The 144,179-nt window shown below is 39.0% G+C and overlaps 3 protein-coding genes and 1 pseudogene across 6 annotated transcripts in view; 1 reads left to right on the forward strand and 3 right to left on the reverse strand.

Annotated features, from left to right (window-relative positions):
- The first annotated feature begins 21,306 nt into the window (after window positions 1-21,306).
- LOC122748522 (sulfotransferase 2A1-like) lies at window positions 21,307-84,933 on the forward strand. Of its 4 annotated transcripts, none has more exons than XM_043994155.1 (8): window positions 21,307-21,439; window positions 32,749-32,843; window positions 61,928-62,261; window positions 73,780-73,994; window positions 75,653-75,779; window positions 77,573-77,667; window positions 80,623-80,803; window positions 84,510-84,933. In XM_043994155.1, exons 1-8 carry the CDS (start codon window positions 21,307-21,309, stop codon window positions 84,626-84,628), a joined length of 1,299 nt encoding a protein of 432 aa, XP_043850090.1. In that variant the 3' UTR covers window positions 84,629-84,933. The 4 variants fall into 4 exon arrangements, with proteins under 4 accessions (XP_043850090.1, XP_043850091.1, XP_043850093.1 ...); XM_043994156.1 differs by lacking the exon at window positions 21,307-21,439 and adding an exon at window positions 39,951-40,131 and having other exon boundaries at window positions 32,782-32,843; XM_043994158.1 differs by lacking the exons at window positions 21,307-21,439; window positions 32,749-32,843 and adding an exon at window positions 56,447-56,497.
- On the reverse strand, window positions 66,788-71,491 carry LOC122746236 (annotated as a pseudogene).
- A 23,721-nt stretch (window positions 84,934-108,654) lies between the features above and the next one.
- LOC122748340 (binder of sperm protein homolog 2-like) lies at window positions 108,655-111,529 on the reverse strand. Its single transcript, XM_043993997.1, has 4 exons — window positions 111,460-111,529; window positions 111,319-111,354; window positions 109,702-109,842; window positions 108,655-108,857 (listed from the first exon to the last, which is right to left on the reverse strand). Exons 1-4 carry the CDS (start codon window positions 111,527-111,529, stop codon window positions 108,655-108,657), a joined length of 450 nt encoding a protein of 149 aa, XP_043849932.1.
- A 27,330-nt stretch (window positions 111,530-138,859) lies between these two features.
- CABP5 (calcium binding protein 5) overlaps window positions 138,860-144,179 on the reverse strand; it is a 6,475-nt gene continuing 1,155 nt past the window's right edge. Inside the window, exons 3-6 of the mRNA XM_043991087.1 lie at window positions 143,661-143,804; window positions 141,586-141,695; window positions 140,792-140,939; window positions 138,860-140,328 (exon numbers count right to left, since the gene is read on the reverse strand). Coding sequence (XP_043847022.1) covers window positions 140,303-140,328; window positions 140,792-140,939; window positions 141,586-141,695; window positions 143,661-143,804 — 428 coding nt within the window. The 3' untranslated portion in view covers window positions 138,860-140,302. The remainder of the gene's footprint in view (window positions 140,329-140,791; window positions 140,940-141,585; window positions 141,696-143,660; window positions 143,805-144,179) is intronic.

Genomic DNA, 144,179 nt, shown 5'->3' on the forward strand with positions numbered 1-144,179 from the left:
TTCTCTGGCTGTCTTCAATGCCTGCTCTGCTCTGACTCTTGACCTCCCTTGGTTGTTTTACCCATGCTGGAGCTGGTGCTCTGTCCACTGTGCCACCTAGCTGCCTCTGGATACACATTTTTTAAAAAAAAAATTTTCTCTTTGACAATTCCTCATTCTGAAGTTTTGGGAGTTTTTTGACTGTTTTCTCTCACAACCTAGCTAATGTGGGAAGGTTTTCCATGACTACTCATGTATAACTTATTTTGAAATGCTTGAGTTCTAGTGGGTGGGGGGTGGGAATGGAGGAGGAAGAGAAGTTGGAACAATTTTTTTAAAAAATTGATGTTAAAATTTGTTTTTACATATATTTTGGAAAATAAAATTTTATTTAAAAAAAAGTCAAGAAATAGGGTAGGAAAATGAGCAGACAGAAAAAAATGCTGACCCTAGAAAGCTTCTTTGGTGACAAGGATAATCAAAATACACCCTCAGAAGAAGATAACAAAGTCAAAGCTCCTACATCCAGATTGAAAGAGATGAGTTCAAATTTAGTCCCCGACACTTATTAGCTATGTAAGCTATGCAGATAATAATAGTATCTACCTCACAGAATTATCATTTGGTTTAAACGAGACAATATCTATAAAATGTTTAGTATTGTGCCTAGTACATAGTGACGAAATAAAACTTAGACCCCCCTTTTTTCCAGAGCTAAGGACCAGCAATCAAGCTGTGCTCTGAGCTTGGAAGGACAACAATCCTTTGTGATCGCCCTCTAGATGATCTCACCTTCTGGGCTAGTCATATAACTTACCAGGTGTTCTCTGATCAAAGACACTGGACAAACTCAGAAAGTCCTGCAATGAATCTAACTTGTCACATGCTTGCTGCTCCCTCATTGTCAGGGCTACAGCTCACTGGGCAGTCACAAGAATGAGTGTTGAGATCTCCCCACACTACCTTAGCCCCTCCCCGCCTCCACACACACATACACACTAGGGTCAGGGCCCTGGTACATGTGTCTATAGCTCCTCCTTGCTGGCAAGTCTTTTTCCTCACTTTGAAAAGAAAACTTCTCTTTAATTCTTGACTAACTGGTCTCTAACCTGCTCTGTGTGGCTCGGGCCATACATAGGTTAGAGACCAGTTCTGATCTGGTTGACATTTTGGTGTCAGAAGTAGGATTGGACATGGAACTGGGCCAGTTAAAGTTTGTAGGACTGTTAAAAACATCTTAGATTCTGGAGGTTTGGAGATTAATCATTTTTAAGATTGCAAGGTAGGGCAGCTAGGTGGCGCAGTGGATAGAGCACCGGCCCTGGATTCAGGAGGACCTGAGTTCAAATCCGGCCTCGGACACTTAACACTTACTGGCTGTGTGACCCTGGGCAAGTCACTTAACCCCAATTGCCTCACTTAAAAAAAAAAAAAAGATTGTAAGGGAGAACTCCTGGGGTTTGTGGTAATTCCAGGAATTCACTCCCTTCTGAAATATCTTAGTAAGTTTTTGGGCACCACACTTATTCTACATGTGATGGGTGACTGGGCAACTTTACCTAAGCCTGTCTCTAAACACTAGGTTAACTAGGTCCAAATAGCCATGGATAAGCAATGCTTGGGTATTTCAATCATGAGACCAAAATTAATTAATTAATTAATATTTTGGTGAGGCAGTCAGGATTAAGTGACTTGCTGAGGGTCACACAGCTAGTAAGTATCAAGTGTGTGAAGCTGAATTTGAACTCAGGTCCTTCTGACTCCAGGGCTGGTGCTCTATCCACTGCACCACCTACCTGCTCTTTTTTCCTTCCTTTTTTTTCTCCATTCAGTGTAAACATGGTGGAAATCTATTTAATCAACTCTGAGTATAGAGTCCAAACCCCTGTACAAAACCCCCACCAAAACCTGGGATGAGCATATAGAATATCTATCTTCTCTCAAAACTGATCCCTCTTCCCCATAACAGCCCTTCAGATATTTGAAGGAAATTGTAATGATCCTTGACAAGAATCCATTTCTCTTTGGCAAAATGCCCAGTTTCTCAACAGAATCAAGTGAACATATTATTTGCCCCTAACTCCTTATTTTCTCCCCCTGTATGCTCCAAGATGAGTAATGTATGAAGGCCCTTTGGATTATCCCAATGGACCAGTGATGGAACATACTATCTGCCTCCAGAGAAAGAACTGATATTCACTGAATACAGACTGAAACATGCTATTTTTACTGTTTCTTTTTTCTTTTATTTGAATCTTGCTGTACAAAATGACTAATGTAGAATTATTTGACACAGTTGAATATGTAGATATAGGTATATCTGATTGCTTACCTTCTCAGGGAAAGGAGAGGTAAAGGGAGAGAGGGAGGAATAGAGGTTGGCACTCAAATCTTTAAGCAAAAATGTTTAGATTTTTTTTTTAAATGAGAAAACAGAGGCAAATAAAATTAGGTCTAGGGACAGACAGTTACTAAGTGTCTGAGGCTGGATTTGACCTCATGGAAACGCATCTTCCTGATTGCAAAGCCAGGACTCTATCAATTGTACCACCTAGCTATTCCCTGAAGCAAGGATACCTTTGATATTTAGGGTAGGGACTTCATTAGCCACTGAGGTGAGGAGGTAGCATTAGTTTTGGGATAACATTCAGTGCAAGGTTAGGGAGAGGGGTAAGAAGCTGAGCATTTCCAAAGGTAGGAGTAGGGCTGATGTCAGTGTTAGATGGGGTATGGTAACCAACAATAGGAGTAAGGAAAATGCTCAAGGTGCCCATATAAGGGATGCTATCAGAGGTCCCTTTACGGTAGAAAAAGGAGAAGAATGGATGGATGAAAGTTCTTTTCTCTCACCAAGTAGCAAATCTATGGTTTTCTCCTTACTGATTTTTCTGCTTGGATTTTACCTGGCCTAGGCTGAATGTTTCTGGACAGCTTGGCTGGGGCACAGGGGAGGAAGAGAGGAGTCCCTGAGGTTTACCCCCAAGGCAGAATTTGGAAAACAAGGGTTAGAAGGGCTTGAGGCCTAGCAAATTACCCACAAGTCTGTATTAAAACTTGATGATAATGATGGTATTAAGCTTCTATAAATAAAACAAGACAAATTAAAAATAAAAATGAATAAGCAAAGGAAAAAGAACCCAACTACTGATAACTACTTTAGTATAAAAAATGATCTGAGTTCATATTCAGAGGAAGTTAGTGCAGTAAAAGAAAGCCACTCCTACCCTGAAGAGTAACATCAAGTGGTCACAAACCCAAAAAGGAATCTTGGAAGAACTTTGAAAGGAATTAAAAAATCAAATAAGAGAGCATAAGGAAAAATTAGGAAAAAAAAATAATTTTAAGACTATTATAAAAAGTAAGTTAACCAAATGGAAATTATCAAGGAGAGCTGCCCTGATATTGTAGAATCAGAGGATAAAATAGTCATTGAAAGAATCCACCGATCACCTTCTAGAAATCTTTTTTTTTTTTTTTTTTTGGTGAGGCAATTGAGGTTAAGTGACTTGCCCAGGTTCACACAGCTAGTAAGCATCAAGTGTTTGAGGCTGGATTTGAATTCAGGTCCTCCTGACTCCAGGGCCAGGGCTCTATCCACTGCACCACCTACCTGTCCCTGGAACTAGAAATCGTATAAAAACAAATGTTGAAAGCTATCTTTACATGTAACTGTAAAACAATAAAATATTTTTATGATAGAAAAATAAATGTAAGACTCAAGAGAAGCATAAACATGTAAACAGGAAATTGACAATATACAGGATTCGGTGAGTTTAAATTGTTTCTGTTCCTACATGGGAAGATTATTTTTGTAACTCCTAAGAACTTTCTCATTATTAGGGCAGTTTAGATGGAGTATACATAGATATAGGGCATGGCTGAAACATATAAAGTTAAAGGGTGAGAGAAGGGGGATTTGCTGGGAGAAGGGAGAGGTAGAATGGAATAAATTATAATAAGTTAATATTATAAGATATTTTATAGTGGAGGGGAGGATATGGGGGTGTGGCAGGTGATGCTCCAGCTTACTCTCATCAGAATTGGATCAAAGACTGAATAACATCCACTCTTAGTGTGGAATAGAAATCTGTCTTACCCTGCAGTGAAGTAGGAAATAAGGGGGAGAAAAGAAAGAGGGACTGGAGGAAGGGAGATCAGTTTCAAGGAGGTGGTAGTCAGAAGCAAAACCCTTTTGAGGAGTGACAGCATAGAGAAGAGGGTGAGAGCAAAGGCTAAATGAGGAAAAACAAGATTGAGGGAAATACTCAGTAATCATAACTGAATATAAATTGGATTAACTAACCCCAAACATCTCATCCTAAAGAATGAGTGGGTCAGGGGCAACTAGGTGGAATAGTGGCACTGGCTTTGGATTCAAGAGGACCTGAGTTCAAATCTGACCTGAGACACTTGACACTTACTAGCTATGTGACCCTGGGCAAGTTATTTAACCTCCATTGCCCCACAAACAAAAAAAGAATGGGTGTGTCAAAGAACAAATCATAGAAAAAATAAACAATTTCATTTTAAAAAATGACAACAGTGAGACAACCTACCAAAATTTATAGGAGCCAAATGAGGACTCAGGGGAAAATGTATATCTCTGAATATTTACACCAACAAAACAAAGACCAGAACAATGAATTGGGCCTGCAACTAAAAAAACAAACAAACTAGGAAAAGAATACATTTTTATATAATATTTTGTTTTTCCAAAATTACATGTTAAAACAATTTTTAAACATTTAAAAAAGTTTTTTTTTCTTTTTTTTTTTGTGGGGCAATGGGGGTTAAGTGACTTGCCCAGGGTCACACAGCTAGTAAGTATCAAGTATCTGAGGTCAGATTTGAACTCAGGTCCTTCTGAATCCAGGGCCAGTGCTTTATCCACTGTGCCACCTAGCTGCCCCCTAAAAAAGTTTTGAGGTCTAAATTCTACCCTCCCCACCTCCCTCACCTCTCCACTCTGTGAGATGGTAAGCAATCTGCTATAGTTTATACGTGTGTAATCACGTAAAATGTTTCCATATTAGTTATTTTGTACAAGAAGACAAAAGAAAGAAAAAAGAAAGGAAGGAAGGAAGGAAGGAAGGAAGGAAGGAAGGAGGGAGGGAAGAAAAGAAAGAAATTAAGAAATGAGAGAAAGAGAAAAAATTGAAAGAAAAGAAAGAAAAAGAAGGGGGCGGCGGCTAGGTGGCGCAGTGGATAAAGCACCGGCCTTGGATTCAGGAGGACCTGAGTTCAAATCCGGACTTAGACACTTGATTTACTAGCTGTGTGACCCTGGGCAAGTCACTTAACCCCCATTGCCCAGCAAAAAAAAAAAAACAAAAACAAAAACAAAAGAAAAGAAAAGAAAAAGAAGGAAGGAAAGAGAGAAACGGCCTGCTTCCATCTGTATTCAGATAGTATCCATTTTTTCTCTGGATTTGGATATGATGGGATATTATTGTGCTATAAGAAATGTCCAGCAGGATGATTTAAAACAAAACACAACTGGATGACTTACAGGGACTCATGCAAAGTGAACTGAATGGAACCAAGAGAACATTGTATACAGCAATACTGTGTGCTGAACTCTGAATGGCTTAGCTACTCTCAGCAATACAGTGATAATCCCAAAAGAAAAGAATAAAGTTAAAGTTTTCAGCTATATGCCAAACCGGGAATCCAGAAAATCAAAGGGGAGATGAATAAAATTGGAAGTAAACCACTGAACTAATAAACAAAATAGGAACTGAGTTTTGGGGGGGAAAACCCAATAAAACAGATTAGTCAATTACTAATTTTATTTTTTTAAAAGAAAGAAAATCAAATTACCTGCATAAAAATGAAAAGGATGAATTCACCAACAAGGAAGATGAGATTCAAGCAACAATTAGGAGCTACTTTGCCCAAGAAAATGTCAATAAATCAGAAAGTCTAAGCAAACAGGATCACTATTTACAAAAATATAAACTGCCCAGATTAACAGAAGTGGAAAGAGAATACTTAAATAATCCCATTTTAGAAAAAGAAATTAAGGGGGCAGCTAGGTGGCACAGTGGAGAAGGCACCAGCCTTGGATTCAGGAGGACCTGAGTTCAAACCCAGCCTCAGACACTTACTAGCTGTGTGACCCTGGGCAAGTCACTTAACCCCCATTGCCCTGCAAAAAAAAAAAAAAAGAAAGAAAGAAAGAAAAGAAAAGAAATTAAGCAATTTATCAATAAACTCCCTAAGAAAACATCCCTAGGGCCAGATGTGTTCATAAGTTAATTCTACCAAACATTTAAAAAACAACTATTTCCAATCTCTATAAACAGTTTGGAAAAATAAGCAAAGAAGCAGTCCTACCAAATTCCTTTTTTGACACAAATATGGTGCTGATGCCCAAAGCAGGAATAGAAAAAACAGAGAAAGAAAACTATAGTCCAGTTCCCCTAATGAATATGTATGCAAAATTTTAAAATAAAATACTAGCAAGAAGATGACAGCAATTTATCACTAGGACAATGCACTATGACCAGATGGGATTTATACCAGGAATAAAGGGCTGGTACAATATTAGAAAACCATCTGCATAATTAACCTTATTAATAACAAAACCAAGAAAAATCATATGATTATCTCAATGTATGCTGAAAAGGCCTTTGACAGAATACAACATTCTTTTTTTATTTTGTAGAAAATAAAATATGGTTTAATCTGCCTATCTTCTATAAACAGATCAGAGAAATTAATCATATCTCCTACAATTTGTTTCCATACCTGTCCTCCTACAAAAAACCGTATCAGAGAACATAAGTCTCCTACCAAAAACAGATCAGAGGACATGGCTAAAAACCAGATCAGAGACAGACAGAAAAAAACAATACCAATTTAATTTGTCCCAAGAAGAAATATAACATGAACATGTTGAAGACCCCCCTTATCAGAAGGGAGCTCAAAGATCCCTTCTTTCTAAGGGTTTTTTTCTTTTATTTTGGTCAGGGCAATGAGGGTTAAGTGATTTGCCAGGGTCATATAGCTAGTGTCAAGGGTCTGAGTCCAAATTTGAACTCAGGTCCTCCTGAATCCAGGACTGGTGTTTATCTACTGTGCCACCTAGCTGCCCCAAAAGCAGCATAAGACCTTTGGATTACAACAATAACAGACTTCCCAAATGTTCACTGTCATTTGACAATGCCATCACTAGAACAGAGTTAGATTTTCAAGACCATATATTCCTTTTTTTTTTTTTGGTGGGTCAATGAGGGTTAAGTGACTTGCCCAGGATCACATAGCTAGGAAGTGTCAAGTGTCTGAGGATGGATTTGAACTCAGGTCCTCCTGAATCCAGGGCTGGTGTTTTATCCACCACACCACCTAGCTGCTCCTCTTAAGATTTCTTTGGTCAGTACTATAATGTATTGTCTACCTAATCTATTCCACAATACATTATAGTAAATGACCATAGTAATCTTTTGATAAACCCAAAGATCCTAACTTTTGAAAGAAAAACTCATGTGGCAAAAAACTACTGGGAAAACTGAAAAGCATTATGACAGAAATTATGTATAGACCAAAATCTCACACTGTGTACCAAAATAGGGTCTAAATGGGTCCATGATTTACACATAAAAGTTAAGACAATAAACAAATTAGAAGAGAATGGAATAGTTTACCTGTCAGATCTATTAATAAGGGAAGAATTTAGGACCAAACAATATATATAGAGAATACAAAATATAAAATAGATAATTTTGATTATGTAAATTTAAAAGTTTTAGCACAAATAAAACAAATGTCAATAAAATGAGAAGGAAAGTAGAAAACTGCAGGAAATTTTTGCAACAAGTATCTCTGATAAAGGTCTCATTTCCCAAATATACAGAGAGGTGAGTCAAATTTATAATAATAGTAGTCATTCCCCCCAATTGATAAATGATCAAAGGAAATGAACAAGCAGTTTTTAGATGAAGAAATAAAAGATATCTATAGTCACATGAAAAAATGCTCAAAATCACTATTGACTACAAGAAAGCAAAATAAAACAAATTTTAGGTACTACCTGACACTTTTCTTATCGGCTAAACTGACAAAAATGGAAAATGATAAATATTAGAGGGGCTATGGCAAAACTGAACACAAATGCACTATTGACAGAGGTATGAACTGTTGTGCTGTATGCAGCACCAGAAATATTGTATAATGAAGAACTGTGAGTGACTTAGCTATTCTCAGGGATACAATGATCCAAGACAATTCCAAAGGATTCCAGATGAAAAATGCTATCCACCTCCAGAAAGAACTGTACAAAATGAACAATATGGAAATGTTTTACTTAATTGCACATGTATAACCTATATCAGATTGCTTGCCATCTCAGGGAGAGGGGAGAGTAGACAAGGAGAAAAGGATAGAATTTGGTATGCAAAACTTTTAATTTTTTAAAAAAATTTTTAAAGTTTTTGTGGGGCAATGAGGGTTAAGTGACTTGCCCAAGGTCACACAGCTAGTAAGTGTTAAGTGTCTGAGGCCAGATTTGAACTCAGGTCCTCCTGAATCCAGGGCCAGTGCTTTATCCACTGTGCCACCTAGTTGTCCCAGTATGCAAAACTTTTAAAAAGCAACTATTAAGTTATTTTGACATGTAATTAAGAAAAAATAAAATATTATTTTGACATTTTTACTAGGACTTTTCCCAAAGAATTACCCCCCAAATGAAAAGAATTTATAGATACAAAAATATTTATAGCAGCTGTATTGTGGTGGCACAGAATTGGAAATTATGGGAATGTGTATCAATTTGAGAATCACTCAACAAGTTGATTATTATATATTGTAATATTATACATATGATATATGAGATGTGTTATATATTATAATATATAATACAATATATTATATTTATTATGTTTCCTATTATATTATATATTATAACATTATATATTATTGTGATGGTATACTTTTGTGGGGCTATTGTGCTACATAATGAGCAGTATGCTTTTAGAAAAACCTGGAATGAGCTATGTGTATAAGAGAGGTCACAAAACAGTAAGAAAGGCTCTGAGAGACACCAACAACCCAAAGGTAAGAGAGACAATGATAAGATTGAAAATGGGAAGGTGCCTTAGAGAACTGCCTGCTTGCTGTTTTTATTTTAAAGGCAATTTTTTAAAGGTGAGCTAACTAGATATCATGAATCCAGGCTTTTCTGAATGGTGTTTCCTGTTCCAGTTTAGAACAATTGTTATTGTTGGAGAATTTTTCCTTGGATAAGGTACTGACAGTTTCATATGTGAACATATAAAATTAGCTAACTAAATGGGAAGAAAATGAATTGTAGTGTAAAAAACACAATTAAATCAAATTGTGAAGGAAGGAAAATATTGCCAGTTTTCTGGAAACAGATTGCTTCCTATACCTGTTCCAGCCAGGAGATGGTCAGTCTTTCCTTATCTTGGCCTTTTTGCATCTTTTGATGGTTTTCCCATTTCTCCCTGTCTCTGTCTCTGTCTTTGTATGACTTGCTAATATTCACTTTCTGCTCGCTGTTTACTCTGAATGTTCCATGGAAATTGTGGAGCTGATACATACATACATACATACATACATACATACATACATACATACATATATATATATATATGTATATGTGTGTGTGTGTGTATCTCAGGGTATCATACAGTGATAGGAATAAGCACTGTAAGAGACCATACAGATGATCTTTATTATACGATCCATATTTTTGAGATGGAGAAACTGTGGCCAGAGAAAGTAAATGTGACTTGTACAAGGTGGTACATGTAGCCATATTTGAACCCAGGTCCTCCATTACAAATCCTGTGCTCTTTTCACAACACTGTGCTGGTGTTACCTTTTGGGAAGACCTTTGGAAACTAAATATTTGCTCAAATCAACAAATATTTACTGCTTGCCACTGTGTTTAGATGACATTCATTTTATTTGAAAATCCAAGGGTTACTCTACTCACTTCAACAAATATTGTAGAACATGTTGTATTTTTACTTTTTAGGAGCTTGATGGACAATATTAAGGGCAGGGGGAGAGATATGACAGGAATTTGAATACCCACAAGGACCCTAAAATGAACTGAATAGCAGAGAAAAGACAAGAAAGAAGGCCCATATAAGAGCTTCCTTTGGATAGATTCTATGATTTCAAATATGGGTCTTTCCCCCAGAAATTACCTTTCTTATGGTCCTATTTTGGATGGATCTGATTGGATTTTTACTTTCCCCAAACTCTGAGCTCTGCTCCTCTGCAGAGGAATGGAGAATTGGACTGGGCAATGATGTTGCTGAACAGTGATAGACAAAGTCCTACAACTGTTCTGACTGTCCATTATAATTTAATGGTACACAACCTCAACTAGGCCCTTGGCCATGAGGCAACCCCACTCTATGTCCCTTATCAGCTCATTATCTGACTCTCCACAGAGGCTTTTTCATTTCTTTCTTTCTTTCTTTCTTTTTTGGGGGAGGGGGGGTCAATGAGGGTTAAGTGACTTGCCCAGGGTCACACAGCTAGTAGTGTCAAGTGTCTGAGGTCACATTTGAACTCAGGTCCTCCTGAATCCAAGGCTGGTGCTTTATCCACTGTGCCACCTAGCTGCCCCACACAGAGGCTCTTTCAAAAATTTTCATCCTTCCTTCAACTCCCTTGGCTTCCCCTTCCCTCACTCTCAGCTGAGAACCTTGTCTCATTAAAAAAAAATGAAGCCATTCACTGTAAATACTTTTTCCTGCCCTCTTACGTCTACCAGACAAGTGGCTTCTTTTACTATGTTCTCCTTCATCCTTGTCTCATGTGATAAAGTGGCCTCATTTCTTAACAAAACTAACATGTCTACTTGGTTTTTTTTCTATAATAGCATTTTCTTTTTTCCAATTACATGTAATAATAGTTTTCCACATTCACTTTTATAAAATGGTGAGCTCCAAATTTTTCTCTTTGTCACCCTCCCCCTCATCCTCTTAAGATAGGAAGTAATCTTATATAGGCTATACATGTATGATCATGTTAAACAAATTTCCACATTTATCATGTGAATAAAGAATCAAAACAAAAGGGCAAAACCATGAGAATGAAATAAAAAGTGAAAATAGTACACTTCAATCTGCATTCATATTTAATAGTTTTTTCTCTGGATGTGGAAAGCATTTTCCATCACCTTTTTTTCTAACTCATGAAAGTATATTATTATTTTCCAGTTACATGAAGAGATAATTTTCAATATTTGTTTTTATAAGATTTCTAGTTCTAAATTTTTCTCCCTCTCCCTTCCCTCCCTCCTCCCCAAGATAGCAAGCAATCTGATATAGGCTATATATGTACAGTCACATTAAACATATTTCTGCATTAGTCATGCTGTGAAAGAAGAATCAGAACAAAAGGTAACCCCCCCAAAAAAAGGAAAACAAACAAAAAAAGTAGAAACAGTATGGTTCAATTTGCATCCTGATTTCACAGTTCTTTTTGTCTTTTTTGGGGTGCGGGACAATGAGAGTTAAGTGACATGCCCAAAGTCACACATCTAGTAAGTGTCAAGTATCTGAGGCTGGATTTGAACTCAGGTCCTCCTGAATCTAGGGCTGGTGCTTTATGCACTGCACCACCTAGCTGCCCCTTAGGCTTTTTTGTCCTTTTTTTCATAGTTCTTTTTTCTGGACATAGAGAACATTTTCCATCATGAGTTCCTTGGAAATGTCTTGGAACATTGTATTACTGAAAAGAGCCAAGTCTATCATAGCTGATCATCACGCGATGTTGTTGATACTGTATACAATGTTCTCCTGGTTCTTCTCATTTCACTCATTATCAAATCATGTAGGTTTTCCAGGTTTTTCTTAAATCTTCCTGCTCATCATTTCTTACAGCACAATAGTATTCCATTCCATTCACCTACCACAACTTGTTTAGCCATCCCCTAATTGATGGGCATCCCCTCAGTTTCCAAGTCTTTACCACCACAAAAAGAGCAGCTATAAATATTTTTGTACATGTAGGTCCTTTTCTCTTTTTTATGATCTCTTTGGGATATAGACCTAATAGTAGCATTTCTGGGTCAAAGGTTATGCACAGTTTTATAGTCCATTGGGCATAGTTCCAAATTACTCTCCAAAATGGTTGGAGCAGTTCACAACCCAACCAACAATGCATTAGTGTTCCAATTTTTCCACACCTTCTCCAACATTTATTATTTTCCTTTTTTTGTCATATTAGCCAATCTGATAGGTGTAACGTAGTATCTTAGAGTTGTTTTAATTTGTATTTCTCTAATCAATAGTGATTCAGAAATTTTTTTTCACTTTTTTCTTTTCTTTTTTGTTTTTTCTTCATAAAAGTATTTTATTATTTTCCAGCTACATGTAAAGATAATTTTCAACATTTGTTTTCATGAAATTTTTAGTTCCAATTTTTTTTCTCTCCCTCCCTTCCCTTTCCCCTCCCCAAGACAGCAAGCAATCTGATATAGGTTATATATGTACAATCACATTAAACATATTTCTGCATTAGTCATATTGTGAAAGAAGAATCAGAACACAAGGGAAAAACCTCAAAAAAGATAAAAAAACAGCCAAAAAGTAGAAACAGTATGGTTCAATCTGCATTTAGAGCCCATAGCTCTTTTTTCTGGATGTGGAGAGCATTTTCTATCATGAGTTATTTTGAATTGTCTTGGATCATTGCACTGCTGAGAAGAGCCAAGTCTATCACAGTTGATCATTACACAATGTTGCTGTTACTGTGTACAATGTTCTCCTGGTAGAACATTTTTTCATCTGGCAATAGATAACTTTAACTTATTCATCTGAAAACTGCCTGTTCATATCCTTTGACCATTTCTCAATTGGGGAATGACTTGCATTCTTATAAATTTGATTTTCTTCCCTATATATTTTAGAAATGAGTCCTTTAGGGGGTGGAGCCAAGATGGTGGAGGAGAGGCTATGACTCCCACAAGCTCTATATAAACCTGTTCATTCACTCCCAAATAATGCCATAAAAAACCCCAGAGCAGCCTAACTCACATAAGAACAGAGTGAGACTATTTTCCAGCCAAAGATGGCAATTGTGATCACCTGCTGATTGGACTGAGAGAAGAGCTCAGCACATGGTCCAGACCCAGCCAGGAACAGATAGTGCTTCCAGCACCTTGGAGTCTTCAGTGCCAGCAGCTTCTTCTGAGGCTCTGATCACAGACCAGTGAGGGTTTTCATTGCCCGGGGTGAAGTGGCTTCAGTCTCTGCTGGAGTTGGGGTGAAGCACCCTGGTTCTGAACTAGTGGGCCAAATTGAGTGGTAGTAGCCCAGTCGGGGAAGGGCACAGGCATGCCAAGCTTCTGACCATAGAGCATCAAATGTCAATCCGACATCTGCTTCTGGGCTGAGATGAGTAGGCAAAAAAAGACAGAAGATAATAGATAGATTCTTTGGGGGAGGGATATACCAGAATATACCCTCAGAAGAATATAATAACAAACTCAAAGCTCCAACATCCAAAGCTTCCAAGAAAAATATGAATTGGTCTCAGTCCATGGAAGCTCTCAAAAGGAACTTTGAAGAGAAAATAGGAGAGATAGAAGGAAGATATAGAGAGATGGAGGAAAGAATGGAAAGAGAAATGAGAGCGATGCAGAAGAGTCATGAGAAAAAACTCAACAGTTTGAAAAGCCAAATGGGAAAGGAGATACAAAAGCTCTCTGAAGAAAATAATTACCTAAGAATTAGGATTGAACAAATGGAAGCTAGTGGCTTTATGAGAAATCAAGACACAGTAAAGCAAATCCAACTAAATAAAAAAAATAGAGGGGGATATGAAATATCTCCTTGGAAAAACAGCTGACCTGGAAAATAGATCCTGGAGAGATAATTTGAAAAGCATTGGACTACCTGAAAGTCAAGATAAAAAAGAGCTTAGATAGCATTTTCCAAGGAATTATCAGGGAAAATTGCCCTGATATTCTAGAAGCAGAAGGTAAAATAGAAATTGAAAGAATCCACTGATCCTCTCTTGAAAGAGATCCCAAAAGAATATTATAGCCAAATTCCAGAGATCCCAGGTCAAGGGGAAAATATTGCAAGCAGCTAGAAAAAAGGAATTCAAATACTGTGGAGCTACAATAAGGATAAAACAAGTTCTAGCACCATCTACATTAAAGGACTGGAGGGCATGGAATATGATATTCCAGAGGGCAAAGGAACTGGGACTACAGCAAAAAAATTACCTACCCAACAAAACTGAATATAATCTTTCAGGGGGGAAAATAGGACACCAATGAAAAAGAGGACTTTCAGGCATTTGTGATAAAAAGACCTGAATTGAATAGAAAATTTGACTTTCAAATACAGCACCCTAGAGAAGCATAAAAAGGTAAACAAGAAAAAGAAATCATGAGGGATATTAAAATGTTAAACTGTTTACATTCCTACATGGGAAGATAATACTTCTAACTCATAAGATCTTTCTTAGTATTAGAACAGCTGAATGGAATATACTTAGAGAGCACAGGTGTGAATTGAATATGAAGGGATGATATCTGTAAAACAATTTTTTGTTTATCCTTGTTTTTTGTGGGAATAACATACACTCTCAAGTGGGTATAGTAATAAATCTTGCCCTGTGGGAAAGTGGAGGGGAAAGGAATAAGGGAGGGGGGAAAGAGGTGAAGGAAGGAAGGGCAATGAAGGGGGAGAGGACAGTAAAAAGTAAAACACTTTCAAGGAGGGATAGGGTGAAAGAAGATAGAAAATTGAGTAAATATAAAGTGGATGGAATAAGATGGAGGGTAAGACAGTTAACAATAGTAACTGAGAAAGAAATGATGAGCAGGATGATATCAGAAGGATGTATGCAAAATGCAAACTATCAAGAGAGATAGAGCTGATGGTATCTGAATACAGATTGAAGTATAATTTTATTTACATGAATTGATGCTGACTGAGAGGAGCAGAACCAGGAGAACATTGTATACAGTTGCAGCAACATTGTGTGATGAACAATGGCAATAAACTTGGCTCTTTTTAGCAATACAATGGTCCTAAACAATTTCAAAGAACTTCATAATAGAAAATGTTCTCAACATCCAGAAAAAAGAACTGTGGTTTAGGAATGCAGATTGAACCCAACTGTTTCTACTTTGGGGCTGCTTTTTTTCCTTTTTTTTTTCGAGGTTTTTTTTCCTTGTGCTCTGACTCTTCTTTCACAAGATGACTATTGCAGAAATATGTTTAATGTGATTGCACATATATAACTTCTATTAGATTACTTTCTTTCTTGGGGAAGAGGGAGGGAAGTGTAGGGGGCTAAAATTCTAGCTAGTCTGTCTAAAATATCTAATGAGTGGTTGCCAATAAATTATAAGCTTTAGCAAGAGTTAGACTTTTAAGCATTTATTAAGGAGAATAAGAACTTGGTGAAGAGAGAAAGAGGCCTAGATTCAGCTATCTATCTCAGGAAGCCTGCATTTCTGCTCCACTCTCCACAAGAGTCCTGACGAAAGAGAGAAAATCACCCCTTCTTCATCCCACCAGCCTCCTGTGAAAACTGGAAATGTCTTGTCCACCCCGCCCCCCCAAGCTCCAAGCTAATTGGCTGGTAGCTTTGATAGACAGTACACACGAACAAACATCATTTTTTGATGCCAAGGAACTGACCACATGGTTTGCCCTGAGTCGCCTTCTCCTCATGGCAGAGCTTTCCTACAGTAACTCTCCAGCAGGTGGCATCACTCCAATCGTTGCAGAAGGGAGGATGGGAGATTAACTTGGAACTAAAAATCCTATGAAAACAAATGTTGAAAACTATCCTTATATATAACTGGAAAATAATAAAATACTGAACAAAAAAAGTTAATTAGTTAAAAAAACAAAGTTAGTTAAAAACTTAAAAAAAAAGAAATGAAGTCTTTATTAGAAAGACTGGCTGTAAAACTTGTTTCCCAGCTTTCTGCTACCTTTCTAATTTTGGCTGCATTGCTACTTTTAAAATTTTTAATTTTTCTCAGTTATATCTAAAGATATTTTTTGAGTTTCAAATTTTTCTCCAACCCTCCTTTCCCTCCCCCCTCCCAAGGCCAGCAATTTATTTATTTATCTATTTATTTTTAGTGAAGCAATTGGGGTTAAGTGACTTGCCCAGGGTCACACAGCAAGTAAGTGTTAAGTGTCTGAGGCCAGATTTGAACTCAGGCACTCCTGACTCTAGGGCTGGTGCTCTATCCACTGTGCCACCTAGCTGCCCCCAGCAAGCAATTTGATATAGGTTATACATTACTATAATGTTAAACATATTTCCACATTAATCAGAAGAAAAGAAAAAAATGCAAGAAAAATTTAACATTTTATTGCTTCTGTTTGTACAAAACCTTTTAAATTTAATGTAATCAAAATTGTCCATTTTGCATTTTGTAATATTCTCTATCTCTTGTTTGGTGATAAATCCTTCTTTCTCTCCATAGATCTGAAAGGTAAACTATTCTTTCCTCTAATTTTCCTATGGTACCACCCTTTATGTCTAAATCATGTACTCATTTTGACCTTATTTTGGTATACTGTGTAAGATGTTGGTCTATGCCTAGTTTCTGCCATACTATCTTCCAGTTTTCCCAGCAATTTTTGTCAAATAGTGAGGTTTTTTCCCCAGAAACTGGAGTCTTTGAGTTTATCAAACAGTAGATTACTGCATTTGCTACCACATCTCCTGTGCCTAACCTATCCCATTGATCCACCACTATTTCTTAGCCAGTACCAAATCATCATTAGTCTTTTGACATTTTCTTGGATCATTGTATTGCTGAGAAGAGTGGTCTTCACAGTTGATCATCACACAATGTTGCTGTTAATGTGTACAATGTGTTCCTGCTTAGGAGAACAGAAAGAAAATAAGAAAAAAGTAAAAAAACAGAATGTTTCCATCTGTATTCAGGTTTTTCCCCCACCCTGGAAGTGGATACGATCAAATCCTATTGTGCTATAAAAAATGGCAAGTAGGATGATTAAAAAAAAAAACCTGGGAAGACTTACATGAATTGATGTATAGTGAAGTGAACAGAACCAGAAGAATGTTGTACAGAATAATTGCAATACCATATGAGGAAAAAATCTGAATGACTTACTTATTCTCAGCAATACAATGATCCACAAAAATCACAAAGAAAAAGAATAAATTGAAAATTTTCAATTACATGCCAATTTGGAATGCCAGAAAAGTCAAAGGGAAGATTAATAAAATTGGAAGTAACCATTGAACTGATAAATAAAAGCAGAAGCTGTTTTTTTGGGGGGGAAAGACCAATAAAACAGATAAATCAAATACTAATTTTATTTCTTAAAAAGGAAAGGAAAACTATTACCAGTATCAAAATGAGAATGGTGAATTCACCAACAAGGAAATTTAAATTAAAGCAATTATTAGGTGCTGTTTTGCCCAAATAAATTCCCAAAAATCAAAAAGATCAATATTTATAAAAAATAAATTGCTTAGATTAACAAAAGTGGAAATAGAATGCTTAAATAACCCCATTTTAGGGAAAGAAATTGAGGTTGACTTCTTGGTGCCAAGATGGTGGAGTGAGGAAGGAATCCTCTGAAGCTCTCTCAAATTTCTTCTCCAAACCAATAGAAAACTACCTCAGAATTGTTCCAAGAGCATAGAAGTAGCCTGGCAGCCCAGCAGAAAAGGTCTGTCTTACCTGCTTGGGAGCCAGGTGGGGTCCAGGAGCAGTAGCAGCAGCAGCAGCAGCAGCAGCAGCAGCAGCAGCAGCAGCAGATAGGCTTACAGCAGTGACTTGCAACAAGATCCTAAGCCTCAAGCAATCCACCAGTGAGAGTCCACTGCCCTGCAAATCAGCAGTCCCCTAAGCAAGTGAGAAGACTGGGCAGCACAGCAAGGACCCTCACCAGCCACCCCATCCCCAGTACAAAAAATGTAAATTGGTCTCAGGTCCAAGAAAAAATTGGGAAAATAAATGAGAGTAATGCAAGTGAATCATGAAAAAAGTGTCCATAGTATGGGAAAAGATAGACAAAAAGATCCATAGTTCTTTTTCTGGATGTGGAGAGCATTTTCCATCATAAGTCCTTTGGCATTGTCTTGGATCATTGTATTGATGAGAAGAGCTAAACAGTATCCCACAAGTTGTTGAAACTGTGTACAATATTCTCTTGGTTCTACTCATTAAACTCAGCATCAATTCATGTGTGTCATTCCAGGTTTTTCTGAAATCTGCCTGCTTATCATTTCTTATAACACAATAGTATTATTCCATTATATTCATATACCACAACTTATTTATCCATTCCACAATTGATGGACATCCCCTCAATTTCTAATTCTTTCCCATCACAAAAGAGCAAGGATAAATATTTTGTATATGTAGGTGCTTTTCCCATTTTTATAATCTCTTTGGGATATATACCTAGTACTGGTATTGCTGGGTCAAATGGTATGCACAATTTTATAGTGTTTTGGTAATGATTCCAAATTATTCTCCAAAATGGTTGTATCAGTTCACAACTCCACCAACAATGCATTAGTATTCCAATTTTCCCACATCTTCTCCAACATATATCATTTTATTTTTTGTCATATTAGCTAATAGGATAGGTATGAGATGGTACCTCAGAGTAGTTTTAATTCACATTTCTCTATTGAGTAGTGATTGAGAACACATTTTCATATGGCTGTAACTAGTTTTAATTTCTTCATCTGAAAGCTACCTGTTCATATCATTTGACCATTTTTCAATCGAGAAATTACGTCTTCTTATATACTGGATTTAGTTCTCTACATATTTTAGAAATGAGGCCTTTATAAGAAACACTGACTATAAATTCTTTCCCAGATTTCCTTCTATTCTTGGTTGCATTGGTTTTCCTTAGAGTTTTCATTTTTGGATCTCTTTCAGGAGGTGATTGGTGGATTCTTTCAATTTCTATTTTGCCTTCTGATTCTAGAATATCAGGGCAATTTCCCCTGACAATCTCTTGGAAGATGATGTCTAGGCTCTTTTTGATCATGGCTTTCAGGTAGTCCAATAATTTTCAAATTATCTTTCCTTGATCTATTTTCCAGGTCACTTGTTTTTCCAATGGGATATTTCACACTGCATTCTATTTTTTCACTCTTTTGGTTTTGCTTTATTGGTTTTTGATTTCTCATAAAGTCATTAGTTTCCATTTGCTCAATCCTAATTTTTAGGGAATTATTTTCTTTAGAGAGCTTCTGTACCTCCTTTTCCATTTAGCCAATTTGGGTTTTCAAGGCATTCTTTTCTTCATTAGTTTTTTGTACCTCTTTTACCATTTGGTCTAGTCTGTTTTTTAAAGGTGTTATTTTCTTCAGTATTTTTTTTTTATGTCTTCTTTACCAAACTGTTAACTTTTTTTTCATGATTTTTCTTGCATCGCTCTCATTTCTCTTTCCATTCTTTCCTCTACCTCTCTTACTTTATTTTCAAAATCCTTTTTGAGTATTTCTCTGGTCTGAGACCAATTATATTTTTCTTGAAGGTTTTGGATTTAGGAGCTTTAGCTTTGTTATCTTCTTCTGAGAGTGTATTTTGATCTTCCTAGTCATAAGTCAGCATTTTTTCCTGTTTGCTCATTTTCCCAGCCTATTTCTTGACTTGTAACTCTTTGTTAAAGTGGCCCACTGCTTCTAGGGTGGAGAGTTCACTGTCCCAAGCTTCAAGGGGTTTGTGCATCTGTTTTCAGAGATACTTCTAGGGATTTGTAAATTTTTGGTTCTTCCAAAGTATTATGATTTATGGAGAAGTATGTTTACTACTCTCCTGGCCTGTGCTCTGGTCTGCAACTAACAACAGGCCTGCTTTTCTGCCCTGGAACCATGAACTGAGTCCCACTCCACTGTGGCCACAAGCTCCAGTGTACTTGTTCTCCTCCCCTTCCTGGAACCACCACCCAAGACCGTGACCTGGATGGGAGTATGGGCAAAACAATAGACTCCTGCCTCAGTGCTAGCAAAGAGATCCCTATAATCTCCTTCTGGCCGATTGTTTGACCCCCTTACAATCTGTGGACTAAGAGTTCAAGAAACACTTGCTGCTGCTGATTCAGAGGCTCCCAAGGCCTGTTCTTGGTTTGCTGGGGCTGGGACACTGGTTTAACCTTTTCTCAACTGTGCCCCACTCTCACCCTGGTGAAATTCCTGCTTACCTTCTAAGTTGTCTTTGGCTGCAAAATGATTTTACTTTGTCTTTTTGTGGGTTCTGGTACTCCAGGAATGGTCTTATGGCATTGTTTGAAGGGATTTGGAGAGGTCTTGGGAACTTGGCAAGTCATTGCCTTTCCTCTGCCATCTTGGTTCCACCCAGTTGTATTGGTTTTGTTTGTACAAAAACTTAGTAATTTAATGTAATAAAAATGATCCATTTTGCATTTCATAATGTTCTCTATCTCACCTGTGATCATAAATTCTTCTCCTATTCATAGATCTGAAACATAAGCCATTCCCTCCTTTCCTAATTTGCCTATGGTATCACCCTTTATGTTTAGATTACCCATTTTGACTTTACTTTGGTATATGGTGTAAGATGTTGGTCTATGCTTACTTGCTGCCATACTATTTTCCAGTTTTCCCAGAAGTTTTTGTTGGACTCATTGGGTTCATCAAACAGCAAATTACTATAGTAATTTACTGCTGTGTTTTGTGTACTTAACCTCTTCTGCTGATCCACAATTTCTTAGCCAGTATCCATTATCCAATAGTTTTGATGTTACCCACTTTATAGTATAGTTCTAGATCTGGCATAGCTAGGCCACCTTCCTTTGCATTTTTTTCACTAATTCCTTAATATCCTTGACCTTTTGTTATTCCAGATGAATTTTGTTATTATTTTTTCTAGCTCTATGAAATAATTTTTGGTAGTTTCATTGGTATGGCACTGAATAAGTAAATTAATTTAGGTAGAATTGTCATTGTTATTATATTAGTTCGTCCTATCCAGGAGTAATTGAACCATCTCATTGGTTTCTCTACATTTTGAAGGATGAAGTTATTTCTATAAAAAAATCAAGGAGTTCTTGGAGTAATTTGTTTATGTACTTTCCTTTGTTTATTACTCCCTTGGAAAATTTCCTAGGGATTCAAAGTTCATGGTTCTTTCGCTGCTTGTACAAACTTGGTTCTGGATCCAGTATAATGAGAAGTCATGCTTTCTACCCTGTGTATTCAGTACTGGTTGGATGAAGACAGGTTGTTTCCAAGGGTTATCAGAGAGTGGACCACCCTTGACAAGGAACTGAGGACAGAAGTACCAAGAGGCAAGATTCACCTGAAAGTCTGAAGAAGAAAGCTCAAACTTCAGACTACAAAGAGATGTCATCTGAATGCATGAAGTCCAAGGAAGACTTAGTTCCCTTATCTTACACAATAGCAGAACTCAAATCTTGTCAGGATGAGTTTGTGGTAAAGAATAATGATGTCGTTGTAGTGAGCTACACCAAGTCAGGTAAAAAACAAGGATGGGTGCAAGGGGAGGTGTTTGGGGAGAAAAGTCCATAATGACTGTCCTGCAGTGTTAACCTAGGTGGCAGGAAGTCAGAGTTGAAAGAAATCTAGGAAATTGTTCTAAGTGATCATTTTTTTTTCCCACAAGAGACCCATTAAAGTAGAAGTAAATGAATGTCAAAGGAGTAGAAGAGATATACAATGTAACAAGTATTCATTAATCCCTGGTCATATTCCAGGCACTGTAGAAGGTAGAACAATTTTAGTGAAACTTGGGAAGACTTGTGCAATATGATGCAAGGTGAAGTGAATAGAACCAGGAGAGTAGTTTATGCAATTTTAAACCATTATAAGATGAAACAGCTTTGAAGGACTCTGTGCAATGCAGTAGCCAACCATGATCCAAGAGAATCAATTATAAACTAGGCTATCTACCTCCTCTCAGAAGTGATGGACTAACAATGAAGAATGAGATTCATTTTGGGGCATGAACTATGTAAGAATTTGTTTTGTGTAATTATGTATACATGATATAAGGGATTTAAAAACTTTTCAGTGAAGGTTGAGGAAGTTTAAGGGAAAAAATAAATGCTTATTAATTTAAAATATGAAAGTTTTGAAAAGACAGATATAAATTAATTGGTGAGTTTTTCCATGAAAATATATCCATCACTTCACAAAAATCCCTATTTCCCTCTTCATTGGATTTGTTCCCCTTTTTGTCTTCAGAATGAAATTCATGAGCATATGTCATTTCTTCTGGGTTTATTTCCTTTGAAATATTTTGACTCCGTGGGATCAATTCTATATCTCTTACCTCCGAATATTTTGAAATATTCTGCCAAATCTAAAGGACCTGTCAACTTCTCCACAAGTCTGCTTTGTTATTCTTTCAGTTTGCCAAACAGCTATTTCCCCATACCTGATCAGGGGATCAGCAACTGCTACTATTCTTTTCTTCTTCTGCCACTTGGAGAATTACTTGAGATGCTCTGTGGCTCTCCAATAATAATACTGAGAAGACAAGAACTTTATTTTCCCACAGAGCATTTAGTTCATTCTCCACAATGGGGCTTAAATTTATTGTCTTTCTCTTTTCTTATCTCCCTCCTCTTTTTGTCCCAGTTTTTTCACATTCCCTTCAACATTTAGCATTTTCTTTTTCTATTTTATGAATCTGATATGTGTGATGTGGTATCTCAGAGCTTTTTTTTTTTTTTAAGTGAGGTAATTGGGGTTAAGTGACTTGCCCAGGGTCACACAGCCAGTAAGTGTTAAGTGTCTGAGGCCAGATTTGAACTCAGGTACTCCTGACTCCAGGGCTGGTGCTCTATCCACTGCACCCTAGCTGCCCCTCAGAGCTGTTTTAATTTACATTGCTCTTATCTATAGTGATTTAGGACATTTTTACTATCACTATTTATATCTTTGATTTCATCTTCTAAAAACTGTCTTCCTATCTTTTGACCATTTATTAATTGAGAAATGGCTCTTATATCTATAGATTTGACTCAGTTCTCTATATATTTAAGAAATGAAGTTTTTACCAAAGAAATTTGATATATTTTGTCACACTTCTGATTACTAAGTATTTCCCTCCATTCTATTTTACTCCTGTTTATCCTATACTCTCCTTTCACCCTGCCTCATCTCAAAAGTTTTTTGCTTCTGATTTTTACCTCCCCTAATATGTCTTCCATTCTCTCAGCCTCTTTTTCTTTTATTTCTTCTCCTCCTATTTTCCTGTAGAGTAAGGGTAAGATATATTTCTATACCAAACTGAGTGTGCATGTCATCCCTTCTTTCAATGGATTCTAATGAGAGTAATGTTCAAGAACTCCCACCACTATCTTCCCTATCTTCCCTTCTATTATAAAAGCACTTTCATGACTCTTTCATATCAGGTAATTTACCCCAGTCTACCTCTCCTTCCCCTCATCCCAATGTATTCCTTTTTCTCACTCCTCAATTTAATTTTTTTTAGATAATTGTCCATCATATTTAATTCACACCCATGCCCTCTGTCTATGTATATTCCTGCTAACTGCCCTAATAATGATAAGGATTTTTGCAATTACAAATATTCTCTTTCTATGTAGTAATCAAAATAGTTTAACTGTATCATATCCCTTATGATTTTTCTTCCTTGTTTAGCTTTTTAAGACTTCACTTGAATCTTGTATTTGAACATCAAATTTGCTATTCATTTCTGTTTTTTTCATCAGGAATGCTTAAAGTCCTCAATTTCATAAAATGTTCTTTTTTCCCCTGAATGATTATAATCAGTTTTTTGAGGGTGATTCTTCGGGATAATCCTAGTTCGTTTGCCATATAAAATGTCATATTCCAAGTCCTCTGATAATTTAATGTAGAAACTATTTAATCTCATGTTATCCTGACTATGGATCCATGATACTTGAAATGTTTCTTTCTGATTGTTTGTAATATTTTCCTCTTGACCTAGGAGTTCTGGAATTTAGTTAAATATTCCTAGGAGTTTTCATTTTTGGATCTTTTTCAGGAGGGAATTGGTGGATTCTTTCCATTTTTATTTTGCCCTCTGGCTCTAGAATATCAGGGTAATTTTCCTTGATAATTTATTGAAAAATGGTGTTCAGACTTCTTTTTTAAAATCATTGTTTTCAGGTAGCCCAATAATTCTTAAATTGTCTCTCCTGTGTCTATGTTCCAAGTCAGCTATTTTTCCAATGAGATATTTCACATTTTCTTCTATTTTTCATTCTTTCGATTTTGTTTTGTTGGGTTTTTTTTTTTTTGATGTCCCATGAAGTCATTAGCTTCCATTTGCCCATATCTAATTTTTAGGGAATTCTTTTCTTTAGTGAGCTTTTGTATTTTGTTTTCCATTTGGCCAAGTCTACTTTTTAAGGAGTTCTATTTAGTGAATTTTTGTATCTTTTTCCATTTGGACCATTCTGCTTTTCAAGGCATTCTTCTCTTCATTGGATTTTTGATTCTCTTTTACCAGTTGGCCTATCATCTTTATTAAGTTGTTATTTTCTTCAGTATTTTTTTCTGCCTCCTTTACAAAGATGTTGTATTTTTCATGATTTTCTTGTATCACTCTAATTTCCTTTCTCAATTTTTCTTCTACTTCTCTTACTTAATTTTTTAGAATTATTAACTGTGTTTATTTTGTGGGTCTCTTCTCAGAATGTTTTTAAGTGCCTAACACACAATGCATAAAATTACAAAGCAATCTAATTATATTGAAACACAATTATCCAAATATTAAGCAAGAGTGCTCATGAAACCCTAACATAAGAAATCCTGCTGTAGAGAGTCCAAGTCTAGGAAATAGCCTACCCATCTGCAGGGAGGTAGGAACAGACAGAATGAGATGAAAATTAATAATCTGGTTTGGTTGGAACTTGAGAGTCCATGAAGGGGAGGGAATAGTTCTTTTTTCTTTTTTCTTTTTTTTGAATATAATTTTATTTTCCAAAATATATGTCAAAACAAAATTTTAACATGAATTTTTAAAAAACTTTGTGTTCCAACTTCTCTTCCCCACTCCATTCCCACCCCCCACCCACAAAAACTCAAGCAATTCAAAATAAATTATACATGAGTAGTCATGGAAAAATTCCCATATTAGCTAGTTGTGAGAGAAAACAGTCAAAAAACCCCAAAACTTCAGATTAAGGAATTGTCAAAGAGGAAATGAAAAAAAAATGTTTAATATGTTTCCATCTGTTTTCAGATACTATTAGTTCTTTCTCTGAAGATGGGCTGCAATCTTCATAAGTCTTTCAGGGTTCTATTGGATCATTGCCTTGCTGAAAATAACCACATGCTTCCCAGCAGATCATCCCCCACTATTGCTGTTATTTTGTATACAGTACATTTCACTCTGCTTCAGTTCATGTAGGTCTTTCCAGGTTTTTTTATAGTATTCTGTTCATCATAACCTTTATATAGTACCTTAAGCTTGACAGAGAATTTTCTTCATAAAAGCCCAGCAAAGTAGGTACCATACATTTTGCCATTGTAGTCAATCGTCATAACTATTTCCCTCCATCCCACTTCCTTCCCATGACATTTACTCTATCTTCTTTTTACCTATTCCTCCTCAGAGGTGTTTTACTTCTGACTATCCTCTCCCTCATTCTGTACTCACTTTTTTCACCCTTCCTTCCTTATCCTCTTCCCCTCCTATTTACCTGCAGGGTTAAATAGATTGCTCCTCCCAATTGGGTATGAAAGCTATTCCCTCCATGAGCCCACTTCAATGAGATCAGGGTGCCTGAGCTAATTCTGTGTTCTAAATTTTTCTTCCTCCCTCCCTCCTCAACCCTCCCTATGATATCCAACAATTCAATATGTCATACTGGTGCAGTAATGCAGAACATCTTCATCTTCTTTGAAAGTGTTTTGCTTTTTACTGCTCTCTCCCCCAATCTGCCCTTTCCTCCTTCCCTTCTCCTCACCCCCTTTTCTCCCCACCCCAGGGCAAAAATATATTACTATACCTACTTGAGTATGTATGTTAGTCCTTCTTTGAGCCAATTCTAATGATATTAAGGTTCACTCACTCCCCAACTCCTTCCCCCTCTTCTACTCTCCTCCATAAGCTTTCTTCTTGTTTCCTTCATGTGAACTACCTCTCCCCAGACTATCTCTCCCCTTCTCCCTCCCCCAGTTTATTCCTCCTACACCTCAACCCTATTTTAATGATGTCATCATGGATGTTAGGTGGCACAGTGGACAAAGCACCAGCCCTGGACACAGGAGGCCCCAAGCCCAAATCCAGCCCCAGACATAAGACACCCCACCCTCTCTGCCCTACAAAGAACAAAACATAAATGCTTTACAGATATCACCCCTTCATATTCAATTCAGCCTTGTATTCTGTGAATTTCTTACTGAGATAGTTCTTATGATTTCAAAGTATTATCTTCCCATGTAGAGGATGTAAACAGTTTGATCCTTTAATATCCCTCATGATGTCTTTTTCCTATTTACCTTTTTATGCTTCTCCAGGATTTTGTATTTGAAAGTCAAATTTTCTATTCAGTTCAGGTCTTTTCATCACAAATGCTTGAAAGACCTCTTTCTCATTGAAATCCCATTTTTGCCTCTGAAAAATTATACTCAGCTTTGCTGGGTATGTGATTTTTGGCTGAAGTCCCAGTTCCTTTGCCCTCTGGAATATCATATTCCATGCCCTCCGGTCCTTTAATGTAGAAGCTGCTAGATCTTGCTTTATCCTTATTGGAGCTCCACAGTATTTGAATTCCTTTTTTCTAGCTGCTTGCAGTATTTTCTCCTTGACCTGGGGGTTCTGGAATTTGGCTATAATATTCCTGGAGGTTTTCCTTTTGGAGTCTCTTTCAGGATGTGATGGGTGGATTCTTTCAATTTTTATTTTAGCTTCTGCTTCTAGAATATCAGGGCAATCTTCCCTCTCAATCTCTTGGAGTGTCTAAGATTTTTTTTTGGTCATGGTTTTCAGGTAGTCCAATGATTTTCAAATTATCTCTCCTAGATTTATTTTCTAGGTCAGCTGTTTTTCCAAGGAGATATTTCACATTGCCCTCTATTTTTTCATTCAATTGGATTTGCTTTACTGTGTCTTGGTTTCTCATAAGGTCACTAGCTTCCATTTGTTCAATCCTAATTCTTAGACAGTTATTTTCATCAGACAGTTTTTTAATCTCCTTTTCCATTTGGCTTTTCAAACTGTTGACTTTTTTCTCATGACTCTCCTGCATCGCTCTCATTTCCCTTTCCATTCTTTCCTCCTTTTCTTTACATCTTCTTTCTATTTCTCCTACTTTCTCTTCAAAGTTCCTTTTGAGAGTTTCCATGGCCTGAGACCAGTTCATATTTTTCTTGGAAGCTTTAGATGTTGGAACTTTGACCCTGTTATTATCTTCTTCTTCTGAGGTTGTATTGTGGTCTACCTTACCACCAAAGAAGTTTTCGATGGTCTTCTGCTTTCTCTGCCTACTCATCCTGGCTTGCTATTTCTTGGCTTTTAACTCCTTTTTAAAGTGTGGCACAGCTTCCAGGACACACTGTTCAAGCTACAGCATGGCCCAGGGGATGGTTGGGCTTCTTCTCAGCCTGCCTGGCCTCACTTTCATTTGATTTTAAACTCTCCACTGGGGGGTGGGGGGGGCTGCTTCTTGGTTCCACTCCTATTCTCAGTTTCAGAGGGTTCCAGGTGTTTTTGGGTTGAGGTGGGGCAGGCTTTAATCTCACCTGGCCTGTTCTCAGGTCCGCAGATAACCTCAGGCCTACTTTACTAAGCAACCAACCAGGAAAGCTTTCTGTGGTGTGGTTCTCAGCTTCCAATGAGACTGCTCCCCTGCTCCCCTTCCCCACCTGGGTCTCCTGCCACTCAGGATTTCTTCCTGGTTACCCGCTGGGGTGGCACAGTTGAATCCTTCCCCCCAGTCCACTGGTACCTCTGCACTTACCCCTTCCCCCCAGGCCAGCCATTCAGTCCCACCACGCACTCAGTTCCAGAAGATGCCGGTGCTGCAGCTGATTCAGAGGCACTGGGGCAAATTCCTCTGGTGGGTGTCTGGTGTGTCAGCCCAATTGCAGGGTTAGGCTTTATTTGTGGCCCAGCACAGCCCCCTGAAATCTATCTATAGCTGGAGAAAACTCTCAGCCCGTATTTTTGTGTGTTTCTCTGCCCCAAGGGTTCTTTTATTGCTATTTTTGGGGTGATTGTATCAGGAGCCCTGTGGGTTTAATGTCTTTCCTCCACCATCTTGGCTCTGCCTCCCTTACTTAATTTTTATTTATTTTTTTTTAGTGAGGCAATGGGGGTTAAGTGACTTGCCCAGGGTCACACAGCTAGTAAGTGTTAAGTGTCTGAGGCCGCATTTGAACTCAGGTCCTCCTGACTCCAGGGCCAGTGCTCTATCCACTGTGCCACCTAGCTGCCCCCCTTACTTAATTTCAAAAATCCTTTTTGAGTTCTTTCATGGCCTGAAATCAATTCATATTTTTCTTTGAGATGTTTGATGTAGCAGTTTTTATTTTGTTACCTTCTTCTGAGTTTATATTTTGATCTTCCCTGTCACCACCTGCCCATTTTTCCAGCCTATTTCTTAACTATTTACTCTATGCTAAAGTGAGACTCTGTTTCTGGAGTGGAGGGTCCACTGTCCCAAGCTTCAGGTTTTTTGTGAAGATGTTTTCAGAGATAATTTTGGGAACATGCAACTTTATAGTTCTTGAGGGGATTATGATCTAGGCAGAGGTGTGTTTGTTACTCTTGTGGTCTATGCTCTGGCCTGGTCAGCTTCATCCTTAACTGAAAAATCATAGCCTCAAACATTTAGAACTGAAAAGTTTCTTAGAGTTCAAAGGGTCAATTTATCTAATTTTACCAAAAAGAGAAGTATGGTTCATAGGAGGTAAGACTAGTGGATCAGACAGGTTGAGGTAATTGACCATCCCAGTTGGGGAGAGAGAGAGTGTTCAGTACCAGAGAAATAATGAAATGTACACCATTTCAGCAGGGCTTAGGAAAGGAACATGGGCATGGGAAACGGAGACAGAGGTAGTAGATTTCATAGTGGAGGAGACTAGTAATGTTCAGAAAAAAGGGCATTAAGCAAGCAGTTCACAATAGGCAAGTTGGCTTTCTTTCCAAATGGGGAATGGTCTGGCTAGTCTATAATAATCCTAATTTCCACTTCAGAAAAATTATATCATGCAGAATCCTAGAGATGTGGTTGTTTCTCTTTATCATTTCCTCCAAGAGGGAACAATGTTAAAGACTAAAGGAAGCTTTTCCCAGATGCTTGAGACTTTCTGTCAAGGAAATGGTAAGTGGACAACTTACAACTGGTAAGAGCATGGAAGCAACTGCAAGACAAGCCCCGTTTTGTAGATGAGTAAACTAAGAGGTTAACCTCTCCCTCTTTAAGTTTTTATAAGTGCCTTTGTATGTATTCCCTCTGTGTGATCATCACACTCTATCTCAAACACATTACAGCCACAACCTCGCCTAAACAGCCAGCCATAGCCCAAAGCACTTAGAGCTGAAAAGTTTCTTAGAGTTCAAAGACTCAATTTATCTAATTTTACCTAAAGAAAATGTGGTCCACAGAAGGGAAGGGACTTAGAAACACATAACCTCAGTGCTGCAGACCCTCGAGATCATCAAATACAATGCACTCATTTTTTAAATGGAGAAACTATGGTCTAGAGAGAGGAAGAGATTTACCAAGCTTGACAAGCATTTATAAAGTGCTTACTATGTGCTAAGCAATGGAAATACTAAGAAAGGGAAAAATAAGCTATGATTCCAAAAATCTTACAATCCAGTGGGGGCGATAACATGCAAACAGCTATGTACAAACAAGGTATAGACAAGATAAATGGGAGATGATCAGACAGAAGTCACTAACACCTCAAGGAAGATGAGGAAAGGCTTCTTGTAGAAGGTGGTATTTTAACTGGGACCTGATGCAAGCCAGAAAGTCCAGGAGGAAGGGATGAAAAGGGAAAGAATTCCAAGCCTTGTGGACAGAGTCTGAAAATTCATGAAATAGGGTTATGGAGGGTCTCGTTTGAGGAACAGCAAAAGGGCCAGTGTCACTGGATCACAGAGTATGTTGATGGGAGTAAGCAGTAAAGAAACTGGGATGGCAAGAAAGGTCTAGGTGATGAATCCAAACAGAGGATTTTATATTTATATCCTAGAGGAAACCATAAGGACAATTGGAGTTGAATGGGGGTATTGTTGTATGGGGTGATGGGTTGTGGAAAACCTGGCCTGATCAGACTTGTACTTTAGAAAGACCCATTTGAAAACTTTTAAATGTTTATTGACTTACAAAAATACCTAAGTAGTATAGCAGAACTGCAAAGTCAGTCCCATGTCTCATAACTCTTAAATCTAGGGCTCTTTCTCCTAATGCATTGCAAACTTCAAATCCTAAACATTGTGAGAAATAATAAGTTTTTGTGTGTATTTTTCAATCTTAATGTATTTTGTTTCCAGTTACATGTAAAGATAGTTTTCAACATTTGTTTTTATAATATTTTGAGTTCCAAACTTTTCTCCCTGCCTCCCTTCCCTCCACCTTCCCCAAGACAGCAAGCAATCGGATATAGGTTATATATGTACAATCACATTAAACATATTTCTGGCATTAGAATAAAAGGGAAAAAAATAGAAATAGTAAGGTTCAATCTGCATTCAGATTCCACAGTTCTTTTTTTCTGGTTGTGGAGAGCATTTTCCATAATAAGTCCTTTGGAATTGACCTGGACCATTGTGTTGCTGAGAGGAGCTAAGTCTATCACAGTTGATCATCTCACAATGTTGCTGTTACTGTATATAATGTTCTCCTGGTTCTGCTCACTTCACTCAACATCAGTCCACTTAAGTCTTTCTAGGTTTTTCTGAAATCTGTCTGCTCATCATTTTTTATAGCACAACAGTATTCCATTACATCCATATACCACAACTTGATCAGCCATTCCCCAATTAAAGGGCATCCCCTCAATTTCCAATTCTCTGCCACTAGAAAGAGAACTGCTAGAAATATTTTTGTACATGTGGGTCCTTTTCCCTTTTTTATGATCTCTTTGGAATACAGACCTAGTAGTGGTATAACTCATTCAAAGGGTATATACAATCCCATAGCCCTTTGGGCATAGTTTCAAATTGTTCTCCAGAATGGTTGGACCAGTTCACAACTCCATCAATAATGCATTAATGTTCAAATTTTTCCCACAGCTTCTCCAACATTTATTAATTTCCTTTTTTGTCATATTAGCCAATCTGATAGGTGTGAGGTGGTACCTCAGAGTCATTTTAATTTGCATTTCTCTAATCAATAGTGATTTAGAGCATTTTTTCATATGGCAATAGCTTTGATTTCTTCATCTGAAAACTGCCTATTCATATCCTTTGAGAATTTCTTAATTGGGGAATGACTTGCATTCTTATAAATTTGATTTATAAGAATATATTTTATATTCTAAAATATATACCTATATATTTTATTTTTTTATTCCCCTATATATTTTAGAAATGAGACCTTTATCAGAAACACTGTCTATAAAAAATTGTTTCCCAGATTTCTGCTTTCCTTCTAATCTTGGCTGCATTGCTTCTGTGTTTACAAAAACTTTTTAATTTTTTGTAATCAAAATGATCCATTTTGCATTTCATAATATTTTCTATCTCTTGTTTGGTCATAAATTCTTCTCCTCTCCATAGATCTGAGAGGTAAACTATTCCTTTCTCTCCTAATTTGCTTAGTTAGAAATAACTCTTAACAATTAATATCTTGGGGAACCCAGAGATCTCTCCTTCTTTCTTTGTCCTTTCTTCCCTCCACTCAAAGGCAAGGTCTCCTTGAGAGAGTTCATCAAATTTCTTCATCTGGGTCAGGCCCAACTCAAGCTCACTAGGAAACTTAGGTAGAGACAGATCCATATATCTAGCTAGCCAAAGGTTTCTCCATCGAGGGTGGAGGTCACTGGGGTGGGGCATTGAAGAGGAGGACATTCTTTGAATTGATAGCCAAGGCTGGATATAATCCCTCTGTGCAAGGGTCAATTCTTGGCCCCATTTACAACCTATAGTTTCAAGGGTACATAACTTCTGTATCCCATCCCCATGGGGTCATTGGTCTAAGAGAGAGAGCCATAGACCTCATACTACCAACTATATTAATGAAATTATTAAATTATTCAGATACTGTGTCTCTTATTTTTAATCATCACACCATCCTCTAAATATCACAAGCCCCCTCCTCCAGGAACTTTCAGAACTTTCAATCTTTCCCTTAAGTAGAAGGTATCATTTTCACCTATGATCTTCCACATTATCACTTCTATGTTTCTCATGTAATTCCTGAGATTTTTTCCTTATACTTCATTTACATATCTCATCACTCAGCCCAGCCCCTATCTCCAATTCAGAACCATCAAGGTAGGGATTTGCTTAATTTTCCTTGCATTCTCCCAAATTTAATATGCCATATGAATGTCTACTGTAGTCACGCATATGCTATTTATTACCTCTACAACCTTGGACCAATCATTTCACCTCTCTTGGACTCAGTGTCCTAATCTGTAAGATGAAGTTTTGTTATATGGCCTCAAAGTTCCTCTCAATTCTAGAGATATGTTTTCAACTTTGTATTTCCACACAAAAATCTGACAAGTGTCAGTTTTAGGCAGGACCTTGTGTTAGAGTAGTCCCTGAGTCAGTATTTGGTGAATGAAAAAAATGAAGTATTATTGAATGGATAAATAAAGGAATGTGTAAGATCAATTGGCTTCACCTTTCTTCTTCCTCTGCAGTGCCTTGTGGATCCTGGTTTGACCACATCTGTGGCTGGCTACCCTTGAGAGGGAGTGAAAACTTCCTAATCTTGACCTATGAAGAACTTCTGCAAGTAAATGCTCAAACTTCCTTCTCCTTCTCCTCATCTTTATCTTTGCTTCTCTTCACCGTCATCTTTTTTTCTTCTACTCTTCCCTTCAATTTGTCTGTTCAATATCCTTAGCCCCTGCTAACTGTGTAATTTCCCTAACTTACCACTCTCGGGGGAGCCATTGCATGACTGTGCTGCTTTAGTTGATATGGCTGAGAAACCCCGTGATGATCTTTTTGCTACACCTTTAAAAGTGGAGAACACATTTGAAATCCCTTCTGATATTCCTGAGTTCCTATGGGCTTCCTCCTCTACTGACATAGGCCTCCTTAAATCTGCTGTACCTATTATCATTAAGACCAAGCTAAGTAATCCATCTCTAACTAAAGCTTAGAGGCTTCTTTCACTTACTGGTCTGGGAGATATATAAGGGAAAGGTTAAAGGGGAGTTAAAGCTCTTGTATCCAATTTTAAATCTCACAGTTTCTCACTGTATAATTTAAGATTTGTAATATAGTCAATTTGTAAGTGCTCAAAGGGTGTATATGCTAGAGGGTATCTTCCATAAGCTTTGGCCTTAAAAGTGTGCTGATTATAAGATTGACATGTGGAGCAGCCCGAGCAGATTTGAGATGCTGTGTTAGTCACACCTGGTGCTATCCAGGTTCTCTTAATAGAGTCTACAATGCCTTTCATGCTTATCCTACCTTTTTACACATCTCATTTATTTCATGTATCTATGACTTTGAAAACACAAGAGCAGAGGAAATTTTTGGTATTGTAAATACTGCCTTGGTTTCCCATATGTTCAATGAATTGGAAGGGGGGCGTAAAATGATTTTCATTTTAACTACAACTTCATAAACATAAAATACTTTAAAAAGAAACATAATAAATGTATAGACTAATGAGAAGCAGAAATATTATACTTAATTTTTAAAAATTCATTCTAGAGTAAGACTTACAGAAATACAATCACCTAGATAATACAATTCAATAGCTTTCTCACTAACAATCAACTGATAAAAGAGAAGAGAAGATATAGTCAATTGTTTTCAGATTTAGTAGAACCTATTCATTCAGGGCTTCTCTCAAAGAAAGACCCTCCTGTGGTTGAACAATTCTCCTACAAAGTACATTTCTTAGCTGTTGGTAGCTTCTACTCTAGAAGCCAAAAATTGCCACTTACCTCTGTTTGAGCTTTTAGTCATTGTTGCAGGTAAGGCCATTCAGTCTTACCATCATTTCTGATCATTAAAAACCTCTTTCTGATTCTCCTAGACACCTTTGGTCTTATTTATACTTCTTTTCCTTTCTGGACCTGCTCATCTTTCATATTTTCTTTCTTTTGTCCATCTTTTTTTCTCACTTGTCTTTGAAATTGTTTTCTTTCTTTCTTTTTCTTTCTTTGTTTCTTCCTTCCTTCCTTTCTTTTTTTTTTCTTTCTTTCTCCATTCTTCCTTCTTTTTTTTTTTGTGGGGCAATGAGGGTTAAGTGACTTGCCCAGGGTCACACAGCTAGTAAGTGTCAAGTGTTTGAGGCTGGATTTGAACTCAGGTCCTCCTGAATCCAGGGCCGGTACTTTATCCACTGTGCCACCTAGCTTCCCCCTCCTCCTTCTTTTCTGAAGTCCTTTTATTCAACCATAATGTCCTATCATAACATCTATCCCTATGCATCACTCCTATTAAATCTATTTTCCCTCTTTCCAAGTAATTTTTTTCTCTATCTTTCCATGGCCCTTTATTGCATTTAATTTTTATTGCATCATGATGATCTGAAAAGGATGCATTTACTATTTCTGCCTTTCTGCATTTGACTGTGAGGGTTTTATGCATGAATAGTCAATTTTTCTGTATGTGCCATGCATGTTTGAGAAAAATGTATATTCTTTTCTATCCCCATTCAGTTTTCTCCAGAGGTCTATCACATTTAATTTTTCTAAAATTCTATTCACCTCCTTAACTTCTTTCTTATTAACTTTGTGGTGAGATTTATTTAGCTATAAGAGGGGGAGGTTGAGGTCACTCACTAATATAGTTCTGATTTCTATTTCCTCCTGTAACTCATCTAACTTCTCTAATTTGGATGCTATACTACTTGGTACATACATATTTATTACTTCGTTGTCTATGTTACCTTTTAGCAAGATGTAGTTTCCTTCCTTATCTCTTTTAATCAGGTCTATTTTTGCTTTTACTTTGTCTGAAATGAGGATTGCTTGCCCTGTTTACTTCAGCTGAAGCATAATATATTCTGTGTGTATCTCTCTGTTTCAAATGTGTTTCTTGTAAACAACATATTGTAGGATTCTGTTTTTTTAATCCACTCTGCTATTTGCTTCCATTTTATAGAAGAGTTCATCCCATTCACATTCATATTCATGATTACTAACTATATTTCCATGCATCCTATTTTTTCACTTATTTGTACTTTTCTTCTTTCTTTTTCCCCTGTCCCTTGTCACTAGTGTTTTGTTTCTGGCCACTTCAGTCTACTCTCCCTTCTATCAGCCCCACCTCCCTTTTGTCCTTTCCCATTTCCCCTCCTAGTTTTGCCCTCCCTTCTATCAGTCCCACTTCCTTTTTGTACTTTCCCCTTTCTCCTCCTAGTTTTACCACCCCCCCTTTTATCAACACTCCACTCTTTTCTTTCCCCTTTCCCCTTTTACTTCCCTATCGGGTAAGATAAAATTCTTTACCCAATTGCGTGTGTATTTTATTCCCTCTTTGAACTGAATCAGATGAGAGTAAGGTGAAAACAATTCTTACCCCTCCTTTCTTTCCCTTTATTGTAATAGGTCTTTTGCACCTCTTCAGGTGATGTGATTTACCCCATTCTGCCTTCCCTTTCCTCTTCTCCCAGTATAATCCTTTTCATTACCCCTTAAGTAGTTTTTTAAATATCACATCAGAATCAATTTATCTCCACACCTCCTGTCTGTGTGTACTCCTATCTGTCTTAATAAAGATACAGTTCTCAAGAGTTACAAGTATCTTCTTCCTATATAGGGATACTAACATTTTAACTTTATTGAGTAATATATTTTTTCTTCCTTTTTACCTTTTCATGCATTTCTTGAGTCTTGTATTTGTAGACTAAATTTTCTGTTCAGTTCTGGGCTTTTCGTTAGGAAAGTTTTAAAGTTCCTATTTCATTGAATGCCCATCTTTTCCCCTGAAAAATAATGATTAATTTTTTTGGGTAGTACATTCTTGGTTTTTTATTTATTTGTTTGTTTGTTTATTTTATTAGTGAGGCAATTGGGGTTAAGTGACTTGCCCAGGGTCACACAGCTAGTAAGTGTTAAGTGTCTGAGGCCGGATTTGAACTCAGGTACTCCTGACTCCAGGGCCAGTGCTCTATCCACTGTGCCACCTAGCCGCTCCACATTTTTGGTTTTAATCCCAGTTCCTTTGCCCTCTGAAATGTCATATTCCAAGCCCTCCAATCCTTTAATGTTGAAGCTGCCTGGTCCTGTGTAATTCTGATTGTTCTTCCTTGATATTTAAATTGTTTCTTTCTGGCTGCTTGCAGTATTTTCTCCTTTACTTGATAGTTCTGGAATTTAGCTATGATATTTCTTGGAGTTTTCCTTTCAGGGTCTCTTTCAGGAGGTGTTCAGTGGATTCTTTCAATGACTAATTTTTCCTCTGGTTGTAAGACATTAGGGCAGTTCTACTTGATAATGTCCTAAAATATGCTGTCTAGGCTCTTTTTTTGATCATGGTCCTCAGATAGTCTGATTATTCTTATATTGTCCTTCCTGGATCTATTTTCCAGGTCTGTTGTTATTCTGAAATGGTATTTTATGTTTTCTTCTACTTTTATATTCTTTTGATTCTGCTTTACTTCTTCCTGTTGTCTCATAGAGCCATTACCATCTGCTCAATTCTGATTCTTAGGGAATTTTTCTCCTTTTCCAATTTTCCTATCACATTTTTAAGGCATTTTTCTTTTTTGAAGCTATTGTCTTTCTCTTGCATAACTCTCATTTCTTTTCCCAATTTTTCTTCCACCTCTCTTATTTGGTTTATAAAATCCTTTTTGAGCTCTTCCAGGAGTGCTTTTTAGTCTCAAGACCAATTCTTCCCCTTTAGGGCTTCACATGTAGGAGTTTTATCATTGTTGTCTTCCTCTGAGTTGTTTTGTTTTTGTTTTTGTTTTTTTGGAGGGCAGTGAGGGTTAAGTGACTTGCCCAGTGTTACACAGCTAGTAAGTGTCAAGTGTCTGAGGCTGGATTTGAACTCAGGTCCTCCTGAATCCAGGGCCAGTGCTTTATCCACTGTGCCACCTAGATGCCCCCTTCCTCTGAGTTTATGTTTTGATCCTCCCTGTCACCATAGTAACTGTCAAAAGTGAGAGTTCTTTTTTTTGTTTCTTATTCATATTTTTATTTTAGCCTCTTTCATGCCTTTTAAGGTTGAGTTCTGCTCCTGCTGTACAGCATGCATTGTCTGGAGCTTCTTTTGCTGGGGGCTGGGGCCTGAGTCATGAGCTTTCTGTTCTGAGGCATCAGCAGCTTGCAGTTTCTCACTGCACTGGAATGGCCCAGCTTAGCTGCGCCTGTTGGATAGCTGATATTTGGGCTTGCAAATTGCCTTCTGCATTGGGATTGGAGGCCTCACAACTGGCCTGCTGTGCCACTAGCTTGCTGGGCTGGACTGAGGGTTCTCAGCTGCTGATCTATGCTGGGACTAAGAGCTGGCTTGCCCAGACACCCTCTGTACTGAAACAGATGTTTCTTCAATATCTTCTAGGTTATCTTAAGCCAGAAGATTCTTTCATTCCATTTTTTTTTTTTGCAGGTCTTGCAGTTCCAGAATTTGTTGAGAGGCTTAAATGAACAGTTTTTCTGAGGGAAATTTGAGAGAGTTCAGGCAGCTTCCTGGTTCCACTCTGCCATCTTGGCTCTGCCTCCAGAACTATCTATTTTCCCTCTTTGCAGTGACCTTAAATCTTTATAACCATAAGAACTCTCTCAGGTCATTATTATTGTTCTACTCCTCCCTATCTTGAATGTATCCTTAAGGAGTTGCATTAGATTGTCCTCTACCCTCAAATCCCATTAACCCTTGTCCTGTTGTCACTTGAATGTTGCCAAACACAAACCCTAATTCTTTCCTATCATTTGCCTCCTGTGGTATCTAATCTCAACTAATCTCTCAGTACAGCAAGACAATTCCTTTATTGCTTCCTAATTAATTCTTTATGGCACTTGTCAGAGTGAGTTCTCTCCTCAAACTTCCTACATCGCTAATCCCTTACTCTCTCAGCAAGAGATTTCACATTATACTTTACTTGAAAAGTACAAGCCATTTGCCATGAACTCTCAGTTTTCCTCACTTTTATACCTCAAAAATCCCTTGATATCATCCCCCCTTTACTTTAATCTCAGATTAAAAAGTGGCATTTCTTCTTACCATGTACTACCTAGCTTGTGCCCTTGGTCTCATCCACTTTAGTGTATAAGCTCTCTCTCCCTACCTACTGATTCATTCTTTGCTTCTTAACCTTCACCAGTCACTTAACCCTTTTTGCCTCAGTTTCCTCAAGTGCAAAATAAATTGATGAAGAAAATAGAAAACCACTCCAGTATTTTGTTAAGAAAAACCCAGATGGGATCATGAAGAGTCAAACACAGCAAATGCCTAAACAACCAACAATGCTTCCCACAAACTCAACATTAGCCATAAAAATGACTTGATGCTACCATTAAATTATTGAAATTTGTGCTGTGTAAGTTTGAGTGACCCCATTCTGCCCAATCTTGCTTGCCTTCTGGAGTATGTAGCAACTAACACATCCAAAAGGGAAGCCAGTTCCTTTTTAATGCCATTGCTTCATCTCTAATCTCATTCTTCTATAATGTGTAAATGGGGGAGGGGGAGCTATGATTTAGCTAGTCCATTCATTTCAAGAAAAGGACACCTTATCAAAATTGTCTTTCCCTGATTTTGAAATTGATCTTGCAGGGCAGGAGGGGGTGATTGTTAGTTTTAAAATTCAGCACTCAGAAGTTCAAGGCTCTTGCCTTGATGTGCTAAATAAATAAGTTTTCTCTGAGTTTGCTTCATCATCATCATTATTTTTTTTGGTGGGTCAATGAGGGTTAAGTGACTTGCTCAGGATCATACAGCGAGTTGTGTCAAGTGTCTGAGGCTGGATTTGAAATCAGGTTCTCCTGAACCAGGGCCAGTTCTCTATCCACTGTGCCACCTAGCTGCCCCAGTTTGCTTAATTATTCAGGGTCAGTTAGTCCTGAACTCTGATTTTCTTCTCACATTCTCAAATGTCATCCTATAAGGTCGTCTCTGTATCACAGTCAGGCTTCTAGAGAAAGTTGTCTAATCTTGCTTCTTCCTTTCCTTCTACCATCATGCACAATGACTTCTTGTAATCAGACCCTTCTTGATCTCCCCAGTGGCTATTCTCCCTTCAAAATTATTTTTCATTTTTTATATAATTTGTACATTAAAATATATACAAAATGCCATACTGGTGTCTCTCAGCATGTAAGTTCCTGATATCAAGAACTGATTCTTCTTTTTTCATTGTATTCCCAGTGCTGAACCCAACAGGTTCTTAATCAATGCTTGGTGATTGATTAGCTACTTTTCTTTCTTTCCTCCATCTCTTCTTAGCTCTTCTCTACTTTCCTTCCACTTAAGCTCTTTCTCCTTTTGCTTTCTTTTCCCTCAGCCTTCCATTTCAATAGCCCCTCCATCTCTTCCTCTTATTTCTTTACTCCTTTTCTTCCAATTCTACTTCTTATTGTTTTTGTTTTTCCTCTCCTATTCCCTTCTAACATCTTCCTGGGTTCTTCCTCCTTTCTCCCTTTCCCTGTTCTTATTCCTATCAGTCATCTTATCCCCTGAAACCTTTATTTATTTATTTTTTGCAGGGCAATGAGGGTTAAGTGACATGCCCATGGTCACACAGCTAGTAAGTGTCAAGTGTCTGAGGCTGGATTTGAACTCAGGTCCTCCTGAATCCAGGGCTGGTGCTTTATCCACTGCACCACCTAGCTGCCCCCCGCCCCCGAATCCTTTTCACCTTGACTCCTCATTGTTACTAGTTGGATTTTTCCATCAATTCTTTCTCTTATATTGTGGAACCTTTCCACAGAATCTTCAGGGAAATGTGGAGAAGATTTGTAACTTTTTGGAAACAAATCTGACAGAGGAGGAAATAAACTAAGTGACAAAGAATGCTTCCTTCTCTGTCATGAAAGACAACAAAATGTCCAACTATTCAATCATACCTGATTATTTGAAGATTTATGGCCTAGGAATTTTAACAAGAAAAGGTAAGAGCACTGGAGATAGAGGGGAAAAATGTCAGGAGTTTTCCTGATGCCATCAAGCCAGAGTTGGTATCCTGAATCCAAAATGATAGGATGAGGGGAAAAGTTATCAAGATGCTTATTATACCTACACCACATATCAGATAGTACAACAATACACCCATGCATGAGAGGCTAGGGAAATCTAGGAAACTATCCTATACTGACTCTTTTAAGGAGACCTATTCTTTTGGGGACCTACATTCCCTAAAAGTCTAATTGGTATTGACCAATATTGACTGATTGAATGTAAGTTTCTGTATCATGGCTGGTGAGAGGCTAAAAATGAAATGGCCTCTGGTCTCATAATTCTATTTCCCTGCAGACCTCTAGTGTACCATCCTCCTTCAGCCTTACCCTGAACTCCTGAGGTGAATCTAGGATTATCTTTCAGCTGGCTTTGCTGGCCCATACCTGTGGAAATATCCTGAAGTCAATCAGAATTTATAATATCCCTAACTGACCTTTTTGCTTAGCCATTATTCTTATCTTGAATTTCCTTACTAATTCATAAACTCTAAATAAATGAGAGACTGTCCTTGTCTTATAATGAAGTGCAGGTGTCTGTATGGTTTTTTGTCATGCTCCAATGACCCAACCACTTGGGTCAATCATTAAGTATTCCTTTGACTAGCACTCTGTTTAACAGAAGATATTCCGAATATTTTATCACTTTATTTTTAGGAGGGTTCTAAGGAATTGAACAAAAGATGCCTGCTCATTTGCCCTTAGCTTCTCCCTGAAAATTATGTGAGCATTCCAGCATTGATCTCCAAATATAGAGTCTTCAGAATGTAGTTGAGGTCACTGAGGTTTTCCATGAAATGTCTAATTCTATTCCTTGGTTCCCTCTACTACTATATTACTTATTTGCACATTCCAATTAAGATCCAAAGGATTCCTCCTTTAGAGGATGGCAACCATGTCCTAAAGACATCTTCCTGTAGCACCTTATCTTTATAAAAGTTCTTATTATTGTTGCCATTTTGATGGTTTACATACTGGGCCCAGCTTTTGTAGCTGCATATGATGCATTTCTCTCTCTCTCTCTCTCTCTCTCTCTCTCTCTCTCTCTCTCTCTCTCTCTCTCTCTCTCTCTCTCTCTCTCTCTTGGCCAGAAGACTATGGATGGCAGACTCCCTCTGGATGCACTGGAAGGGCCCTGGCTAGAAAGATGCCTAATGAGGCTTCATTTTCTCTTCCCATAGAGACCATCCCCAATCCAATTCCATATGCCCACCTTTCTCTTTTTCCTTCCTAACTAGTCACTGAACCCCAATCACTACTCTTGCTAGAGGGAACCCAGAATTCCCACTTCTCTCTAAACACACCCTCCTATCCCATTGTGATGGGTCAGAGTTCCTAAGGCATCCTAAGGCATCCTAAAGACTCCTGGCCCTTGCCATTAGCCCTGTATCTGCACCCTTAGGGCATGGAGGTATTTTTATGTGATTCACTTAAATACATCTGCTGTCTTCCCCAATTGGAGGATGAGATCCTTGAGAAGAATGATCTTCTTCTCTTCATCTCTTATTATTTCTATCTCTAGCAGTTAACATGGTGTTTGGCACATACCAGTTGCTGAATAAATGCTTTTTATCACTCATTTATCCATTCATCTATCCTTAGGTAATACAGATGATCCTCTCTTGAACTTTATGGGCCTTGCCTCATTATCAGTCACACCCCACCAGGAACACCTCCAGTTATGATTCCTGGTCAGCATACCTCAGCATTTTTCAAAACTTTTATTAAAGTTTGTCTTCTTGGGAATGCTAGCCAGAATGTATGTGTTTGAGGTAGCTTACATAACACAGCTAACGTTTCTCCTTTATGGAAGAGAGAATATGAGGTAATGAATGGGTTAAGCCCCAGACTCTGAACTAAGGATACCTAATTTGACATCCCACTCTAAACATTTACTAGCTAGATAACTCTAAACTTGGCACTTAACTACCCTGGGCCTCTGTTTCTTCCTCTCTAAATTAACTGAGCTGGACCTGAGTGATACCTTAAAGATCTAAATCTGTATTCTTGTGGTCTCTGCTTCCCTTTCCCATTCATTACATCCCACCAAGGGTCCTCAGTGTAATATATTGCCCACAAAATATTATCAGCATCAAATTTGAGACATCCTTTATACCAGTAATTCTCAATGCATGTTAAGCCCACTACAGGAACACCAATCAACTAATTACTATAGAGAAGTAGTAACCATTGAAATATTCAGTGTATAACATTTTATCAGTAACAAACCCAAAGGAAAAACTTCAGTTGTTTATTGTAGTTTACAGTCAAATATATATCATGGTTCATAAGAGATTTGGGGGGAGTCAAGATTTATTAAATAGCAATTCTTGCCTAAAAAAACAAAAGAACTTCAATGATTGCCTGCATTGCTAGAGCAAATAGCCTTAGTTTGGCTCAATTCCCCAAAGAGAAAAGGAAAGCCAGGAAGGAAAGGAAGAAAAAAAGATCTCCTATGTGTTCTCCACCAGGTAGCACCCATTTCCTAAAATCCTATTCCTAAAATCATTTAGGTAGGTTAGGAATTTCATGGTGAGGTCATCTATTTGAAACCATTGTTCTTGAGTTTCCATTACAAGATTCATTTGCCCACTGAATTATTTCATTTCTTTGAGATTGCTTTTTTCCCATTATGTTTTCATTTTTTTCTTAAATATTTTACCATTACATAGAAAAGATTTAACATTCTTTTTAAAATTTTGAATAAAAAAACTCTTTCCTTACCTTTTACTCCTGACCCCTTTCTTGAGAATGTAGGAAATTGATTTATATTATATATGTGAAGTCATGAAAACATTTCCATATTAGCAATGTTACTAAAGAAAATAGCCCCAGAACATCCAAGAAAAAGAAAGAAACTTTAAAAAGTATGCTTTTATCTGCATTCAGAGTTTGTTACTTTCTGTAAAGGTAGATAATATTTTTCATCACAAATCCTTTAGCATTGTCTTGGATCAATGTATTGATCAGAATAGCCAAGTTATTATTGCTGTTACTGTGTGCAGTGTTCTCCTAGTTCTGCTCACTTCACTTTGCATCAGTTCATGTAAGTATTCCCAGGTTTTTCTGCAACCATCCTGCACATCATTTCTTATAGCACAATAATATTCCATCATATTCATTTACTACAACTTGATGAGTCATTTCCCCAACTAAAGGGCATCGCCTTGATTCCCAATTCTTTGCCATCTCAAAAGAAATACCTATCAATATTTTTGTACATATAGGTCCTTTTCTTTCTTCTTTAATCTCTTTGGAATAGAGACCTACTAGTGAAATTGCTGGTTCAAAGGGTATACACACTTTTTAAACTTTTTGACCAGAGTTCCAACTTGCTTTCTAAAATGGTTGGATCACATCATAACTCAACTGACCATTCATTCCTCTCTTCTAAATTCATATCTCCTCTCCAATATTTGTCATTTTCCCTTTTTTTTATCTTAGTCAATCTGATAGGTATGCGATGATACCTCACAATTTATTTTAATTTTCATTTCTCTAATCAATAGTGATTTAGACCATTTTTCTTATGAAAATGGATAGTTTTGATTACTTATTCTAAAAACTGCCTATTCATATCTTTTCAATATTTATCAAATGGGAAATGATGGGTACTCTTATCAATTTAATTCAGTTGTCTATATATTGAAGAAATGAGGCTTTTATCAAAGAAGCTTTCCATAAAAATTAAGTCCCAGTTTCTTGCTTTCCTTTTAATCTTGGCTACATTAGTTGTGTTTCTGTAAACACATTTTTAATTTAATGTAATCAAATTTATCCATATTACATCCCATAATGCTCTCTCTCTTGTTTGGTCATAAAGTCTTCCCTTATCCATAGACAGAAGAAATGTCCCTCAAAAAATTTTCCTAGAAGAAATCCAAAAATATTTTAGAAATAAAAATAGGAGAGATAGAAGAAAATTGGGAAAAGAAATGACAGTGATGTAAGAATATCAATGAGAAGAATGGTCAACAGCTTTGTAAAGGAGGCACATCACCCTTGGTTGTTATCTTGTATCTTTGGCTTTTTGGAATATTATATACCATGATCCCCACTCATGTATGACAGTAACTACCAGGTCTTATGTGATCTTTATTGTTGTTCCATGATTCTTGAATCACAGCTTTATGAATTTTTTTAGCATGTTGTCTAACATTATGAGAGCTGTATATATGGCTTTGAAATTCCTGGGACTTTTTCTTTGGAGGTTATATTCAGGAGATACTCAATAAACTCTGATTCCTTATTTACCTTTTTCCTTAATAGATCTCAGCAGTTTCAACTTATGATTTCTTCCATAAAAGTCCTCAATCTTTGAAACAATAATCATGGATTCCATGGAGTCCATGGAGTCCAATAATTCTCAAATTCTCTATCCTTGGTCTATGTTCCAAGTGACTTGGGTGTTTTGTTTTGTTTTGTTTTGTTTTGTTTTGGGATTTTTTTGCGGGGCAGTGGGGGTTAAGTGACTTGCCCAGGGTAACACAGCTAGTAAGTGTCAAGTGTCTGAGGCCGGATTTGAACTCAGGTACTCCTGAATCCAGGGATGGTGCTTTATCTACTGCGCCACCTAGCTGCCCTGACTTGGTTTTTTAAATGAGATTTTTAAATATATATTTCCTGTTATTTGACAATTTTAAAATTTCATTTTAATATCTCTGGCTGACTTGTAGAGCAATTGAATTCTATACCTAGTGTCATGCAAATTTCAGGAGGAGTTCAGGTGAATGGTATATATTAGAATGCCTTGTTGATATTGAAAGGAAAATACAGCCCTTCAATTAAGGTGAGAATTGAGTGTAGCTTCCTTTATCCCCACCAGCTCTTGGCAAAGTGACAAGAAGTAAGATGCCCTCACTCATTGAAGAACTTCACAGTGTCATTCTTCAGCATACCCCATCCCCTCCTCAGCTGATTTCCACTATAATCCATGTGATCCCTCCCATCTTTCTTCTGAAGCCATTAAAATTTTGACTGGATATCAGACTAAGCCCACACTCATTCTCCTCACACACAAACTTTAGGCAAAAGTGGTCACTATTCCTTTCTGATTCCATAATTTGCTCCCCAGCAATAATTTCCTCTTGGTATGAATTCAATCCCAAAGAGAGAATCCTCTCATTAGTTCCTCTACATTTTGATGGATGAAGTTATCTTTACAGCAAATTAAGGAGTTAATGGAAGAATTTGTTTATGTACTATTTGCTTGCCGTTGTCCACCCTTCTCTTGGAAAATTTCCCAGGGACTCAAAGTTCATGTTTGTTTGGGTTTTTTTTGCTGCTCTTACAAACTCAGTTTCAGGTCACTTGCCTGTGATCTAGTATGATAAGATATAACTCTTTCTACACTGTGGCTGCAGTACTGGTTGGGTGAAGACAGTGTGTTTCCAAGGGTTATTAGAGACTGGGCCAGCCTTGACAAATTGCTGAGGACAGAAGTAACAGCAGGCAGGATTCAGGTTTAAGTATGAAGAAGAAAGTTAAAAAATCACAAACCTCAAGCTACAGAGAGATGCCATCAGAATACATAAAATTTTGAGGGAATCTTATTTTCCCTTATTACAAAATAATGGACCTCAAATATTATCAGGATAAATTTGTGGTGAAGCATAATCATGTCATTGTAGTGTCCTACATCAATTCAGGTAAGAAACAAAGATGGGTACAAGGGGAGGTGTTTGGAGAAAAATGTCCATAATGGCTGCCCTGCAGTCATAGCCTAGATGGAAGAAAGTCAGAGTTGGAAAGATCTTGGAGACTGTCCTAAGTGGTCCATTTCCCTCCAAGGAGCCCATTATGAGGTAGAAGTAAATGAATGTTGAGAAAGCACAAGAAATATTCAATGGGAAAAGTACTCATTAAGCACTGGTCACATTCCAGGCACTATGTAGTAGGTAGGACAATTCAAAGAAACATGGGAAGGCTTATGTGATCTGATGCAGAGTGAAGTCATCAGAACCAGGACAGTAGTTTATACAATATAAAAAACATTTAAAGGACTCTGTGGAATGCAGTAACCAACCATGATCCTAGAGAACAAAGTATAAACTTGGCTACCTACCTCCTCTCAGAAGTGATAGATTCATGACAAAGAATGAGATTCATTTGGGGGCATGAACTATGTGAGAATTTGTTTCATGTAATTATGTATATATGTTAAATGGAATTTTTTGAGTTTCATTAGCAGTTTATTTTATTTTTCTTCAATTACATGTAAAGATAGTTTTCAACATTCCTTTCTGTAAAATGTTGAATTTAAAATTTTTCTCACTCCCTCCCTTCCATCTCCTTTTCTGAAGCCAGCAAGCAATCTGATACAGGTTTTACAATCGTGTTAAACTTATTTCAATATTAGTCATATTGTGAGAGAAGAATGAGAACAAGCAGAAAAGAAAACACAAGAAGGAACAAACAAAAACCATGAAAAACAATAGAAGTGAAAATAGCATGCTTAAATCTACATTCAGACTCCATAGTTCTGTTTCTGGATGTGGAGAGCATTTTCCATTATGATTCTTTTGGCAATGTCTTGGATCATTGTATCACTGAGAAAAGCTAAGTCTATCATAGTTGATCATTACACAATATTGTTGATACTATGTACAATGTTCTCCTGGTTCTGCTCATTTCACTTAGCATCAATTCATGTAAGTTTTTCCAGGTTTTTCTGAAATCTGCCTAGTCATCATTTCTTATAGCACAATAGTATCCCATTACATCCATATACCATAACTTGTTTAGATATTTCCCAGTTGATGGTCATCCCCATAATTTCCAATTCTTTGTCACTACAAGAAAAAAAGCAGCTATGAATAGTTTTGTACATGTGGGTCCTTTTTTCTTTTTTTATGATCTCTTTGGGATATAGACCTATATATCTGGGTCAAAGGCAATGCACAGTTTTATAACCTTTTGGGCATGTTTCCAAATTGTTCTCCATAATGGTTGGATCAGTTCATAATTCCACCAACAGTGAATTAATGTTCTAATTTTCCCATATCTTCTCCAACGCAAATCATTTTCCTTTTTGTCATATTAGCTAAATGAATAGGTGTGATGTGGAACCTTAGAGCAGTTTTAATTTACATTTTTCTCATCAGTAGAGATTGAAAATATATTTTCACCAGGCTGTAGATAGCTTTAATTTCTTCTTTTGAAAACTGCCTGTTCATATCCTTTGGACATGTCTCAATTGGGGAATGACTCATATTCTTATATATTTGATTCAGTTCTCCATACATTTTAGATAATGAGGCCTTTATCAGAAACACTGCCTTTAAAAATTGTTTTCCAAACTGGAAAATAGTATGGCAGAAACTAGTAATAGACCAAAAACTTATACCATATAACAAAGTAAAGTCAAAATGGTACAAGATCTAGACATAAATGCTGATACCATAGGAAAATTAGAAAAGGAAGGAATATTTAACTTGTCAGAACTGTGAAGAGGGGAAGAATTTATGACCAGAAATGTGATAGAGAACATTATGAAATGTAGAATGGATCATTTTGCATACATTAAATTTAAAAAGGTTTTGCACAAAAAAAAACCCAATGCATACAAGATTAGAAGGAAAGCAGATATCTGGGAAATAATTTTTACAGTCAGTTTTTCTAATAAAGCCATAATATATAGGGAACAGTATCAAATATATAAGAATGCAAGTCATTCCCCAATTGAGAAATGATCAAATTATATGAACAGGCAGTTTTCAGAAGAAGAAATCAAAGCTATCTACAGCCATATGAAAAAATGTTCCAATCATTACTGATTAGAGAAATGCAAATTAAAACTACTCTGAGGTACCACCTCATACCTATCCAATTGGCTAATATGACAAGAAAGGAAAATGATAAACGTTGGAGATGAAGTGGGAAAACTGAAACAATGATGCACTGTTGGTGGAGCTGTGAACTGATCCAACCATGCTGGAGAGCAATTTGGAACCCTATCCAAAAGACTATCAAACTGTGCATACCCATCATAAGTTATCTATTCTGGGATCAGTTTGAAACTATGCCTTAAAGGCTTTAAAGCTGTGCATACCCTTTGACCCAGAAAAACCACTACTAGGTCTACATCCTAAAAAAATCATAAAAAAGGAAAAAAGACCCACATATACAAAAATATTTATAGCTTCAATTTTTGTGGTAGCAAAGAATTGGAAATTGAGGGAATGCCCATTAATTGGGGAATGGCTAAACAAGTTGTTGTATATGAATGTAATGGAATACTATCGAGCTGTGAGAATTAATAAGCAGATGGTTTTCAGAAAAACATGAAAAGACTTACATGAATTGATGCTGAGTGAAATGAGCAGAATGAAAAGAACATTGTACATACTATCAACAACATTTTGTGATGATCAGCTAAGATACATTTAACTCTTCTCAGCAATACAATTATCCAAAACAATGCCAAAATATGTATGGTGGAAAATGCTCTCCACATTCAGAAAAAGAACTATGGAAAAGAACAAACAACAACAGAAAAAAGAATCAGGCCCTTGCTATGGTGCTAATGTGACAGTGAAGATCAAAATAAAAACTCAAAAGAAGACAATAATGTCAAAATATCTACTTGCAAAGACTCAAAGTAAAATTCAAATGTGTCTCATGTCCCTCAAAAAAATTTCCTAGAAGAAATCCAAAAAGATTTTATAAATAAAAATAGGAGAAATAGAAGAAAATTGGGAAAAGAAATGACAGTGATGTAAGAATATAAATGAGAAGAATGGTCAACAGCTTTGTAAAGGAAGCACATCACCCTTGGTTGTTAGTTTGTATCTTTGGCTTTTTGGAATATTATATACTATCAATGCAGACAAAGGCATACTATTTTCACTTTGTTGTTTCTTTTTTGTTATTGTTCTTGTTTATTCTGTCTTGTATTTTTCCCCTTTTGTTCTGATTAATGTGGAAATATGTTTAACATGATCATAATGTATAACCTATATCAAATTGCTTGCTGGCCTTGGGGGGCAGGGAGGAAAGGGAGGGTGGGAGAAAAATTTAGAACTCAAGAAATATCTTTACATGTAATTGAAAAAAATTTAAAATAAAACTAAAATAATAAACAAATAAATAGATGACTAGGGAAATAAATAAATAGATGAAATTGTAAGAGGAGTATTACAAAGCTAAAACATTTTTTTAAAAATAAAAATTGTTTTCCAGCTTTCTGCTTTCCTTCTAATTTTGGTTGCATTTCCTTTGCAAGAATTTTTAAATTTAATGTAATCAAAACAATATAAGGAGTTATTAGAAGTATTTTTGCATACTATTGACCTCCCCTTGGTCATCCCTCTTTTGGGAAGTTTCTAAGAGACTCAGAGTTCATGGTTCTTTTGGTGTGCTGACAAATAGCTTCCAGGTGCTGTGTCAATACTGAACACAATAAGAAATCAAGCATTCTACCCTGTGGATCCAACATAAAGAAACTGGGACTAGGCTAGCCTTGACAAGGAGCTGACGACAGAAGTACCAACAGGCAGCATTCAGGTGAAAGCATGGACAAGAAAGTTCAGAAACTTGAAAACTTAGAAGCTGAAGAAATGTCATCAAAATACAGAAGTTTGAGGGAATCTTCTTTCCCCATTATTACAGAATAAAGGACTTCAAATATCATCAGGATGAGTTTGTGGTGAAGTATAATGATGTCATTGTAATGAGCTACCCCCAAGTCAGCCAAGAATCAAGGATGAGTATTTTAGGAGAAAATGGGGAGGTATTTTGGAAGAAAAGCCCATAACAGTGGCTCTGGAGTATTAATCTAGATGGCAGAATGTCAGATTTGGAAGTCATCTTGGCAATTGTCATTAGTGGCATTTTTTTTTCTTCAAGTGCCCCATTTTAAGGGAAAAGCAAAACAGTCAAGAGAACAGAAGAGATCTGCAATTTAACAAGCATTCATTAAGCACTGGCCATATTCCAGGTACTACACCACATAGAATAATTTCAGTGAAACTTGGGAACACTTGTGTGATCTAATTCAGAGGGAAATGAGCAAAACCAGGAAAATAGTTTATGCAATATTAAAACATTGTAAATCAAACAACTCTGAAAGACTTAAGAACAATGTTGAATGCAGTGATAAACAATGATCCATGAAAACCAATTACAAATTTGGTTACCAATGTCCTGGCAGAGATAATGGAGTCATGATGAAGAATAATATGTTCATTGTGGAGCTTGAACTGTGTGAGAATCTGCTTCAGGTGATTATGTCTATATTTCTAAGCGGTTTGTTTTTCTACTTTTTTCAGTGGAGATTAGAGGAGGTAGGAAGAAGAAAAAAATGCTCAATTAAAATGAGTTTGTTTTAAAAGCAGATCCAAATTAATTGGTGACTTCCCATGTAAACTACATCCATCTCTTTAGAAAGACCCCATTTTCTCTCTTTGAAGGAATTGTCCCCCCTTTTCTCTTTAGAATTAAATGCATAGAAATCTTCTATCCTTCCTGGGTTCACTTCCTTTGTAATATTTTTACTTCATAGATCAATCTTACATCTCTTGCCTCTGCATATTTTGAAATATGATATGCCAAAGTCTAGGGGACTTGTCCAAATGAATCCAGATTCCCTCTTCCCATTGACAAAATTCTAGATAGAATAGTCATTTCCCTCCTTCCATGATTCCCATTATTTCTGCCAAAGCAACTAGTTGCTCCAAGTTAGTAAAATTATATCCAAAATAGAATTTCTCCCATTTGGTTCTTCTGTCTCTTGAAGGATGAAATTATGAAATGATAATTTAATAAGTTATTAATGACTGCTCTTGCTAGAGAGAAAAAGAGACAGAAAAGATGTCTGAATAATTGACATGCTCCATCACTACTCTAGCCTGTCTCTGTGCCAATGTTGATATCTATTTCTCAACATCTTCATCTACTTCCTCTCTTTTTCCAAGTGATCTAGAGGATATAGAGTTTAATGACAAATCAATTCTGTCTTTTCTTCCTCTGACCTTCTCCCAAATGTCCTCATTTTGCTTCCCACAATGCCACCTCAAGTTGCTGGATCTCCTCATACATGTATACCTTCCTCATATAAAATACTACCTCACCCTCATATTTTGCCTGTGCTATCCTTTCAATAAGATACAACATTTCTTTTCTTCACAATAAGTCTCAGAGACATAAGTAAGGTCCTTTGTGATCTTCCATATCATGACATATGATCCCTCCTGTTTGTTGACTACACTTAGAATATTTGTGTATAAATTCATGAGGCCATGCCCTTTAGTGATGCTTCCTATCTTGGGTTTATGCCTATGGATTTATGCCTTTCTCAGCTGCTGTGCCCCTTTGAGACTACTCCTATAGCATTTAGCTTAAGGGGTTTGTGTGAGAAATATTTTTACTTTTTCATCCTATTTAGAATAAAGTCTTTTAATTAGATTCATGAGACTCCTGGCAAATATATTATTTTTTCAACCTTAAAAGTATATTATTATTTTGAAGTTACATGTAAAGTTAGCTTTCAACATCTATTTTTATAAGATTTTGATTTCCAAATTTTTCTCCCTCCCTCTTTTCCCTCCCTCCTCCCCAAGACAGCAAGCAATCTTATATAGGTTACATATTTATAATGCCTTTAAATATATTTCTGCATTATTTGTGTTGTGGTGAAAAATCAGAAGAAATGGGAAAAACCTCAAAAAAGAAAAAAAAACAGCCAAAAAGTAGAAGCAGTATGGTTCAATCTGCATTCAGAATCCACAGTTCTTTTTTTCTGGATGTGGAGAACATTTTCTATCATGAGTTCTTTGCAACTGTCTTGTATCATTGAACTCCTGAGAAGAGCCAAGTCTATCACAGTTGATCATCGCGCAATGTTGCTGATACTGTGTACAGTGTTCTCCTGGTTCTGCTCACTTCACTCAGCATCAGTCCATTTAGGTCTTTCCAGGTTTTTCTGAAATCTGCTTGCTCATCATTTCTTACAGCATAATAGTATTCCATTACATTCCTATACCACAACTTGTTCAGCCATTTACCAATTAATGGGCATTCCCTTGATTTCTAATTCTTTGCCAACACAAAGAGAGCTCCTATAAATATTATTTTTTACAAGTGGGTCCTTTTCCCTTTTCTATGATCTCTTAGGGATACAAACCTAGTAGTGGTATGGCTGGATCAAAGTGTATGCATAGTCCCATAGCCCTTTGGGCATAGTTCCAAATTGCTTTCTAGAGTGGTTGGATCAGTTCACAACTCTACCAACAATGCATTAGTCTTCCAATTTTGACCTTATTTTTTACTAGAAAAATATTCAAGTGATTTACAATGAGCTCTCATTCTCTCCTCTATATTTCAAAAATCCTTTGATGTCATCCCCTCTTTACTTTAATCTGTGATGAAGGGAAGGCATGTCTGGCTAACCTCATTGTTCCAAATTTTCTTGCCTGACAATTTGATGGATCACAGCCAAGGAAGCTTTATAAGAAAGGGTGAGTAGGAGCACTGGAGATAAAGGAACAAAATTGGTGAGCATCTTTCTGGAGGTTTTTTTTAACCCCAGCAAATGAGATAAGATGGTCAGAATCAAATTGCATATGATTAGAGAAAAATTGATCAAGATGCTTAATATACCTACACCATATATCAAATTCACAATAATCCACTGTGTTGTTTAAAATCTAAATTGTGGGTTCTAATCTGCACCCCCCCCATCTTGGGGGGAAGCTGGCTAAAATCACTGATAAATTCAGGAAGAGTTTAGGCTTTTAAAGATTTATTATAAGTTAGTGAAGAGAGAGAGGTTGAGAACAGATTCCTTATAGCATGGAAATCCTAGCTCAGATCTAATTCAGTATAGCCAGAGAGAAAGAAAGCAATTTCCTTTCCTAGCAGCCCACATGAAATCTCTCACCAAGCCTGTGTCCGAATGACTAAGAGGGCTGCCCGCCCACCCCTATTCTCCATCTGCTGCCATGCTGGTTCCTCCTCACCAAAAAGAGAGCTTCTATGAGCGAGCATCCATTTTTCTAGTTCCTCTCTCCTTCCCCCAAAGGGGAAGTCCTTCAAGCCAGTTGATTGAGAGTGGTCTCTTGCTGACAACAGTAGTACACCAACATGTCACTCAGGGCCAGCCAGGTGTGGCCTCTATCCAATTCAAACAACACTAAATTAATCAGGTGGGGCCCCTGGGCATCGGCCAAATTCAATTATTTTATCATACCACCCATGAATAAGAGACAAGGGTAATCCAAGAACCTAGGATACATTTACTCTTTAAAGAAGACCTGTTCTTTTGGGGAACTACATTCCCAAAAAGTCTGATTAGAGTTCCCCAGGTGGCTGTGCTGCCCCAGTATTGACTCTGGTTGGATGCAGGCATTTATATAATGACTGGTGAGAGCCTGAAAAAGAAATGGCCTCTGGTCCCACAATCTTCCTCCCTGCAGAACTAACCACTGCCATCCTCCTTCATGCCTGCTCTGAGATCCTGAGGTAGAATACAGTAAATCCAGGACAGCCTTTCAACTGGCTTTGCTAACCAGTTCCTTTATGAGGAAAAGTTTTGAAATCAATCAGAATTTGACAATTTCTATAACTGACCTCTTTGTCCATCCATCCAAGACAATTCTTGTCTTTAATTTCCTTACTGAGTTCTCAATGCTAAATAACTAAGACTGCCCTTGCCTTATAATCAAGCGCAGGTGACTAGATGAATTTTTATCATGCACTAACCACCTTCCCACTTGGGTCAAGTAGTCAGTTTTCCTTTTTTGACAGAAGATTTTTCAAATATTCCATCTCTTCTGGGTAGCTAGGTGGCACAATAGATAAACCACAGGCCTTGGATTCAGAAGGACCTGAATTCAAATCTAGCCTCAGACATTTGTCACTACCTATGTGACCCTGGGGAAGTCACTTAACCCTGATTGCCCCACACACACAAAAAAATATTCTATCCCTTCATTATGTAGGAGGGTCTTAAGGAATAAAACATAAGATTCCTGTTTAGAGGAGTTCAGAGAAACCTGGAAGGACTTACATGAACTGATGCTGACTGAGAGGAGCAGAATCAGGAGAACATCGTATGCTGTAACGGCAACATAGTGTGATGAACAATGGTGATAGATTTGGCTCTTCTCAGCAGTGTAATGATCCAAAACAATTTCAAAGAACTCATGATAGAAAATGTTCTCAACATTCATAAAAAAAGAACTGTGGATTTTGAATGCAGATGGAACCATACTGTTTCTACTTTTGCTCTGTTTTTCCCCCTTCTTTTTTGAGGTTTTCCTCTGTGTTCTGATTCTTCTTTCACAAGATAACTAATGCAGAAATATGTTTAATGTGACTGCACATATATAACCTATATCATATTGCTTTCTGTCTTAGGGAGGAGGGAGAGAAGGGAGAGTGGGAGAAAAATTTGGAACTAAAAATCCTTTGAAAAAAAATGTTGAAAACTATCCTTATATGTAACTGGAAAATAATAAAATACTTTTTTTGGAGGGGGGGTGAGGCAATTGGTGTTAAGTCACTTGCCCAGGGTCACACAGCTAGTAAGTGTTAAGTGTCTGAGGCCAGATTTGAACTCAGGTCCTCCTGACTCCAGGGCCAGTGCTCTATCCACTGCACCACCTAGCTGCCCCTAATAAAATACTTTTATTAAAAAAAAGATTCCTGCTTACTTGACCACATTTTCTCCCTGAAAGAAACAATCTGTTTTACAAAGAGATGGAGAAATAGTGAGCGAATTTCAAACATATGCTGGATTATGTAGAAAACAAGAGAGTTTCAGAAAAACACCTACATCTGCTTCATTTACTATACTTTGTATGGATAACAAAAAATTTGGCAAGTCCTCAAAGCAATGGAAGTACCAGTTTATCTTACTTGTCTCCAGAAGAACTTGTATGTGGGCCAAGAAGCAACAGTTAGAACCCAACATGGAACAACTTATTGGTTTAAGATCAGAAATGGTGTATCATGAGACTGTGTATTGCACCTCATTTTTATAACTTATATGGAGAGTACATAGTGAAATGCCAGGCTGCATGAATCAAAATCTGAAAGTAAAACAGCCAGGAGAAATATTAACAATCTCAGTTTTACAGATTATATCACTCTGATGGCAAAAAGTGACAAATTAAGAAGTCTTTTGATAAGGGTGAAAGAGGGGATTGGGGTAGCTAGGTGATATAGGAGATAATGCGCCAGCCCTGGATTCAGGAGGACTTGAGTTCAAATCTGGCCTCAGATACTTGACACTTACTAGCTGTGTGACCCTGCACAAGTCACTTAACCCTCATTGTCCGAAAGAAAGAAAGAAAAAATTAGGAGAGTGTAAAAGCTTTTCATTTTTGCTACTGATAATTTGTTTTTCTTTCTTTTTTAAAAAAATTGTTTATCTATTTTATTGGAATTTTTTAAAAGAAAAAACAAGTTCCTAGTTTTATGTATTACTTCAAGAGTCTACTTTCAATTTCATTAGTCTTTCCTTTGACTTTCAGGATTCCCAATTTATTATAAAAATGGAGATTTTAGTATTTTTCTAGTTGCATGCCCAGTTCATTGTTCTCTCTCTGTCTCTCTGTCTCTGTCTCTGTCTCTGTCTCTCTCTGTCTCTCTCTGTCTCTCTCTGTCTCTCTCTGTCTCTCTCTCTGTCTCTCTCTCTCTCTCTCTCTCTCTCTATATATATATATATATATAGGTCATTTATGTGTGCATTTAGATATATAAATTTTCCCCTAAGTACTGTTTTGATGGCACACCATAAATTTTGGTACATTGTTACATTGTTGTCACTCTCTTTAAATTCTTTATTCTTTACATGAATTGTTCTTCGAGCCCTATTTCTTTAGGATTATATTATGTAGTTTCCAAATAATTTTTAATCTGTCTCCATGGCCCTTTATTGAAAGTAGTTATTATTGCATTACAATATGAAAAGCATGCATTTAATATTTCTGCTTTTCTTCATTTGGCTGTGAAATTTTTATGTCCTAATTGTTAAGGGCTAAAATTCTAGCTAGTCTGTCTAAAATATTTAATGAGTGGTCGCCAATAAATTATAAGCTTTAGCAAGAGTTAAACTTTTAAGCATTTATTAAGGAGAATAAGAATTTGGTAAAGAGAGAGAAAGGCCTAGATTCCTATCTATTGAAGGGAGAGCACATTTCTAGCTCCGCTCTCCACCCGAGTCCAGAGAAAGAGCCCGCGAGACTGAGCGCCAGTCTCTTCCTTCCTCCTCCCACTAGTCCGCGTCACTTCCTGATGCCAAAGAAAAGACTCCTGGTCTTGCCCTCAAAGACCTTCGCTTCATGGGCAGAACTCTTCTACAGTAAGTATCCAGCAGGTGGCGTTATTCCAATCATTACATAATATATGGTCATTTTTGTTAAGGTGCTATGTACACCTGAGAAAATTATCTATTCCTTCCTATTTACATTCAGTTTTCTCCAGAGATATATCATTTATAATTTTTTCTAATATTTTATTCATATCCTTAACTTCTTTCTTATTTAATACTTAGATTTATCTAGTTCTGAGAGGGGATGGTTCCAGTCTCTCATTAGAATAATATTACTCTTGGGGCAGCTAGGTGGCGCAGTGGATAGAGCGCCGGCCCTGGATTCAGGAGGACCTGAGTTCAAATCCGGCCTCAGACACTTGACACTTACTAGCTGTGTGACCCTGGGCAAGTCACTTAACCCCAATTGCCTCACAAAAAAAAAAAAAAGAATAATATTACTCTTTCCTCCTGTAACCCATTTAACATTTCCCTTAAGAATTTGAATGCAATGCCATTTGGTAGACATATGTTTAGTATTTATATTATTTTATTGTCTCTGATACCATTTAAGTAAAATGTACTTTTCCTGCTTACTTCTTTTAATTAAGTCTATTTTGCTTTTGCTTTTTCTGTGATCATGATTGAAAGAAAAAAATAGCATTTTCTTAAAATGCAAGGGAAATAGCAAAGAATCAGTGTAGTAAGCTGGTGCACCAATCTCAAATTTTCCAACATATCTTCTCCCACATCTCTAGTCCTGTAAAATCTGAGTTTCCTCATTTCTAATCTTCATTCAGCTTTATTAGAATAGTCTGCAAAAGACCTAGGGAACAAAAAAGTCTTCTGACTATTTGCATGTGAAACAAACATAGGAGTATGAAGATCTGCAAGACACTGGTGGCGAGCCATGAAGCAGAGTGCTGAACCACTCAATCTTTGGCTCTTTGCATTGGGTAAGAAATTTTCTCCTAGTTCCACATGTTCCCTTTAAATTTTCAAATGGATCTCCTCAATCTCTTAAGTACTTTAGTCTGGCTAGTCACACAAGCAAAGGTTGAGATCATGTTTACACTTGGTCCACTTGAATTTGAATATTCTATTCCTATTTTTATTTTTACTTTTCTTTGTGTTATAGTGAGGAAATATTTTAACTACAAAAAGGGAACTAAAAATACAAATGGGAGTAAAAATACCATGGCAATTAAAAATACTGAAACCTACCATATAATACAGGGGTCTCCCCTAGAAAGGATACTCACAGCATGGGATTCTTATAAGCTACTGATTCAGTGAGGCAGGAAAAAAGCAAAGGTTATCAAACTGTGTTTTAAGTGACATAAATAATATTTTAACTTATTAGAAAACCAATGGTCAGAGAACAGATCTTTTGATTCCCTAACATTGAAATATTTGCAATTAATCCTACACTTTGATTCCCCCAAAGATTTAACTTATTGGGATCCCTGAAATATAGCTAGCAAGGAACTGACCCAAGGGGATGCAAGAGAAGGGGGATCCAAGACTGAGCTTGAATGCAACCCTGTTTCTCAGGCTGAAATGCCAAATGACCCAGCTCCTGTTCCTTCCCCCTCTATTTCCTCTATGCCAACCCAATAAAAGAAAAAAGAAGACTCACCTGTAGAGGAGACAGAGATGGTGCTGTACTAAAGCTCAGACAATACACACCTTTTGGGCCCAAAGATTTGAGTTCATGGAAACAAGTTATTCCTAAATTTGATGAGCATCCCACAGCAGTTATCAGTCAGTTTAGGGTAATTTTGAGAGGATATCAGCCCACTTGGAATGATGTTACTGATCTCATGGAAATGATATTATCCCCAGGGGAAAGAGCTGATATAATAGCCACAGAGAACTCCTTAGAAACATCAGGAAAAGTTGCTATTCTATGGCCTTTAGAAGACCCTAACTGGGACCCCATATCCCTGAGCATTTTATTAAGTTGCAGGAAGCAAGAGAAACATTGTTAAAAGCAATGGAATTGGGGGCAGCTAGGTGACGCAGTGGATAAAGCACCAGCCCTGGATTCAGAAGGACCTGAGTTCAATGAATGCAATGATAGATAGTAGGGCCTTTGAAAGTAAGGAACAGAAGAATCTATAAAAACAGATACAGAACTCTCCCTTCTGCCTCTCAATGTTAATGTTTCCTTCTGTGTCTTAATAATTTCATTCTTGTGAACTTTTTATGATTATGCTCATTCTGGCATAGTAAAGTATCCTTATTGTAAGTTTGTATATTTGGCCTTTTAGAATATTATATTCCATGATCTCCACTCATGTATGACAGAAACTACCAGGTCTTGTGTGATCTTTATTGTTCCATGATTCTTGAACCCCTTCTTTCTGTATGTTTGTAGTACTTTCTCTAACATTATGGGAGCTTTATATATGATTTTGACATTCCTGGGACTTTTTCTTTTGAGGTTCCCTTCAGGAGATAATCAGTAGTCTCTGATTCCTTATTTTGCTCTTTTCTGAATAGATCTCAGCAGTTTCAACTTATGATTTCTTCAAAAACAGTGCTTTGAAACAAAAATCATGGATTTCAGAGTACAATGATTCTGAAATTCTCTTTCCTTAGTCTCTATTCCAAGTGAATTGGATTTTTAAATTAGATTTTTTACATTTCCTATTACTTCAGAATCTGGATTTCATTTTCATATCTCTTGCTGACTTGTGGAATAATTAAATTCTGTATTTAGTGTCATGCAAATTTCAGAGGAGTTCAGGTGAATGGGATGGGTTAGAATGTCTTATTGATATTTGACAGGCAACTACAACCATATAATTAGGGTGCGAGTTGAATGTGGCTTCCTTTACCCCAACCATGCCATGGCAAAGTAACAAGAAGTAAGAAGGCCTTACTCATTGAAGAAATTCATAGTGTCGTTCTTCAGCATAGCCCATACCTCCTCAGCTGATTTCCCCTATAATCCATGGCATCCCACTCATCTTTCTTCTGGAGCCCTTAAAATTTACTGAACCCAAGTTTTGACTGGTTATGAGACTAATCCCACACTCCCTTTCCTCATACACAAACTTGAGGAAGAAGTGGTCACCTTTACTCTCTGTTTCCATTGTTTCCTCCCCAGCAAGTAGTGCTCTGAGTGTGAATTCAGTCCCAAAGTGAGTGTCCTCTCATTGGTTCCTTGACATTTTGATGGATGGAGTTATTTCTACAGTAAATCAAAGAGTTAATGGAAGAATTTGTTTGTGTACTATTTACTTCCCCTTATCTATCTTTTTCTTGGAAACTTCCCCAGGGACTCGAAGTTCATGTTTTTTGCTGCTCTCACAAACTCAATTTCAGGTCATTTGGTTGTGACCTGGTGTGATAAGACATCACTCTTTCTACACTGTAGATTCTGTACTGGTTGGGTGAAGGTGGTGTGTTTCAAAGGGTTATCAGAGACTTGGCCATGCTTGACAAGTTGCTGAGGACAGAAGTAACAGCAGGTAGTATTCAGGTTAAAGTATGAAGTGTGAAGAAGAAAATTCAGAAATCTCAAACCTCAAACTACAGAGATATCATCAGAATACATAAAGTTTGAGGGAATTCATTTCCCCTTACTTACAGAATAATGGACCTCAAATATTATCAGGATCACTTTGTGGTAAAGAATAATGATGTCATTGTAGTGTGCTATCCCAAGTCAGGTAAAAAACAAAGATGGATACAAGGGGAGATGTTTGGGGAGAAGAGCCCATAATGGCTGCCCTGCAGTGATAACATAGGTGGTAGAAAGTCAGAGTTGAAATAGATCTTGGAGACTGTCCTATATGGTCCATTTTCTCCCCATGGGGTCCATTATGAGGTAAAAGTAAGTGAATGTTGAGAGAGCATAAGAGATATTCAATGGAACAAGTACTGGTCACATTCCAGGCACTATGTAACATGTTGGACAATTTCAGTGAAACGTGGGAAAGCTTATGTGATCTGATGCAGAGTGAAGTGATCAGAACCAGGAGAGTAGTTTATACAATATAAAAACATTTGAAGGACTCTGTGGAATGGAATAACCAACCATGATCCTAGAGAACAAATTATAAATTTGGCTACCTACCTCCTCTCAAAAGTAAGGGATTCATGACAAAGAATGAGATTCATTTGGAGGCATGAACTATGTGAAAATTTGTTTCATGTAATTATGTATATGTGTTAAATGAAATTTTTGCCTTTCAATAGTAGTTTATTTTATTTTTCTCAATTGCATGTAAATATAGTTCTCAGCATTCCTTTTTGTAAGATTTTGCATTCCAATTTTTTTTACTCCCTCCCTTCTCTCCCCTCTCCCAAAGTCAGCAATCTGATACAAGTTATATTTTACAATCATATTAAATATATTTAAACATTTGTCATTCTGTGAGAGAAGAATCAGAACTGAAAAAAAACACAAGAAAGAAGAAACAAACAACAACAATAAAAGTGAAAATAGCATGCTTTAGTCTGCATTGACTCCCATAGTTCCTTTTCTGGAAGTGGAGAGTATTTTCTATCATGAGCCTTTTGGCATTCATTGTCTTGAATCATTATATTGCTGAAAAGAGCTATCACAGTTGCTCATCACACAATGTTGTTGATAATGTGTACAATGTTCTCTTGGTTCTGCTCATTTCATTCAGTGTCAATTCATGTTAGTCTTTCCAGGTATTTCTGAAATCTCCCTGCTCATCATTTCTTAAAACACAATAGTATTACATGACATTCATATACCATAATTTGCTTAGCCATTCCCAAATTGATGGGCATCCCCATAATTTCTAATACACTACAAAAAGAACAGCTCAAATAATTTTGTACATGTGGGTCCTTTCCCTTTTTTAATGATCTTTTGGATATATACCTAGTATAGTTATACCTGTGTCAAAGGGTATACACAGTTTTATAGCCTTTGGGGCACAGTTCCAAATTGGTCTTCAGAAGGATTGGATCAGTTCACAGCTCTACCAACAATGAATTATTGTTCCAATTTTCCCACATTTTCTCCAACATTTGTCATTTTCCTTTTTTTTTGTAATATTAGCCAATTGGATAGGTATGAGGTGGAACTTCAGAGTAGTTTTAAGTTGCATTTCTCTAATCAGTAGTGATTGAGAACATGTTTTCATAGGATTGTAGATAGCTTTAATTTCTTGATCTGATAACTGCGTATTATATCCTTTGACCATTCTAAATTGGGGAATGACTTGTATTCTTACATATTTGATTAATTTCTCAATATATTTTAGAAACAAGGCCTTTATCAGAAATACTGGCTGTAAAATTTGTTTCCAAGCTTTCTGATTTCCTTCTATTCTTTGGGCTTGTTTGTACAAAAATTTTTAGTTTAATGTAATCACAATGATGTAAAGAATCATTTGAAGTATTTTGGCATACTATTGACCTTTCCTTTGTCATCTCTCTATTGGAAAATTTCCCAGATACTCAAAGTTCATAATTCTTTTGGTGTGCTTACAGATAACTTCAGGGCACTGTGCCAATACCGGATGCAATGAGAAGTCATGCTTTCTATCTAGTGGATCCAATACTGGTTGGGTAAAGAGAATGAGACTGGGCCAGCCTCGACAAGGACTTGAGAACAGAAGTGCCAACATTCAAGGTTCAGTTGATAATTTGGAAAAGAAAGTTCAGCAAATTAAAATGTTAAAAGCCGAAGACATCTCAACAGAATACATAAAGTTTGAGGGAATCTTCTTTCCCCAGTTTTGTGGAATAAAGGACCTCAAATATTGTCGGGATGAGTTTGTGGTGAGGGAAAATGATATCATTACAATGAGCTACCCCAAGTCAGGTAAGAAACAAGGATGGGTCTAAGAGGAGGTATTTGGGGGAGAAAACCCATAATGGTGGTTCTAGAGTGTTAAACTAGATGGTAAAATGTTAGAGTTGGAAGTTATCTTGGCAACTGTCATTAGTGGTAATTTTTTTCTTCAAATACCCCACTTTAATGTAAAAGTAAAATAGTCAAGAGAACAGAAGTGATATTCAATTTAAAAAGCATTCATTAAGTACTGGCCATATTCAAGGTACTAAACTAGATGGAATAATTTCAGCGAAACCTGGGAATACTTGTGTGATTGATACAGAGGGAAGAGAGGAGAACCAGAAGAATAGTTTGTACAATATTAAAACACTGTAGATCAAACAATTCTAAAAGACTTAAGAACAATGTTGAATGCAGTGAGGAACCATGACCCAAGAGAACCAAGTAGAAATTTGGCTACCACTCTCCTGTCTGCCATAATGGAGTAGTGATGAAGAATGGTATGGCCATTTTGGACCTTGAACTGTGCTTCATGTCATTATGTATATATTTATTTTCTTTTTTCTTTTCCTTTTTTTTGCACTCAGGCAAAGTATTCATAAGTGTTTAATTTCTGAATTAAATCTTTTTTTTAATTGGCAAAAATATGAATTTTTTTTAAGCAAGAAATATTTATTTTATTTTTTCCAGTTACATGTAAGGGTAGTTTTCAACATTAATTTTCACAAAATTTACAGTTTCAAATTTTTCTCCCTCCCTCCTTTTCCTCCCTGCTCCACAAGATCACAACCAGGTTATACATGTACAATCCACAAGTGTTCTTTTTATCAGTTCTTTCGATGGGGGTGGATAGTAAGCTTCCTCATTAGTTCCTTGGTATTGTCTTGGATCATTGCATTGCTGAGAGTAGTTAAATCATTCACAATTGCTCATTGAACAATACTGCTGTCACTATGCACAATGTCCTCCCAGCTCCGCTCACTTCACTATACATCAATGTTCATTAGTCTTTCCAGGTTTTTCTGGCATCATCCTGTTGGTCATTTCCTATAGCACAAGACCATTCCACCACAATCATATAGCACAGCTTCTTCCATCATTCCTCAACTGATAGAGATTCCCTTGATTCTCAATTCTTAGCCTCCACAAAGAGTTGCTATAAATATTTTTTGTACAATTTTCCCCCTTTTCTCCTTTTCATGATTACTATTGTTAACTGTTTCCCTTCCATCCTATTCCCTTCCCTTTATTTTATTTATTTATTCTATTATCCCTCTTTTTTCATCCTATCACTCTTCAAAAGGGATTTGCTTCTATCTGTCCCCTCCCCCACTCTGCCCTTCCTTCTTTTGCCCCTCTCTCTTTATCCCCTTCCCCTCCTATTTTCCTGCAGGGTTAGAGAGATTACTCTACCCAATTGAGTGTGTACATTATTCCCTCCTTGAGACAATTCTAATGAGATTGAAGTCTTTGAGCCAATTCTGATAAATGTTAGGCTCATTTACTGCCCAGATTAAATAGATTAGTCCACCCAATTGGGTGTGTGTGTTAGTCCCTCCTTGAGGCAACTCTGATGAGTTTAAGGTCTTTGAGCCTTTTCTGATGAGTGTAAAATTCATTTACTGCCCTGCTCCTCTCCCATCTCTTCCCCCACTCCATAAGCCTTTTCCTGTTTCTTTCATGTAGGATTTCACCTCTGCCCTTCCCCTTCCCCCAGTGCATTCCCCTAACCCCTCAATTTAACCCTAAAGATGTCATCATGGGGCAGCTAGGTGACACAGTGGACAAAGTATCACCCCTGGACCCAGGGGGATCCCAGCCAAAACCTGACCTCAGACACAAGACAGTCATCCACTGTACAACCCCAGGCATGTCCCCCAACTCCAATTTTTTATAGTTCTCTAAGGTCTTGTATTTGAAAGTCAAATTTGCCATTCAGTTCAGGTCTTTTCATCACGAATACCTGAAAGTCCTCTTTTTCATTAAAATCCCATTTTTTCCTCTGAAAGATTATGCTCATTTTCCTGGGTAGGTTATTCTTGGTTGTAATCCCATTTCCTTTGCCCTTTGGAATATCATATTCCATGCCCTCTGGTCCTTTAATGTAGAAGCTACTAGATCTTGTGCTATCCTGACTGGGGCTCCACAGTACTTGAATTCTTTCTTTTTGGGAGCTTGCAATATTTTCTCCTTGACCTGAGAGCTCTGGGATTTGGCTATAATATTCATAGGAGTTTTCCTTTTGGGATTTCTTTCAGAAGTGATCAGTGGATTCTTTCAAGTTCTATTTTAGCTTCTTCTTCTAGAATTTCAGGGAAAGTTTCCCTGAGAATATCTTGGAATATGATGTCCAAGCTCTTTCCTTGATCATGGTTTTCAGGTAGGCCAATAATTTTCAAATTATCTCTCCTGGACCTATTTTCCGGGTCAGCAGTATTTCCCAGAAGAATTTCAAGTTGCCCTCTATTTTTATTCATTTGGATTTGCTTTATTGTGTCTTGGTTTCTCATAAAGTCACTGGCTTCCATTTGTTCAATCCTCATTCTTAGGCAATTATTTTCATCAGAGAGCTTTTCCATTTGGCTTTTCAAGCTGTTGACTATTTTCTCATGTCTTTCCTGCACCACCTTCAGTTCTTTTTCTATTTTTTTCCTCTTACCTCTCTAAACTTTATCCTCAAAATCCTTTTCGAGATCTCTATTGCCTGAGACTAATTCATATGTTTCTTGGAAGCTTTAGATATAGGGCCATCGATGTTGACATCTCCCTCTGAGGGTGCCCCTCGGTCTTCCTTGGTTACTGAAGATACTTTCTATGGTCCTCACCTTTCTCTGTCTGCTCATATTGACTTTCTTTTTACTTGACTCTTAGCTCCTTAAAGTGGGGCACTGTTTCTCCAGGCTGCAGTATCCCAAGCTTAAGAAGTACCAGGTTGGTATGATTTAAGGGAGAATCAGGTTCTTCACTCACCTGGCCTGTTCCCTGGTCCTTAGATGACCCAACTTGCTAATCAGCCAGCTTTGTGTGTTGTGGTTGTTAGCTCTGAGGAGCCTGTGCCCCTCCCCCACCTGGGCCACTGCTACTCAAGTCTACCTACTGGTTCTCAGCAGGGATGAAAAAGCCAAGTTGTCTCAGCACCATCATAGACCTCTGTAGTTTCCCCCCTGCCCAGGGCTCAGCCCTCTCACCAGACTGTGACCTTAGTTCCAGACAACACTGGTGCTTCAGCTGATTCAGAGGCTCTTGGGGTCTCCTTCTCTGGTGAGGCCTTCTTGGGACTGGATTCTGTGTCAGGGTGACTGTGGGGTTGAGCCTGACTCCTGTATCAGCACAGAAGCTCCCTCCTTCTGACTTTCCAAGCCATTCTTGGTTAAAAGATGATTTCAGCACATTCTTCTGTGGGTTTTGCTGCTCTGGGCATTTTCCTATGGTGTTATTTAGATGGTTTTTGGAGTGATCATGCCATGAGTTCGAGAGCTCACTGCCTTTCCTCTGGCATCTTGGCTCCACCCCAGAATTCCTGAATTAAGTCTTATGATCACATCATTTAGCAGATGTCCTAATGCTATATCTTTACAGCTGAACAATCCAGTTAATATTAACACTACTATTCACATACTGTAGAACATGTCTGCAAACTTTAAATTTAATAGGTCTTAAAAGTGAATACTAAGGTGTGGCTGAGCTTCAAACAGGTACTTAACAGCTCAGCAGAAGGGCCTATCTCTAGCTGAACTCATCTATGCCTATTCCCAGTCCCATTCAAATGTCACTCATTGTGTGATGGGAGGTTCTTTACTCAAGACTGTTAGACTCTGAAACCTTCCAACAACCTGAAGGCAGTATTTAATCAAATCATTGTAATCAGACTGTTAATGCATGGAAAATTAAGGAATTTAAGTTGGAAATGCTAAGGCTTATTTTGATCCAGTAGACCTTGCCTTTGGGCAGGCTGGGGGCACTCCCTTCCCCAAACATATTACAGATAAAAGTCATAAGAAACAATTAAGTAGGGGGCAGTTAGGTGGTGCAGTGGATAATGCACTGGGCATAGATTCAGGAGGCCCTGAGTTCAAATCCAGCCTTAGGCCCTTGACAAATATTAGCTGTGTGACCCTAGGCAAGTCACTTAACCCTCCTTGCCATGTAAAAAATAAAAAAAACCAAAACCCCCACAATTAAGTAGGACTTTCTCATCTTTTAGTAAAAAGAAGGCAGATTCAATTAAAACTTTGTAAGACAGAGGTGGAGCACATTGCCCTTGATAAAAACAAAGTTGCTTAATAAAATCTTTTAAAAAGAAAAGTGTGATAGGTTGGTTGTGACAGAAAATATAATCATTCTCATTTACACATAAGCCTACCTAATCTACATAATTCCTTTTTTTGAACTGCTGAACAAAATTTTTAAACAAGCATTCATGATAAAAATTCTCAGAATAATGAAACTAATTTAAATAGGGTCATTATGGTACATGTAAAAGAAGAAAAGGAAAGAAATCTCATCATGGGAGACTTCCTTTTAGAATAAATAAGGCAGCAGACAACTATTACTCATTGGTGACCTTTTTTAAGATATGCTATCACGTCAGTCCTTTTTGCCTTCTTCTTAATGCTAGCGAAGATCATTTTAATTTTTCCAGGGATATGCTTCTTGGGGTTTTCCAAGTATTTTATCAATGTATCCTCTCCCCAGGTGATACCTTTGTTTTTGTTGTCATCTCTGTAAGAGAATCTGGGAGACTGACTAGTCTTGTAGCCAAAGAGGACGCTCAGATTGGGTCCAGTTTTGTGCTTGCCTCCCTTCTCAGTGGTGTGGTACAGGGCAAACTTCTACACAAAAATCTTCTTGCCCTTCTCAATGTCCCCCACGGTTGAGTCAGCTCAACCCACAGCCACATGCACTCACTGATTCACTTTCTGCTGCCAGCATGACTTGTTTCTTCTCAACTATGTATATATTTCTAAGGGGTTTATTTTTCTTCTCTTTTCAAAGGGGACTAGAGGAAGTGGGAAGGAGGAAAAATAAAAGCTCAATTAACTTTTTGGGATACAGGCCTCATACTAATAATACAAATATCACTAAGTGGAATTACTGGATAAATTAAAAATGAAAGTTTTTGAAAATCCAAATCTAAATTAATTGTGACTTCCTTGTGGAAATACATCCATTTCTTTAGAAAAGTCCCATTTTCCCTCTTCTTTGGAATTATTTCTCTTTTTCTATTTGGACTTAAATTCATAAGCATCATCCAGCATTCCTGGGCTTATTTCCTTTGAAACAGTTTTACTCCATAAAATCAATCCTACATCTCCTGCCTCTGAATATTTAGAAATGCCCAAATCTAGGGGACTTGTCCAACTGTATCCAGATTTCCTCTTCCTATTGACAAAAACTATGGGGTAGAATAGTCACTTCCCTCCTCCCAAGATTTCCATTATTTCTGCCAAAGCAACTAGTTATTCCTATATACTAAAAATTGAATACAGAATAAAATTCCTTCCAGTTGGTTATTATTTTAAGGAAAGGTCCACTTATTCCTATCTCTCTTCTATTTTTAATAGGAATGAGTGCTGTATTTTGTCAAAAGCTTTTTCTGCATCTACTGAGATAATCATATGATTTGGGTTAGTGTTGTTATTGATGTGGCTTTTTATTGTATCATGATCTGGAAATGATGCATTTATAATTTCTATCTTCCTATATTTGACTTTAAGGTTTTTGTGCCCTGCTACTTGGCCAATTTCTTGTGTACATGCCATATACCACTGAGAAAAAGTATATTCCTTTCTATCCCCATTCCATTTTCTCTAGAAGTCTATCATGTCTAACTTTTCTAATACTCTTTTCACCTCTAACTTCTTTTTTACTTCTTTTTTTTATTACATTCATCTAGTTCTGAGAGGGGGAGATTAAGATACCCCACTAGTACAGTTTTGCTATTTATTTCCTCTTGAAACTCACTTAACTTCTCCTCTAAGAATCTGGATGCTATACCAATATGTGCATATATGTTTAGTATTCTTTTACTTCATTGTCTATGGTACCTTTTAGAAAGACGTAGTTTCCTTGCTTATGTCTTTTTAATTAGATCTATTTTTGGTTTGGTTTTGTATGAGATAAGGATTTCAATCCTTCCTTTTTTTCAAATTTCAGCCAAAGCATAATATATTCTGCTAAAACCTTTTACCTTTACACTGTGTGTATCTCTCTGCTTTAGATATGTTTCTTGTAAACAACATTTTGTAGGATTCTGGTTTTTAATCCACTCTGCTATTCATTTCCATTTTATGAGAGAATTCATCCCATTCACATTCATAGTTATGATTATTAATGCTGCATTTCCCTCCATCCTATTTTCCCTTTTGTTTGTACTTTTTTCCTTCTTTCAACCTATTCCTCCTCACTAGAATTTTGCTTCTGACCACTGCCTCCGTTAATCTGACCTCCCTTTTATCAGTCCCTATCTGTTTTCTTTTCCCTTTCCTTCCCTACTTCTGCCCTTCCTTCTATCAGTGCCCTCCTTTCCCCTTTCCCTTCTACTTCCCTGAAGCAGAAGGTAAATTTCTTTATGCAAGTGGGTATATATTTGATTCCCTCCTTAAAACAAATCTGATGAGAGTAAAGTTGAAACAATGCTAACCCCTCCCTTATTTCCCTCTATTGTAATAGGTTTTTTATGCCTCTTCATGTTTCATGTTTTGTTTTGGTTTTTTGTTTTTGTTTTGTTTTTTTGGCAAGGCAATGAGGGTTAAGTGACTTGCCCAGGGTCACACAACTAGTCAAGTGTCTGAGGCTGGATTTGAACCCAGGTCCTCCTGAATCCAAGGTCAGTGCTTTATCCACTGCACCACCTAGCTGCCCCCTTGTTTTGTTTTCTGGTGGGGCAATGAGGGTTAAGTAACTTGCCTGGGATCACACAGCTAGTAAGTGTCAAGTGTCTGAGGTTGGATTTGAACTCAGGTCCTCCTGAATCCAGGGCCAGTGCTTTATCCACTGTGCCACCTAGCTGCCCCTCAATGCCTCTCCATGTGATATAATTTACCCCATTCTACCTCTCCTTTCCTCTTCTCTGCATATACTCCTTTTTTTAACCCCTTAAGTTTTTATATCATCCCATCAGAGACAATTTATACAACTTATAGCCTCTACAGATATTCCTTCTATCTCTAGAAACAGAGATACAGTTCTCAAGAGTTACAAGTATTATCTTCCCATGTGATTAATAACTTTATTCAATAACTTTTTTCACTTTTTACCTTTTTGGGGGGATGGGGCAATGAAGGTTAAGTGACTTGCCCAGGGTCACACAGCTAGTAAGTGTCAAGTATCTGGGGCCAGATTTGAACTCAGGTCCTCCTGGATATAGGGCTGGTGATTTATCCACTGTGTCACCTAGCTCCCCCCTCCTTTTTAACTTTTGATACTTCTCTTGAGTCTTGTATTTGAAGATCAAATTTTCTGTTCAGTTCTTGTCTCTTTTTTTCTGGTCTTTTCATCAGGAAACCTTAAAATTCCCCTATTTCATTGAATGTCCATCTTTTCCCATGAAAGAGAATGCTCAGGTTTGCTGGGTAGGTGATTCTTGGTTGCAATTCAAGCACCTTTGCCTTCCAGAATATCATATTCCAAGCGTTCTAATCCTTTAAAGTTGAAGCTGCCAGATCCTGTGTAAACCTGACTGTGGCTACATGATATTTAAATTGTATATTTCTGGCTGCTTGCAGTATTTTTTCCTTCACCTGATAATTCTGGAATTTATCTACAATATTCTTTGGATTTTTCCTTTGTGGTCTCTTTCAGGAGGTGATCAGAAGATTATTTCAATGACCATTTTATGCTCTGATTCTACAATATCAGGGCAGTTCTCCTTGAAACTTTCCTGGAATGTGGTGTCTAGACTCTTTTTTTTTGATCATGGCTTTCAGGTATCCCAATAATTCTTTTTTAATTTTTTTTGCCAATAATTCTTTTTTTTTTTTTTTTTTTTTTTTAGTGAGGCAGTTGGGGTTAAGTGACTTGCCCAGGGTCACACAGCTAGTAAGTGTTAAGTGTCTGAGGCCGAATTTGAACTCAGGTACTCCTGACTCCAGGGCCGGTGCTCTATCCACTGCACCATCTAGCTGCCCCTTTGCCAATAATTTTTAAATTATGTTTACTGGACCTATTTTCCAGGTCAGTTTTCTTTCCCATGAGGCATTTCACATTTTTTTCTACTTTTTGATTCTTTTACTTCTGCTTAATTGCTTCCTGGCATCTCATGGAGTCATTAGTTTCCATCTGCTCCATTCTTATATTTAAGACATTATTTTCTTCAGTAAGCTTTTGCACCTCTTTTTCCATTTGGTCATTTTTTCCCCATATGGCCAATTGTCTATTTTAAGGAATTCTTTTCTTCAATTTTTTTGCTTCCTTTTCTAAGCTGTTGAATCTTTTTTCTTAATTTTCTTGCATAACTCTCATTTCTTTTCCCATTTTTTGTTCTCCCTCTCTTATTTGTTTTTAAATACCTTTTTGAGCTCTTCCAAGAAGGCTCAATTCATCTTTTCCCCCTTGAGGCTTCACATGTAGTCATTTTGACGATATTGTCCTTATCTGAGTTTGTCTTTTGGTCTTCCCTATTACTATAGAAGCTCTCAGTGGTAAGGGTTTCTTACTGATATTGTAGCATATTTCTTGACTTTTAAAGTTGAGGTCTTCTCCTGGTGCATGGGGGCCATTGTTACAAGCTTCTTGTGCTGGAGGATAGGGGACTCATCACTGGCTTGTGGATTCCTCCACCCTCTGGGCTTGCTTGCTATGCTGGGATGGCTTGGCCTAGTTGCACCAGTTTTGTGAGTGGTTCTCTAGCTTCCACTTATCACTCTCAGCCAGGACTGGGGGGTCTCACAACTGGCCTCCTTTGTCACCAGCCTTCTGAGCCAGGACCAAGCATCGTCAGCTGCTGTTTTGTGCTGTGTCCAGGAACCTCCCACTGACTTTCCCAGATCCCCTCCATGATGGTCTGAGCTGCACAGTGATCCCCTTTCACCCAAGTGAGACAGACCTTTCCTGAAGTCTTCTAAATTCCTTGGAAGATTGTGTCTGTCTTTTTGTAGGTTCTATAGCTCCAGAATCTGTTTAGAAGCTCGATTTGATGTTTCTGAGGGAAATTTGGGAGAGCTCAGTCAACTTCCTGGCTACTCTCTGCCATCTTGGCACCACCTCTGACCTTGATTTTCTTCATAATAAGTCTCAGAGACATAAGTGAGGTCCATTTTGCACTCTCATATTGAGGCCTATGACCCCTCCTGTTAGCTAACTGGACTTTTAGCATTTCTATAAACTCATGAGGTCATGCCCTTTAGTGTTGGTTTCTATCCTGGGTTTTGTATCCTATGGATTTATGCCTTGCTCAGCTGCTGTGCTTCTCTGAGACTACTCCTATAGCATTTATCTTCAGGACTATATATAAAAAATCTTTTTTTCTTTTTTCAGCCTTTTCACATTAAAGTCTTTTTAATCAGATTAATGAGTCTCCTAGCAAATACATTCTTATTCACTTTGTTTAGGTCTACTGTAGGTACATTCTGGTGATTATTCTGTTAACATTTTGTCATATGCTGTCATCCAGAGATTTCAACTCTCATTTTTCTGAATTATCTATTTACTTTTTTTTTGGTGAGGCACTTGGGGTTAAGTGACTTGCCCAGGGTCACACAGCTAGTAAGTGTTAAGTGTCTGAGGCCGGATTTGAACTCAGGTCCTCCTGAATCCAGGGCTGGTGCTCTATCCACCACGCCACCTAGCTGCCCCTCTATTTACTTTTCAAATGCATTTCTTTTTCTTTTTAGAATCTCTTAACTGTGTAATACCAAAGGAAGGAAAGAAATGTTCCTATAGTCTTTACCTTCTTGCCTAAAACTTCCTCATCATTGGGAATCTTTTTTTTTTTTAGCTTCCTTCTGGCAGAGTTGCCCAATTCCACTTTGAAAATTGAGGCATTCACTCTCTCTAGGGAATTTGGATCTCTCTTTCCCCAAAATAGAAGATACCCAGAGAATGCAAAGCCCAGTTCTTTTTGTGTGTGTGTGTGTGTGTGTGTGTGTGTGTGTGTGTGTGTGTGTGTGTGTGTGAGGCAATTGGGGTTAAGTGACTTGCCCAGGGTCACACAGGTAGTAAGTGTTAAGCATCTGAGGCCAGATTTGAACTCAGGTACTCCTGACTCCAGGGCCGGTGCTTTATCCGCTGCACCACCTAGCTGCCCCAAAGCCCAGTTCTTGAGACTAAAATGTCCTTTTTCTTTAAAGGGAAGAAAACTAGAGCAAGACACTGCCTATTTAATTAAAGAATATTTTTATTAAGCAGGGAAATAAGATATGTGCTAAGAACTAGCTACCCTAATGTTGAATAGCTCAACTAAGTAGTGGGTAAGGAATTATATGTGTGTATGTATGAATGTACAAATGTATTTATGTATGCTTGTATTTATGTTCATGTGTGTATACACACATATATACACATATCCATATATTTATATTTGTGTGTGAATATCTACAATTTTCAAACAAAATGAGGCAGGGAATTGGGGAAAGAAGGTCAGAATTAGGCTGGTCCCAGGAAGGAATGGGGCTGAGAGCCCTATTCCCAATGGGAAGGGGGAGATACTGGAAAAATGGGTGAGGAATTCCAGGTCTCAGAGCTTTAGCCTTTTGATACACATATGAGAAGACATTCTTGGTAATAAGGAATCCTGACAGTTCAAGGCTTGGGCATAAACAATAAGACAAGGGAATGTCTCCAAAAACCATAAAATAGGATATTTATGAGGGCCCCATAAACATCAGTTTAGGTAGTTTTTGAAGATAAGGGTGTCTCTTGAAGCTTAATAAACCATCAGATGGTTCAGGGTCTGCTGCAAGGCTGGTGTGAGCTTAACTGGCTTCAGAGTTACTGATTTTCTGAACATCCAGCTGGCTTTACTCTCAGTCACCTAAAGGACTGTTGGTATGTCTAGCCATTCTGTATCTTAGCTAATACAGGGAGGCCTCATATAACTATTCTCAGTTATCTGGATAATTGGGGAGCTCAAGCAAGTTGCAGAAGTGAGTATGCTCATTTACAAATCCACTTTTACCACCTGAATTACCCCTAATAAGTGGCTGCTATCCATTTGGGATAACATTCTTGGGAGATTCTCTATTACAGTTTTGGAAGACATACAACCTGTTTGTTGTTCTTTTCAGTTTGACAAACAAATACTTCCCCAGATCTGGACAGAGAATCTGCAACTGTTTGTATTCTTCTCTTCTTCCTCTGGCCTTTAGTGGATTACCTGAGATGTTTAATGGCTCTCAGATAATATTATTGGGAAGACAAGACCCTTCTCCTCCCATAGATTATCTAGTTCTCTCTTAGGAAGAAGCTCATATTCATTGTTTTTCTCTATTCTCTCCTTTCTCTTCCCATCTTCCCCCTCATCCATGGAAAACAGGCTCTTCACTTAGATATAACATCTAAACGAGCCCTTATTAGCATCCTTTCTCTTTTCTGTTCTCTCCATTAGGAATCCATTGGCTTAATGAGATCATCAGCCTGATCCACTGTAAAGGGGACAATACCTGGGTTCAATCCACCCCTATCTGGAATCGCTTCCCATGGCTAGAAGTAAAAAATAGCTCAGAGTTTCTTTGCAATATAGAGCAAACTAGACCACGGTTTTACAGCAGCCACCTACCCATACACTTCTTCTGCAAATCCTATTTCCACAGTAAGGCCAAGGTAAGCAAATGAGCGTTCCACTCAGTGAGCTGGCTACTCGAATGATAATGTCATTCTGGGAAAAAGTGATAAGGTACTTGACTGATATGTCTCTTTTCAGGGATAAGAGTAACTGTAGGCCAGCTAGGTGGTGCAGTGGATGTACAGCTAGGTGGCACAGTACATTAAGCATGGGCCCTGGATTCAGGAGGACCCGAGTTCAAATCTGGCCTCAGACATTTGACACTAGCTGTGTGACCCTGGGCAAGTCACTTAACCTTCATTGTCCTTCAGGGGAAAAAAGTGTAACTGTAGGCAGCATTTGAAGGCAAAAAGAACATTTTCTCATTCTTCTCTCCCATCTATGACATGCCAACCCATCCCTCTGATCATGTTGACCCTTTGCTTTGTTCTCTGTAGCTCCGCACTGGTTACAAATTAAAATACAGAATCCTTACAGTGGCCTTCAAAGTCTTTCCCAATCTCTATGTAAGTCTTCTATGCCATATTAGTTGTACATTAAAGGATCAAAGGGCTTGGAATGTGATATTCCAGAATAGTGTACACAATAACAGGAATATTGTGTAATGATCAACTGTGAATTACTTAGCTCTTTTCAGCAACACAATGATCAAAAACAAATCTGAAAGGGGCAGCTAGGTGGCACAGTGGACAAAGGCTGGCCCTGGATTCAGGAGAACCTGATTTCAAATCTGGCCTCTGACACTTGACACTTACTAGCTGTGTGACCCTGGGCAAGTCACTTAACCCCAATTGCCTCACCAAAAACAAACAAACAATCTAAACAAATCTGAAGGACTTAGGAAGAAAAATGTGATCCACTGCCAGATAAAGAACTGATGGGGTCTGAATGTTGATAAAAGCATGCCTTTTGAAACTTTATTTATTTATCTTGGCATTGTTTTTTGGTTTGTGTTTTCTTTCAAATGACTAAAATGGAAATATGTTTTACATGCCTGCACATATATAACTTTATATCAAATTACTTGCCTTCTCAAGGGGGATTGAGGGACAGATTTTAGAATACCAATTTTTTTTAAATGAAGGTTAAAATTGTTTTTACATTTAATTGAGGGAAATAAAAATATCAAAAAAATTTCTTTTCAGGTTGAAAGAGCTTAGTTCTAGGTCTTGAGTTTCAAAAATCTGAAGTGGAATATTGGTCCAACATTTATGTGACTATATTTATTGGTTGCCTTTATTTCATGGAGAGGGAAGTGACTTGACCATTCATGTCAAATGTTTTTTTCTTAATCTAATGAAAAAATTTCAAACCTCACAAAGAGATATTAGGGAATAGACCATATTTCCAAATTATTCACACATAGTCCATTGATTTCATTGAGATTTCTGGTCCATTTGTGATTGCAAGAATCAAACAGGATGAGGTCATTGGCCACCCATTTGGAGAGGAGCAGTTCTGTATTAGAGAAATAATGAAATGGAGGTCACGCCACCATGGCTTAAGGTCAGAATGGAAGCATGAGAAGTGAAGACAAAGATTGTAGAGTTCCTGGTAAAAGAGGCTAGTAAAGACCTGAAAGAAGATACTAAGTAAGCAGTTAAAAGGAGCCAAGTTGACTTTCTTTCCAAATGGGCTGGTCTGAGGTAGGTGCAATGGCCTGGCCAGTCTATAATAATCCTAATTTCTATTTCAGACAATTTACATCATGCGGAATCCTAGAGATGTGGTTGTTTCTTACTATTATTTCACAAGACTGATGAAATTTTATGATACTCCAGAAAGTTTTTCCCACATGTTTGAGATGTTCTCTCAAGGAACTGGTAAGCAGACCAAGAGCTAAAAGGTCTTTATAATAAGATCCACTTCTATTCCCAGAGCATTTTTATCAAGACAACACATGAGGAAGACAACTCCAAGCCTAGCCTCAGTTTGTAGATGAGTAAGCAGTCCCAGAGGTTCAGCTCACCTCTTTAAATTGTTAGAGGCTCCTTAATATGAATCTTCTCTCTCTCTCTCCTCATCACACTCTACCTCACATATGTCCTGATGTATCCCCCAGAGAGAGGTAGCCTGGCATATCCTCCCTTTGGTTGCCCATATGGACTTTTATGCCATGGCCCACTAGGGCTATGGAGCCCCCATGTTGAAGATGACTGGCCTAGAACACACATCAGACACATCCTTACCTGAAAAATCATAGACCATAGCACTTAGAGTTCAAAGGGTCAATTCACCTAATTTTCCCTAAAATGATGGTCCAGAGAAGGGGTGAGACTTAGGACCACAGAATCTCAGAACGGGGGGGGGGGCACTTCAAGAGCATCAAGTCTAACTCATTCATGTTTCACATGGGGACACCATGGCCTAGGGAGGGGAAGGGATTTTCCCAATCCAACAAGCATTTATCAAGTGCTTACTATGTGCCAGGCCCTGTGCTAAGCACTGGGAATATGAACAAAGGCAAGCATAGTCCTTGTCTTCAATGATCTTTCACTCCAGAGGAGGAAACAACATGAGCAAATGAGCTATAAACAAGATAAATGGGAGATAATCAACAGGCAAAAGGCACTAGTCCCTTAAGGAGGATCAGGAAAGGCTTCCTGTGCTGGAACCTGAAGGAAGCCAGGAAATCCAGGAGGCAGGGATGGGAAGGGAGAGAATTCCAAGCCTTGGGGACAGAGTCCGAAAATGCATGGAATAATAGGGAGATGGAGGATCTTGTCTGAGGAACAGCAAAAAGGCCAGTGTCCTTGAATCATAGATTATGTTGGTAGAAGTAAGCGGTCAAGAAACTGGATGGTAAGAAGGGTCTAGGTTATGAAGCCAAACAGGGGGTTTTATAGTTTCTCCTAGAGGAAACCGTAAGGAACCACTGGAGTTGAGTAGGTGATACATTGTAGAAAACTTGACCTGGCCAGACTTGTGCTTTAGAAAGAGCCATTGGACAGCTTTGAAATGTTTGTTGACTTCCAAAGACACTTAAGTAGCATGTCAGAACTGGAAGATCAGTCCCATGTCTCACAAGTCTTGAATCTAGGGCTTTCCCCTAAGACACTGCAAACTTCAAATCTTAACCATCCTCTAGACATCAAAAGTCCCCTCCTCCAGTAAGTTTTCAATGACGTTCTTTCCCTCAACTGTATCACTTTCTTCTGATTTGCCACATTATTGATTCTAGACCTCTCAAATAATTCCTGAGGATTCTTTCCGGGATTGTAGTTATGTCTCATCACTCAGCCCTGCCCCCATCTCCAACCCAGAACCATGAGTAGGAACTCCCTTATTTTTCTTTTCATCCTCCCAAATTGAACATGACACATAAATGTCTACTGTGGTCATGTATATGCTGTTTATTACCTTGGCAACCTTGAACAAATAATTTTACCTTTGTGGGTCTCTATTTCCTAAGCTATAAAATGAACCCAGACTACATGGCTTCAGAGGTCCATTTCAGCTCTAGAGCTATCTTCCCATCTTTGTATTTCCTCACAAGAATCTGATCAGTGCCAGCCTCAGGCAGGACCTTATCAAAGTAGACCCAGAGTCAAAATGAAGTATTATTGAATGAGTAAATTAAGGGTCAAGTAGCCTCTCCTTTCCTCTTCCTCTGCAGTGCCTTATGGATCCTGGTTTGACCACATCAGGGGCTGGTTATCCTTGAGAGGGAATGAAAACTTCCTAATCTTGACCTATGAAGAACTTCTGCAAGTAAATGCTCAAACTTCCCTCTCCTTGCCCTCATCTTCATTTTTGCTTCCCCTCACCTTCACCTTTTTTTCTTCTACTCTTCCTTTCAATTGGTCTGTCCAAACTCCTTATCCCCTGTCCCTATATTTTTCATACATATCCTACCTTTTTTTTCTACATCTCACTTCTCTAATCTACCTGTGATTTGTGAAGCATATAAGTGGGGAAATATTTAATGTTGCAGCCACTACTTGAGTTTCCCATAGGACCAATTAGTTGGATGGAAGGAGGTAGAATGTTTTTCCTAGTGATTATAATTGTATAATTATAAAATACTATATAAATGAATGTGATAAAGTACACACTAATGTGGAGTAGAAATATTATGGTTAATTTTAAAATTTTCATTCTTCCATAAGATTTACAGAGATACAATCACCTAGGTACAAGTCAATAGCTTTCTCAATAACAATCAACTTTTATCCACCAAAAGAGAAGACTAAATTAATTCTTTCCAAATTTCACAGAACCAATTTGTTGGGGGATGAAGTGGTAGTTCTTAAGTATTCACAATAAGAAATTACCCTCTCACACACAGTCCAATTAGAATTAAAGTGGCCTGTTATCTGGTGCTATAGAAAGTGGCTGAGTGGGAAGTCAAAGACTTAGTGAGAATGGCTTAGAAATATCTTCTTCCCAGAACAGAAGGAAGGCACAAGATTTTATAGAAGATAGATGGGGTGTCCACTTGAAAACTAGAAAATTCCCTTTTGAGTTGGGGTGGGGAAGGCTTGGAAACTTGTCATATTCCCAAGAGTCAAGGGGGGATTTTTTGAATTAATTTTCCTGACCTTTGGTGTTATCTCTATCTCCTAGCTCCAGTCAGGTAATAGCCACACCTAATTGAATTTCCTGCAATAGGATTTTTTCTCCCCTTACTTCTTAGTTACGTCTGTCCTGATATCTATTTGGTCAATCTATATTTTAAAAACCCCTTGATTTATCAATATGTCTGTCATGTTATCTGGTCATATTTGGTTTTGCTTCTCAGAAGAGAAACTTCTTCAGATTTATCCTAATCCCCATATCACAATTCATTCAGAAGTTCTCTTGAAGAGAGATCCTTCTGAGGTTGACCAACCTGTCTAAAAAGTACATCTGTTTGTTGTTGTTAAATTCAGCTCTTAAAGTCAGAAATGGACAATTCCCTTTGCTTAAGCTTTTAGTAGTTGGTACGGGTAAGTTTTCTCAATTTTCCCAGTTTTTCTTATCAGTAAGAACCTCATTCTATCTCTCCTTGATACCTTTGGTCTTATACAACCCTTTGGTCTTATATTACTCTTTCTTTCAGCAACTGTTCATCTTTCTCATTTTCTCTCCTTTCTCTAAATTTTTCCTCTTTTCTTTTGAGATTCTGTCTTTGTTTTCCTCTTCTTCCTTCTTTTCTGGAATTTCTTTATTCAACTATAATGTTTTAAAATAATATCTCTCCCTATGCCTCACTCCTCCTAAATCTATTTTCCTTCATTGCTGTGACATTAGCTCTTTCTACCCATAAGAACTCTCCCAGGTCATCATTCTTGATTTGGTTTATCTTTCTCCTCTTCCCTATCTTCCTGACTCCAAGCCTGGCTCTCTATCCACTGCACCACCAGCAAGCTCTGTGCACCACCTTGCTAACACAATCACAACTGATTCTTTATGACACTCCTCACAGTACCTTCTCTTCTCTCTTCAAGCTTCCCACATCACTCATGCCCCATCCTCTCAGCAAGAGACTTGACCTTATTCTTTGCTAGAAAAAAATGCAAATCATTTCCAATGAGTTCTTTCTCTCTACATCTCAAAAATGCCTTGATATCATCCCCTGCTTTAAGCTCTGATAAAGAAGTGGTGTGTCTGAATGGCCACCTTGTTCCAAATCTTCTTGCCTTCAGGACAATGTGCCACTCAACAATTCAGAAATGGGAACTGTTTGGGCCAACCACCTTTTAGAAATGTACATCTATCAGGATTGTTGCTTCCTTATTATGAAACTCAACTATGGAATGGGGATTGTTAAAATTCATTGTCCAACAGTTCCTTGCCCTGAGGTGCTTAATAAATTCCTTTTCATTTTGACTTGCTGAGTTTGCGTCATTATTATTTTTTTTTGGCTGAGGCAATTGGGGTTAAGTGACTTGCCCAGGGTCACACAGCTAGTAATTGTTAAGTGGTCTGAGGCCTGATTTGAACTCAGGTCCTCCTGAATCCAGGGCCAGTGCTCTATCCACTGCACCGCCTAGCTGTCCCAGCTTGCTTCATTATTGAGGACAAATCCTGAGTTAAGTTTTCTTTTGCCACCCTCAAATGTGATCCCATACCTCTTCTCCCTACCATTTTTAAGCTCCCAGAAAAACTGGATAATCTTGTGGCTGCACTCTCATATATGAGACCCTTCCTGAACTGCACAACTGCAAATGTGTCTCCTTCAATTTTTTTATTTTAATATAATTTGTATATGAATATGTATATATAATGTCATCCTTCTGGTGCTCAGAATGTAAATTCCTTGACATCAAGGATTGTTTCCTTTCTTTTTTCATTGCATTCCCAGTACCTCCCACAATAAGTGCTTAATCAATGCTTGGTGATTGATTACCTCCTTTTCTTTCTTCCCTCCAAAACTTCTTATCTCTTTTCTCCTTACCTTCCCCTTCACCTCCTCCTCCTCCTCTTGTTTTCCTTCCTCTCAGCCTTCCATTCCAATAGCCCCATCCTCTTCTTCCTTTTCTCCTTTCCTTCTAATTCTACTTCCTGTGCTTCTTCCTTTCCTACTGATTTCATTTCCCTGGGTTCTTCCTCTTCTTCCCCTTTCTCTTCTCACCCCTCTCATAGTTGTCTTATCCCCCAAATCCTCCTCACCTTGATTCCTCTTTGTTAACTGTTAGATTTTTCCATCAATTCTTTCTCTTATATTGAGGGACTTTTCCATAGGATCTTTGGGGAAATGTTGAGAAGATTTGTCACTTCCTGGGAACAAAGCTGAAGGAGGAAGAAATGAACTTAGTGATAGAGAATGCTTCCTTCTCTGTCATGAAAAACAACAAAATGTCCAACATGTTAATACTGCCTGACTATTTGATAGATCACAGCCAAGGAAGCTTTATAAGAAAAGGTGAGTAGGAGCATTAAGATAAAGGAACAAAATTGGTGGGTGTCTTTATGGAGTTTTGCTGACCACAGAATGCCAGACAAGATGGTCAGAATCTAATAGCATAGGATGAGAGAAAAATTGATCAAGATGCTTATTACAGCTACACCATATATGAGATGCACCCATGGATGAGAGAAAAAGGTAATCCAGGAACCTAGGATATATTGACTCTTTAAAGAAGACCTGTGCTTTTGGGTAACTACATTCCCCAAATGTCTGATTAGAGCTCCTTGGGTGGCAGTGCCGCCCCAGTATTGACTCTAGTTGGATGTGGGCATTTTTATAATGACTGATGAGAAGCTAAAAAGAAATGGTCTCTGGTCCCACCATCTTGGTCCCTGCAGAGCTAACACGTGCCATCCTCCTTCAGGCTTGGCCTGTGCTCCTGAGGTAGAATACAGTGAATCTAGGAAAGCCTCTCAACTGGTTTTGCTGACCAGTTTCCTTTCCAAGGAAAAGTTTTGAAGTCAATCAGAATTTGGTAATTTCCATAATTGACCTCTTTGTCCATCTATCCAAGACAATTTTTGTCTGGAATTTCCTTACTAACTTGTCAACTCTAAATGACTGAGACTGCCCTTGCCTTATAATCAAGAACACGTGTCTTGATGAGTTTTTGTCACGTACTATGCCTTGCCACTTGGGTTGAGTAGTCAGTATTCCTTTTTTTGGCACAAGATTTTTCAAATATTCCATCCCTTCATTTAATGGGAGGCTCTTAAGGAATTAAAGATAAGGTTCCTGCTTACTTAACCAAAGCCTCTCCCTGACAGAAATAATCTGATTTTTCAAAGAGATGGAGGAACTAGAGACCAAATTTCAAACATTTGCTGGATTATGGAGAAGACAAGGGAGTTCCAGAAAAACATCTACATCTGCTTCATTCACTATACTATATCATTTGTGTGTATCACAAAAAATGTGTCAAGTCCTCAAACAGATGGGAGTACCAGATTATTTTACTTTTCTCCTGAAGAACTTGTATGTGGACCAAGAAAGAACAGTTAGAACCCAACATGGAATAACTTATTGATTTAAGATCAGAAATGGTGTATGATGAGCTTGGGTATTGCACCTAATTTCTTTAACTTATATGGAGAGTACATAGTGAAATGCCAGGCTGCATGAATGAAAAGCTGAAATTAAAGTAGCCAGGAGAAATGTTCACAGTCTCAGTTTTGAAGATTATAACATTCTGATGGCAGAAAGTGAAAAATTAAAAAGGCTTGATAAGAGTGAAAGAGAAGAGTGTAAAAGCTTTTCATTTTTGCTACTGATAATTTGGTTTTCTTTCCTTTTGTAAAATAAAATTAGCCGGGGCAGCTAGATGGTGCAGTGGTTAAAGCACCAGCCCTGGATTCAGGAGTACCTGAGTTCAAATCTGGCCTCAGACACTTGACACTTACTAGCTGTGTGACCCTGGGCAAGTCACTTAACCCCCATTGCCTGCAAAAAAACCAACAACAACAACAAAAATAAAATAAAATTAGCCAATGTCATCTATTTTATTGAGATTTTTTTTAAATCAGCTCCTATTTTTATGTATTAATTTCAACAACTTACTTTTAATTTTATTAATATTTCCTTTGATTTTGGGGATTCCCAGTTTGTCATAAAAATTAGGGATATTAATTTTTCTGGTTCTTTTTTTGGTTGCATAACCAATTGATTATTCTTCTCTCTCTCCCTCTCTCTCTCTCTCTCTCCCTATCTCCCTACTTCCTTCCTTCCCTTCTCTCTCTCTAACTCATTTATGTAAGCACTTAGATAGATAAATTTCCCTTATGTACTACTTTGATGGCATATCATAAAATTTGGTATGCCATTATTTTGTTGTCATTGTATTTAATTAAATTCATGATTGTTTTCATGAATTGTTCTTTGATTTACTAATTCCTTAGGATTATATTATGTAGCTTCCAAATAATTTTTAATCTATATCTCCATGGCCCTTTATTAAAAGTAGTTTTCATTACATTATATTAGGAAAAGCATTCAGTTAATATTTCTGCTTTTCTTCTTTTGACTGTGAAGTTTTTATGGCCTAATATGTGGTCAGTTTTGTGAAGGTGCCATGTACAGCTGATAAAATGATATATTCCTTTCTATTTACGTCCAGTTTTCTCCAGATATATATGATTTATAATTTTTTAGAAGATTTTATTCATCTCCTTACCTTCTTTCTTATTTCATAATTAGGTTTATCTAATTCTGAGAGGAGACAGTTGAGGTCTCCCACTAGAATAACTTTACTATCTCCTCCAGTAACTCATTTAACTTTTCCTTTAAGAATTTGGATGCAATGTCATTTGGTGCATATATGCTTAGTATTGATATTATTTCATTGTTTCTGGTAGCATTTAAGTAAAATGTAGTTCCCCTGCTTACTTCTTTTAATTAAATCTATTTTGATTTTGCTTTGTGATCATAATTGCCACTCCATTTTTTCTTACCTAAGTTGAAGCATAATAGATTCTGCTCAAACCCCCTGTTTTTACTCTGTGCTTGTCTCTCTGTTTCAAGTATTTCTTACAAACAACAAACTGTTGGACTCTATTTTGTATTTCACTCTATGATCTGCTTCTGTTTTATGGGTGAGTTCACCCCATTCATAAAGCTGTTTGGAGGGGAATGTTGGAAAAGTTCATGTGGGTTTCTGCCTCTAATCTGTGATTTTGGATCCTTCTCTCAAGCTTCTGACTAGCCAGAATAAAACATACAAAACCTAGCAAGGAAAAAATAGCATGTTCTTAAAATGGAAGGGAAGTAGCAAAGAATTAGTGTAGACAACAGGTGCTCCAATCACACATTTTTCCAACAATTCTTTGCTCAAATTTCTAGTCCGGTATGGTTTGAGTTTCCTCATCTCTATTCTTGGAGCAGACTTACATGAACAGTGTATAAAGGGCCTAAGGAATAAAAAACAACTTCTGACCTTTTGCATATGGGATTAACATAGAAGCCTAAAGCTCTGGAAGACACTTGGGGCACCAATGTCTAAAAGATGCTGCATCCCTGTGTTGGATCAGAAAACTTCTACAATCTATGAATATGTCTTGCTAGCAGGAAAAACATGCAGTTGGTTCGTCCCAGCATAAAGAGATCTGAAAAAAACACAAATGTTCCAGTATCAGTGCTTTTAGCATAGCACTCACTTGATACAGGGGATGCTTTCAGTTATTAGTGGCAACAATTAAATGAACTCACAAACTCTTACCTATAAGTTTAACTTCCCCAGTCTCTCTCCCTTCCATTTTCCCTTGGTTCTCCTTTCTACCTAGAATGTTCCAACCTTTTGGCAGCTAGCTCGATACAGAGAGTTTGTGCCTTGCTATTTACCAGGCACACTACAAAATCTGTGATCCAACCAGTGTTTTTAAAGACTTATGGTTCTTTTTGCTTAAAACCAATCCTTGCTAAATCTGTGTTAAGAAAGAGGAATAGGTCCCAGTAACTCTTCACTTAGAATAGACTTGGTTTAATCAGTCAATCAATCAATGGAATGACCAATGGCAATGTTCCTTAGATACTCAGAAATGGCCTCCATAAAAAAGTTCCCACCCATTGTTTTTTTCCTTTCATATGAACAGGAAAGACATAAGGCTCTCTAGGAGGGGATGACCCTGTCCCAAACCATCACCTGACTTCTTCTCTCTATGTCTGGCAGGAATCGCTGGAGACTGGAAAAACCACTTCACAGTGGCTCAAAGTGAAGCCTTTGACAAACTTTACAGGGAGAGGATGAGAGAGCTGGACTCAAGTCTGTTCACCTGGGAGCACTGCTGAGGGACTGAAGATTTGATGTTACCTTTGATTCTAAATGTGATGGGTGGCTGGGCAACTTCTTCTGTGTCTTTAGGTTAACTGGGTCCAAGTAGCCCTTGATAAAACATGGTTAGACAAAATACTGAGGCCAAAATGGAGGCTTTCCCTTTGTTTGCTTGTCAATGACTCCCAAGCCTGAGTCAGAGACAATGACTTTCTTTCCATTCTGCAGCTCTTCTTTTCCTAAATCATAATACGTATTAAAGGAATCATTACCAAAACCAGGGAAGTTCAAGATTAAACTAATCACTTCTGGGAGGTCCACAGAATTGGTCCTTATTATTTCTGCCTGTTCTCCTTGTCTGTGCTCTGGGGATTTGAGACCTAGTGACCATGCATGCCCTTCACAAAAGGAAACTTTCTGGAAATAACTTCCTGGTTAGTTCTATATCTGGATTCTCATGTATGCCCATCACAAGAGCTCAGCCTTAAAAAATCACATGCTTTTAGATCAGGAGGTAACCTCTTGAGAAATCATCTCAATAGTTCCTTTTTCCCCATGACAATCCTTCAGATGTTTGAAGGAAATTATCTTGGTCCTCTGGCCCAAGAAGCCACTTCTCTCTGCCAAATTGACCAATCTTTCATATGGTCTGTTCCTAACTCCTTGGCTTCTTTGCCTTTGTGTCCCAGAGTGAGGGAGGAGTGGGGGCTCTGAGCTGGATGTTTGACCTGAAAAGAGAAGTAGTGAGAGGTCACAGATGGAAGGAAGGAAGGAGAGTAAGGGCAATGGGAATCACTGGCAGAGCTGTTTTCATGAGGAGGTGGAATAATAAATAAAGCAAGGACCTGAGGGAAAAGATGAATGGTGGGATAAATGGGAAGAATATGTGATATTTGGAGAGAGTAAGAATAGAATGAGGAGGCATCTAGGAGATGCAGTGGAAAATGTACTAGGTCTGGATTCAGGAGGACCTGAATTCAAATCTGACCTTAAATATTGACACTTACTAGCTTTGTGACCTTTGGCAAGTCACCTAACCCTCATTGCTCCCACCACCTACCAGAAAAAAGAATAGAATAAAAAGGACAGAATGGGACATGAAGGGTAAGAATGGAATCATTCTGAGTGTGGGGACCATAAATTGTAGATAGTTAATTGGGTGCCTTGCCTTAATATTTGGGTTCAGAAAATAATGAGGGACCTCTAGGTTTGAAACTCCCTCCCCTCTGAATTGCCTTTTTGGATATTTCTCCCAGGCCAATAAGAAAGGAGCTTAACAGCCTCTTTTCCTCAAATGAATCCAGTTTTATTAATGGGAATAAAGTACACAGGAAAGTTGAAATTAGCAAAGTCAAAGACAAGGGAATAGGGAAAAAGAAAAATGGATAACCCCCCTAACTATAACAAAAAGCCTATACAATCCCCCAACTCACTTCCAGCTCAGCTAATTTCAAAGAGCCAGGCTTATTAACTCACCACCTGGGGTCCATAGCTTCAATATAAAACAGCTATGCAGCCAGGGCCCACAGAACAAACTGCCAGGAAAAACATCTCTCTCATCCACTCCTGCCAGCTCACCCGACAAGAAAGAAGCTGAGACCAGAAAGAGACTGAGCTCCCCTCAGCAAGCATTTACTCTCCCTCCCCCAAGAGGGGAAGCCCTTCAAACCACCTGTGGAGAATGGTTTCTCCTGATGATATCAGCAGCATACATCACTCGGGACAGGACAGCTGTGGCCCATCCCAATCAGTCTGCCAAATTCCATTATTTTACCACATGAGGAAAATTAAAGGAAAAGGTTAATAAAAGGAATATCAATATGACAGGATAGAATTGGGGAGGTAGAGCAGGTTTAGAGAGGGAGAGACATTATATAGAATGAATATAGTATGGAAAAGAGAATGTCAAAAGCAGCAATATTCAAAAGAGGGAAAATTTTAGGTGAGAAGGTCAAGAGATGATAGGGAAGGGAACTGAGTGCGAATAGGGAAAAGTTTAGACAAGTTAACCAGAGGGTAAGCAGAGAGTAAAGTGGAAGGAATGAAGAGTTTCAGGAAACTCTGATGTGGAATGAACATGAATGACATAATGGAAGGACCACTGTTAGAAATGGTTTTTAGTGAGGCAATTGGGGTTAAGTGACTTGCCCAGGGTTACACAGCTAGTAAGTATTAAGCGTCTAAAGGCCTGATTTGAACTCAGGTCCTCCTGACTCCAGGGCCAGTGCTTTATCCACTGTACCACCTAGCTGCCCCCCACTGTTAGAAATTTACGTGAGAATCTGGAGAGAAGGAAAGAGTCTAAGGAAAGGGAGGAGTTGCAGAAGAGTGAGACAAGTGAGGTGGTCAGTAAAAGGAGAGGGCCAGAGGAAGCAGAGCTAGTAAAGGTTTGGAATTTAGAGGATAGAGGAGAGTGGAGAGAAAGGAGCAAGAAGGGAAGGAGAGTGGGATGTGTGAGGACTAGCAACTCTGTGGGGAGAGAGGGAGAGCAGAAATGAAAGTAAGGGTTTTGTGATAGCATAAAGTAAGTGGAAAGGACAAGACAAAGGGGCAAAAGAAAGAATGAGAAGAGTGGGTAGAATAGTGAAAGGAGAAGAATGAGAACATAGGAGATATACAAGAGGATAAGGAAAGTGGGAACACTACAAAGCATAAGGACTATCAATAGAGGTAATAAAGGTAAAGGTAAAAGTAAAGTAAAGGTAATGACTAAAGGTAAAAGAGACTGAGGATAATGGCAGAATTCTCCTACTGTTTCCCCCTGATAAGAACACAATCCAGATCATGGAAAACAATTAAATTTGATTGCTATGTGATGAACCTCCTATAGTAAGAAGGGTATTTAATCTGGGGCAGCTAGGTGGCACAGTGGATAAAGCACTGGCCCTGGAGTCAGGAGTACCTGAGTTCAAATCTGGCCTCAGACACTTAACACTTACTAGCTGTGTGACTCTGGGCAAGTCACTTAACCCCAATTGCCTCACTTAAAAAAAAAAAAAGAAAAGGGTATATAATCTGAAACCCCACTTCCTTTATGGTGGGTCTTTGGTCAGAGAGATACTGCCAAATGAGCATACATTTATTAATAAATTGATTACCTATTATTAAAATCATTAAATTACTCAGAAATTATGTCTCATATTTTTATTCATAACAATTATGGAAAACCATGAAGGAATTCATAAGGTAAGAGACAGATCTGACTTTAACTCTCCCACGAAATGCCTTTTCCTTAGAGTACTCAAAAGGTGAAGCTTTATCACCTAGGAAAGGTGGGAGTTTTTTTGTTTTGTTTTGTTTCTGAGAAATTCCAAGTTAAGATTTTGACTCTCTCCTCAAGGCAAAATTTTGGTTCTAATTTTCAATCATGTTTGGGTTCAATCATATATGTGTTTATATCTAGTTCTCTGTAAGTGATTGGTGAACCTCAGCCTCAATAGTCTGAGAAGCCCCATCTATGTAGGGACAGGGGACCCATCATCACACAAAACATTACTTTTACAAAACCTACCAGGAGCCAAGATGGCAGAGAGAAGCCAGGAAGCTGCCTAAGCTCTCCCCAGTTTCCCTCAAAAACAACATTAAATCATGCCTCTAAACAGATTTTGAAACTACAGGACCTACAAAAAGACAGAAACACAATCTTCCAACTTGAGCTAATTTAGAAGACTTCAGGAAAGGTCAGCGTCACTTGGGCAAAAGAGGAGTACAGCTCAGTTCATCACAGCAGCAGCATGGAGTGGGTTGGGGTGTGTCAGCAGGAGGCTCTTGACCACAGCACAGCAACTGAGGCCCCTTGATCCTGGCTCAGCAAGCTAGTGGTGCAGCAGGCCATTTGTAAGATTCACCAGCACTGGCTGAGAGGGTAAACTGCCAGCTAGAGAACCACCCACAAGATGAGCACAACTAGGCCACACAATCCCAGCAAAGGGAGCAAGCATAGAGAGCAAGTACGGCGAGTAAGCCCAGGGTGGTGAGGAATCCATAAGCCACAGAGGCCTCAAAACAGAAAGCCAGTGACCCAGCCCCCATCCCCCAGCACAAGAAGCTTGAAACAGTAGCCCCTGTACCCCAGTAGTAGAACTCAACTTTAAAAATAAAAAAAGGCCGCAATATGAGTAAGAAACAGAAAAGGGTCCTCACCATTGGGAACTTCTGTGTTGACAGGGAAGAGCAAAACACAAACTTAGAGCAAATTACTCTCAAAATGCCTACATGTGAAGCCTCAAGAGGGAAGATGAATTGGTCTCAAGACCAAAAAGCCTTCTTGGATACACTCAAAAAGGATTTAAAAAATGAAATGAGAGAGATGGAAAAAAAATTGGGAAAGAAATGAAAGGTAAACAAGATAATTACGAAAAAAGAATCAACAGCTTGGAAAAGGAAGCACAAAAATTGACTGAAGAAAACAATTCCTTAAAAAAATACATTTGGCCAAATGGAAAAGGAAGTGCAAAAGCTTGCTGAAGAAAATAATGCCTGAAAAATTATAATTGGGAAGATGGAAGCTAATAATTCCATGAAACACCAGGAATCAGTCAAACAGAAACCAAAGAATGAAAAAATGGAAGAAGATGTGAAATACCTCATTGAAAAGACAACTTACCTGGAAAATAGATCCAGGAGAGATCATTTGAGAATTATTGGACTGCCTGAAAGCTATGAAGAGAAAAAGAGTCTAGATACCATATTAGAGGAAATTATCAAGAACTGCCATGATATTGTAGAATCAGAAGATAAAAAAGTCATTGAAAGAATCCACTGATCACCTCCTGAAAGAGACCCCCACCCAAAAAAACTACTAGGAATATTGTATGTCCAAATTCCAGAATTATCAGATGAGGGAGAAAATACCACAAGCAGCCAGAAAGAAACAATTTAAATACCATGCAGCCACAGTTAGGGTTGCACAGGGCATGGCAGCTTCAACATTACAGGATCAGAAGGCTTGGAGTATGATATTCTGGAAGGCAAAGGAGCTTGGCATGCAACCAAGAATCAAGTATCATGTAAAACTGATCATTCTCTTTCAGGGGAAAAGATGGACATTCAATGAAGCAGGGGGATCTTAAGGTTTCCTGATGAAAAGACCAGAACTGAATAAAAAATATGATCTTCAAATACAAGAATGAAGAGAAGTATAAAAAGGTAAACAGGAAAAAAGTTATTCAATAAGATTAAACTGTTTATATCCCTATAAGAGAAGATAATACCTATAACTCTTGAGAACTGTATCTCTATTTGGGCAGATAGAAGGAGTATACATAGAGGGTATAAGTATTGGGGAGAAGAGGAAAGGGGAAGTGGAATGGGATTAATTACACCATATGAAGAGACATAAAAAACCTATCATACCGGCACCCAGCCCGGGACTGGACGCCTTGTGACAGTTCTAGGGGGTAGAAGAAAAAGTGCTGGACTTGATCCTCCCCAGCCATGTGACCCTGGGCAAGATACTTCACTCCAATGAGCCTCAGTTTCCTCACCTGCAATATGGGTATAATAGTCCTTCCACTCTCTCCTGCAGAGGGTTGTTGTGGCAACAAGTGTTTGACAGAACTTCAATGGCTCTTCTGAGAATAATACCTTCAGAAATTCAAGAAAGAAAACAAAAATGATTGTCCTAAAGATGACAGCTCCCTCAAATTTATGATTGCAGAACACTGGAAGCAAGGGATAGTGAATGGTTTAGCGAACCCGATTTGTAATCACCATGGAAGAGCACACGGGAAATTAGAAGTCACAAATATGACAAATTTGTGGAACTGTGGAGTACTTATTATGATATAATGAAAAATGGAGGCTTCAAGAGATGGTATGGAAATATGTAAGCAACAATTGGTCTCTTTACACCTAAAAGTAGCTTTAGGAAAAGGGTGATTATGATCTTTTATTGTTTTAAGGAAGGGGGAGGGAAAGAAAAAAAGAAAAAACAAGGCTAACAAAAAACAAAAAAGAAAAGTTACGCAAAAGGAGGGAGAAAGGACAGTATGAGAGATATTAAGAAATGAAAATAGAAATAAAAATTATCTGTTTATATACAGATACACAAAACATTTTGCATACATTCTCTTGTTCTTAGAATAACCCCGGGGGGGGGGCAGCTAGGTGGCGCAGTGGATAGAGCACCAGCCCTAGATTCAGGAGGACCTGAGTTCAAATCCACCCTCAGACACCTAGGCAAGTCACTTAACCCCCATTGCCCCACAAAACAAAAAAAAAAAAACAAAAAAAAATGTAAAAATATAGAATAACCCCTGAAAAGTTGGTGGTGCAAATATAACATCTCATTATTGCCAAGGAGAAAACTGAGGCTCAGGAGACTCCACAGCTTGCTCAGAGGAACACCTACTGGCCGTACCATCTCAGGCAACTCTCTTACACTAACCTCTAAATCAGGTGGTGGTGACCTGCACTAGTGGAAGGAGTTTCCTCACCTGGAAATGGGAGTAGAGAGAAAGTGAGGTTGTAAGAGCTCCATCCATCCATCAAAAAGAAGTTATTAACCACCTCTTCCCCATCCAGGCCATGTGCCAGGTGTTGGGGATACATGGACAAAGAATGAAACAGGCCCTACCCCAAAGAAGTTTACAATCCAAAGGGACAGGATGGGGCAGCTATAATGCACAGACAATTCAATGATATATTAAAGAGTTAGAATCAATCACACCTGGTAACAGAACAAGTGAGAGGTGAGGGAGGGGAAAGAATAATAAACACTAATGCCCAAGTTCTCATCATAGGAGGCCAAGGGAGCGAGTGGTGGGGGCTCCATCACAGCTGCCTCAGGTGCGACCATGAGCATGGCCCCCTCTCAGAGCCTCAGTTTCCTCTTCTGTAAAAGGTCTCTTCCAGCTCTAACATTCAGTGGTCCAATGAAATCTAAAAGATAAATCAGTGTTTATGGCCTCTTAGATCCCTTCTAGGCCTTCATCTTTGAGCTCTCAAGGATGATCAAGTCATGTTTGGTTTGGACACACGGAGTTGGAGGTGCTGGTGGGCTCTCCAGGCCACATTGCCCCCCATGAAATTGAACGTGCAGGTCTAGAGATGGCTGGGGACCCATCTGTTTCCTGCAGCTGCTGATGCCTTCCTTCCCCCACTATCCACTATCTTTTTCTGCAACTCCCTGTGCATATATGTGGAGTTTCCCAGAACAAGATTGTAAGCTCCTGGAGAGCAGAATGCACCCCACATGGTCTTTGTGGCCCCAGGGCCTGGTATTTAGTAAATACTTGTTGATCAATAAATCACCATTCAAGTCAATTCAATTCCACAAACAAACAAAAAAGAAACCTATCATAATAGAGGGAAAGAAGGGAGGGGTAAGCATTGTTTCAACCATACTCTCATCTCATTTGGTCAAAGAGGGAATAACATATACGCTCATTTGGATAAAGGAATTTAGCTTACCCTTTATGGAAGTAAAGGGTCAGGGGAAAGGCAGGGCAGATAGAAGGGAGGAAGAAGCAGGGAAGAATGGGTAAAAGAAAAGGGAGGGATGGCTGATAAAAGGGAAGGAAGATTGGGGGAAGAAGGGGTCAGGAAAGAAAATGCTGGGTGAGTAGGAATAGGGTGAAAGAAGAAAGTACAAAGGGGAAAATAGGATTGAAGGAAATAGATAGTAATCATAATTCTTGAATGTGAATGGAATGAACTCTTCCATAAAAACAGAAGTAATATCAGAGTGGATTAAAAAGCAGAATTATAAAACATGTTGTTTACAATAAACACATTTGAAGCAAAGAGATAACACAGAGTAAGATAAAGGTTGGAGAAGAATTATAATATATGTATATTTATATTTATATATGTATATATATATATATATTCTGCAGTGGGCCAAACAATGAATTACAGAAATATAAAGAATTAATTGTTATTTGAGGTTTATGATCCCATCTTTTAGCTAGAATTTTTTTAAAAAACTATGGCACGGTGCACTGGCCTCTGGGGCTCCCCCAAACAGCACGGTGTTCCATCCACTGGTTGTAGCTATCGCCATGGCACTGGCACCTCACATCATCACCACTCGCCGATGCCTACATGAGCCTGGCAAAATTATAATGATTGGAAGCCTAGTGAGGGCAGTCATGTGACTGTCAGAGCAGTCATCTAATTGGTTGGGGGCTGCTGGGGTTGCTGGGAAGGGGAGGAGAATTTGCCATGCTAGCTGGAAGTGGAAGACAACAGGAGCAAGGCTGTATATTCTCGCTTATTCCTGGTGGTGGTATTTTTTCAGGTTGTATAATTTCCCTTTCCCCATTTTATTTCCTTTCCCTTGATCCTACTGATCCTGTTTGTGTGTTTATAGTTTTTTTTTTAAGTTCGTTCTTGTTAAAATAAAATCCCTGTTCTGTTTTGAGAGAGGCTACAGTCTCCCTTGCTTGCCCCAACATTGCGGCAAGCTGCTTAGGTAACACTCCCAAATAAAAATTGGTCCCCCACAGAAACAATCAATAACTTCATCAAAGAAAATGACAATAATGAGACAACATACCAAAGCTTATGGGATGCAGCCAAAGCAGTTCTTAGGGGACACAGGAGTAAATGACTATAGTAATCTACTGTGTTGACTCCAGCTTCTGGGAAACAGGAAGATTGTATTTCAGAAACTATTCATAGAACAACATCTTACACTGTATACTAAAATGAGGTCAAAATGGGTACATGATTTTAAACATCAAGGGTGATATCATAGGTACATTGGAAGAGAAATAATAGTTTACCTCCCAGATCTATGGAGAAGAGAACAATTTATGACCAAACAAAAGATAGAGAATATTATGAAATGCCAAAATGGATGATTTTGATTGCATTAAATTAAAAAGGTTTGAACAACAGAAGCATTGTGACAAAAATTAGAAGGGAGACAGAAGCTGGGAAACAATTTATACAGCCAGTATTTCTGATAAAGGCTTCATTTCTAAACTATATAGGTAACTATATCAAATTTATAAGAATACAAGTTATTCCCCAATTGCAAAATGGCCAAAGGATATGAACAGGCAGTTTTCAGATGAAGAAATCAAAGCTATTTATTGCCATATGAAAATAATGCTCTAAATCACTAGTGATTAGAGAAATGCAAATTAAAACAACTCTGAGGTACCAACTCGTAATCTCATCATATTGGCTAATATGACAAAAAAGGAAAATAATAAATGCTGGAGAAGCTGTGGAAAAAATTGCAACCTAATGCATTGTTGGTGGAGCTGTGGCCTGATCCAACCATTCTGGAGAGCAATTTAGAACTATGCCCAAAGGGCTATAAAACTGTGCATTCCCTTTGACCCATCAATACCACAATTAGGTAATATCCCAAAGAGGTCATAGAAAAGGGGAAAGGATCCATATGTACAAAAATATTTATAGCTGCTTTTTTGTGCTGGCAAAGAATTGAAAATTGAGGGGATGCCCATCAACTGGGGGATGGCTGAACAAGTTGTGGTTTATGAATGCCATGGAATACTATTGCACTGTAAAAAATGATGAGTAGGTGGATTTCAGAGAAATGTGGAAGGACTTATATGAACTGATGCTGAGTGAGATGAGCACAGCCAAAACATTGTACACAATATCAGCAACATTGTGTGATGATCAAATGTGATAAAACTCAACTCTTTTCTTTTTTTTCTTTTTTTAATTTCTTTTTTTTTTTAGTGAGGCCATTGGGGTTAAGTGACTTACCCAGGGTCACACAGCTAGTAAGTGTTAAGTGTCTGAGGCTGGATTTGAACTCAGGTACGTCTGACTCCAGGGCCGGTGCTCTATCCACTGCACCACCTAGCCGCCCCTTAAACTCAACTCTTTTCAACAGTACAATGGTCCAAGACAATTACAAGGGATTCATGATGGAAATTGATCTCCACATCCATAAAAAAGAACCGTGGAATCTGGATGCAGATTGAACCATGCTGTTTCTACTTTTATTTGTGTTTTTGTTGGGGTTTTTTTTGGAGGTTTTTTCCATTTTGTTTCTGATTCTTCTTTCACAACATTGACTAATGCTGAAATATGTTTATTGTGATTGTACATATATAACCTATATCAGATTGCTTGCCTGTATTGGAGGAGGGGGGAAGGAAGGGAGGGAGGGAGAAAAATTTGGAACTAGAAATCTTACAAAAACAAATGTTGAAAACTATCTCTCCAAATAACTAGAAAATAATAAAATGCTTTTATGATAAAAAAAGAACCCACCTCCCAGGGTTCTTTTAGGGATTACATGGTAGTAAAATATTTACTACAATGGCTGGTATATAGAAAAAGCATATTCAACTAAATTAGGGCCACCTGGTTTATAATTAATTGGTTCTGTTTCAAGATTTGAAAATTCCTAATACTGTTTTAAGGTATTATTATATTTCTAAAATTTTTATGGTGTATAATTTGGTAAGCAATTGTATCAGCTATGGTAGAAAAACAATTTATCTTATATTCTACATGTTGTTAGATTAAGAAACTGTACTGTTAAAAGGGGAGTGAATGGGTTAGGAAGCTGTTGGTCATTCTGTCAGCCCTGCTAACCATGTGTTCTGAAGTACTGTGATTAGGACTCATAAATTTCAAGATTTTCCTATATTTAAGAGGAAGTTCACCTATGAAAATGATGAGATTGTTAACTAAGCTACTTGGAGTTAATGTTTTAATCAAGTATTTACATACATATTTTTAAAGAGAAATTGGTAATTAAAAAGGAAAATGCATTGTGAAATCTCCTTTGTGATTCTATAAGTAATCTTAGGGACCATACAGTCATAAGTCTTAAAGCAACCTATACACAATTTTTTATGTGTGGTGAAATGGGAGTGAAAATTCCAAGCTCCTAAGGTAAAATGAATTTCATCTAAGTTTATTGTCTATCATTTGTGGACGTTATAGATATCTTGAAATTTATACATCTTGAAGGAACTTGGTATTTAAAAACTCTACCACTTTTAGAAGATTAACTTTGCTTTAAAGTGTGAAAGTGAGATTGCTTTGGAAAGGGTTATATGTTAATCATTTTCTAGGGGATTAAGTAAACTTTAACATATTCCCTATCTGTGTGGGATTCCGAAATGCGTTTAGTTTCCTTGATGTGATATAATGAAAGACAAAGAAAAGAAAAAGATATTGATCACATTTTTAAAGGCCTGGTAAACTTTGTTATGTTGATAAGGCTAGTTTATTTGAGTGTTTTCCTTTTTGGCTAACAAGAAACCCCTCACCCCCGCTGCAAACCCCTTTTGATGAAAGGAGGGTAGTAACTGGGAATTTATTTTCTTATAATACTTTTAGGTTCTATTTAGGTTAAAGATATTTTACACCAACTTAATCTTGACAAATTCCAATTGTGAAGGTATATTTTTACTTTAAGGTTGAAAAAGATATATCTGTCATTCTAGTTTCTGACTAATTCATGAAAGTTTAATGGGTATTCCTTTGAACATCAGGATAGATTTTGAACTATTTTTTAAGGAAAAATACTTTTTTTTAAAAATCTGAATAGAATTTTATTTTCCAAAATATATGTAAAAACAAAATTTTAACATCAATTTTTCAAAAACTTTGTGTTCCAACTTCTCTTCCCCCCTCCATTTCCATCCCCCACCCACAAGAACTCAATCAATTCAAAATAAGTTATACATGAGTAGTCATGGAAACAATCCCATATTAGCTAGTTGTGAGAGAGGAGAAATACTTTTTAGGAAGTACCTATGTTAAAAAATTTGTAAAAAACTTTTTTTGTGTGTTGAAGGAAAGGATCTTTTGTGTGATTTTGGAAGGCCTATTAAATTTTATTGGTTGCCTAATGTATTGCATTAATTTGAAACTGATAACAATTATGTCCAAACTTACTATGATTAGGTTTTATTCTCAGAGGGGAAAACTTTTCTGGTACCCTGAAAATTATTTTTTCTTTTGATTCTTTAGGAGACACAGCAGCAGGAAGCAGTCAATGGAAGCAATATCTGAGACCTAAGTCTAGTATCTCTGAGAAAAAGAGGATGCTAGGCAGAACCAAGATGGTGGAGCAAAGGCAGTGTGATGAAATAATGGGATTTAGCAGATACTCAAAGACCCACCTGGAGATTCGAGACAGATTGAATCAAGTGAGAGTGATTGACTGCTGATTAAGCCTACTTCAAGTTAACTGGATTGTAATCACACCTGGCTATCCCTTAAGAAGGTATTGTTCTCAGAAACTAGACTGTGAACTCAACTTGAGAACACCTTCAAAGCCAATGGATTTGGATGACGCCAACCAATCACCTTGAAGCAGTGTATAAGGACCGCCTCTGTTCCAGATATATAAAAAAACTTCCACAAACAGCTTTCGAAGGGGTTCCTGATCAAAGAAGGCTTGTGGAGGAGGACTTCAGGAAGAACCCAACCAAGCTGGAACTCTAGGCTAGGTAGGACTTCTTTTTCATAACCTTCTGAACTCTTTGTAAATATCTATATGCTCTAATAAATGTTTTAATGCCCAAGACTGGTACTGAAGCCTTTTAATTTTTGGCGACCACAATTAAGATTTAAACATCACAGCAGTAAGCTCTCAGAACTCACAACATGGCCATCCAAAACACCTCGAAATAATGCCATAGGATAATTCCTAGAGAAGTAGAACCCACAAAAGAAACAGGCTGAGATTAATTTTCCAGCCAAAGATGGCTTAAAAGGTTGGCAGGAGGGGGCTGCTGTGCTGGGGCAGGAGTGGAGTCCAACCCCAAGGTCATGCTGACACAGATCCAGTCCCAGGCAGGCCTCTCCAGAGAAAGAGACCCCCTAGTGTCTCTGGGAGTAAGCCAGGGAGATTACCTGGGGAAAGGTTTGACATTAATTCTGTCCATCTATTATCAGGGTAGATTAAGTGAAAACTTACCACTGAAATACTGAATCTATTAATCATTGAATTAACACTAAAGCATCTAAATTACTTATCTTGATATTTTTATTTTAATTTGTTGGTATAAGAAATAGTTAAACTGATGGTGAAATTTGTCATATATGTAAAATACAATTCTTGAAGTATCTCATTTTTCAAAATGATTAGACAAATATTAAAATTCCTTAGAAGCAAAATGTGAATCTGTATATTGTGAGGTTAAAATCATAAACCTGTTTTGCTTTTAAGGAATAGGATTTCAGTAAAGTCAGTTATGTTAGTGAACAATATAATTGATAAACTGTCTTATCTCACCCTGATGGGAAATATGACTTTACCTATATATGTGATTTAATCTGGAATTATAACAGGTGTAGAAATAAAAAAACTAAGTTCAGAATCACCTTAATATTGTTCCCATTGTTTAAAGGAATTCTGAGAACAGTAGACTGCCTTTATATCTATATGAATGTGGTTAATAACTGAACTTGCGGGGGTGGAGCCAAGATGGCGGAGAGGAAGCAGCAAGCTGCCTGAGCTCTCCTTCTGTTCCCTCAAAAAGAACATTAAATCAAGCCTCTGGACAGATTCTGAAACTACAGAACCTGCAAAGGGACAGAGAGACACAGTCTTCCAACCAGAGATCATTTAGAAGACTTCAGGAAAAGGTCGGTCTGACTCAGGCAAAAGGGAGGCCCAGCACAGGGCAGCAACCCAGTGCCGACGGGGGTTGGGGCAAGTCAGCAGGAGCTGCGGGCCACAGCCAAACAACAGAGGCCCCTGGAACCTGGATCAAAAATCTGGTGGCCAAGAAGGACAGTGGAAAAACCTATCTGCACCAGCCGGGAGGGCCACAAACAGGGCAGGCGGGATCGGACGCTGGGATCGGGCACCTGGCCAAGCGCACTCAGACAGGAAGTGCAGGGGGCTGAACTGCACACACTATATAGGCCTCAGAGTAAAATCACGGTCACACAGCACCTATACCCCTGCACAAGAAGCCCAAAACAGGGACCCTGGTGCCCCCAGAGCAGACCTCAACTCAACTTAAAAAATAAATAAATAAGCTGCAATAATGAGTAAGAAGCAAAAAAGAGCCCTCTCCATTGAGAGCTTCTGTATCAATAGGGAAGAAGCCAACGCAAACTCAGATGAGGACAATACCCTCAAATTGCCTACATGTGAAGCCTCACGAGGGAAGGTGAATTGGTCTCAAGAACAAGAAGCCTTCCTAGAAGAGCTCAAAAAGGATTTTAAAAATCAATTGAGAGAGGTAGTAGAAAAAATGGGGAGAGAAATGAAAGCAAAACAAGAAAACTATGAAAAAAGAATCAGCAGCTTGGAAAAGGAAGCACAAAGATTGACTGGCCAAATGGAAAAAAAGGTGCATAATTTCACTGAAGAAAACAATGCCTTAAAAAATTCAGTTGGCCAAATGGAAAAAAAGGTGCATAATCTTACTGAAGAAAACAATGCCTTAAACATTAAAACTGGACAATTGGAAGATAAGGAATCCATGAGACACCAGGAATCAGTCAAGCAGAATCAAAAGAATGAAAAAATAGAAGAAAATGTGAAATACTTCATCGGAAAGACAACTGATCTGGAAAACAGATCGAGGAGAGACAATTTGAGAATCATTGGACTGCCTGAAAGCCATGACCAGAAAAAGAATCTAGACACCATACTCCAGGAAATTATAAGGAGAACTGCCCTGATATCATAGAATCAGAGGATAAAATCATCATTGAAAGAATCCACCAATCAACTCCTGAAGAGATCCCAAAAGGAAACTCCAAGGAATATTGTAGCCAAATTCCAGAATTATCAGGTGAAGGAGAAAATACTCCAAGCAGCCAGAAAGAAGCAATTTAAATATCATGGCGCCACAGTCACGATTGCTCAGGACCTGGCAGCTTCAACATTAAAGGACCGCAAGGCTTGGAAATGATATTCCGGAAGGCAAAGGAGCTTGGATTGCAGCCAAGAATCTATTACCCAGCAAAAATGTTCATTCTCTTTCAGGGGAAAAGATGGACATTTAATGACATTGGGGACTTTCAATCTTTCCTGGTGAAAAGACCAGAACTGAATAGAAAATTCGATCTCAATATACAAGGACCCAAGAGCAGTTTGAAAAGGTTAACAGAGGGGGAGAAAAAAAAGGTTACCCTATTAGGTTAAACTGTTTATATCCCTACACAGGAAGATAATACTCATAACTCTTAAGAATTGTAAATGTATTTGGCAGAGAGACGGACTTTACACAGAGGGTATAATATAAATTGTCTTTGAGGTGATAATAAAAAAAAGAATTAAGGGGTTAAAAAGGGAGTCTATGGGGAGGAGAGGAAAGGGGAGGTAGAATGGGATGAATTATATCATATGAAGGGGTGGAAAAAAACCTATTACAATAGAGGGAAAGAAAGGAGGGGGGAACATTGTTTCAACTCTACTCTCATTAGATTTGATTCAAAGAGGGAATAACATATACGTTCATTGGGATAAAGAAACTTAACTCATTCTTTAGGGAAGCAAAAGGGGAAGGGAAAGGGGGAGACTGATAGAAGGGAGGACAAAAGCAAGGGAGAAAAGGGTAAAGAAAAGAGAGGGGGGTGATAAAAAGGGAGGGTAGATTGGGGGAGGCAGGGGTAAGAAGTAAAATGTCAGTGAGGAGGAATAGGGTGAAAGAAGGTGGGAAAGTACAAAGGGGGTAAATAGAATGGAGGGGAATAGACAGTCAGTAATAATAACTGTGAATGTGAATGGGATGAACTCTGCTATAAAACGGAAGTGAATTGCAGAGTGGATTAAAAACCAGAATCCTGGGGCAGCTAGGTGGCGCAGTGGATAGAGCACCAACCCTGGAGTCAGGAGGACCTGAGTTCAAATCACTTACTAGCTATGTGACCCTAGGCAAGTCACTTAACCCCAATTGCCTCACCAAAAACAAAACAAACAAACAAACAACAACAACAAAAACAGAATCCTACAATATGCTGTTTACAAGAAACACATTTGAAGCAGAGAGATACACACAGAGTAAAGGTAAAAGCTGGAGCAGAATATATTATGCTTCAGCTAAAGTAAAAAAAGCAGGGGTAGCAATCCTTATCTCAGACAAAGTGCAGGCAAAAATAGATCTCATTAAAAGAGATAAGGAAGGAAATTATATCTTGCTTAAAGGTACTATAGATAATGAAGTAATATCAATATTAAATATGTATGCGCCAAGTGGTATAGCATCCAAGTTCTTAGAGGAGAAGTTAAATGAGTTACAAGAGGAATCAGACAGTAATACTATACTAGTGAGGGATCTGAATCTCCCCCTCTCAGAATTAGATAAATCTAGCCGAAAAATAAATAAGAAAGAAGTGAAAGAGGTGAATAGATTACTAGAAAAGTTAGACATGATAGATGTCTGGAGAAAATTGAATGGGGATAGAAAGGAATATACCATCTTCTCAGCAGTACATGGCACATTTTCAAAAATTGACCATGTATTAGGGCACAAAAACATCATAGTCAAATGTAGAAAGGCAGAAATAGTAAATGCATCCTTTTCAGATCATGATACAATAAAAATTACATGTAAGAAAGAGCCAGGGAAAAGTAGAATGAAAATCAATCGGAAACTAAATAATTTCATTCTAAAGAATGAATGGGCCAAACAACAAATCATAGAAACAATCAATAACTATATCCAAGAGAATGACAATAATGAGACAACATACCAAAATCTATGGGATGCAGTCAAAGCAGTGCTTAGGGGAAATTTTATAGCTCTAAATGCTTACATGAATAAAAAAGAGAAAGAGGAGATTAATGAATTGGGCATGCAATTTAAAAAGCTAGAAAAAGAACAAATTAGAAATCCCCAATTAGATACTAAATTAGAGATCCTGAAAATCAAAGGAGAAATTAATAAGATTGAAAGCAAAAAAACTATAGAATTAATCAATAAAACTAAGAGCTGGTTTTATGAAAAAATCAATAAAATAGATAAAATATTGATTAATTTGATTTAAAAAAAGAAAGAAGAAAAACAAATTACCAGTATCAAAAATGAAAAGGGTGATGTTACCACCAATGAAGTGGAAATTAAATCAATAATTAGGAATTATTTTGCCCAACTGTATGCCAATAAATTTGACAATCTAAATGAAATGGATGAATATTTACAAAAATACAAACTGCCCAGGTTAACTGAAGAGGAAATAAAATCCTTAAATTAACCCATCTTAGAAAAAGGAAATTGAACAAGCCATTAATGAACTCCCTAAGAAAAAATCCCCAGGGCCAGATGGGTTTACGGGTGAATTTACCAAACATTTAAAGAACAATTTAATTCCAATATTATACAAATTATTTGGAAAAATAGGTGAAGAAGAAGTTCTACCAAATTCATTTTATGACACAAATATGGTGGTGATACCAAACCAGGCAACGCAAAAACAGAGAAAGAAAATTATAGACCAATTTCCCTAATGAATATTGATGCTAAAATCTTAAATAAGATATTAGCAAGGAGATTACAGCAAGTGATCACCAGGATAATACACTATGACCAGGTGGGATTTATACCAAGAATGCAGGGCTGGTTCAACATTAGGAAAACTATTAGCATAATCAACCACATTAATAAGAAAACCAACCAAAATCATATGATTATCTCAATAGATGCAGAGAAAGCTTTTGACAAAATACAACACCCATTCCTAATAAAAACACTGGAGAGTTTAGGAATAGGGGGAGCTTTCCTTAAAATAATAAACAGTATCTACCTAAAGCCATCAGCAAGTATTATATGCAATGGAGATAAATTAGAAGCCTTTCCAATAAGATCAGGGGTGAAACAGGGATGTCCATTATCACCCCTATTATTTAATATTGTACTAGAAATGTTAGCTTTAGCAATCAGAGAAGAGAAAGGAATTAAAGGAATTAGAATAGGCAAGGAGGAAATAAAACTATCACTCTTTGCAGATGATATGATGGTATACTTAAAGAATCCTAGAGAATCAACTCAAAAATTACTTGAAACAATTAACAACTTTAGCAAAGTAGCAGGATATAAAATAAATCCACATAAATCATCAGCATTTCTATACATGACCAACAATGTCCAGTGGCAAGAGATAGAAAGAAAAATTCCATTTAAAGTAACAGTAGATAATATAAAATACTTGGGAGTCTACTTGCCAAGATAAACCCAGGAATTCTATGTACACAACCACCAAACACTCTTCAGATAAATCAAATCATATCTAAATAATTGGAAAGATATCAAATGCTCATGGATAGGCAGAGTTAATATAGTAAAAATAACAATACTGCCTAAATTAATTTACTTATTCAGTGCCATACCAATCAGACTACCTAAAAATTATTTTATAGAGCTAGAAAAAATAATAACAAAATTCATCTGGAAAAACAAAAAATCAAGAATATCCAGGGAAATAATGAAAAAAAATTCACAGGAAGGTGGGTTAGCGGTACCAAACCTGGAGCTTTACTATAAAGCGGCAGTCATCAAAACTATCTGGTACTGGCTAAAAAATAGAGTGGTAGATCAATGGAATAGGCTAGGCTCAGGAAATGCAGTAGTAAATGACACTAGTAATGTAGTGTTTGATAAACCCAAAGACTCCAGCTTCTGGGATAGGAACTCAGTATTTGACAAAAACTGCTGGGAAAACTGGAAGATAGTATGGCAGAAATTAGGCATAGACCAACATCTTACACCTTATACTAAAATAAGGTCAAAATGGATACACGATTTAGACATAAGAGGTGATACCATAGGTAAATTAGGAGAGAAAGGAATAGTCTATCTATCAGACCTTTGGAAAGGAAAACAGTTTATGACCAAACAAGAGATAGAGTATATTATAAGATGCAAAATGGATCATTTTGATCACATTAAATTTAAAAAAATTGTACAAACTGAAGCAATGCATCCAAAATTAGAAGGGAGGCAGAAAGCTGGGAAACAATTTTTGAGGCCAGTGCTTCTGATAAAGGCCTCATCTCTAAAATATATAGGGAACTAAATCAGATTTATAAGAATCCAAGTCATTCCCCAATTGAGAAATGGTCAAAGGATATGAACAGGGCAGTTTTCTGATGAAGAAACCAAAGCTATCTATTCCCATATGAAAAAATGCTCTAAATCTCTAATGATTTAGAGAGATGCAAATTAAAACAACACTGAGGTACCACCTGACACCTATCAGATTGGCTAAAATGACAAAAAAGGAAAATAATAAATGTTGGAGAAGCTGTGGGAAAATTAGAACACTAATGCATTGTTGGTGGAGCTGTGAACTGATCCAACCATTCTGGAGAGCAGTTTGGAATTATGCCCAAAGGGCGATAAAACTGTGCATACCCTTTGACCCAGCAATACCACTTTTGGGTCTCTTTCCCAAAGAAATCACGGAAGGGGGAAAGGGACCCACATGTACAAAAATATTTATAGCTGCTCTTTACGTGGTAGCAAGCAATTGGAAGTTGAGGGGGTTCCCATCAATTGGGGAATGGCTGGACAAGTTGTGGTATATGAATACAGTGGAATACTATTGTGCTGTAAGAAATGATGAGCAGGAGGAGTTCAGAGGAACCTGGAGGGTCTTGTGTGAGCTGATGATGAGTGAGATAAACAGAACCAGAAGAACATTGTACACAGTATCATCAACATTGAGTGTTGATCTACTGTGATGGACTATATTCTTCTCACCAATGCAATGGTACAGAAGAGTTCCAGGGAACTCATGATGGAAGAGGATCTCCAAATCCAAGAAAAAAAAAAAGAACTGCAGGAGTATAGATGCTGAATGAACCATACTATTTCTTTTGTTTTTGGTGCTGTTGTTTTTTTCTATTTTGAGGTTTTTCATCAGTGCTCTGATTTTTTTCTCTTATAACATGACTAATGCAGAAATAGGATTAATGTTATTATGTGTGTGTGTGTGTATATATATATATATATATATATATATATATATATATATATATATATATATATATATCCTATATCAGATTACCTGCTGTCTAGGGGAGGGGGAAGGGAGGGGAGGGAGGGAGAAAAATCTGAAATTGTAAATCTTGTATAAACAAAAGATGAGAACTATCTTTACATGTAATGGAAAAAAATAAAATACTTTATTAATTTAAAAAAACTGAACTTGCAAATATGAAACATTGTCAACTCATTTTTCTACATCCCATCCAAAATCTTTTTGTTGTTTGTTATTAAGTATTTTGAAGCAAAATAATTTGTTTAATATTGACTTTTGGGATGAAAAAGCATCCACTTAGCCTGAGTACTAGTTATACCGTGATTTTTCTGTAATAAATGTCTTACTGTTACCAATATGAGATTATAGTCAATACTTATCTAGGATACATAATCCTTGAGAAGTGAATTCACCTCAAATGCTGATTATCAGAACCTACTATGTTCAACATTATGGGAGTGTTAACTAATATTGTTCTGAGTCTGACTCCAGGTATGATCAAGGAATGCTATTTAACCAATGAACCATGATGCCAGCAATCTTATAGGGTTTTACATGCATAAATTTCAGGCAGAAATGTCATGGGAAAGGCTGGGAGAATGACTTTTGGCAAGAGGTAGGATTCTCCTGACTCAATTTCCCCAGTATGACACATGGAATAGAAAAATATCCCATCTGACTGACTTTGGCTCTGGTTCAATCCAACTGGCCATCTGCACAACTTTTGCCTGGAATTGTGGTGAAATTATGGAAAATTTATTTTCTCTTATATATAATTATTTACCTATTCTTTTATAGTAACTTCCTATAATCGTGTCAGATGTCATGTGATGAACACAATATTGGATCCTTACCTCTTAAATTAATGCTGAACCATATCTGTATTAGCATGCTGAGACACAGGTATAAAATTTGAGCTATTTGGCCTGGACTTTTTATATTTTCTATATTCCAAACAACTAACAGTTATTTACCTTTGACATCTGTTACTAGCTATACATTTCTGTGTAAGATAAGGTCTTTTAATTTTTCATAATGATATTGGCATAATTAGGCAATTGATGCAAAGATTTTTGAAACCAGGATATGATTTTGTTATTTAGTAAATATCACAATTGTCTCAGTTCCATGTTAAGGAATGGAATATCAGCATAACTTGTGATCTATTTTGTAAATGCCTTAGAGTATGATCCACTTTTGTTAGAGGGCATTCATTTGAACATGACTAGAAGTTGAAAACGTTTCTATAACTTATTTGATATTCACTGTCTTAAAATTGTTCACTCAATGTATTTTTGCATATCACCTCTGGACCTGTTGTCACACTAAAGTTAATCTGACAACTTTTATATTAATTTATTTTTGCATTAAGGTCCATTTTATGAAAAGGACTCTGACATTTCTTGCTAGAATCTCATCTTCTTAATGGGGCATTGAATAATGCCAAGTGTGAAATTGGGTTCTAATTTTCTGTTTGTATCTGAGTTTCATATATATATAAAATCAACATAACAACTGCACAAAAATTGTAAAAGTCTCTAAAGCTTCCAAATTTCATTTTCTGATAATAGAGACATAAGGTTTGTGTTGACTTTCATTATCTGACTTGGTTGCTAGCAAAGTAATTTAAAGTCGTGTTAAGATCAGTTTTGTAGATTTTTAATAGAAGAAGAGGATCTCTAAAAGTAACCTGAATATAAGAAGACAGAGCTGGGGAAGAATTGCTCTGAGATCACATCGGGAATAGAGAGCTGCGTCTGGAGGATCAGAAAACTGTATGAGATGAGACTTCGGAGACTTGAATGGACATTTTTTTCTCATTGTTTAATTTTTTCCCTGCGTCCCTAATTTGTAATGTCTACTTACTAAAGGGGACATCCCCCTCTGGTTCTGTCAATGTGTCATCCAATTTCTCCCTTTTCCCCTTCACATTGTTACCCATCATAAGGCCCATAGTTAAGAACCCTTGGCAAAGTATTTGTAAATCAGTTAGTGATTCACTGAGGAAACTTCATCTCTCAATTAGAATCAAGTGGGGGGTTGTGAGAAGTAATTATTAATTACCTACATCTTGGGGAACCCAGTAATCTCCCATGTTTCTTAATCTTTATTTCCACACACACACACACACACACACACACACACTCCAAAAGCAAGCTCTCCTTGAAAATAAGATTCATCTGGGCCAAAGGAATCTTAGGTAAAGACAGATCTGTTTGTGTAGATAGTTAAAGGACTTTACTGATGAGATTTGGCCTGCATGAACCAGTTCTAGGTGGGAACCATTGCACCCCCATCAACTTGGGTGGGTCCATATTTTTTCTCTGATTTTATCTTTTTCTTTTTTTTTTTTTGGTGAGACAATTGAGGTTAAATGACTTGCCCAGGATCACACAGTTAGTAAGTGTCAAGTGTCTGAGGCTGGATTTGAACTCAGGTCCTCCTGAATCCAGGCCTGGTGCTTTATCCAACTCTGATGTTATCTTTTTTTTTTTTTTTTGCTTATTTGTTTTTGTTTTTGTTTTGAAGAGCAATGAGGGTTAAGTGACTTGCCCAAGGTCACACAGCTAGTAAGTAAGTGTCTGAGGCTGGATTTGAACTCAGGTACTTCTGAATCCAGGGCCAGTGCTTTATCCACTGTACCACCTAGCTGCCCCCTTTTAAAATTTTTGTTTGTTTGTTTTTCTGACGTTATCTTGACTAAGAGTTGAGTGGCCTGAGTTGCTTATCCCCAGACTTCATTTTGTACCTGGAGGTACAAAAATCCCTGAAGGTAGGCATGACAGGACAAGAGGAAGGGGGAGCAAAAGGAAAGCAATAATACTTCCAGGCAAGAAATGAGCCAGAGGGAGGACATCAGATTGTATGGGGTCATCTATCTGGTGCAGTATTCACAGAATGCATGGGCCAGAATTTCCCCTGATATTCAGGGGGGACTAGGAGCCTGTGTCACTTAAGGGAGACCTACAGTACGTAGCTGGGGGCTGTATGGACTCATCACTATAAGAGGAGGGGCCAAGATCTTCCAGGAGAGCAGGCTGTGGCAGAAGTCTCCTCTTCACAAATCTATGAGGGAAAAGAGAGTGGGCATCATAAGTTTGCTCTGAGCCCACCTATGTCACTCCAGTCAAGTCTGAACCCAAATCATGACACACATACACACACCCCAGAGGCTGATACTCTGCTCCTGCCTGAGCATCTTGGGATGAGAAAATCTTGTGTTGTAGGATTGGCACATAAAAAAAGGAACATTGAGGTCTTATTATCCAACTCCGTTTCACAGGTGAGGAAAATAAGGGCCAGAGACATAGAACAAAAGAAACAGAGCTAGGCACAAATTATCTAATGTTCTCATTTTAAAGGACCATGAATTTAAGAGTGAAAGATGCCTTGGAGGTAAATGAGTCTAACTCCCTCATCTTATAAATGCAGAAACTGAGGCAAGGAGAGATTAAGTAACTTGCTCAGAGTAACACAGCTAGGAAGTGTCTGAGATGGGATGTGAGCTTGGTTCTTCCTGCTTCCAAGTCCAGTACCTTCTACACCTAATCATGATGACTTCGAGAGAGCAGTTGAACCTCAGAGGGTTGATCAAGTTCACTGGGGTGGTTTGTGGCAGAGATGACAGCAAAGCCCAGTTCTCCTGGCTCCTAATTCCAGAGGCCCTTCCACTCAGACACACTGCTGCTTGGTCCCCTCAGCCTCCCCTCCCTCAGACTACTAGCCATGGATGGGGCTGATTTAGGTGAGAGATGTTCTAGGGTGCTTAAAATGTCCCCTTTGTTTTCCTCATTGTAAAAGCCCAATTCAAAGGCCACTACTCCAAAAAGTCTTCCCTCCAGTGAGGAATTCCTCTTCTTAGTATGTGAATCCCTTGAGAGAAGGGTCAGCCTTTCATTTTACCTCTATCTCCAGCTCTCAGCCTAACACTTAGAATTCAGGAAGTGCTTAATAAATGCCCTTCCTTCATTTCTTCTCTTTATCCTGATCCCTTTCCCTTTTCCTCTCTCCTCCCTCTCTAACTGCCTCCCTGCCTCCCCATCTTTACTTTCTCCCTCCCTCCCTTCCTCTCTCTCTCTCTCTCTCTCTCTCTCTCTCTCTCTCTCTCCCTGGCTCCCTCCCTCTCTCCTTTCCTCCCCCTCTCCCTCTCTCATTCACTCTTCAGATCACAGAGCTCACACCCCGCCCCCTTCCTTTCCCCCTCACCATTGGGCGAGCACGGTTTCCACAACCCGTTTAAGTTGTAGTTTTCTGTCAGGGCACACCAGGTCCTGCCCAGCACATATCCATCCGCCGTGCAGTCATGGTACAGCTTCTTCCCGAAGAGGAATGGAAACTTACATTCTGGGGGGTCTGTGAAGGCCCAGAGGGTTGGCACAGAGTGAGCACACCCTCAAGAGAGCTCTGTAGACCAAAGGCTCCTTGAGGCAGGGAATAATGAGGCCACTTAGTCCAGTATGCTCCTGAGTACATCCCCCTCTCCAAGTGGTTGGGCAGCCTTTGCTCTAAGACCTTGAGTGATGTGGGTACATTACTCCCTAGGTGGTTCATTTAGTTTCTCATTATTAGGATCTGCCCATTTGCACCTCCATCCAAGCCCTTCTTCACCATTGTTTCTAGTTCTGTCCTCCAGGGCTAAGCAGAAAAAGTGTAATGTTTCTCCTACCCAACAGCCCTTCAAATACTTGAAAATATGCTCCTAAAATCTTCTCTTCTCTGTACTAAATATTCCCATTTCCTCATATGACATGGACTTGAGGCCCTATGTAACTTGTCAGTGACTTTCCCAAAGTGGTGGGTGGGGTGGGGTGGGCCTAGAACTGAACATGATACCAAAAATATAGCCTGACCAGAGCAGAGGACAAAGGGACCATCACCTTCCTTGTTCCTGAGCACCACTCTCCCTGCAGCAGATTATGGAATTGGCTTTCTCTGGGATGTCAGCATCTCACACTGGAAACATGTATTGAGCTTTCAGTCCACTAAGAGTCCCAGATTGTTCTCTCAGGCACTACTCTGTAGGCACACATTCCCCAAATGTACTTGCGTGGTTGGTTTTTTTAAATCCAAGTAGAAAATATTCACTTGCAGAATCCTCCCAGTTCCAGATAAATGGTTGCTCTGTTCTGGAAATATATGGTAAGGGGAATTGGGGAGGGGTGGCACAGAAACCTTGGATGATGCCAGAGTGACTCACCTGTACTAGTACAGTAGCGCCACTTCCCTTTGAAGATGGAATCCACTGAACACCAGGCATAGTCGCTATTCGTTGTTGTGCAGTGATCATAACTCACAGACTCATAGATGAATGGAAAAACACATGGCTTCATGACCTTGTCTGGAGAAAGGATCAGTACTGGCTGGAATGGGGGAAGTGAGGGGTACAGACCAAGAGCCAAAGGCATCTGGTTCTCAATTATCCATTACCCCAAAGTTCCTCAGCTCCCTTTGTTTCATACCCCATCTGCACACTACCATGTTAGCCCAACCTTGAATGTGCACACACTCAGATAGGGTCTGGGTGTGACAGATCTGAGAGCTTTAGTGAAGTGCAGGGAGTATGGAAAACTTGCTGGGACTCAAGTCTCACTACCTCCTCCACTAGATAAAGAAAATCAGTCCCAGAGAGAAAGGAAGGAAGTTAGAACCAGCAAGAAAACTCAAGTATTAGGAGTTGCTTGAAGGCCCTTGAAGTCAGGAGACCTGAGTGTGAATCTCACCTCTGATATTTACCAGGTATGACTGCGGTCAAGCTATTTAAAGTTTGCAGAAATAGGGTTGTAACAAAAACCTTAAACCTTAGACCATTCCATAAGTGTAATATCAGAGTTAGAAGAAGCCTTGAATGTGTGCACATTCAAGGTTGGGCTAACATGGTAGTGTGCAGATGGGGTATGAAACAAAGGGAGCCTTAGAGGATCTAAGCCAACCCAGGACTTGCTTACTCCCAGTTCTGTGCTCTTCTTTTCCCACACAACCCCCCCACCCCTTCCATTCCTCCTTATTTCAGTTCACCTCTCCACAATAACACCCCACAACTCTCCAAAGGACAAATCAGGCTGAACTTGGGCAGAAGCACCTATCTGGAAGCGACCACAGTAGAACATGATGAACACTGGATTTAGTGTGTGAAGACCTAGGTCTGCATACAACATGTATAGCCTGGAACACATCACACCCCTTCTAGAGACTTCAGCTTTCTTGTCTATAAAATAAAGTTTGACTAGAACATCTCAAAAGTCTCTACCAGCTCAAAATAGTGTGAATTTTTCCTCTTTGTTCAAATAACTGATCCTACCCAGTTCCACTCATTCCCAGCCAGGGGGTTGCTGTGGCCAGCTTACAGGAGATTGTTAAATTTTCAGTGTTGGCTTTTACCCTTCAGAAAATGGCAAATATTACAAATCAGAACTTGATTTATTGCTCTGTTGATTGTCTAAACTTGAGAAAGTGATGAAGAAAATATTAGCAATTCAGTTTAAATTAAAAAGTCTAGAAGCAGAGGTAGGAATCAGGGGAGGTAATAGTAGTAATAGAGTAGTAGATGAATGATAATTATTAGAAGGGAGGACAGCATTAGTATTTGAGGTTAAGGATAGAAAGAGGGGTAGAGTTAGTATTGGGGTAATATTCAATATAAGGTTAGGGAGAGGGGTAGGAGACTGAACATTGGCAAAGGTAGGAGTAGGGTTACTATGAGTGTTGGGAAGGCAGAAGATAACCAGACATGAGGTCCCACTGGGGATAGAGGAAGGAGAGGGATGGATAAGTTTGTTCCTTTCTCTCCCTAAGAGCAAGTCCATGGTTTTCTTACCTGGCTTGGGTCGAATGTTTCTATACCTGGTCAAGCCTGAAATGTGACAAGGAAGTGAGTAAATATATATTTTTAGAGCATTTCTGTCCCAATCCATCCACCCACTCACATCTCCCATTTGCCTCCTGAGGCTTCCCTCACCTGCATTGGCCCCATGGAGGCAGAAGAGTAGGCACACCCAGCCTGCCAGCAACCTTCTCTCCAGAATCATCTCAGTCTGAAGCCCTATAGAAGCCAGGCTTCTGTCTTAATCCAGCTCCCAGCTTTATCCCCACAAGCCTTTGCTGTCCCTCCCCCAATCCTCCCACTTCTTCTCTCCTCCCCATGCCTATTTGTCCCTGTTCCCTAACACTATTGGGAACCACTAAAAATAGTCTTGGAGTTAAGCTCAGATGACCTGTGCATAGTGCTACAATTATGTGACACTGGGCAGATCCCAATTCTCAGGCTAGTTTCCCCACCTGTAAAACAAAAGATGGGACTAGATTCCTTTTTCCCCAACTCTGAACTTGGGTGGGTCCTTTCCCCTGTAACGACAGGTATCAAATGAGGGGACTAAACTGATACCTCTACCTATAAAATCTAAGCTCTTTGAGGGCAGTAAATATTTCACTTTTGTCTTTCTCTTCCCAAGTGCCTAGCACAGCCCCTGACCCATGGTACATGCTTAATATGGGCTTCTTTTTGAATATATTAGAGACTTCACCTCTGATGTTCTTTCTAGCTCTAAACTTCATGAAATGTAAAGCCTTAAGGATTCACCTGGCTCTGGAAATCCACTCCATAAGGACACACATGGTTGCTCTGCTCTCACTTTTCTCATACTTCAAAGAAGTGGAAGATGGAAGAATCAAGAAGAAAAGCCAAGGAGGAGGAGAGAGAGGAGGCAGGCAGACCCCGCACTATGGGCTTGGCCAGGCTTTCTGAGTGGGGACTTGGGCTGGAACCTGATTCTTCTGGACATAATGTTTTCTACAGAAAGAAGGAAAAGAGGATGAAGTTGGGCCTGGGAAGATATATTTTGTCCATCAGTCAGTTAAAAAAACATTTATTAGTTTTCTACTATGTGCCAGGCATTGGACTAAGCACTGGAAGCATAAAGAAAGACAAAAGCTAATTCCTGGCCTTAAGGATCTCACAATCTAATGGAGGTAACTACATGTAAACAAGCTACTTGTAAATGGGAAATAAGAAACAGAAGGCACTGGAATTAAGAGGGATTGGGAAAAACTTTCTGTAGAAGACGAGATTTCATCTGGCCCTTGAAAGAAGCCAGGAAGAGCAATTTGGAACTATGCCCAAAGGGCTATGGGACTGTGCATACCCTTTGACCCAGTAATACCACTACTAGGTCTGTATCCCAAAGTGATTCTAAAAAAGAGAAAAGGACCCAAACGTACAAAAATATTTATAGCAGCTGTCTTTGTGGTGGCAAAGAATTGGAAATTGAGGAAATACCCATCCACTGGGGAATGGCAATATGAATGTAATGGAATACATTACATGATGAGCAGGCAGATTTCAGAAAAACCTGGAAAGACTCAAGAGGACTGATGTTGAGTGAAGTGACCAGAACCAGGAGAACATTGTATACAGTAACAGCCACATTGTGAGATGATCAACTGTGATTGACTTAGCTCTTCTCAGCAATGCAATGAGAAAAGACAATTCCAAAGAACTCAGGATGAAAAATATTTTCCACATCCAGAAAAAAAGAACTGTGGATTCTGAATGCAGATTGAACCATACTGTTTCTTTTTGTTTTAATTTTTTTTTCTTTTTTGAGGTTTTTCCCTTTTGTTCTGATTCTTCTTTCACAACATAACTAATGCAGAAATATGTTTAATGTGATTGTACATATACAACCTATATCAGATGGCTTTCTGTCTTGGGGAGGGGGGATGGAAGGGAGGCAGGGAGAAAAACATTTAGAACTAAAAATCTTATTAAAACGAATGTTGAAATCTATCTTTACATGTAACTGAAAAATAATAAAATAATTTTATGGTTTAAAAAAAGAAAGAAAGAAGCCAGAAAAGGCAGTAGGCACATATGAGAAGGAAGAGCATTCCATGAATGTAGGACAGTCAGTAAAAAATGTTTGGAATTTGGAGATGGATCAGCCAGTAGGGTGGTGCCACAGCACCATTCAGAACATGGAAAGAAACTTTAAGGTTTGAGAAGACTAGAAAGGTAAAAAAGAGCTAGGTTGTAAAGGGCTTTGAACAAGAAACAGAAATTTATTTTTGATCATAGAGGTGATAGGGAGCAAATGGAATTTATTGAGTTGGGGGGCATGACATCATTGGAACTGTGTTTTACAAAACTCACTTTTATGATTTAATGGAGTTTGGATTGGAGAAGCTTGAGGTAGGCAGACCCACCAGCAGTCCATTGCAGAAGTCCAGGCATGAGGTGAGGAGGACCTGCACCAAGATGGTGGCAGTTTCAAAGTATTTTAGAGATATTACAAAGGTGAAATTGACAAGCCTTAGCAAAAGACTGGCTAGTGAGAAATTCAGGACGACACTGAGGTTGCAAGCCTGAAGTACTGAGAGATGATGTTGCCATTTACAGTGATAGGGAAGGTAGTAAAGGGAAAGGGTTTGGGGGGAAAGTAATGAGGTCCATCTTGGATGTTATGTTTAAGATGTCTATGGTACAACTAGTTCAAGATGTCTGAAAGGGAGTTAGAGATGGGAGATTGGGGGAGAGCAGAGATATTAGAACTGAACAAGTAAATTTGAGAATAGAGCGGATAATTATATCTAGTGGAGCTGATGGGAGGGAGAAGAGTAGAGGGCCCAGGATAGAACCCAAAGGGACACTTGTGGGCTATAGGATCTTAGCAAAGAAGATTAAGAAAGAATAGTTAGGGGCAGCTAGGTGGCACACCGGTCCTGGATTCAGAAGGACCTGAGTTCAAATTCAGCCTCAGATACTTGACACTTACTAGCTGTGTGACCCTGAGCAAGTCACTTAACCCCAATTGCCTCACCAAAAAAGAAAGAAAGAAAGAAAGAATGGTTAGATAGGGAGAAGGAGAACCAGGAGAGAGTGGCTTCACCAAAACCTAGAGAAAAGAGACTATAAAGGAAGAGAGTGATCAACAGTATCAAAGGCTACAGAGAGGTCAAGAAGAATGAAAATCTTTGGATTTACCAATTAAGAAATCATTGCCGGGCAGCTAGGTGGTGCAGTGGATAGAGCACTGGTCCTGGAGTCAGGAGTACCTGAGTTCAAATCCGGCCTCAGACATTCAACACTTACTAGCTGTGTGACCCTGGGCAAGTCACTTAACCCCAATTGCCTCACTAAAAAAAAAGAAAGAAAAAAGAAAAAAAATCATTGGCAACTTTGGATAACATAGTTTTGGTGGAATAATAAGGTCATAAGGTCAACTATTCCAGTTGCTACCTTTTCCCATGCTGATGAAGGCCATGTCTCCCTTAAAATTGGTAACAATGTATAATGGCTTATTAGATCCTGGAGCTTCTAATTCAGTTTTGAAGAGCAAACCAGATTATGGCTTTACTTCTATTGGATCTCTATATGTTGTTGAGATTTCAGGGAAGCCTCAGAGCATCCCTTCTTTTCGCAATAGAGCATCCTTTTTTCCTTATGCCCAAGTCTCCTTATCATGCTGGGCCATGATCTCTTTTGTAAACTTAGGGTTGCCCTGTCCTGATCGCCTCATAGATATCTGTCCTTGCAACTCACTAAGAACTCCCTCTCTTTGTTCCCTGTATTGGCTCAGAATTCCCAAGATACTTGATGGTAGTCCATATATTCCACCTGACATTCCTGATTCTTTACGAACAACTTCATCTTCAGATATAGTATTGTTAAAAATCCATTGTCCCTGTTACCATCAAGATTAAGAGAGGCCTCCCTCAGCCATGTATACCTCAATATTCTTTGTCCAGGGAGGCTATCAAAAGTTTTATACTCATTATTGATTCTCTGATGAATCAAAGGATCATTATTCCATGTAAATCCCTTGTAACATACCTATCCTCCCAGTTAAGAAACCCAAGTCAGGCCCTCATGGAAAACCTGTTTATCACTTTGTACAAGTTTATTTTTTTCAGTCGTGATCCCTTGAACTCCATGACCCCATTTAGGGTTTTCATGGAAATTATACTGGAATTATTTGCCATTTCTTTCTCCATCTCATTTTACAGATGAGAAACTGAGGTAAACAGGCTTAAGTGACTTGTCCAGGGTCACACAGTTAGTCAATATATGAGGCCAGATCTAAACTCACAAAGATGAGTTTTCCTTACTCCAGACCCGGCACTCTATCCACTGCACCAAGACTTACTTGATATTAATGTTTATATTATATCAAGACACCCAGTAGTTCCCAGTTCTAAGACCATAATCTCCTCAATTCTCTATGAAGCTTCCTGGTCTACACGATGGATCCTTTTCCTTAACTTTTTTTTTTAACAATCCCCTTCACCCAGACTACCAGCACCAATTTGTCTTTTCCTGGAAGAACATGAAATGGATGTGGACTCATCTGCCTTAAGGATATATAGAAAGCCTCACCCTCTTCTCTTAGATTTTATAATAGGATTTAGGTTCCATCACTTTTAATGGCTCCTCTCTGGTTCAGTACATCAAAGTTCTCCTCTTAGCATATCCCCGTGAGGTTGAGGCTCTCTTATTGACACATCACACTTCAGCTTTCTCTGATTAAAGACTTGCTAAATATGAAGTAACTTCACTAGGTAAAGAAAGTGTGATTCTAAAGTGTTGTTCAGTTCTCAAGCTGGTCAAGATACTTTCTGAAATACCTACCTTGAGGGAGCCTCATACTAACTGTTCCTCTATGTTAGATATGGAAAGAGATCCTTTAACAGCCTTTCTTACATCCCCTTTCAGAATCCTGACTACATCCTATATACTGATTGTTCCTCTTTCGTGAGAAATGGCATCCAGTACACAGCCTCTACCATGGTTTCTGCCCTTGGCACTGTTTAGGCAGCCTCTCTACCAACTTGTTTCAGTGCCCAGGCTGGAAAATTGGTTGCACTTACACAAGCTTGCCATATGGCTGCTGGGCAAAGTACAAACATCTACATTGCTTCCTTTTATGCCTTTGAAGTTTTTCATGTCATTGGAATGTTATAGTTGCAGAGGGCATTTTTTAACTTCTTCTCCTAAGGTCACTGCGAATGCACAATATGTTGGTGAACTTCTAACCATCTCATGGCTTCTTAGTGCTGTAGCTATCACCCAACTCTTTGGGTTGAGGATTTCCTGACTCTAAGGCCACACTAAGGTTCATGGCTAAAATTATTCCCAAGGAAATTGTACCCGAGTTTGGCCTTCCTGTTTGCATTGACTCAACAGGGGGTTTTATTTCACTGACATGATCTTCTCCCAGATTTATATTTGTCTCAGGGTGACTCCTGGTTTCCTGCCCCTTGTCATCCCTAGATTTCTGGTTGAATTGAATGTATGAACAAAGAAGTCAAGACCACGATTGACAAAATGTGCACTGAAACGCACCTTGAGTAACCTGATATGTTCCCTCTAGAGTTGTTTTTCCTCTGTAGCAGACCAAAGGAGGAATTATACCTCTCTTTTGAAATGCTTTTTGGCCATCCTCCTATAAAAGCAATTCCTTTCTCCCCAGTATATGCATCATTATTGGGAGGAAATACTTCTGTTGCTTCTTATATGCAAGAACTACAAAATAGACTGAAGGAACTTCATGATGGGGGCATGGAAGTACATACTGGACCTTTAGATTTTTGCTACATGGCTTTCACCCTGGAGATAAGGTTGATATCAAGAATTTCCAGTAGACCAGCAGAACTCACCCCACTTGGAAAACTCTGTTCTAAAGTGGGTTCTGCTTCTGTAGTGAAGAGGGCAGCTGTTTTCAGAGGAAAGTCTGGGGACTTTCCAATCACTTTTCTCCACCTTGAAACTGTGACTAGGGTTCTCCTCCCCTGTAGCTGCAAGCCCAGCTTTCTGGAACCCTTCTCCTCTTTGCAGTTGCCACTGCCCACCACCTACCACCCTCTACCACTGAAGCCTTTAAGAAGAAGCCTTCTTTGCTTCTATTTTGAGCTCTGCCTCAGCCCTCTCAAGAAAAAGAGCATCAGGCTACGTGTGTTGGGGGTAGGGATGCTTCATGCTGTTCCCCTGGCAAAAGATCCTCTGATGCCAGAAGCTCATTATTTCAGACAACACGGCAGCAGCCCCATATGTAAACAACCCCACCCCATCCCCATGTCCTTAAAGGAAATGGATATCTGTATTTAAATCACATTTGAGGTCCTTCTGCATATCCCATGATGGAATCATGGCTGGGGGGATGAGATGGGGGTACAGGAGTGGGTCACAGGACAGAGAGAGGGAATTTGAAACAATCAATTTTAAAAGATGCCTAAAGTTTTCAGGATTCAAACCAGCATGGACAGAAACACAGAGATTACTAGTGAGACACTGATCCGGGGGCAGGGAATGGGTACCCCCAGCCTATCTTCAGGCCCCTGGCCAAGTCCGGTACTCTACACTCATGAACAGGAACTCCCTGCCCTCTGATGGGGTTATATTGGTCTTTGCTGGGGAGCTGGTGTCCTCAATCCTCAGCAGGAAAAGCCATAATCCCCAGGAGGCCCTGGTCCCCCAGGAAGTCTGCATGCCTCTCAGGACCACACTGATTCTTCCAAACCAAATTCCATGTATAAATCCAGAGGGCAGAATTTGGAGTCAGGAGAGCTGGATCCAAATCTTGCATCAGTTACCATGTGACCTGGAAAATCTATTTCCATTCTGCTGGTCTTAGTTTTCTCCTCTGTAAAATGTGAAGAGGGTCAGGGTTGACCTTAGTAACTTCTGAGGTAGCTCCCTCCTCTCAAACTATGAACATCTGATCACCTATCACCGGGGAAGAGAGTTCTCCCTGGGCTCTTCTCAGTCCCCCATGGCAGCTGTTATTCAAGGAGTCCTCTTCTGCCAGTCAGTCAACAAGCATTTATTAAGCACCTTGGCTTTTGAACAATGTGGCCAGCCCATCAGAGCTTCACTCTCTGCAATAGAATTTAAATGCTTGTCAGTTCAGCTTGAGAAAGGACCTCAGTGTCCAGTACCTTATCTTGCCAAGTAATCTTCAGAATCGTCCTGAGACAATTCAAATGGAAGCAATTCAGTTTCCTGGCATGATTCTAGTAGACTGTCCAGGTTTTACACACATTCAACAATTAAGTCAAAACAAAACAAAAAGATGAAGTCAGCACAATGGCTTGATAAACCATACCCTGACCCTCTCTGTCCATGCTAGTTTGAATCCTGAAAACTTTAGGACTCCTCTCCTTGGTTTTTGAGGCCCTCCATAATCTAGCCCTTCATGGCCATTAAAATCTTCCTTGCTCACCACCCTGTGCTTTGACCAAATGAGATGACTCTCTGCCCTGTATTCACCCACCTCCATCTCTGCTCATTTTGTTCCCTTCAATACAACAGACATTTATTAAATTCCTATCATGTCCTAGGTCCTGGGGGGCAAAGACAAATGTGAGACAGTCTTTGTCCCAAAGGAGCTTTCATATATAATGGATGTAGGGATAATGACAAGGACCCAGAAAAAGAAATCAAAAGCAATCTAGGGAAGGAGATGGTCCTGATACCTGGGCATATCTTAGAAGGCATTATAGAGGATGTGACATTTTGCTGAACTCTGAATGAAGTGACCCATCCTACTGTGGGCAAGAATCCCTGAGAAGAAATGGAGTAACCCACAAAGTCAATAAAAGGGTGAGAAAAGTAGTACTGAGTTATAATCTCAAAAATGACAGGATGATCTCTATCCAAATCTAAGGGAAACCAACATCACAGTAATACAAGTCGATGCTACAACCACTATTGCTATTGATAATGTCTAAGTTGGTCAGTTCTAGTAAGACCTACAACATCTTATAGAAATAACACCTGAAAAAAGATGTCACATTCATGATAGGAGATTGGAATACCAAAGTAGGAAATCAAAAGATAATTGGAATAACAGGCAAGTTTGTCCTTGGAGTACAAAATGAAACAAGGCAGAGACTAACAGTTTTGTCAACATAGCTCACTGGTCACAAAAAAAACCCCAGAATTTTTCAACAACCAAAGAAAGCAACTCTACACATGGACATCACCAGATGGTCAAAATCAAAAGCATATTGACTATACACTTTGCAGCCAAAGGTGGAGAAGCTCTATACAGTTAGTTAAAACAAGACCTGGAATTGACAGTGATTCAGAACATGAGGGGTTTTTTGATATTTTTTTGAACTTATGAAATAAAATAAGTATTTCCATAACATAGTACAGTAAAAATCATGTACCACAACTTATTCAACTATTCCACAATTAGTGGACATCCCTGGAATTTCCAGTTCTTTACCACCACAAAGAGAGCTGCTATAAACATTTGAAAATATATAGGTTCTTTTCCATTTTCCCTAATCATCTTTGGAAACAGACCAAGTAATAGTATTGCTGGGTCAAAGGGTATAGGTAGTTTAATAATTCTTTGGGCATAATTTCAGATTGCTCTCCAAAATGGTTGGATGGTTTTACAGTTCCACCAACAATGAATTAGTTTCCCAACTCTTCCACATCCCCTCCAACATTCATCGCTTTCCCTTTCTTTCATTTTAGCCAATCTGGTGGGTGTTCAGTGATATCTCATGGTTGTTTTTAATCTGCATTTCTCTAATCAATCATGATTTAGAGCATTTTATATGACTATAAATTGTTTTGATTTCTTCATTGGAAAACTGCATGCTCATATCTTCTGTCAGTTGAGAAATGACTATATTCTTAGAGGTTTGACAGAGGTCTAATGACTATTTGTGAATTTCCTTCCATCTTATTTTTAATCACTATCTTCCTTCTCAGGCTCTTTTTACCCGATCCCTGTTACCTAATCTTTTCCCTTTACCCTCTTATTCCTTATTTTACCCACCCTTCTAAAATTCCCTCCCTTATACTCTCCCCCACTCTCCTAATCTTATTCAATACACCTTTTGAAAAGTCTCTCCCTAACACTATCCCCTCAGTTTTCTCACCATTCTAAAAGTTCAGAAGACTTCTAAACCCCTTCAGATGTATACCATTTCCCCTTCAACCAAGAAGAGAGTACGGTTCCAACGTTACCAGCCCTCTATCTGCACCTTCTTCTTCTGTATTAGTGCTTTTCATGTCCTCTTTTTATGGGATAATTGCTCCTTTTTACCTTTTCCTACCCAATTTTGTTGTTTAGAATTACCTACCCCATCATATGCAACTCAGGCACAGCCTTTCTTTCAAACTACCTTAATAAAGATGACAGTTTTAAGAACAACATTTTCATATATCATAAGTAAACATTTTAACCTTTATCAGTACCCTATAGTCTTTATTGATTTCTTCTTGGATCTTTTATGTTGAATTTTCCATTAAGTTCTGGTCTTTTTGTTACAAATACCCCCAAAATCTTTCAATTCATCAAATGTCCATTTTTTCCCATTCAGTATTATACTCACCTTTGCTGGATAAGTTATTCTTGAATACAACTGCAGCTCCTTTGCTCTTTGTAGCATAATATTCTAAAACCTATGGTCTTTTATTGTAGGAGATTCTAGGTCTTATGAAATCATGATTTTTCCCCACAGTATTTAAAAGATTTTTTCTTATTTCTTGCAAAATTTTCTCTTTAATCTGGGGATTTTTAAACTTGGCCATGAGATTCCGGTAAGTTTTCTTCCTAGAATCTCATTCTGGTGGTTATCAGTGCACTCTTTCAATTTCTACTTTACCTTCTTGTTCTAGAACTTCAGGGCAATTTTGCTTAATAATTTCTCATAATATTGTATCTAGATTTTTTATCACAACTTTCAAGGAGTCCAACAGTTCTTACTTCATGAATTCCTTCTTGTGAACTTCAGACTTAAATTGAAGTAGGAAAAGCCATTAAACTACATAGTTATGGCCTAAATACCTTCCTTTGTGAATATAAAGTGAAGTTAATGAATAGATTCATGGTATTAGGACTGAAGAACAATGGCAGGAATTGGGGAAATGGGAAAGATTATAAGTGCTGGCAAAAAAAAAAAAAAAGGAGTGTCCTGGAGGTCAATAGACAATAACTACCAGAATCTTGGTTCTGGTTCATCGAACTCCTTTTGGATCTCAAGTCTATCACCAATATGTCATCTATTGCTCCCATATCCATAAAGGTAATAGGATATATTGGAAAGTGTGCCATAAAAGCATCCAGAGGCCCTGATTTCTAATCCTTCTGTTCTTTACTACCTGTATGACCATGAGCAAATCACTTCATGTCCTTGGATCTAAGTTTCCTCATATGCTATATAAGGGAATTGGACTAGATGACATATAGTGTCCCAATGATCTTTTGATGTAGGTCATGAGTAACATTCAAGTCAATGATTCTTTTAAAAAATGTGAATCTCCTTGGGCTAAGGAGCCCCTGGGGATCCCAGAGTAATGCCCCCCCCCAACAATTGACAAACAGGCATATCCCCTCTACAAGCCCAGGGAAGTTCCTTGCATATGGTTCCCACAGTAAATCATAGTATCATAGAAGGGAGAAGAGGAAGGAGAAATCAACTGACACCTCCTAGAAAAGGTAAGGGCTTGTCCCAAGATCATGACATAGCTGGGCCTAGAACCCAAGTCCCTGCTTTATAGCTTCATAGACTACCAAAGCTGGAGGATTATAGAAAGGATCCCACCTCTGATACTGACTATCTATGTGATTCCCTCCTTATGCCTTGTTCCCCCCATCTCTAACATGAAGGTGTGGTACAAGATAGCCTCTAAGGTCCCTTTCAGATTCATAGAATCTAGATTCCTGTAAATGTAGTCACCTCATTTTATAAATGTGGAAAATAAGGAGATCCACTCATCATCTGGAGAATGCCAGGAGTAGAAGAGCCAGAAGGCTGACAGATACTGAGGTTTTGTCATATAGGGACTGGATGAGGTTACTGGGGATAGACAGCCAAGAGAAGAGCAAACCCAGTGGAGAAGGGTAGAAAGGATGGTTGTCTTTATGTGTCTGAAGGGCTATTCTGTGGAAGACATCCAACTTAGGTGAAGGTCATTGGTTTTACATTCCTACCTTTCACCCCACCACCACCCCAGCAGCATCTGGGTCCCAACCTCCCTCTGATGCTCTCGAAGGGGTGGAAGAGAAGTCAATAACTCCCACAGAGTTCTCACTAAGATAAGCATCAGGTCTCACCTGGTCAGTCACAAAGTCAGCCAAATTCCTGGCTCACCAATAATCCTCTCTTCTCAGGGCTAGGGGCCAAGTATTGCCCTGGAAGGAACCTCCCCTTTAGGACTGGTAGGTAGAGGAGCTGATCCTTCAAACTCCCACTTGAACCCTGTACCTTACTCAAACCCTTCCCACCTATTTGAGCCAGGATGAACTCCTTTCCCCCTGGAGCCTGTTTCTTCATCTTTAAATGGGGGGAAAGGAAAGGAGTGGCAAAATGGTCTCTATGATCCACTCCAGTTCTAAATCCTAAGATCCTATAGTCTGACCCTTCCAGCTATGTGAAGTTACTTCCCCTTCTTTGATCCTCATTTTACCTATCTATAGAATGGGGATAATAGTAGCTCTCATTTTTATGGAGCCTTAAGGTTTACAAAATGTTTTCCTCTTTTGAGGAAGCAAATAATAGTTATTAATATCCTTATTTTACATGTGGGAAACTGAGACTCAGAGAATTGGGGAAACTTTTTTTTCAGGACAATGAGGGTTAAGTGACTTGCTCAGGGTCAGACAGCTAGTAAGTGTCAAGTGTCTGAGGCTGGATTTGAACTCAGGTCCTCCTGAATCCAAGGTCAGTGCTTTATCTACTGTGCTGCCTAGTTACCCTAGAACCAGGGAAACTTGAGCAGAGTTACAGTCATTGCTCTACAACCAGGTGGAATTCCTATTGCAGAGCCTAAAATTCTAGCTGTGATGTTTAAAATCTAATGTGTGGTCACCTGACCTGACCCCAGTGTCGGGGATAAACTAGCTAAGATTTACTGATCAATTCATCAAGAGTTTAGGTTTTTAAGTATTTATTAAAGTGTATTAGAAGTTAGTGAAGAGAGAGAGATTGAAAACAGATTTCTTATAGAATGGAAAACCCTAGCTTAGATCTATTCGGGATAGCCAGAGATAAAACCTTGCCTTTCCTTAACAGCCCACATGAAGTTCTCTGTCCGCCACCAAACCCAAGTCCTGAACAAAAAGAGAGTGCTCCTCAGTGGCTTCTCCCAGAAGCCCACTGTGAAACAGGAAGCAGGGCAGTCCTCACACACAGCTCCAAGCTAATTGGCTGATAACACTGATTGACACGACTAACAGGTGTGAGATTTAAAATTGGATATTAGATCATAAATCTCCCCTACTTAACTTTTCCCTTAATTTATCTCCCAGACTAGTAAATGGAAGAAGCTTCTGGTTTTCTAGATAGAGCCTTTATTGTATATAAGGTGTTGTTGATTAGAAGGATAGGAAAATAGAAATACAGTACAAATCGTCTTAAATCTAGGCTTAGTCTATATTCCTTATAAAAACTCACCAAACCGAAAAGGCCACCTTTGGAGTGAGTCAGACCGTCTGTGCCGCGCCGCCAGGAGTCCCGCCAAGCAGGCAAAAAAAAAGGCCTACTCTCCTTCTCTCCACCCCGGAAGTCAAAAAACCCGGCAGGCAGTCTGACATGCGCAGCAGGCGGACTTGGGCTAAAATTCTAGCTAAACTGTCTAAACTATTTAATGAGTGGTCGCCAATAAATTATAAGCTTTAGCAAGAGTTAGGCTTTTAAGCATTTATTAAGGAGAATAAGAATTTGGTAAAGAGAAAGAAAGGCCTAGATTCCTATCTATTAAAGGGAGAGCACATTTCTAGCTCCGCTCTCCACCAGAGTCCAAAGGAAAGAGCATGAGACCGAGAGCGAGCGCCAGTCTCTTCCTTCCTCCTCCCACTAGCCCGCGTCACTTCCTGACACCAAAGAAAAGACTCCTGGTCTTGCCCTCAAAGACCTTCGCTTCATGGGCAGAACTCTTCTACAGTAAGTATCCAGCAGGTGGCGTCATTCCAATCGTTACAGTCCCCCCTGTTGTTCCTCAAGAAACAAAATGTTTCCTTGACGGAACAGTAAAAAGAATATAATAACTATTGCTAACTAATAATATGTGAACAACAATATAGAAAAGGAAGAGAGGAAAGTTTTGTCCAGAGGGGCGATTTTTTTTTTGTCCTCATGAACCGACGCTTTGACATTAGTCTTGCAAAGGGAGGGGCTCTGCAGAGAATACATGTTACAGATGGTGTATATTATAACAGAAAGAGAAAAAAAACCAACAAAAACAAATCAAAACTGTTCATTTAAAGTCTCTGAAAGTCTTTTCTCAGATGTCCTCTAGGTGTAGTCGTGGAATGGAAGTCTTTTCAGGGGTTGATGTGTGGATACTGGTAATCAGCCAGGAAATTTCCTACAAAATTGAGCTTAACACAACTTTAAAATAGCTTTGTCAATAATCAAATCAAACAATGAAAGTTCTCAAAAACATGTCTAAGGGAATTCAGAATCTTAGTTGTTACACATGAAACATATAATAAAACAAAAATTGAAACATTCTTTAAAATTATAATATTACTATTATATATTATATAATATTACTATAGTCCCCCCCCCTTATGGAGGGTAATTGAGAAGACAATTGCTGTGATATTAATTTTTCAAAATAATTTTTATCTTTGTTTCATCACTTTTTGCATCATCTGCCTAATCATCCTCATGCCATTATGAGAAATTTAAAAAATCTAATATAATTGGTAACAGGTGTCAAGGCCAAATTCAACACTGTATTTATCATGACACCTGAGATAATTATGGGGGTTACCATAAAAGAACAGAGAAATGATGGGATATGAGCATTCCCACACTTGAGCAATATGTACTGCCCATACAGTATGCCAGGCTTAAAATAGGTGGATGGAATATATGTCCATGCCACCGAACATATTGGAGGAAACTGAGTCAGACTTAATCAGATGCATGGGATTGAGATGTCCATGGCATCAGGCATATAGGAGGGAGCATAGAAGCCAGGCGTAGAATAAGATGGGTGGGATGAATACTTCCAGCCATCTGTACAATATTGTGGGGAAAAATAAAATAAAATATTAAACCAAGAGAATCCAACCTCAACATTAGTCAAAAGCCGTTCCCTCGGCCATACCTTGACTTCATGCATGTCTCCCCTCATGTGACAATTCAGTGTCTGCTCTTGCATGTATTCCTCTTGTGATTGGATGGCATCTTGGCCAACTGGCATCTGATAACTCAGAATAAAGGCAATTAATGTCTTAAATGATAAGTTCCCATAATCCAAGTCTCATATGGATTTAAAAATTGAGGATAATAAATGATTGCAAAAAATGTGAATACATCTTGACTCAGAATATAATATATAATTATGCAACAATTTCAAATAATACCTTTTTTTTACTTAGCATACAATTACTTTTTTGAAAAATCTGAACATATTTAAATACAAGTTAAAGCACAACACAATCTCAAAGACAACTTTTACAAATGTTCCCCTCTTTTTTTTTTTTTTTGGAATATGCTTATCAAAAATAATACTTCTAGAATCAATTTACACTTGCCATGGCAAACAATTTGCTAGGGAAATGCTTTAAAGAGTTTGATCAAATAATCAGTTGAGAAAAAAAATAACAAAAACAAACAACTCAGAATATGGGAGCACAATACTCCTAGAATTAACATTGTATTATGAAATCAAAACCATGTTTCAAAATTAGATAGATGAATGAATAGAAGAAAATACACGTGGAATAATAAAAGACAATGAAATCCAAACTAGGGAAATCTAAATGAATATGAACTTAATATTAATAAGAGTATTACAAAATATAAACTTGATCGCATGACTATAAAAAGCTTTTACAAATATTCTCCTTGTTTTAGAAACTAAGTATAAGACACAATCTCAAAAGCATTAAAATCTCTATGAAAATAAACCCATACCATTAATTTCAAAATGTATATGTGATAGCATAGAAATCCTATGTAACTTCTGAACTGATACTATTACTCTCAGTGAATTCAGAACACTTTTGATTCCGATATCTAAAATCCCCAATACTCATATCAGTACCTTGCTGCTTACTTCTACATTTCTGTACAATATATACCCTTCCATGGCAAAAGAAGCGGAGTCTTGAACTATGGTGATGATTGTCATTCTTATTCAGCTTAAGTTTTTCTTCTTTAACCCCTCTATATTGTCTGTCAGTCTTTTCACCATACAAATGCTTTATAAGATTACTAATGAAAGACAAAAGCAGGTTAGCAAAATTATGAACAAAACGAGCATATCTGGAATTTAAAGGGCTTTCTAAGGTTGTCTCAGAAGCACAGCCAGGCTGGGGAAGGGCTGAGCCTGAAGCTGCAAATGTAGTTAGAGAAAGTTAAGCATGCGCATCAGATCTCTGGACTTCCCAGGCAGGGGAAGCTATGGGCTTGGCCATGGGAGGAGTAGAGGGTGGGGTCTGGAGAGGAGGGGAGGGACCAGAGCAATCTGAATCAGACTTGATTTTGAACTCAGGCCTGGATTCCTCTTCCCCCACTTTGCCTCCAGGCACTACGGGATTAAAAGCTTCTAGAGGGTGGGTCATTGCCTCCAGGCATGCAAAATTAGAGCAACAATTAGTGTTAGAACTGGGAAAAGCTGCGGGAATCTCTTCAGGTTTCTCTGAAAAAGCATGGTTGGGAGAGGGAGAGATATTTCCTTGTGTGAGTAAGTTGCTGGCTCTTTTAACAAAAATAAAAAGAAAAATAGAAAATCCACAAAAACAAAGCATTAACATGATCTTATCTCCCATTTGTCTGGTTAAACAGACTAAACTCAAAAATAGGGTAATTAGGGAGTTTGAAAGGTCCATTTGAAAAAATTTAAAGGGAAAACACCAGGCAATTCAGCAGTACTTAAGATTTAAAGGGTTAGGGTAGGGGAAATTTCTTACCCAACCGAAAGATCAGAAGTGAGGTTCAGCTTTCCTCTTCGTGGTCAGCCATCTGTTAAGGGCTAAAATTCTAGCTAGTCTGTCTAAAATATCTAATGAGTGGTCGCCAATCAATTACAAGCTTTAGCAAGAGTTAGACTTTTAAGCATTTATTAAGGAGAATAAGAATTTGGTAAAGAGAGAGAAAGGCCTAGATTCCTATCTATTAAAGGGAGAGCGCATTTCTAGCTCCCTTCTCCGCCAGCGTCCTCAGGAAAGAGTGCCTCCGTCTCCTCCTTCCTCCTCCCACTAGTCCGCGTCACTTCCTGATACCAAAGACTCCTGGTCTTGCCCTCAAAGACCTTCGCTTCATGGGCAGAACTCTTCTACAGTTAGTATCCAGCAGGTGGCGTTATTCCAATCGTTACACAGGTGGTAACTTCCAGACCCCCGGCCACTTCCGGATGCTAAGTCACATGTTTTCTTTTCAGGCCTGGTTCTCACAATGTCCCTCTCAGCAGGGGGTTGCTCTCCAATTATCACATTATGGAGTGAGTGTTTGAAGAGAAATGGATATTATTTTTATGAAGAAATCCATCCTGGTACCTCACCCCCTTGAAAACCCTTCAGGATCACAGCCTAGGAGTTGTTCAGGTGCAAACTGGACAGCCACAACTTCCCAGTGGGGTTGAGGAAAAGCTTCCTACCCAAGAGTAAGGTGGACCCAAGTGGGGAGACAGATATGAAAGCTCTAGAGCCTTTTCTTGAGGACCTTCCAGTCCAGAAAATAACAAGCTCTCGGGGTTGTAGTTAGGTGCCTTGTTTGGGAGTGAGTAAGCCTGGATCTGAGGTGCAGCTCCCAATCATCCTACCTGTGTGGCTTTCAGCAAATCCCTTCACCTTGGGGCTTCAGTTAGCCCATAGGTCTCAAGCAGACATAGCTCAGTTGTATTCCTGTCCTTGGTCTTTTCTGAAGGAAGAGTCTAAAGGACTATTAAGTCAAAGAGGGGTCGGACTTGATTGCTTTGGACCCATAGGGCATAGAGTGGGAGTAACAAGTGGAAAGGGATACTGCCAAAGCTTCCAGCTATCACAAAGTGGGAGGACCTGCCTTGGGAAGTGGGATGCTCCCCATTCATGGAGGTCTTCAGGTAGAGGCTGGATAACCTCTTGTCTATGATGTTCCTGAGATTCTGGTTCAGGTAGTTTGGGCCAGAAGGCTTCTAGGGTCCCTTCCAGCTCTGATTCTTACATATTTTTTGGGTGGGGCAATGAAAGTTAAGTGACTTGCCCAGGGTCACACATTTAGTAAGTGTCAAGTCTCTGAGGCCAGATTTGAACTCAGGTCCTCCTGAATCCAGGGCTGGTGCTTTATCCACTGCATCACCTAGCTGCCCCATCTGATTCTTGCATTCTGTTTTGATGATCTCTAGCTCTGACAGTCCAGGGGAAGGGAGAGAAGTTTGGGAAGGAGGTGGAGACATGTACCTGTACCAGAAGAATCCCAGAGGCAAAAAGGCTCTTGGGATTCCTTGGGTCCACCTTACTCTTGGGTAGGAAGCTTTTCCTCAACCCCACTGGGAAGTTGTGGCTGTCCAGTTTGCACCTGAACAACTCCTATGATGACAAGGAGTTCACTTCCCAGCAGGGCCAAGCAGTTCTTGGTGGGGGAGGAGCAGTCCAGGTTCCTAGTCCTCAGTGAGAGAGAAAAGGACAGCCAATAGTCTTGCAGTAAGCTCGCCCCAGCCTGTGCTGACCCCAGAATTGGACAATATTGTTCCACAGTAGTCTATCCTGCCCACAGGGTCGAGGCTGGTCCTTCTCTTAACTGTGCTGAACATTCATTAGCCAGAGATTTTGGAGACCTAAGCTATGCTCTGCATTGTCCAAATGAGGAAATAGCCTATCAGGGAGGAAGGCCTTAGCATCATATAGCAACCCAATCAGGAGTGCTTAGAGATCATTTAGGTCAGGACTTCTTAAATTTTTTCCATTCATGACCCCTTCAGTCTCCATCAACATTCTTTCTGAAGCTTAGAGGGAAGACAGCGTATGCAGAAGCAGAGTTCTCACAGCTGAGACAATGCTGCAAGTTCATGCAGCCCAACACCTTACTGGGGGCACCTAAAGGCCCCAAGAGAGAAGGTGCTTTGAGTCACAGAATGCCAGAACTAGTCCAACCCCTACATTTACTCAGAAGGAAACGGGCCCAGAGAGAGAAAGGGACTTGTCTAAGGTCACACAGGATCAAAGCTACAGGATGACAACATCTGAGACTTTCCCATCCCCAGGTTTTGGCCCCAGCCACTTTAGTTGTTCATTGACCAAGTCATAGGGAGCTTGTGATATATATGAATGGAGGAGGTAACTCCATCAACTGAATCACAAATCCCTAAATTAATCCTTGAATAAAACATCCACAAAGTTAAAATCTAAATACTACTAGCCTTGTGAGCTTGAATATTTACTTTCCCTTTATGAGCCTCAGTTTCCTGATCTATACAATGGGGATGATAACCTACTTCCCCAAGGGGGTCTCTTCCAGTTCTCATGCACTTGTTTCTGCTGGGTTCACTCCTACAGGACCCTGGCTGCCCTTCGCTCTGCAGCCCAGATGGAAACTTACTTAAGGCTCAGGCTGTTGAGTTTTAAACAAAAGTTTAGGTCTCTTCAAAGGGGCAAAGAAAAAAAGTGATCATGTAAGATATGTATTGGGAGGGGAGAAATATCTTTGCTAAATATAAAAGGTACATTGACAAAATGCCTAAAGACAGGATTCAGTAACAGCATATAAATTCTGCTACAATCTGCTATAAGTCTGATACTTTCAATTTATCAGAATATTCAACAGTTTTCAGGACTGCTGATTATTGAGAGTTTATTTTGTATCCTGCAACATTGCTGAAGATCTTAACTGTCTCAGTGTCTTTGCTGAATCCCCAGGGTTTTCCAAGTAAACCATCAAAATAGGTGCATTTTCTAAAATTATTATTACTACTGCATTTTATAAATTAATTGCTTGTTATTTTTACATTAATTGCTATTACACCAGTTTGGGCAGTAAGCATTTATCATTAATATCAGTAAGGTATTGACTGTGTGTCTCCCCAACTTCTCACAGTCTCAGGCCTTCATATCTACATTGTTCTAAGAGGAAGAGCTCTCACCAAGCAAGAGCTAGGCAAGAGAGAGGGGCAAGAGAGGGCCAAAAAGAGACTGCCCCTGGCATGGCCAAGGATTTTATCTTCTTTAGAGGTGATTATACATTATACATTGATCTAAGCTAATTGGTTATAGTATCATTCAGTTCCATTGATTGACATGATTTGAGGGCAGTCTAAATTAAAAATGAACTCAAAGAATATGCAAAAGAGGGGCAAAGTATCTAGTTGTGGTTCTTCACTTAGCTAAACAAAGGAATCAATCTCCATTTCTTTCTTTCTTTCTTTCTTTCTTTCTTTCTTTCTTTCTTTCTTTTTGTGAGGCAATTGGGGTTAAGTGACTTACCCAGCGTCACACAGCTAGTTAAGTGTCAAATGTCTGAGGTCAGATTTGAACTCAGGTCCTCCTGAATCCAGGGCCAGTACTCTATCCACTGTGCCACCTAGCTGCCCCCAATCTCCATTTCTTTTGTTGCCTCTGTCTTATTCCAGACAAGATTTTCTGGAGTTCCTCAAGAATTGGACTTTCTGGGGCAAAGGTATATTGGTTGGTATATTTATCATGAGGAGATGGGTTTTGTACCAACTCAGCAACTCCCCCATAGCTAAGGAAGGATGCATGTACAAGATATTTCCTGACTGCCATCCCCTACCTGACTACACATATAGCCAGAGTCTAAGCAGGGTGTAAACATGGGGTCACTGAGACTGACTCTGCACAAGTGACTGATTTGGCACAATCCCTACTTTGGTATTAACAATACTTAGAGTTCTGGTTGTTCAGTCGTTTTTCAGTCATGTCCGACACTTTGTGACCTCATTTGGGGATTTCTTTTTTTGTTTGTTTGTTTGTTTTGTTTTGTTTTGTTTTTAATTAATAAAGTATTTTATTTTTTTCCCATTACATGTAAAGATAGTTCTCAACTTTTGTTTATACAAGCTTTCCAATTTCAGATTTTTCTCCCTCCCTCCCCTCCCTCCCCCCTCTCCTAGACAGCAGGTAATCTGATATAGCTTTTATATATATATATAAACACACACACACATAATAACATTAATCCTATTTCTGCATTAGTCATGTTATAAGAGAAGAATCAGAGCAATGATGAAAAACCTCAAAATAGAAAAAACAACAGCACCAAAAACAAAAGAAATAGTATGGTTCATTCAGCATCTATACTCCACAGTTCTTTTTTTTTTTTCTTGGATTTGGAGATCCTCTTCTATCATGAGTTCTCATTTGGGGATTTCTTAGCAAAGATACTAGAGTGGTTAGCCATTTCCTTCTCCAGCCCATGTTACAGGTGAGGAAGCAGAGGTAAATGGGGTTAAGTGACTTAACCAGCCAGGGTCTCACAGTCAGTAAGTGTCCCCAGCCAGACTTAAGATCAAGAAAATAAGTCTTCCTGACTCCTGAACCTGTATTCTGTGCACTATGGCACCACCTAGAGGCCGCCATCTCATGGTGCACTCATGGTGCAGCACCACGATCAGACCTATATCCTCAAACTACATCATCTTACTCTCTGCTGCTTGTAATTTGGGTATTGACTTGGGAATCAATTCTCTGAACCAAGGGAGATGCTGTAAACACAAGCAACAGACAATCCCTAGGAGGGCGCACAAGAGAAAACACAGAAATAGATACTTCAGCCATGAGAGATTTGGGAACTAAGTAGTTAGCCATCCCCCTGGGGACTAAGGTTCCTTCCCAGCCTCCTAGAACTTGTTCCAGGCTTTCTGAACCAATACGGGTATGAGTCTCATCCAAGTTGTAAGGAATACAGGTGCGGCACTCCTGAGCTATGAGGGTGCATACCCTTCCTCTCTCCACCCCAGCCCTGAGGGCCTGGACCGCAGTATTGTAATGATAATCTTGATCCTCCCTACTTAATTAATCAGCATTGATTCAGTTCATTGAGATTTGGTGGGGATCGTGATTGTATTAGTGAATTAAACATAGTAGGATTTAGGTTCAGTTAGTTATTTATGTTAATGCTATTAAGATAAGAATTATCTATTAGGACCAAATAACCTCTTATGTATTAGTGATATTGATATTATGTATTCATAACATCACTGTAGATTATAGAATAAAATCATGTGATTGCCTGTTATATAGAGTAGCACATTATGTTTGACCCTAGAACTTCTTGTTGTTTGTCCTTCTTTCTCAGAGAGACAGGATGATGTCATGACTTGCACTGATTTGGATTCAAGTGAGGGAGGACAACTGGAGATGGCCCCAGATGTTTAAGGCAACTGGGGTTAAGTGACTTGGCCAAAGTCACACAGCTAGTAAGTATCTGGGGTGAGATTTTTACCTCAGGTCCTCTTGACTCTAGGGCCAGTGCTTTATCCACTACACCACCTAGTTGCCCTTCCTGGAGCTTGTTATAGAAGTATCAACACCCCTCACGCTCATGAACCATTATCACTGCTCCTGTTGACATTTCCTCGCACCCACAACTTCCTTAACACTGAAGATACTCCTGAGACCAAAATGCCAGATGTTTTACTTCCTAGGAAAGCCCCAGCTGAGAAGGCATGTGAAATGCCTTTACTGGGAAAACCTTCAGTGAATGACTAAAAAGCCTATTGACAAAGTGCTTAATGATTGATGGACATGCCTTTCAGCCGATCAGAATTTTCCCTGCCTCTGTTGTAAATCAATCATGAAATTGGGGGTGGCTAGGTGGCGCAGTAGATAAAGCACTGGCCCTGGATTCAGGAGGACCTGAGTTCAAATCTGGTCTCAGACACTTGACACTTACTAGCTGTGTGACCGTGGGCAAGTCACTTAACCCCCCCTTGCCCTGCAAACAAACAAAAAATCATGAAATTGTACTGCCTTGTCCTATTTTTAGTGCTCTTCCAAGTGGATAAAAGTGGTTAGCACCCAAAGGAGGGTTTCTGATCATGAAAAAGATCTTGGACCCAAATGATTAAGGGTGCCCAACCTCCCTAATAAATTGAAGATGGAGTGCCTCATTGTCCTTTTGTTGCACATTGGACTAGAATTTGGGAATCACAGTATTAAACTCCTTCACTCTATGATTTCATTAACAAAATCTTAAAAAAATTCACTTTATTCAATAGTTCTAGGCTGCATCCATTCCCATATGTGGATAACAGGATGGAAGGGAATGTTCAGTTTTAATCACTAAAAGGAGAAGTGTAGCAGAAACCTGGATGACTGCACACTTGCTTTGGAAATGTGTGGTAGGAGGAAGAGTAGGTGTGGGCTGGAAGCCAAAAAGCACTCCACTTACACACACCTGCATGGCTCCCTAAAGAGAACCAGTTATTGACCATTTTGTTACACAGGAAGCAAAGTCTCTGTGGGGCTGTCCTAAAATCCATTCATATGTGTCAGAATGCCAAAGGGTGGCAATCTACAATCCTGCCTACTACCATTTCTAAGTTGGTACACAAGGGGAAGTACCTGCACCTTCTTACCTGCACACACAGAGTCGAGAGGAATGTGGGTGCAGGCTTAGACACCACTCCTGGAAGGCTCTTTTGCTGGAATCTTCAAAATGTTCCCTTTTCACTATGTCACGATTTTCTGCTGGGCTCTTGGTAGAGTCTTGAATTTGTCTAGTCTGTCCTTGACTACCCATGCAAATACTATTAGCTCTTCTGGGACACTGCTAGAACACCAGTGGGAAGATAAGAAGTCCAATATTCTCCAAAATCTCACCCTCTAAAGCTCATTCATCAGATCCTCCTCTGGCCAAGAGGAGCTAGAGAGGGGAAGACCTAGGAGAAGTCTAGGGTATGGTCCTTCCCTCTGAGAAGTTCATTCTCAGGTTTATGTATGGATAGTGACACTTGTCACATGAGGGGGATATGGGGGTATTCATGCAGAGTTATTGCAGCAGTGGGGTGTCCCTACATAAGCCTGGGAGTTTGCTTGTGATCCAGTCTTGGTCAAATGGAGGCTGACAGGGTAGGGGGCCCTGAGTGACCGCTGTAAATATTAAGAGTTCTCCAGTATTAATTTGAGAAGAATTTTACCTTGTTGGGGACTGTCTTCTCTGGATTTAGCCGTCATTCCTCTCCATATGGTGTATAATTCCTTTTAAGCAATGGGAGTGGAAATAGTTTAGAGATGTTGACTAATCCATCTCTTGCTGGGATTCTCTTTCCCCTTCATCTACTAATCCCAGGGATTTACGGGCTCCAGATGCTTAGGTGAAAACCACCCTCTGTGCTATGGCTCCCCCTCTCTGTGTGCTTCCTGCTCTTTAGAACCACTGTTCTATTGTTAGCAAAATGCCCTTCATCCCACCTTGCCTTCTCAGTCTCCTTTGCTGGATCATCATTTCTGGCCCCACCTTAATTGGGAGGGTCCCCGAGGTTCTCTCCTGGGTCTTTTTCTTGTGTGTCCTTATGCATTTTTAGTGGTTGTAACCCATTCCATCTCTACACTCTCATTACTTCACATACACCCCTAGCTTCTCTCTCTAGTCCTCTGTGTCAATTGCATGCTGGACAACTCCTTCTGGATATTCCACCACAGGGTCTCAAACTCCACAAACACAGCCCAAAGAGAATTCACTATCGTTCAGTCTTTTTCCCCACCCCACTCCACCCCAGCCCTCTTCCTAATTTCCTCATTTGTGTACAGGGGGCCCCCAATCTTTTCAGGCACTCAGCTTCACAATGCTCGGGTCATACATGACTCTTCCCTCTCTGTCACCCCTGATCTAATTGGTTGCCACGTCTTGTCAATTCTACCTCCACAAGAATTCTCAAATAAGTCCTAATTACTCCACAGGCAGCCAGGTGGCCAGCAGATAGACCACTGGCCCAAGAGCCAGGAAGACCTGCGTTCAAATCCAACCTCAGATGCTCTCTAGCTGTTGGACCCAAGACAAATCTAACCTCTGCCCCATTTCCTCAGATGTAAAATAAGGACCTACCTCTAAAGGTTGCTCCGTGGATGAAATGAGATAATATTTGTAAAGCTTTAGTACAGTGCCTGGCTTATAATAGGTGCTTAATAAATGTTTCTTCCTTTCATTTACATGATCACCATCCTAGTTCAGACCTTCATCACCTTTCACCTGGACCATTGCAGAAGGCAGTGGATCTCGGTGATGCCTTGTTATCTCTAGAACAAAATACAAACTCCTCTGTTTGGCTTTCAATTGACAAAACTGATTAACTAAAAGTTAGTGGGAACAGAAGACCCAATGTGTTTATTACTCTTTTTGCTCTTGTTAAAAAAAGCATTTGATTCAGTACAGCAAAATGCCACTCTAAAGGCTCCCTTCCAACAAGCAAAGGGAAGGAGAGGAAAAGCATTTATTAAGTACCTACTATTTGCAGGGCAATATGCTAAGCACTTAAGGAATGTTATCATTGTGATCCCCACAATAACCCTTTGAGGAATACATATGAGAAAACTGAGGCAGGCAGAGGTGAAGCATCTGTCCCAAGGTCACACAGCAAGTGGATGTCTGAGAACCAGTGCTCTATCCATAAGGTATACTTAATGCTCAAGTGAAAATTGTACAAGTCCTAGATAAATACAGCTACAATGATAATTTTATATAACCATGCTCCTAATGTCACCAAGTGAACCATGTAGTATCAACTTCCTAGAACAAAGAAGAGTGGAGTGACTTGCCCTGGGTCACAGAGCCAGTATATGTTGAAGGTAGCACAGTTAGACTGCAGGGCCAGGCGTCAGGGAGACTCCTCTTCCTAAGTTCAAATCTGGCCTTAGGCACTTACTAGCTGTGTGACCCTGGACAAGTCACTTAACTCTGTTTGCCTCAGTTACCTCATCTGTAATATGAGCTAGAGAAGGAAATGACAAACCAATATAGTATGTTTGCCAAGAAAACCCCAATAGGGGTCACAAAGAGTCAGATACGACAGAAACCGAACAATAATATCAACAAGAAGGCTCCTGGGGATATGACAAAGCTGGGAGGCATAGAAGGCTCAGAGGCCCCAAAAGGCAAGGGAGCAATGGGGGTAGGGGGTGTAAGGAGGCTGTGCCACATAACCTATGAAGGCTTGCCCCCTAGAAGTTATAGAAGGGACATCATCTGAGAGATGTACAGTCAAAAATGGTGGTGGGTCAGTCTCGGTGCAAGCTGGAGGGAGATTAGGTGGACTGCATGCCCAGGGCCAGATGGTGCCCCCAGGATGGGATTGGTTGGTTGTTGTCCATAATCAAAGAGGACCAAAATGACATTGCTTGTATGAGAGTTGTCATGGTGTGTCCCACTGTGGCTGACCAGACTAATACAAGCTCAGAATGCTCTACCACAGGGCAGGCACAAATAATCCATGAACATTTGGGTTGGATTCTCTCCATTTGTGCATCTCACATTTCTTTTGAGCTACTTCAATTCTGCTTTGCTCATATAGCATAGCGCCTTCTCTAATGAGGGCATGCCATGATGGGTGGTCCTGTGCCAGTGTCTCCCATGCCATGCAGTCAATTCCAAAGTTCTTAAGAGATGAGATAGCACCTTGGTAAAGGAAGGCCTCTGGTACACTGGAAAGATCCTACGTGGTCTCGTTGGGAATGACATTAGCAAGAATCCCCCTAGCTGTGTGACCCTGGGCAAGTCACTTAACCCCAATTGCCTCAAAAAAAAAAAAAAGAATCCCCAGGGTGAGGTGTGAGATATGCTGCCAACCAAGGAGATCACAGACCCATTGACATATAAAATTGTGAATTCCTAGCCTTTCCCTGTCTCTAATTCCTCTCCTTAATCCTAACTCTGGTCCTAAGCATTGTTTCACACTGAACTTTAACTCTAATTCAAGTGAGATTGAGGTTAGTTCCATGTCACACCCTATCCAATCAGTGGAAAAATCTTGGATGTTACATCACAGAAATTGGAGTCAAAGCTGCTGGCTAATCCAGGATTGACCCTTGATGTCCTTGGGCAAGTAATTCCACTTCTCTGCACCTCAGTTTCATAATCTATAAAATAAGGGGATTGGAACAATGATCTTAAGCTCCAGTTCCATGATTCTATAACCTTCATAACTTTGCCCTGGTAAGTCCCTTCTTTCCATTCAGGCTCCTATTACCTTTCAACTGGACTATTACAATACCCCCCCCATTCCAGTCTTCCTGTCTCTTCCACACAACTAAAGTGATTTTCCTAAAGTGAAGATCTGACCATAATCTTCCTCCTGCCCTGCTCAATAAATTTCAATGACTCCCAATTGACCTTAGATTCAAACACAACCTCCTTTGTTCAGGATTTAAAATCTATGACAACTTTGTTCTGCTATACCTTTCCAGCATCATTATTCATTTCTCCCCTATTCTTACTCTTCAGCTCTTTTCTCCTTTCCTCTTACATTACACTCCATTTCCTAACTCCATGTCTTTTTACTGGATGTGCAACATCCCTGGAATGCACTCTCACCTCACTTCTACCTCTTCAAATCCCTTGGTATCTGCCAAGCACCACCTCCTATGGGGAGCCTTTCCTAATCCCCCCATCTGCCAGTGCTTTCCCCCCAAAATTGCCTTGTATTTACTTTGCATGTGTGTACATGTTGTCTGCCCCCGTTGAACAAAAGTTCCCTGAGGGCAGAAAATGCTTCACTTTTGTCTTGTATTTCCAGCACTCGGCACAGTACCCACCTCTGGGATTGGATTAGAATTCAGGTGCTTAATAAGTGATCAATGATGGCTTGATTGCAAGACCCTGGAATGTCATGCTAGAATTCAGGGAGGAAGCAGGATACAGTCTAGTAGTCCCAAACCCAACTCAAAACTGAACCTAGTCTCTAATGTGTCTAATTCAATCAAATTCTGTGCATGTGGAATTGACTCTCCCCACTGCTCAGCCCTAGCAGAGACATGGTGGCAAATAAGAGCTGCACTTAAATATTCATCTCCCTGATCACTGAGTGCTATCCCTGCCCTTGGTCTATCCTTTCCCAGGAGGCAGCATGGCTCAGTAGAAAGAGTACAGGGTTGGAAATCAGAGGACCTGTGTTCAAATCCCATCTCTGTCATTTATGACCCATATAAACTTGAGCAAGAGATTCTCCCCTTCTCTCCCTGCCCTCCATTCCATCATTCTTCCAATTGCTCATCTGCAAAGTAAGGAGAAGCAATGACCTTTATTTAAAGTCCACCCCAGATCGAAATCTGTGACCTTCCCCCAGAGAGACCCTGCCATCTGTGGGGCTCTGTGAGCTAAATATAAAATGTTATACCTGGGTTCACAGAAAAAAGTCAGTGTCACAAATCCAGACTGGGGCACGGGAAAGTGTGGGGGAGAGATCAAACACAGGCCAGAGATATGAATGAGAAATGTTTATAGAACCTAGAGGGAGTTAATTCACAAGTAGCATGGCAGACAGTAGCCGAAAACTAGGTTGAGAGATGGGGGAAGGGGGTGGAGAAGGCTGTCAAGGAAACCATCCAGTCAAGGGGAGTTCTAGAGATGGAAGAAGCCAGGACATGCTTGAAATCGAGAGACAGTGAGTTCCCCATCACTAGAGGTATTTAAACAGACGGTGGCAGAGCTTTGTGTGGAAAGGAAGATGTAGCAGGGTCTCCTACTTGGGGAAGGTGGGGGGATTGAATGATCTGTAAGCACCCTCCCAAGCTCTATATTTCGAGGATCTACCCACCTCTGCTGATGCTATATCACTTTCTACCATCTTTTCTTCCACTTCAGCATTTGTGTGGGTTCCAGATACGTTCATCTCTTCTTTAAAGAGATTCTCATACACAGATTCATTTTTCCTAAACTGCTAATTGCAATGGGTTTTTTTAAATTCTGACTTGATGAGAACAATGTGGCAGAAGTCAAAGAGGCCACTGTCTTTGGAGTCAAAGCACCTATGTTTGGATCCTTCATCTGCCAAGAATTTACGACCTGTGTGACCTTGGACAAGCTACTTCATCTCTGTGGGCCCCAAAACAAAGATGTTGGACTAAATGACTTCCCTTCCTATTCTAGATCTATGACTCTGATGAGAAGAAACAGACAGAGCTGGAGAACTGGGGAACCTGACCACAACAGAAGGGGGACAAATTGGATTAGAGAAAGGACCTTTTAACCTTCCATGTCAACAGTGTCAACAGCAAGCTGGAGTCCTCAGCTTGGAAGATTGGATTTCTCCAGATGAAAGACTCAGGGGACAGAATTCTAGGTGGGGCCACTCCAGGCTGACAGGAGGGGGCTGGGGGAATCCAAGAGACTTGTCTCTGGGCTAGGATTTCCCCAAGGGATTAACTCCCCAAGGATCAGCTTTCTCAGGAAGAACCAGAGGGCCAGGGCTGCTAATCTGATCTGCGGATTAAACTCCATCTCTGTGAGAGTTGGGGCTCAGAGTAAAGAAAGACAAAACCCCAAAGGGCATTATGGGTGGGTGAAAGGAAGAGAGTGGGAAGAGGGGAAGGAGCATCCTTCTCAGGTGACATCACTGAAGAGAGCACTGGGCTCTCTCAGGAGGCCTCCAGCCCCTGGCTTTGCTGGTCACTCACTGTGTGATCTTGTACCGACCCCTCCTTCCCCTCTCAGGGTTTACTCCTTATTCCAGCTATGAAATGAGGCAATTGGATTTAATCATCTCTAAGCTCTAGTCCATTTCTAAATCCTGAGATCCTATAATGCTATGGACGCCCCTGATCCCAGGGCAGGGGAGGAGGAGGGTTTGTAGGGGGGAAGGGGTTCCTGCCCCAGCTCTCCCCATGCCACCCACCCAGGATTTCCAAGCATTTCCTGGAGAAGAAAAGGGCTGGTGCCAGGACAGGGACTTTGGGCATGCCTCTTCAGCGGGACATCATCTTCACAAACTCTGTGAAGGAAGAGAAATGATGTGGTGAATGCCTGTTCCTCCCACTCCCTGTCCCTCTCTCCAGCCACTCACCCCGGCCAGTTCTCAGGATTTTCCTACACTCCCAGCCCCCCCCCCCCCGACTGGCACAGAAGACACCCTTCCAGGGCCCTTCCATCTCAGCCTTTGCGGAAGTTCCTACCCCTCTCCTACCCTATTTCCCAGCCATGAAAAAGGGATGGCTAGAGTTGGTGATGGCTAAAATGTCCATTGCCCTGTGCTACCTGAGTTCTTATTTTCCTCACCTGCAGCCAGTTCCTGACCCTCTCTGAGCCTCAGGTTTTCCCTTGAGTTGGACTTAGGGATCTCCAAGCATCTTGGAGTTCCCAGAAATCTAAGCATGCAGAAATTGAGCTGTGACCAGGGAGGAAGGGGCAAAGGCGGGGGCGGGGGTCCCAGCCCTTCCTGGCAGGGTCTACGTCACCTTCAAAATCCACTGTGCCATCTCCATTGACATCAGCCTCCTGCACAACCTCAGAAATCTCTCGGGCACTGAGCTGCTCCCCCAGCAGCCTTTGCATGGCCTGGCGAAGTTCTACCAGGGTGATTGAACCATCCCCATTGGCATCAAACTGGCCCCAGGTGCAGCCCAGCAGCAAAGGAGAAAATCCAACAAGAGGATCAAGATTAATCTGGGAAGACTTTCTGATGGAACAGGCATGAGGAAAGAGGAGAGGCCCTGGGACCCTGCGAAGGGGGCCTTTCTTCTGTACCCCTCCCTGCCTCTTTTCCACCTCAGAGCTTTGAAGTGGTACAGGACAGCTTCCTTCAGCCTTGCAACTCTCTCTCTCTCTCTCTCTCTCTCTCTCTCTCTCTCTCTCTCTCTCTCTCTCTCTCTCTCTCTCTCTTTTTCCTCCTCCTCCTCCTTCCCTCCCTCCATCCCTCCCTCTTCTTTCTATCCACCTCTTTCTCTCTCTTTTTCTCTTGTCCTCTCCCTCTCTCCCTCTCACCCTCCTTCTCTCTCAGCTTTCCTGTCTGTTAAATAGGCAAGTTGGGACCCATGATCTCTACCCTTTTCATCCTGCAAAAGTGTTCCTCAGTGACCCTGGCCTTCCTCACTGTCCCTGCACCTTGTCCATAGTGCTGAGGGGTGGTGGCCTTGGAGACCGACAAGACTAGTGACTCCTTTTATGTACGGAAATCAAAGCCCAGAAAGTATGGCAGAGGGCTCCCCTCCAGGAGGCAGTGAGTCCAATAGTGCCCTGTCTCCCTTCTCACCTCCTTGAAGGCATCACGCATCTCATGCACTCCGATCATCCCAGCTGTCTCTGCCAGCAGCTTGGGTGTCATTAGCTCGACAAAGTCCTCAAAGTCCACCCTGCCACCAACTATGGATGAGAGAGGTTAAGAACAGGGAGAAGAAAAGACAAGGACTGATTGAGTGTCATCCCGAGACTCCTCCCTTCCCAGGTGCCCTGGGGCAGGTTAGGGGTCTCCTTCTTGTTTCCCCTACTCCTCAAAGAGTGCACCCCACCTAGCACCCACAATGCCAACTCTAGCTTGATTCTTGCCCTGCATCTTTGGTCAGTCAGCCAATTAACTAGCATTTAATAACTGTCTAATATGGACCAGACACTTTGATAGGCACAGGAGATACAAAGAGAATAATGAAATAGTTTCTGTCCTCAAGAAGCTTACATTCTATAGGGAGAAACATTGTGTGCACACAGATAAGTAAATGAAAAACGTTTGCGAAATAAATATAAAGAGGGGGAAGCTAGGTGGCACAGTGGATAAAGCACTGACCCTGGATTCAGGAGGACCTGAGCTCAAATCCGACTTCAGACACTTGACACTTACTAGGTGTGTGACCCTGGGCAAGTCACTTAATACTCATTGTCCAGCAAAAAAATAAACAAACAAACAAATAAATAAACAGTCAGATAAAGAAAGAAAGAAATGGATGAATGTATGCATGAATAAATAAATAGATGAATGAGCAAGCAAGCAAACAAACTAAGAACAGAGCAAATGGATAGATAGATAGATAGATAGATAGATAGATAGATAGATAGATAGATAGATAGATAGATAGATAGATAGATAGATAGACAGATAGATAGACAGATAGATAGATGATAGATATGGAAGGCAGAATTGGGGCTGCTTTAAAGGAAGCTGGGGATGAACAGAATCATTCATGACAACATATAATGTGTGAAGACACAGCAAAGGAAAATGGGGTGTGATGCATAAGATGCAGCAAGTGGGCCATCCTCCAGCCATCTCTGGACCAGTGCAGATCTCCAGCTCCAGCATTCCCTCTGCTCTCAGCATACTCTCTCTTCATTCCCATCATTTCCCCAAATCTCTCTCCTTCATTCTGAAGCATGCTAGTAGAATATAAAGAGGGCTGACCCTAGAGTCGGGCACCTGGGTTCAACCACCACCTCTGTCACCTTGTGACCTTGGGGAAATCCCTTAATCTCCTGTGCCTCACTCTCTTCATATGTAAAATGAATGGCCTCAGGTTTCCTCCTATTCTACATTCATGTTCCTATGATCTCCCAAATCCTTCCCCCTGCCACAAATTCCCAATCCCACAATTTCTACCTTTTCATCCTCTCCTCAGCTTCATCTCCTCCCTGCTCCCCTTGGTCACATCTTCTCCGAAAGCCCCCACCCTTCATCTTCCCATCCCCATCATATCCTCACCCAATCATCAGCTCAGTCTCCATCCCATCATCTTCCAAACCATAGATGAAGATCTCCCTATGTAATTATCTCCTCAGTCCCAGCCCAACATCTTAGCAGACTTGTCATTTTCCCAACCCTAGCCTCTCCTCTCTCTATTTGCGTCACTAGATCCAACATATTTCACAGTAGCTTTCCCCCATCTCTATCACACCCTACTCTCCATAGTCAACCCCCACTTCTTTCTCAACTCAACCTCATCTCTATCTCCATTTTCCTTCCCATTGCCTACTCACTCCTGCCTCTAGACCCAAGGTCAACATCTTCTTTGAATCATTGACTTGACTTCCTCACTTCACTTACTTGAACTATCAACCTATCTCCCTCAAGAATCATAAAAAGAGCCCTGCATTCCATTTCAAAAAGCCTCAGTTTGAATCTCAGCTTTTCACCACCTGGCTATAGGCCTCTGGATAAATCCAGTTCTCTCACAGAATTTCAGTTTCTCCATCTGTCAAATGGTAAAAATCATACTTGCATTGCCTACCATATAGGAAAACACTTTGAAAATCTTTGAGAGACGTAGAAATTTAAGGAGTTTACATCATTATTCTGTCTTTAGCCCTCCCCATCTGCCCCTGCCCCAGCCCAACCCTCACGGTTCATCCGGATCTGCTGTCCCAGCTCTGCCAGCTCCATCTCAGTTGGCATGTAGCCCATGGTCCTCATCAGGTTCCCTAGGTCCTTGCAGGAGATGAAGCCATCTCGATCCTTGTCAAACTCTTGGAAGGCTTCCCGAAGCTCTAAGAGAAAGGCAGGGAAGGGGGAAGGAGATTGTGAGGATTCTGGAAACCACCGAATTGGGGAAAAGCCAGATCCCCTCCTAAGAAAGCCTCTGGGAACAAGACTTGGCCTCTGAAAGAGGCCCTGCTGAAAACCGCCCAGCAGTGGATGGGGTGGGGAGGCGGGGGAGAAGGAAATTCCTGAAACTGCTATGGGGAGATGGATAGGGGGAAATGGAGACTGAAAATTGCTGAAACTGTATGCCTTAAAATTGCCGGGGAGGGGCAACTAGATGGCACAGTGGATAAAAGCACCAGCCCTGGATTCAGGAGGACCTGAGTTCAAATCTGCCCTCAGACACTTGTCACTTACTAGCTGTGTGACCCTGAACAACC

Source organism: Dromiciops gliroides, chromosome 3 (genome assembly GCF_019393635.1).
Source record: "Dromiciops gliroides isolate mDroGli1 chromosome 3, mDroGli1.pri, whole genome shotgun sequence".
Lineage (NCBI taxonomy): Eukaryota > Metazoa > Chordata > Mammalia > Microbiotheria > Microbiotheriidae > Dromiciops > Dromiciops gliroides.

Excerpts from the sequence above, each read along its gene's own strand:
- LOC122748340 (XM_043993997.1), bottom strand. The coding sequence starts at position 111,529 with ATGATTCTGGAGAGAAGGTTGCTGGCAGGCTGGGTGTGCCTACTCTTC. Across the intron at positions 111,355-111,459 it reads CCTCCATGGGGCCAATGCAG|GCTTGACCAGGTATAGAAAC; the intron begins GTGAGGGAAGCC and ends GTCACATTTCAG. Across the intron at positions 109,843-111,318 it reads AAACATTCGACCCAAGCCAG|ACAAGGTCATGAAGCCATGT; the intron begins GTAAGAAAACCA and ends TCCTTTCTCCAG.
- LOC122748522 (XM_043994155.1), top strand. The coding sequence starts at position 21,307 with ATGTCATCTGAATGCATGAAGTCCAAGGAAGACTTAGTTCCCTTATCT. Across the intron at positions 73,995-75,652 it reads ATTTCCACAGTAAGGCCAAG|ACAATTTACATCATGCGGAA; the intron begins GTAAGCAAATGA and ends TTTCTATTTCAG. Across the intron at positions 80,804-84,509 it reads AGGAAGCTTTATAAGAAAAG|GAATCGCTGGAGACTGGAAA; the intron begins GTGAGTAGGAGC and ends TATGTCTGGCAG.